Source organism: Typopeltis vanoorti, chromosome 8, assembly GCF_054136105.1.
Source record: "Typopeltis vanoorti isolate ZY-2024b chromosome 8, IOZ_Tvanoo_1.0, whole genome shotgun sequence".
Lineage (NCBI taxonomy): Eukaryota > Metazoa > Arthropoda > Arachnida > Uropygi > Thelyphonidae > Typopeltis > Typopeltis vanoorti.
The window spans coordinates 16,381,095-16,525,273 of NC_143556.1; the positions used below are offsets into that span (position 1 = coordinate 16,381,095).

A 144,179-nucleotide genomic window follows, 5' to 3' on the forward strand; every position below is an offset into this window, starting at 1 on the left:
ATAATTTTCGCCCGTGTCTCACAGGCATCTTCAGTATATATTAAGCTCAAATTAAACAATAACTGACAATTCCAAAAAGTGTCACCTAAGTAGCTGGTGTAAGATAACTAAAAAGGTCAATAAATTTCCTAAAAAAAAAAAATCAATACAATAAAAAGTTAGGAAAGATTAGCTGGTTTTTAAAGTATTATCTCCCATAAAGGGGATAGACATAAGCCGTTGGATCTGTTTAAGTTAGGAGAATGAAGTAGAGTTTCACATGTTTCTTTATAAAGGCATTCCATGAGGAAATGACTTTTGTGAAGAACTCTTGTCTTTCTTCAATGAACTCTATGTCTAGTGAAGATGGCATGTTCTGCAAGTCCAGACTGAAATTTTCAAGTTTAAAGTATTCAATATAAGATTGGTGTTCTAACCGAATAGAGGCAGATCTTCCCATTTGTCCGAAATAAGATAATCCACAAGAGCACAGAATCTGGTAGACACCGGGATGATTAAGATGTGGAAGCTTGTCCTTATTAGAAGTGAGAAAGGTGGAGATTATTCTAAACAGTCGAAAGGCAACAAAAATATTCAGTGGTTTTAAAACTTTTGCTATACGTTCACTGATGCCTTGTACATAAGGGATAGGAATGGGCGTTATTTCTTGTGTTTGAAGAGGAATGTGTCTGAAGACATGTGACAAGTGTCTAGAAATGAAAGTGCATTATTGTTCTCAATCTCAATGGTAAATTGCATATGTTTGTGTAGTTTGTTCAGGTGGCTTAGGAATGTATTTAATGTTTCACGGCCGTGGAGCCAAATGGCAAAAATATCAACAATGTTGATGATAATAATGTGGCAACGAAATCATTTGTGCTGCATCTGAGATTTGTGTGTATTTTACTATAAATCAACTATAGTGCAAAAATCAATTTGCTTAATTGATGAGAAATAATATTTTCAGTTGCTTAACTCTCATCATCACACATCAGTTTTTTTTTCCTGAATCTAATGCAGGATAGAGGCTTCTAACAGTTTTCCTCTGGCTTTTCTTTCATGTTTTCCTTTCTCTCTCTCTCTCTCTCTCTCACCTCTCCTCCATCTTTTGTTGTCTTTCATCCTTGTCATTTACTTCTCTGTGTTACTGCATCCTTGACACTGGGTTATTTTGTAATCTGCATCTTATTTTTGGATAACTGACTTTTATATATTTTGAACTTTTGATTAACTGGTTAGCCTAGAAATCTATAAGAGCAAGATATATAAAAAAAAGAAGAAAAAAAAAAAAAGAGTATTGTATTATCAAAAATGTTCTAACTTGTATTTTACTGTTCTAAATTGATTACTGTCTGATGTTATGATTTCTCATTAGGACTCTGAATGCAAAGTTTTCTTATTAGAAGAATTCAACAGCGCAGTGTAAAGTAGTTACAGTGTCTACATATTTTCATCAAAGATAGTGGATGAGGTAAGAGCTTCCTTTCTAATCCAAATGATTTTCAATGACTAGTATGAATCCCTAAAAGTTTGTTGAAGGCATGAAGTATTTTGAAAAAAAAAATACTTCATGGTCTCTAGGATTAACTAGTGGACAGAATTTTAATCCTTAACCTGACCATGACACTACTGTGACCTTTTGCTCTACCATCACTGAAGCTTTAGAATCTTTTGTGGGCAAATTAATCTTAAAAAAGGGGGGGTTTTTATGTGATGGTTAGAAATTTTGTTTCTAAAAGCATGAACGATTTCCTTTTAATGCACTTTGTTTTTGTATTTTTTTTTAGCAAAGTTCATATGATAAGCAGAGAACATAATGATGCAAACTTCCATAGCCAAAGACTTATTGTGACCTCCCACAATGAATCTTTCGCTAAGCATAGAGATGTAATGATGATGATAATAAAAATAAATGGGTTTTCTCTGGTGTGAAACACTTAACAGCCCAAATTTCATTGCTAATTCATACTGTAGCATCATTAGGACTTAAGAACTTGATGGTAGAATGCTATTAAAATGCATTAATGCACACAAACATTAACTGCTCCTTCAGTACAGAATATGTTTCATCTATATTATAACTGGAACTAAATCTGAGATATTGCTACATACAGAAGTGTATATAACAAGATCTCAAGGCATTTACTGTGTTTTTCAAATTAATCAAAACAATAAAATAATATATATCATGGCATACAATTTTTATTAAGTAATCCTAACGTTACTGACTTACAAGACTTAAGACAGAATTACTTTAGAAGTCGTGTCGAAAGAATACATTGAAATCGAAAGAAATTTTGTTTCTAATTCTAAAATATGAACGATTTTCTTTTAATGCACTTTGTTTTTGTACATTTTTAGCATGATAAGCAGAGAACATAATGATGCAAACTTCCATAGCCAAAGACTTATTGTGGGACCTCCCACAATGAGTCTTTGGCCAAGCATAGAGATGTAATGATGATAATAATAAAAATAAATGGGTTTTCTCTGGTGTGAAACACTTAACAGCCAAATTTCATTGCTAATTCATTAGGACTAATGTTACGAACTTGATGTTAGAATTAATGCACACAAACATTAACTGCTCCTTCAGTACAGAATATGTTTCATCTATATGATAACTGGAACAAAATCTGAGATATCGCTACATACAGAAGTGTATATAACAAGATCAAGGCATTTACTGTGTTTTTCAAATTAATCAAAACAATAAAATAATATATATCATGGCATACAATTTTTATTAAGTAATCCTAAAGTTATTGACTTACAAGACTTAAGATAGAATTACTTTAGAAGTCGTGTCGAAGGAATACATTGAAATCGAAAGAAAGAAAAATTCAAATTTTTTTTTATCCAATTAATAATCAGGAACATCTCCACCAGAGTGCTGCTTTTCTCTTGCTTCTGTCCAAGCTTTAGCAATTGTCCTCTTCATTTCATCATCTCCTTCTTCGTACATCTGCTTCATTAAATTCATTAAACTTTGACCTGGGTCCTGATTTTCATCCAGCTTGGGTGTTCTGAAGATATATAAAACAAAAGATATAGTGTGCATACTAATAATAACCTGCTGTAACTACATTTTATAGCCACAAAAATTTCTAGAAGAAACTACAGGAAATTAGTGTAATAGTCATAACTCCAAATACTTTATCATTATAAAGATCAAACCTAGTTTTTATTTGTGATGTAATCATAACCAAAAGTAACACATTATACAGAAACTTTTTTTTGAATAATTAATATTATAGTAATTTGCAATTTAAGAGAAGCCCTGATCCTTCTATGTTGCAAATTGCAGGATAAGGCAAGAAGTGGTCCCCAGATCATTCCTTCCATTGTCATATACCTGTCTTAGATCCTTTTCCACGGTTCAAGATTTTATTATCCATCAGATCAGGTTTCTAAGTTTTATTAACCACCAACTCTAAGTCACACCCTGTAAAGATTCATCCAGGTGTTCTATCTGGTAGACTACACTCAATCAACATTCTGCATTTGAGCCACCTATATGTTTGCAAGATGAAAAACCTTCCCACTTTAACAGATGCATAACTCAGTTTGTTGAAAAAGCCTTTTTTATTCCAAAGAATTCTTACCTCATGTCAGCAATAAGAATCAAAATCTTGTCTTTTCCATCCAAAAGGAGTATGTTGCATAATCCAGTTATGGAGAAACTATAGAACCCCTTAAAACTAAGATTCCTTTTAAATTGTACAGTTATTGTAATGATTAAGTATCATGCAATTCTAACTCAGAAATGAGAATGTTAAAGTGCAGTACATACTGTAGAGGCTTTTATTTAATTTATTTACATGGGATCCCCCCCCCTCCTGGTCCTCCACCGTCCCTTAGGACTGGTCGAGCCCTCCTAGTGAGGGATTAAGTATGTATTTTACAACTGTAGATCCACATGTGTTCACAGGCCAGTTTGCCTGTTCTGAGTGACGAAAAACTAGTTTTCAGAAAAAATCCTCTACCATATGAGACTAGCTAAACTCATCTTTAGTCGAAAGACACCACATAAAGGTTCCCTGGACATCGACAGGAATCGAACCCAGGTCTTTCCAACTTAAGGGCTCCATCTATACCGACTGAGCTACGGAAGCTCTAGGATCAGGTGATTGGATAGATATAAAATAAATGGAAAAAAGAACTGGAAGAACAAGATGGTATGAGAACAGAACAAGCCATCTGGCATAAAATTCATGATAGGAAGAAGAAGCATTACGTCTTTTTAAAAGGTTCCACTGTGCTCACCAAACTGGCCACCACCAGTCAAGCATTTACAAACTGTTTAGCTCCAAACTTACCAGACCAACTTATCCTCTTCCTTCATTCCACCTACCTTTACTTCTCTTCTTTGAACGGCCTTCTCCATACTATAATTCCCACTGAATAATACAGCTTCCAGTTCTTCTGGAAACATATCAACATATTCCTTTTTTTTCCCTACCCGCCAACATTTACACCCACATTTCTTGTGACCTGTTGCGTCTTGGGTTGATATATTAAAATGCATGTATCCATTAGGGATAGTAAGGTCTTAGATTTAATATTAACATCTAAGGAACTAATGGTCATATCAGTTATTAAATCCACTGTGACAGCTATCATTTATCATTTGATAGCTATCATTTAACCCATGAGAATTAAAACTAAGAAGCTAAGCTCTGATAAAGAAGCAATAATGCTGGAATTTTAAGAAAGCTAGTTTTGAGGATATATTGAGAGAATTAGAATGCATAAAGTGAGAGTTGAAATTTAATGGAATTCCTATTAATAGTAAATTTTGGAAACGTTTAAGGATATCTTTCATAATCAGATGTCTAAATTTATCAGAAGTTTAAAGACAAAACTGGAGTTATTGGATGAATAATCATGCTTTTAAGAAACTCCATCTGATAAACATTGGGAAGAATATCAATCTGAAAATCAGCTAAAACGTATTATAAATACAAAAAAGCAGTTATTAATTATACCAAATTAATGACTGTAAATTATACAATATTAATGACTCTGTAAAGTTGAATTTGATTTGCAGTTGACTAGGGACAGCAATACCAATTCTAGGAATTTTTATGAGAGAGAGAGAGTGTGTTGGTGTAATCAGTGCTACTGATAAGATTTTTAAAGGCGGTAGAGGAATTTAACAATTCTTGGTGAGTATTTATGTAAATGAAAGTGGAAATGCAGATAGAATAAAGCAAGTTGAAAGGCAAATGCACCAACAGACCTAATTTAGAATAAGGAATTTGTTATTTTAAAATGTTTATTTTAAAAACTGAAAACGGTAATCTCTAGAATATCGGTAGCATTGTGGTTAGTTAATGTGGAATTTTCAGAATGTATTATAATTCTGAAGCTGGTGATGTGAATAGTGGAGTGGCTGATGGACAAATATTAGAGAGCAGAAGTGGCAAGTAAATTTTCAGCCTCATTCTAAATGCATTGCTGTATTTTCTGCATATTTTTTTTTCCCCATTTATAACATCTTAAGTTATTGATCACAGGTAGCCTCCAATACATGTAATACAGAAGTTTTGCTTTCAACCAGGAGGTAGTAATTAATATAATAATTTAATTCCTTCATAGACTATTCATTCTTGCCAAAAGTTAGTTTGCATAAAAGATACTCTGAAAGATACTTCCTGATGTTCCCCAAATGTGAAGTAATTACAACCTATAACAACAAGTGGCACTATTTACCTCTCACTCTCTGCTGGATAGGAAGGTCTTAGATTTAATATTAACATCTAAGGAACTAATAGTCATATCAGTTATTAAATCCACTGTATGATAGCTATAATTTAACCCTGGCACGAGAATTAAAATTAGGAAGATAAGCTATGATAAAGAAGCAATAAGACTGGAATTTTAAGAAAGCTAATATTGTGGATATGTTGAGAGAATTAGAATGCATAAAGTGGGAGTTGCAGTTTTTTTCTTTAAAGAAAATGCAAGAAAACTATTTGTCACTTTAAAAGGCAGATTTTGTTTCCAAGTAAAGTTTAATTTAGTTTAATTGAAATTTTTTATATCAATCTCACTCACTATATCATTTCTTTGTTATAAGATTCAGCTTACACCATATACAGTGGACGCTTTGCGCATTACAGTAAATTTAGGTAAAAATACTGTTATCTCCCATTACATTGCAATAAAAACAAGTAAGTGGCAGAAAAAGTATAAAAGAAACTGCAAACAGAAAAAAAAATACCCAACAACTAAAATAAACAAAGAAACAAAAACACTAGAAATAGAACAGGAGCCAAGGAAAATGAAAGAAAACTGTGGTCAAAAGAAATTGTGGGAAACAACAAAGGAAATGCTGGAAAATCAGGCATTAATGAGAGAACACAAAGGACTCACAGGCAACACAAAGCATACAAAATGAGAACATAAAAAAAGTATAGATGTAAACAATAATGGAAGACAAAGAATTAGAAGAATATGAAAATATAAAAATGGAAATTCAGAATGAATGCTTAACTTTCGTAATATTATATTAGCTTAAATTAATGCCACTAACTTGAAATATTCATAATAAACTAAATTTGTACCATTAAAACCAAAAAATTTCAAAAGAGGAAAGGTACGCAAGTGATGAACATTAGCTTGCATTGGGAGTAGGGAAAAGTGACTGACACAGCCAGTGTCATGTTACCTAAGGGTCAAAGCTGTATAACTGAGAGGAGACCTCTCAGTTATACAGCTTAGCCTTTAAAGGAATGCAGAGAACCAATCAGGGCTTCTGACCTAATGTCCAATCCTCGCCTTCTCGTGGTGCACTCTGTTCGGTATCTACTTGGATACTGAACGAACGAGGATGGGCTGGTAATTTGGGATTTAGCTGACCAAATTGTATTCTTATTGGTTAAACTAAAATAAAAAATGATGGTACAACATGACAAATTTTTAGCTGAGGCATCGCCCGGTTAAGCAAGGCCCCCATTGTTTACGCCAGGAAACCAGGGTGAACAGCGAAAAGTCAGCTACTGGAACAAATCTGAAAACACACCCCAACTCAACATCACCAGAGTTAAAGATCGGTACTATCAACATAAGAAGTCTGAATGGCAAAGAAATGGAGCTAGCTGAGGAATTAGATCGAGATAATAGGGGTGACTGAAACAAAAAAGACAAAAACTGGTGAGATCTTTCTGAACAATAAATACAAAATGTTATATTCAGGAAATGACAATCAAGGAAAACAAGGAGTAGCCATAGTATTCAACACAAAATACGAGGCTAAACTTCTTGAATGGCAGGCAGTCACAAGTCAAGTGATGTGGGCAAATATCAGAATGGGGAATTGGACAATGAGAATTATTTGTGCCTATGGTGTCACAGAAAGTTCTACTAAGGTAGAAGTGGAGGAATTTTTTGAGGCTTTAGAAAAAGCAACTCACACAATGAAAAAGGAAAAGTTGGTCTGTGTTGGGGATCTAAATAGCAGAGTAGGAAATGATTGTCAGACATACAAAAATACTTTGGGAAAATCTGGAGAAAAGAGCAAAGCTAATAATAATGGCAAATATCTGTTGGATTTCTGCTCAGGACATGGACTGGTTATTACTAACACCATGTTCCAACATAAAAATGTGCACAAATTCACATGGAGAGAAGAGGCAAGGAATAGGAAAATTCTCATTGACTATGTTATTGTTGATATTGATGTTTTCTCCCTGGTGAAGGAAACCAGAGTGTACAGAGATTTTGAAATTGGAAGTGATCACTATTTATTCTTGAGCAGGATAAAATTGAATTTCATATTGAAAAGAATAACATGTAAGAAAGTTTTAAAGCGAATAAAAGTTGAGCAGCTCTCAGATGTGAACAGTAGACTAAAATACACAGAGATTATTGAAGAAAAAATGAAAGAGTTTGAGAACAGGAATCAAACCTTGGAGATTCAGTGGCAAGCGTTGAAGAAAGCCCTGATTGATTCAGCTAGAGAGGCATGTGGTGAAGTTGTCTGCAAGGATATCAGAAAAATCAGAACTCCATGGTGGACACAGGAAGTTAAAGAGGCAGTGAAGGAAAAGAAGAAAGTATATCAAAAGTTCCTGGGAAATAAGTCAGCTTGTGCTCTTAGAGAATACAGAGACAAATGCAAGAATGTTAAACACTGTGTAAAACTAGCAAGAATATAGAAAATATCAAGAAGGTGGCAAATATTCTGGAGGTTGTTGAAGAGGCTTAGGAATGGAAGAAAGAGTGCTGTAAAAGGAGTTAGAGATGATAAAGGTGACATGAAAACGGGAGAAAAAAGATATCCTTACTTGAAGTATGGAGTAATTACTTTGAAAAACAGCTAAATGAAACAAGCAGTGATGACAGCACAGTGGTAAAAAACACTGACCATGCATGCAGTCAGGAATACATATCCATATTTGAAGTAGAAAAAGCCATCAAAGGCTTGAAATGTGGAAAGGCAGCAGGAGTAGATGATATTCAACCAGAAATGCTGAAGTATGGTAGTATAAAAGTCTTACAGTGGCTGCACTGCATAGTTCAGAAAGCCTGGACAGAGGGACGAATTCCCGATGATTGGAGTAGGGCTCTCATAGTACCCATATGTAAAAAGGGAAATAAAACTGAATGTGAGAATTACAGAGGTATTTCCCTACTTAGTGTTCCTGGCAAGATCTATGCAAGTATACTTGAGAAACAGTTGAGAAGAATTGTTGAAGAAAAGCTGGGTGTAGAACAAGCTCGATTCAGGCCAAATAGAGGCTGTCAGGATCAGATCTTCACTTTACGACAAACAGTCGAGAAAGCATGAGAATATAACAAAGAACTGTATTTAAGTTTTGTTGATTTGGAAAAGGCATATGAAAAGGTGCCAAGAAAGAAGCTATTCAATACGCTACAGTTATATGGTGTCAATGGGGCATTATATCAAGCAATACTTAGTCTGTATTTGAGTTGTAAGTCAACAGTTAGAATTGGCGGAAGTACAGGAAGGTGGTTTAATGTTAAATCTGGTGTGAGACAAGGATGTACATTATCCCCCCTGTTATTCATTATCTATGGATCACATTATGAAGGAAATTGGTATTAAATATGATACCAAAATTGGAGATGTTAATGTCAGCTCTTTGCTTTATGCAGATGATGTTATACTTCTAAATAAATCCGCTACACGTCTGCAAGATTCTCTGACTAAATTGAATAACTGTTGTAATAGGTATGGTATGAAGGTCAGCAATAAAAAGACAAAGACAATGAAAATAGGCAGAATCATTGAAAATGTCAACTGTGTTGTGAATGGAGAACCTGTGGAACAAGTAAAACATTTCAGCTACTTAGGTACAATTTTTACTGAAGATGGTAAATTAAATATAGAAATAGACAACAGAATCAGCAAAGCTGGTATGGTGGGAAGTCAACTGAATAAATTCATATGGAATAAGAGAGAAATTAGTCGGAACACTAATTAGCTGTGGTCTCTAGTCTTTGGTCAAGTGTTTTATTTCTGATCCAGCTCTCACATCCATAAGTTAAAACTGGTTTGAACACTGTCTTGTATACAGCTAATTTAAATAAAATGAGGATATTAGGAAAGAACTTGACATTGTCAGCATCCAGGAATATGTTAGCAGAGCTAATCTCAGGTGGTATGGTCACCTAAACAGAATGGGTGAAGAAAGATTAGCAAAACAAGTGTTCTCTGCCAGGTTGGCAGCAAAACGACCCAGATGTAGACCAAGATATAGGTGGATTGATACGGTACAAAGTGCCTTAGACGATAGAAATATAAGATCTGATAATGTTGGAGTATTGACAAGTAACAGACTGATTTGGAGGAAAATTGTAGATAGGAAGTTAGTAATGATGTAATTTTTTTCATGTAGTACTATCATATCCTGCACACCCCCCTTGAGGATACATGGCAGGAATTTGATGATGATGATGACTAATTAGCTGTATACAAGACAGTGTTCAAACCAGTTTTAACTTATGGATCTGAGAGCTGGGTCAGAAGTAAAACACTTGACCAAAGACTAGAGACCGCAGATATGAGAGTCGAGTCCTGAGAAAGATTATAGGCATGAACAGATGGCATCAATGGCAATATCATATTAGGAAAGAACTTGACATTGTCAGCATCCAGGAATGCGTTAGCAGAGCCAATCTCAGGTGGTATGGTCACTTATACAGAATGGGCAAAGAAAGATTAGCAAAGCAAGTGTTCTCTGCCAGGTTGGCAGGAAAGAGACCAAGAGGAAGACCAAGCTATAGGTAGATTGATACGGTACAATGTGCCTTAGACGATAGAAATATAAGATCTGATAATATTGGAGTCTTGACAAGTAACAGACTGATTTGGAGGAAAATTGTAGACAGGAAGTTAGTAATGATGTAATTTTTTTCATGTAGTACTATATCATATCCTGTACACCCCTTGAGGGTACATGGCAGGAATTTGATGACTAAGACAGAAACCTATCATCTCCATATGAGACTGGCTAACTCATTTCTAGTTGTAAAAAAATGACTATATTCTTGCACAGAAACCTATCATCTCCATATGAGACTGGCTAACTCATTTCTAGTTGTAAAAAAATGACTATATTCTTTGCATCTCAGGTGATGCTCACAGGAAATCACTTACGAATTTCCACATCAATCAAAGAAGCGTAACAAAGATGATACTGGGATTATGGAATGTAGATGAGAACAGATTAAGAGTATGTGGACTATAGAGACTGGTAAACATGAGAAAAAAAAAAAAGGAGGGGGTGATATGATAGAGGTTTATAAACTTCTGAAATTATGGTATAGGTTATTAAATAATGAAATTTTTCATTATGTGAAAGGTGAACAGAGGGTGGGAATGGGAAGGCATCCATGGAAATTAACTCTGTACAGTTAAGAAAGGGATGAGAGCTATTCCACAAATTATTCCACTCTCTCACAGAGCTGTGAGCAATTGGAATAACCTGCCTGTTGAAGGCAATTATTCCACTTTCTGTTGAAGTAGTGAGTGAATCCAATGTTAATGAGTTTAAGAGACAATATGTGCATCTGGTGCGGGTGGTCCAAAATGGCCTCCCTCAATGAATCCTTGACTCCCTGGAGGTCTCTAATAATAATAATACATGAAGAAGTGCAGTACATAAAATATACAGGCTGCAAAAATTTGTGCATTCATCTTTTATTAATGCATTTTTTTTTTTCCAACTCCACTACTAGACATCCTTCTGTCAAAATTCACTAGTTTCCTTCAAATGATAAGCAGGAACTTAATAGGTGATCATAGTCTGGGCAAAGAGTATCACTGATAAAATGCAAAATATTTATATCGGGAAAGCTTTAGGCTGGAATAAATAAGAAAAACTTATTTTGAATGAATGATGGCTAGTTTGACTATAATTTTACTTCATGCTTTGCATTTTGACCAATGCAAAGGCATTGTGGCCAATTTGACCATGCATGGGTCAATCTGGCCACACCATACAGAAGAGAACTGGTGACCATCAAGACTGCACCTGTTACATCATCAAACTGCACAAGTCTAGAATGGCTCAGCATAGTGTCAATACCCGGACAGAATCGTCTGAAAGAACACTGGTTAATTTGTAGAAGCAGTTTCAGATAAAAAACACCTATTCAAGAAGACTTTTGAGGTCCTGCTACACCATGGCAATCTGAATGATAAAATTAACCATGCTAAAAATTTGGCAAATTCTTATTTTGAACTGCTTCACTTTATTCTCCTCCCCTCTCTCCAATTTGTCTGTGCAGTTGACTCAGTATCACAAACACACAGGGCTATAGAAATAATTTGTTACAGTGGATAAATTTGCTACAGCAAATATATTTCATCATAATTTTGTGTCTAAGATTTAGCTAGAACTTTTTGGTAGTTTGTTAGTGATGTCTGCTACAGTGAGAGTCAACTGCATTATATACATACATATTTTTATTTCAGTCCATTTAAAATGATTTTATCATCATCGTCATCAAATTCCTGACATGTACCCTCAAAGGGTGTACATGATATTATGACAGTATTACATGAACTTACATCATTACTAGCTTGCTATCAACAATTTCCTCCAAATCAATTTGTAAACAGATGAGATTAACATCTCCAATTTTGATATCAGGTTTAATACCACTTTCCTTCATATTGATAATCATAGTGATCCATATAGATAATGATTAATGCATATCCTTGTCTGACACCAGATTTGATATCAAACCATCTTCCTGTACTTCCTTCAATTCCTAACTGATGACTTACAACTCAAATAAAGACTAAGTATTGCTTATATAATGCCCATTGAAACCATATAACTGTAGCCTTTTGATAGCTTTTCTCTTGGCACCTTGTCATATGCCTTTTGCATGAATACAAAACTTAAATACAGATCTTTGTTATATTCCCACAATTTCTCAACTATTTGTAAAGTGAAAATCTGATCCTAACAGCATCTATTTGGCCTGTATATAGCTTGTTCCTCACCAAGCTTCCCTTCTACAATCCTTCTCAAGAGACACTTGCATAAATTTTACCAGGAACACTCAGTAGGGAAATACCTCTGTAATTCTCACATTCAGTTTTATTTCTTTTTTAATATATGGGTACTACGAGAGCTCTACTTCAATCATCGGGAATTTGACCCTCTGTCCAGTTGTTCTGAACTATGCACTGCAGCCACTGTAAGACTTTTATACCACCATACTTCAGCATTTCTGGTCGAATATCATCTACTCCTGCTGCCTTTCCAGATTTCAAGCCTTTGATGGCTTTTTCTACTTCAAGTATGGATATGAATTCCTGACTGTATGCCTGTTGAGTGTTTTTTACCACTGCTTGTTTCATTTAGCAATTTTTCGAAGTAATTGCTCCATACATCAAGGATATCTTTTTCTCCAGTTTTCATGTCACCTAATTCCTTTTACAGCACTCTTTCCTCCATTTCTGAGATTTTTCAACAGTTTCTAGAATAATCTGCCACCTTCCTGATATTTATTTTCTATGCTCTTGTCAAATGTCTTCCCATGACTTTTGTTTAGCTAGTTTTACACAGTGTTTAGCTTTCTTATATTTGTCTCTGTATTCTCTAAGAGCACAAGCTCACTTATTTGCCAGGAATTTTCAATATGCTTTCTTCTTTTCCTTCACTACCTCTTTAACTTTCAGTGTCCACCATTCAGACTTTTTTATTCTTGCAGACAACCTCACCACATGCCTCTTTGGCTGAATCAATCAATATTTTCTTCAGGGCTTGCCACTGAATCTCCAAGGTTTGGTTCCTGTTCTCAAACTTTCATTTTTTCTTGAATAATGTTTGTGTATTTTAGTCTACAGTTCACATCTGAAAGCTGCTCAACTTTTATTTGCTTTAAAACTTCGTTACATGTTATTCTTTTCAATACGAAATTCAATTTTATCCTGCTCAAGACTAAATAGTGATCACTTCCAATTTCAAATCCTCTGTACATTCTAGTGTCCTACTCCAGTGAGAAACCATCACTCAACAATAACATAGTCAATATGCCTTTTCTTATTCCTTGCCTCTTCTCTCCATGTGAATTTATGCACATTTTTATGTTTGAACATTATGTTAGTAATAACCAGTGCATGTCCTAGGCATGACAGTTTGATAATACACCTTAAGCATGCAGCACTTCAGGAACAATTAGCCAATGCATAAATCATACCATGATTTTTCAAAAGTAAGAATTATTAACAATGAGGATGAAATGAATTATTCACTCTGAAATATCTGTTACAATTAGTAACAGATGGAATTTGTGAACTAGTTTCAGTCACTGAACTGAGACATCAATTTCTTCAAGAAATTCATATTCTTAGACAAAGCACTGTTCCATGTCAGAAGATAAAAAACAAATTTAGGGATTATAATAGCCTTACTTTGCATATGGGAACACATTAGAGACAGTACAAAGATTAGTGTCTAGCGTGTATGCCCATAATGAGCACACATACAAATATGTCAAAAGGTGTCACACCTTATACTCATGCCTTACTAATTGTACATGACTTCTACATTACTTCAATCTTGGTATCTCTTCTGGATCTGGCTCCCACTTGATGAGACCTCAATAAAGGATAAAACTGGTCTGGGTAGTGACCCTTCCCATAATGCATTATATATGCATTATGGGAAGGGTCACTACCCAGACCATTATATATGCATTATGGGAAGGGCACATATCCTTACTGACATTATATATGTCAGTAAGGATATGTGCCTTGCATTATGGGATAATAAGGCAATCGGTATGAAGTCATTATCCTCCATATACAAGTAGCCCAGAAGTTACTTCACATGCAAACAAAGTTTGCATGTGAAGTAACTTGCACTTGGATAAAGGACTAAACCAAGAATATAATTTCTTTGCATCTTTAACTTATAGTATCACCAAGTTAAAAAAACTTTCAACAAAATGACTTCTAACATATGAAATGAACTTTGCATTATGTATTTCATTTTCCTGAAAATTTTTATTTATGACTGAAATCATACAGATTCATGTAAATTCTGTACGAATACCAACTAACATAGTTAAAAATGATATTCTAAATGCTATCTTTAACCAACTAGCCTTGTGCTTTTTTTTTTATTTTTTATAATGATTTTACAAATTTTTAGCTTGGATCATCAGCTTGCCTTCATTGTACAAGTCTCTATTATTACTGCTATACAAAGTTTTGCCCTGAATTAATTTATTCTGCTTTTTCTAGTCCCAAATTCTATTATGTAACCTACAATGCAAGTCGAAATACTTTCTATACAGAAAGCATTTTGATGATGATATTCAAAAAGGGATGATGCAAAGTACAGTAATCTACAGTTTATCTGACCCTTCAATTATCAAAACAGCGAGTTTGGATAATTCAAGTGCCATTACATGGTGGGAAGTCAGTTAACATGAAAGGGTCGATATAAACGATAGATTACTGTATGTCAAAAGTAATTGTACAGTATGTGAAACAATGAATATAATGTTTTGATGAATGAACTAATTTTTTTTTTTTTCATATTCTGTGTGCCATTTCAAGCTTTATTAAACATTTGTTTCAATATGTACAGCAGATCAACAGTATCTAAAAATCAGAAAAAACTAGCTGTATGAGCAAACTGTCTGAACCAGTTTTTCATTATTCTGTAACAGAGAATTGACAAGTTAAGCATTAGGAGAAATTGAATAATTATTACTATTAATGTAATCTCAAAAGGCAAAAATGTACTCACTTTGAATCTTTTGCTTTCTTTTCAGCTTCTGTAACATAAGCCCAATTTTGAGTGCTTTCTTTCCTCAAAAATAAAACTACCATATCTGTTTTCACCTGAAGGGGGGGAAAAAATAATAATAATTAATTTCATTTAATTAAAAAATAAACATTCACACCCACATTGAATCTTCATTACATGCAAAGTAACACAGATTCAGTAAAACAAGATAGTAAATTACAATGCATGCTTTCCAGTATAATTTATTTAGAGAATAATATTGAATGAATGGTAAGCAATATCAAGCAGAGCAATAAGGACAAACATCAAAATGAGGAACTGAACAATGAGACTTCTTTGTGCCTATGGGACCAGAGAAAGCCCTACCAAGAAAAACATGGAGGAATAAGAGAAGGCAGCTGACAAAGAAATACAGAAAAGGTTTGGCCTTGGAGATCTAAGCAGAAGAGGAAATGAAATACAGAAATGTTTTGGGAAATTTGGAGAAAAGTGGAAAGATAATAATAATGTTAAGTACTGCCTGATTTCTGTTTGGGACAGGGACTAATCATTACTATTTTAATGATTATGTTCCAACATAAACATGCAAATTCAAAAGGAGAAGTGACACAAGAAATAAGGTAAGTTCACTATGTTATTGTTGGTAGCAATACTTTCACAATGTGCTGATTCAGAACAAGAGTACAGAGGATATGAAATAAGAGGTGATCACAATGAAGCTTCAAGAAAAAAAAAATTAATTTCATATGAAAAAAAAAAAGGGGTGCTTAAGGGTCAAAGCTGTATAACTGAGAGGAGACCTCCACATAGCCTTTAAAGGAATGTGGAGAACCGACCAGGGCTTCTGACCTAATGTCCAATCCTCACCTTCTCGTGGTGCACCCTGTTGGGTAACTACTTTGATACTGAACGAACGAGGATGGGCTGGCAATTTGGGATTTAGCCGACCAAATTGTATTCTTATTGGTTAAACCAAAATAAAAAATGATGGTACAACATAACAAAATTTCATGCCGGCTGGGGCGTCGCCCGGTTAAACAAGGCCCCCGTTGTTTTTGCCAGGGAACCAGGGTGAACAGCGAAAAGTCAGCTACTGGAACAAATCTGAAAACAAACCCCAACTCAACATCACCAGAGTTAAAGATCGGTATATCAACGTAAGAAGCCTGAATGGCAAAGAAATGGAGCTAGCTGAGGAATTAGATAAGTACCAGATCGACATAATAGGGGTGACTGAAACAAAAAAGACCAAAACTGGTGAGATCTTTCTGAGCAATAAATACAAAATGTTATATTTAGGCAATGACAATCAAGGAAAAGAAGGACTAGCCATAGTACTCAACACAAAATACAAGGCTAATCTTCTTGAATGGCAGTCAGTCTCAAGTAGAGTAATGTGGGCAAATATGAGAATGGGGAACTGGACAATGAGACTTATTTGTGCCTATGGTCCCACAGAAGGTTCTACTAAGGTAGAAGTGGAGGAATTTTTTGAGGCTTTAGAAAAAGCAACTGACACAATGAAAAAGGAAAAGTTGGTCCTTGTTGGGGATCTAAATAGCAGAGTAGGAAATGATTGTGAGACATACAAAAATATTTTGGGAAAATTTGGAGAAAAGAGCAAAGCTAATAATAATGGCAAATATCTGTTGGATTTCTGCTCAGGACATGGACTGGTTATTACTAACACCATGTTCCAACATAAAAATGTGCACAAATTCACATGGAGAGAAGAGGCTAGGAATAAGAAAAGTCTCATTGACTATGTTATTGTTGATAGTGATGTTTTCTCCCTGGTGCAGGACACCAGAGTGTACAGAGGATTTGAAATTGGAAGTGATCACTATTTAGTCTTGAGCAGGATAAAATTGAATTTCATATTGAAAAGAATAACATGTAAGAAAGTTTTAAAGCGAATCAAAGTTGAGCAGCTCTCAGATGTGAACTGTAGACTAAAATACAGAAATATTATTGAAAAGAAAATGAAAGAGTTTGAGAACAGGAATCAAACCTCGGAGATTCAGTGGCAAACTCTGAAGGAAACATTGATTGATTCTGCCAGAGAGGCATGTGGTGCGGTTGAGTGCAAGGATAAAAAAATCAGAACTCCCTGGTGGACACAGGAAGTTAAAGAGGCAGTGAAGGAAAAGAAGAAAGCATATCAAAAGTTCCTGGCAAATAAGTCAGCTTTTACTCTTACATAATACAGAGACAAATGTAAGAAATCTAAACAGTGTGTAAAACTAGCTAAACAAAAGTCATGGGAGCACTTTGGCAAGAATATAGAAAATAAATATCAAGAAGGTGGCAAAATATTCTGGAGGTTGTTGAAGCTTAGGAATGGAGGAAAGAGTGCTGTAAAAGGAATTAGAGATGATAAAGGTGAAATGAAAACAGGAGAAAAAGATATCCTTGAAGTATGGAGTAATTACTTTGAAAAACTGCTAAATGAAACAAGCAGTGATGACAGCACAGTGATAAAAAACACTGACCAGGCATGCAATCAGGAATACACATCCATACTTGAAGTAGAAAAAGCCATCAAAGGCTTGAAATGTGGAAAGGCAGCAGGAGTAGATAATATTCGACCAGAAATGCTGAAGTATGGTGGTATAAGAGTCTTACAGTGGCTGCACTGCACAGTTCAGAAAGCCTGGACAGAGGGACGAATTCCCGATGATTGGAGTAGAGCTCTCATAGTACCCATATATATATAAAAAGGGAAATAAAACTGAATGTGAGAATTACAGAGGTATTTCCCTACTGAGTGTTCCTGGCAAGATCTATGCAAGTATACTTGAGAAACGGTTGAGAAGAATTGTGGAAGAAAAGCTTGGTGAAGAACAAGCTGGATTCAGGCCAAATAGAGACTGTCAGGATCAGATCTTCACTTTACGACAAATAGTCGAGAAAGCATGGGAATATAACAAAGATCTGTATTTAAGTTTTGTCGATTTGGAAAAGGCATATGACAAGGTGCCAAGAGAGAAGCTATTCAATATGCTGCAGTTATATGGTGTCAATGGGGCATTATATCAAGCAATACTTAGTCTTTATTTGAGTTGTGAGTCAGCAGTTAGAATTGAAGGAAGTGCAGGAAGATGGTTTAATGTTAAATCTGGTGTGAGACAAGGATGTACATTATCCCCTCTGTTATTCATTATCTATATGGATCACATTATGAAGGAATGTGGTATTAAACCTGATATCAAAATTGGAGATGTTAATGTCAGCTCTTTGCTTTATGCGGATGATGTTATACTTCTAAATAAATCTGCTACAAGTCTGCAAGATTCTCTGACTAAATTGAATAGCTGTTGTAATAGATATGGTATGAAGGTCAGCAATAAAAAGACAAAGACAATGAAAATAGGCAGAATCATTGAAAATGTCAACTGTGTTGTGAATGGAGAACCTGTGGAGCAAGTAAAACATTTCAGCTACTTAGGCACAATTTTTACTGAAGATGGTAAACTAAATATAGAAATAGACAACAGAATCAGCAAAGCTGGTATCGTGGGAAGTCAATTGAATAAATTCATATGGAATAAGAAAGAAATTAGTCGGAACACTAAATTAGCTGTATACAAGACTGTGTTCAAACCAATTTTAACTTATGGATCTGAGAGCTGGGTCAGAAGTAAAACACTTGGCCAAAGACTAGAGACCGCAGATATGAGAGTCCTGAGAAAGATTAGAGGCGTGAACAGATGGCATCAATGGCAATATCATATTAAAAATGAGGATATTAGGAAAGAACTTGACATTGTCAGCATCCAGGAATGCATTAGCAGAGCTAATCTCAGGTGGTATGGTCACTTAAATAGAATGGGAGAGGAAAGATTAGCAAAACAAGTGTTCTCTGCCAGGTTGGCAGGAAAACGACCCAGAAGAAGACCAAGATATAGGTGGATTGATACGGTACAAAGTGCCTTAGACGATAGAAATATAAGATCTGATAATGTTGGAGTCTTGACAAGTAACAGACTGATTTGGAGGAAAATTGTAGATAGGAAGTTAGTAATGATGTAATTTTTTCATGTAGTACTGTCATATCCTGTACACCCCTTGAGGGTACATGGCAGGAATTTGATGATGATGATGATGATGAAAAAAAAAATATTTACAAAAATTTAAAGAGAAACAAAGTTGTAGTTTTCAGGAATGAACTGTAAACTCAAATATATAAATATTATCCTATTAAAGGAAAAACAAGTTTGAAAACAATAATTAAATCTTGGATACCCAATGGCAGACTGAAGAAAACATTGATTGTCATAGAGGTAATGTGGTGAATTTGTCTGAAATGATAGAGAAATCAGATCTCCAAAGTGGGCTCAGGAAGTTAAAGAGACAATCATGGAAAAGAAAGAAGTAAATCAAAAGTTACAGGAAGTCAGCATGTATTCTGAGAGAACAGACAGTAAATTATAAGATAAGCAAAAATAAGTTAAATAAATATAAATGATGTAATGAGTAAAAGTAGCTAAGCAAATGTCATGGGGAAGACTGGTAAGAATATAGAAGATAAATATCAGGAAGGAAAAAAATCTTTTCTAAGCTATTCAAAAAAAGCTTAGAAATGAAGGGAAAATAGAAGATAAAAATATCCTAAATGTTCAGAGTAATTACTTTGAATGATTGCTAAATAAAACAATTGACAGAAGAGTCATGTCTTGTTTTATTTAGCAGTGTTTTGTATTTAAAATTTAAGAGGAATACAATGAGCACATCTTTTGGGAGACCTTGTAACCCTGAGAGAGAGAGCGCGTCCCATGGATGGCGGATAGGGGAGCCCACCATGTGTGTGTGCATGCATGTGTGTATATATATGGTACAACATGACAAAATGTCATGACGACTGAGGCGTCGCCCAGATAAACAAGGCCTCTGTTGTTTTCGCCACGGAACCAGGGCGAACAGCGAAAAGTCAGCTATTGGAACAAATCTGAAAGCACACCACAACTCAACATCACCAGAGTTAAAGATCGGTACTATCAACATAAGAAGCCTGAATGGCAAAGAAATGGAGCTAGCTGAGGAATTAGATCAAGATAATAGGGGTGACTGAAACAAAAAAGACAAAAACTGGTGAGATCTTTCTGAACAATAAATACAAAATGTTATATTCAGGAAATGACAATCAAGGAAAACAAGGAGTTGCCATAGTATTCAACACAAAATACGAGGCTAAACTTCTTGAATGGCAGGCAGTCACAAGTCAAGTGATGTGGGCAAATATCAGAATGGGGAATTGGACAATGAGAATTATTTGTGCCTATGGTGTCACAGAAAGTTCTACTAAGGTAGAAGTGGAGGAATTTTTTGAGGCTTTAGAAAAAGCAACTCACACAATGAAAAAGGAAAAGTTGGTCCGTGTTGGGGATCTAAATAGCAGAGTAGGAAATGATTGTCAGACATACAAAAATACTTTGGGAAAATCTGGAGAAAAGAGTAAAGCTAATAATAATGGCAAATATCTGTTGGATTTCTGCTCTGGACATGGACTGGTTATTACTAACACCATGTTCCAACATAAAAATATGCACAAATTCACATGGAGAGAAGAGGCAAGGAATAGGAAAATTCTCATTGACTATGTTATTGTTGATATTCATGTTTTCTCCCTGGTGAAGGAAACCAGAGTGTACAGAGATTTTGAAATTGGAAGTGATCACTATTTAGCCTTGAGCAGCATAAAATTGAATTTCATATTGAAAAGAATAACATGTAAGAAAGTTTTAAAGCGAATAAAAGTTGAGCAGCTCTCAGATGTGAACTGTAGACTAAAATACACAAAGATTATTGAATAAAAAATGAAAGAGTTTGAGAACAGGAATCAAACCTTGGAGATTCAGTGGCAAGCGTTGAAGAAAGCCCTGATTGATTCAGCTAGAGAGGCATGTAGTGAAGTTGTCTGCAAGGATAGAAAAATCAGAACTCCATGGTTGACACAGGAAGTTAAAGAGGCAGTGAAGGAAAAAAAGAAAGCATATCAAAAGTTCTTGGCAAATAAATCAGCTTGTGCTCTTAGAAAATACAGAGACAAATGTAAGAAAGCTAAACACCGTGTAAAACTAGCTAAACAAAAGTCATGGGAGGACTTTGGCAAGAACATAGAAAATAAATATCAAGAAGGTGGTAAGATATTCTGAGGGTTGTTGAAGAAGCTTAAAAATGGAGGAAAGAGTGCTGTAAAAGGAGTTAGAGATGAAAAAAGGTTACATGAAAACAGGAGAAAAAGATATCCTTGAAGTATGGAGTAATTAATTCAGAAAATTGCTAAATGAAACAAGTAGTGGTAGCACAGAGGTAAGAAACACTCAACAGGCATACAGTCAGGAATACATATCTTACTTGAAGTAGAAAAAGCTACCAAAGGCTCGAAATGTGGAAAGTCAGCAGGAGTAGATGATATTCGACCAGAAATGCTGAAGTATTTTGGTATAAAAGTCTTGCAGTGGCTGTGTTAAATTGTGAATGAAACTATGTTGTGTAATTTATTTTTTTCATTCACATTTAACATTGCTTATTATATATTAATCATGATTTGTATAAAAATTATTTATTATTCCTTAATTAAGGATTACTATTTAAGTATTTATTCTAAACTTAACCTACTATTAATTCATTAAATAATAATATGTGTAGAAATTTATGATAACTAAAATATATATGTAAAGTAACGAAAAGTGTTATTATAAATAATTGTATACGTAATGAAAGAGCTGATTAAGAAGCTCAAATATTCTGTTTATTCTTATTTGTGAAATTTTAATGTTATGTAATCAGTTATGTAAGAGCAGAGCGTTGTATTACATTAGCGAAATGTTTACGTTCATGCGTTGTCATGGAGACGCATGAAATAAACAAGCACGGGTCGAGGAGTGCGTGACCTTGGAACGAGAAAGGAGAAAGGGAGGCAATAAGAATTTTATAGAAAGAAAAGAAAAGAGTTTTGCGGAGCCTGAAGGAAGGTATGATACAAGCAAAGAAGTGAAAGAAAGATTATAAATTCTTTAGGGCAGAAATTCAAGAGCATAGTATTTAGAAGTGAGCAAAAAACGCAGTGAATCTTATACTCAGCTGCAAGTGAAATCAGCTGTGGTTATAGAGGAAAATTGATGTCGTAATCGATAAATAAAGAACTGGACATTCAATGGGAAATTCTGATTAGTTCCAGTTAATCTTGGATTACGTCTTAATTCTGTGTTGCCCTGAGAAGAATATAATGAACTTAACTTGTTGTAGAAAAGTAAATAAGGAAGGATATCAGTACCTTATTGCTGTTTTTTTAGAGTAGTGAAGCGCGATTAACAGTAGTTCAGTTAAAGCGTTGGAAAATTTTATTTAATGTGTTCCGCTAGCTGAAATAAGTTAATTCATAAGTGTGCTCGCAATAAATTGATGTATTGAAGATTGTATCTGGTAAGAGTAGTCATACATGTTTGTTTATTCTAACATTAACTATAGCGTATCTGCGAAGTTCGAGGTCCGAAATAAGATTGCTTGGAACAATGTCCACCTTGATTAGTACCTGCTGTGAATTTAAACATTAAGTACAACTGATAGATGTGTGCAGACTGATTAAATGAGAAGTTTGTTTTATTAACTTGAATTAAGAAAATTTATAATTTTGAAGCAGTGAATTGTATGTTAAAGTTTAGAGCATTGAATTGGAATGAGTGACTTAGCAAGATGTATTAAGTTATTTGCATTGTTTCATTTAAAAGTAGAATTCATGTATTTGCTATATATCGTATATTAAATGTTTTATTTTGTTAATCTAAATATTGTGTTTGCCTGAACTCCCTTTTATTGCACCGTTCATAAAAAATTCGAATCTTGCGGGTGCCCCAAGTAGAATAATAATAAATGATTCGGCCTAATGAGAAGACTGCTAACTTAATTAAGAATTGATCCTACTATTTTATATAGACTAATCTGGAAATAGGGTGGCGCAGTATAATTATAAATTTCCCTACTTTTGGATCGGTGATCAATTCGCAATTAGTTGTTTTATTTATAAGAGTGACTCGAACCAAGATGGCGGATTTAGAACATAACATGAAAATAGAACGTCACGATAGCTGCATTGCATAGTTCAGAAAGCATGTAGGGACGAATTCCCGATGATTGGAGTAGAGCTCTAAGAGTACCCATATATAAAAAGGGAAATAAAACTGAATGTGAGAATTACAGAGGTATTTCCCTACTGAGTGTTCCTGGCAAGATCTATGCAAGCATACTTGAGAAACGGTTGAGAAGAATTGTGGAAGAAAAGCTTGGTGAAGAACAAGCTGGATTCAGGCAAAACAGAGACTGTCTGATCAGATCTTCACTTTACGACAAATAGTTGAGAAAACATGGGAATATAACAAAGATCTGTATTTAAGTTTTGTCAATCTGGAAAAGGCATATGACAAGGTGCCAAGAGAGAAGCTAGTCAATACGCTACAGTTATATGGTGGCAATGGGACATTATATCAAGCAATACTTAGTCTGTATTTGAGTTGTAAGTTGGCATTTAGAATTGAGGGAGGTACAGGAATATGGTTTGATGTTAAATCTGGTGTGAGACAAGGATGTACATTATCCCCTCTGTTATTCATTATGAAGGAAAGTGGTATTAAACATGATATCAGAATTGGAGATGTTAATGTCAGCTCTTTGCTTTATGCAGATGATGTTATACTTCTAAATAAATCCGCTACAAGTTTGCAAGAGTCCATGACTAAATTGAATAACTGTTGTAACAGATATGGTATGAAGGTCAGCATTAAAAAGACAAAGACAATGAAAATAGGTAGAATTGTTGAAAATGTCAATTGTGTTGTGAACGGGGAACTTGTGAAACAAGTAAAACATTTCAGCTACTCAGGCACGATTTTTACTGAAGATGGTAATTAAATATGGAAATAGACAACAGAATCAACAAAGCTGGTATGGTAGGAAGTCAATTGAATAAATTCATATGGAATAAGAGAGAAATTAGTCAGAACACTAAATTAGCTGTATACAAGGCAGTGTTGAAACCAGTTTTAACTTACGGATCTGAGAGCTGGATCAGAAGTAAAACACTTGACCAAAGACTAGAGTCCACAGATATGAGAGTCCTGAGAAAGATTAGAGGCGTGAACAGATGGCATCAATGGCAATATCATATTAAAAACGAGGGTATTAGGACAGAACTTGATATTTTTGGCATCCAGGAATGTATTATCAGAGCTAATCTCAGGTGGTATGGTCACTTAAACAGAATGGGCAAGGAAAGATTAGTAAAACAAGTGTTCTCTGCCAGGTTGGCAGGAAAATGACTCAGAGGAAGACCAAGATATAGGTGGATTGATACGCTTCAATGTATCTTAGACAATAGAAATATAAGATCTAATAATGATAATATTGGAGTCTTGACAAGTAATAGACTGATTTGGAGGAAAATCGTAGATAAGAAGTTAGTAATGATGTAAATTTTTCATGTAGTACTATCATATCCTGTACACCCCTTGACGGTACATGTCAGGAATTTGATGATGACGACGACTTAAATGCTAGAATTGGAAACACGAAAATTAATAATAATATAGGAATACATAGAGAATATACTCTAAACAGGAATGGTAAAAAATTGATTGACTTTTTAGTTTATAAAAACCTAAAAATAATGAATTTCTTTTATAAACATAAAGACATACATAAATATACTTGGGCAGCAAGAGGATGGAAATCAATATGAGATTACTTCATATTAAATGAAAAGAGATCAAAATTTTCACTAAATGTTAGAGTTCACAGAGGATATGAAATAAGCAGTAACCACTTTCTTGTTAAGATAAAATTAAGATTACCACCTAAATGGCTACAAGTAACAAGAACAGAAAGAAAAATTGAAACATTTGTTTATAAAACTAGATTATTGAATGACACAAATGTACAATGGCTATATGAACAAAGAATTAACCAATATCTAGATAAAATAGAACAAAATGAAGAAATAGAAATAGAATGGCTTAATATAAAAACGATACTAAATGCAGCAGCAAATGAAAGCTTAGGCAAGACCAAAAAATTCAACAAAAAGAAAAAACTGAAGATCTGGGATGATACAATCAAAGAAATAATCAAAAAGAAAAAAGAAGCCTCTCACAAATGGTTAAGCAGTAAAAGATTAGAAGATGAAATATAATATAAAAGAATAAAAGCCATAGCTAAAAGAAAAGTCAATAAAAGACAGAGAATCAAATTTGTTTCTAATTTAGAACATGATTTATATAAAATAAGACCCAATGCATTCTTAGTCCTACCATCAAGCAATTCCATCAAAATTTTTCTTAGTCCTACCATCAAGCAATTGCTTGATGGTAGGACTAAGAAAAACAACCCAGAGGGAGATTTTGGATGGAAGCAATTTAGTGTCTTATAAGACCAAAGCAAATAATAAAACATTAATTTAGAAGAAAATTATTGACAAGAAGCTAGAAATAAGGATTCATATCAGGAAATTATGATGGTGATTATTATTTACTGGAGCACTTTTCTAATAGACAAGCTTTTCAAATAAAAATGCACCAATAAATAATGTATCGACAATATTCAATAAATAAAGCAGCAAAACTTACTGATCAAAATTTACTTGTGCAGTAAAAAGTCCTAAAAAGTTTTAAAACTAATATTTCAATCAACACCCTGAATATGATCTGCAGACTAATATATGAACATTACTAGGGGAAACAGATTAGTTTGAAAACAATAACTGAACCAAAAGTAATGGCAAAACTTAATATCCCTCAATGACTATGAATAAAATAAAGAATGAAATGAATAGTGCTTATGCTAAAAAAGAAGTGAAAGGTGATTACTTTAGAAGAAAAATTTAAAGTAATAAAAAGATTCAAACATCAGGAAATATGCAGAGTTTTGAGAATGAATGAGTCAACAGAATAAACTATTCTGAATGAAGCAGACAAATATAAGGGTAAAGGTTAAGTTGCGTCAGCTGCAGTAAATCTGCAAACCACTAGGAATAAAAACACTGCAATGACTGAAATGGAGTGTCTTATCAATTTGGATCAAAGATTGTAATCAAAAATGAATTCCTATTTGTGGTGCATACATTAAAAGGAAATGCATTATGCCTCATTACTACAACAAAAGAGGGAGGGAGGGGAAAAAAGAGTATTCAAATGAAAATTGAAGAAATTTTTATTGCTAGTTCTAGATGGTTTGAGCATTTTAAAAATAAAAAAGGACTGCATGTTTGAATAATAAGTGAATCTGTAGGTGAAGATTAAGAAAATGCAACAAAATTTCGAGATATTTTGAAAGAAATAGCAGAGGGAGAAAGAAGTTATAGTGATAAATATTTAATGTTCACAAAAGAGGATTATTCTGCAATTGATTTCTAGAATTGCCTTACAAACCTGTTCTGGCTAAGAAAGAAAACTCTCAACCTGGATATAAAGTATCAAAAGATCAACATATTTATTACAAGGAAGTTTATGAAGAAGATTTCAAATTGAAACTCATGTCAGTGTATGGTACATAGAATTCTAGGACACCTGAGAGACATGTGTCCTAGAATTTTCAAATGAAAATTGAAGAAATTTTTATTGCTAGTTCAGCAAGATGTTAGAAATTTCAAGACTTTGATAAATGCTGCACAATGCTACATAAAAAAAGGCCAGAAAAGTGTTGGCAGATACCAGGGAGATTAAATATGAAGAATTAAAGAATCAAGAAAGCAGAAATGGATGAAAAAAATATAGTGATAAACAGCAATCTGTGAATGGGATATACTAGATGAGCGAGCAACATCTAGTTTACAGATGTGTATAAAGAAAGGTTTTATCTTTCTGCGAGTCCTTTCTATGCTTCCTGGACATGAAGATTGAAACAATATGTAATAAGTAGAATGAGTGGATGATGTGACTGTGTTGGTAGGAATAAAGTATGTTTGAGTGGTGGTGAATGTAATTACAGAGTGAGAGAGGGATGGAGTAGTAACCAGTTAGAAATAACCCCAGGAAATGTGGGACTAGTTATGTCCCACATAATTAGTCCCACAATTCAATTCAGAGTCCTGTAGTCAGCTGTCATTACATACACTAATGTAAGAAGCATAAGGAATAAAAGTGAGGAGTGGTAAGCATTGGTAAATGTATTGAAACCAAAAATTATATGCTTTCGTGAGACTTGGTTGATGAACGAAGATAATATTATAGGAAAACAATGTAATGGATTCAGTTTATTCTGGGAGGATGGACAAGATAAGCAAGGAGCATACTACTGATGATTGCAGAAGAATTAAATCCAGCCAGATTAGAAATCTCCAATAGTGATAAGATTAGGATAGAAAACAGGTTTGAGGATATTTGATATTAGATAAAAGTTACCAAGAGGACGAAATACACAATACAGATACAGACCAGTTCATCTGAAGAGGACTATGAACTGTACAGACAGCTAAAGTTATGGATACAAGGAGGACTATCGTTATAGATGATTTCAATTATGGGGATATAAAGTGGAGCAAACTGAATTACATCAAATCATCAAGTTTTTGCTCTCTTAAAGTATCTACCTGATCTCTGAGGAGAACCAACCAGTTCAAAACAGCTGTCAGGTCAGTAAAACCTTATCAAAATGAACTAATAAAAGGCGAATATGTAGATGCTTGGGCAGCACCTATGTCTTCTATGCAGTCCAAATCAAGGCAACTTGTGAATGCAGGGGAGTGTATTCCCGTAAGCTCTCTGGTCAACTTGCCTAATGAAACTTTCACAGTTTCTACATTCGGCTTTGAAATAATGCTGGATCTAATATCCACTTGACTTATATAATCAAATCTGCTTTTCTATGATTCCTTTATGAACAAAGCATTTAACAGTTTTAGGCTCCTAGTCTCTATATCTCAGGAAGAAATCAGATTCCTCCTCTTTGTGTTAAAGGAACAGCTGAATGCACTGCTAAAGTTCTGAGGCATCTCAACATCGTAGTGTCCTTTCATCCTCTCACAGATTTCAACTTTCCTTTCTTCACCTGAAGACAAGCTTGCTCCACTTAACTTTCCAGGTATCTATCAAATTTCTTGCTCCTGTGACTTGTACTTCAGACAATCAGACCGATCTGCTGCAGTCTGCTGTGAAGAACATAAATTTGTATCCAGTACTATTATCTGAGTAATCTGGTTTAGCTGAACATGCCATCTCTACTAAGCACAGATTCCATAGAAGAAAACTAAGCTCTTACACAAGAGCCTAATGAAACATTTATGGAACATTTATATCAGGACAACTGTAAGACCTTTTCACATTGTCCAAATTTCAACTGGTCTGATGTCTCTATGGAAAATATTAATGAATGCTTATGGTAGGGAGGACTGAATCAGTTGAAATAGTAGAATTACAAAGTGAACACTTTGTAAAAGTACATCATCCAGGTGGTGATATTACAGGAATGAGATAGTCAAAGGCTTATACAGGAACTGCAGTAAATGAAATGGAGGTGCATAGCATATTACAGAACCTTGATGTGAATACAGTTGTAGGATTGGATGGTATACCCACTCAAGTTTTACGTGAAGCAGCAAGGGAATTGTCAGTGCCCTTGACCATATTGTTTAATCTAAGTCTCGGCTCTGGGTTAGTCCCAGGGGGATGGAAAGAGAGGGGAAATAGTTCCATTACATAAAGGAGGTTCCAAGACTGATGTAGCAAATTACCAACCAATCAAAATATCAGGAGTTGTTGTGAAAGTATTGGAGAAGTTGGTCAAGAGCAGAATACAGGAATGGATAGGGGAACAGGATACTGTGGGGGGGGGGGGGCATGGTTATGTGAAAGATAGGTCATGCCTCAGTAACCTGCTCACATTTTATAATACAGTGACAGCTGAGCTGGATAAAGGTAATGGGTTTACATAGATACTGCTGGACTTTGCAAAAGTGTTTTGACAGGATACTACATGGAATTCTAATCAGTAAATTGCAGCATATAGGGATAGATATATATATAGGGTTGGTGAGATGGATAAGAGGGTGGCTGATGGAGAGAGATCAGAGAGTAGTTTATTCAGGAGTAGAGTCCAAAAGAAAGCCTGTGACTAGTAGTAGCATGTCGCAGGGTTCTGTAGTTGGACTGCTAATATTTCATTTGTTCATTAAAAATATAGGAAAGGATCTGAGAGGAACTGTTCAGTTATTTGCCAGTCATGCAAAGTTGAGTACAGCAATAGTTAATACAGATGATGTCAAAATTTTGCAGGATAACTTGAATCCTGACAGACTAAGGCAAAGGAGAATGGATGTCAGTTTAATGTGGCAAAGTGTATGGTTATGCATTTTGTGGTGAAAAGATTACCAGCTGTATACTACAATGGTGGAACTGTACTCCACGAGAAATTAAAGAAGCTAGAAACTTGGGAGTGTTAGTCAATACGGAGTTAAAGCTTAGTGGGCACATAGCAAAAGTGGCTAAAGCAGCTCATCAGATCACTGAAGAATACTTTGATGAGAAGAGACAACCAGGTTATTGTTCAAGTGACCAAGATGGTATCAGGTCTACTGACTGAACCTTATGAGAACAGGTTGAAGTTTGTGGGTTACAGAAATTGGTTGATAGATGGAAAAGGGGTGATGTGATTGAGACATACAAATTACTGAAGGGTTTTTACAAGATTAATTGAAAGGAAATATTTCTCAAAAGGTCTGGTGGTGGGAGAACTAGGGACCATCCATGGAAACTGAGTAAGAGTGTAGTTAGTGTAGTGTAGATAACATTTTTTGATAAAAATGTTACACAAAATAAATATAAAATATAAATACCTTGTGATAACTTTCAGTTGGTTTAATCCTATTCATTAGATTTTTGATAGAAAGATTATAGTTTTTATTCTCCAATCCTGTCACATTAAGTTCCATTGACCTTATAAGAACAGAGGGGAAAAAATACAAATTACAAAAGATAAAAAAACATTAAGAAGAAAATTGTTTACATCAAAATTTAAATATACAAATCATAACATAACATTTGAACTACAAAAGTTACAGCACTTATGAAGATCACAAAATGTAACCAACAGTACTATTCTATTTTTAATGACCCATCATCATCAAATTCCTGATATATACCCTCAAGGGATGTACAGGATATGATAGTACTACATGAAAAATTTACATCCTTACTAACTTCCTATCTACAATTTTCCTCCAAATCAGCCTGTCTGTTATCTGTCAAGACTCCAATATTATCAGATCTTATATTTCTGTCTTCTAAGGCACTTTTTACTGTATCAATCCACCTATCCTCTGGGTCTTTTTCTTTCCAACCTGGCAGAGAACACTTGTTTTGCTAATCTTTCCCCTCCCATTCTGTTTAAGTGACCATACCACCCGAGATTAGCTTTGCTAATGCATTCCAGGATGCTGACAATGTCAAGTTCTTTCCTAATATCATCGTTCTTAATATGATATTGCCATTCACGCCATCTGTTCATGCCACTAATCTTTCTCAAGACTTTCATATCTGCGGTCTCTGGTCTTTGGTCAAGTGTTTTACTTCTGACCCAGCTCTCAGATCCATAAGTTAAAACTGGTTTAAACACTGTCTTGTATACAGCTAATTTAGTGTTCCGACTAATTTCTCTCTTATTCCATAAGAACGGTAGCATAAAAGAAATGAGTCAGTGTACTAGCTGTGAAATGTACGCTTTGCGGAGTGCTGTCGGAGTGTGGTTAGATGATGATAAAGGATTGAATGTGTGTAGAAAATGTAGGGAGAATGCGCAATTGAAGCGTATTGCGGATCGTGAGTGTGATATTTTTGTCAACCTTCAAAATGAAGGAAATAGGGATATGACAAGAAACGGCAAAGTTGTACATGAAAATTGTGAGAGTGTGAATGTAGAAAGTGTGAATGATAGTATAAATGGTTTCTCAGAGAACAAAAAAGATGAGATAGATACATTGAGTGAGATCGCGTTGTTGAATAGTGCGATAGAAAGAGCAAAACAGCAGCTAGAGTGCATGAACAAAAGTAGACTGAATGAACCAACCAATAATAAAAGGTATGACAGGAAAAATAGACGTATGAATGTGAACATGAACAAAATGAAGGATAGAGTGCTGTATGGAGACTCGTTAGTACGAGGTGTGTTAGTAGAGGATTTGACAAAATCGTACCAACCTGGTGCGACCATAAAGGACGTAACTGCGTCTATTAGAGAGCAAAAGGAAAGGGTGAAAGAAATGATTGTTGTGGCAGGTACGAATGATTTGAAAGGAGATAAAATGGAAATGATAGAAGACCTGAATGAATTGTTTGAGGTAGCAAAAGAAAAGAGTGAGAGAGTTAGAATGATTAGTCTTTTGCCACGGTATGACAGTGAAATGTTTAAAAGGAGGGCTATAATTGCAAATGACTTTATGCGTGGGTTATGTATGACGAGTGGTGTGGAATTTGTGGATGTGTGGAGTGAGTTTGATGGGCGAAAGGATCTATATAAGATGGATGGCTTGCATTTGAATGGTTACGGTGTAAGAAGACTTGAGAAAGTGTTGCTGAATGTAGTGGATGTGCAAATTCAGGGAAACTAGATTTGTTAGGGGGGGGGGGTAGAGATACAGTCCTTATGGAGGCAGTTGAATGTAAGAATGAATATAATATGCCAGAGCAAATAAGGACAACAAATCAGAGTGGGATAGTTAATATAAGGCATCAAGGTAGGGTTGGGGCTAATGGGGGTCTTAAATTCATGTACACTAATACTAGGAGTATTAGGAACAAGAAGGAAGAGTTTTTGGCCATGGTTGGCACTTCCAGACCACAGGTTATAGGTATTAGTGAAACATGGCTGACTGTAGATGATATAACTAGTGGGATTGAATGTGATGGGTATAGTGTGTTCAGGAATGACAGAGAGAATAAAATGGGGAGAGGAGTATTGTTGATGATAGCTGATGAGCTCCAGCCAAGGAGAATAGAAGTTGAATTGCAGGATAGAGAAAAGAGCACATTTGAGGCCATTTGGTGTGAGATTGTGGCTAGCAGAACTAAATATACAATTGGGTGCTGCTATAGACCAGGTGATGGAAAAGATGGTGGTGACAGTATGCACAAGCAAATAGAAGAAATGGGTGGAAGGAGGGTGATTATTATGGGAGATTTCAACTATGGTCGCATTGATTGGAGTGAGGAGAGGACACATGGGAGGAAGGAACTGGATTTTATGCGGTTATTAAGGGATAACTATCTGCGACAGCATGTAATGGAAAATACTAGGGGTCAGAGAGTGCTTGACCTAGTAATTACATCTGAGGATTTGGCTGTAACAAATATGACCACATTGCCACCAATCGGTGAGAGTGATCATAGGGTCTTAACTTGGGAGGTGGCTAAAGGTGTAGAATTTTCAATTAAGACAGGGTACATGTGGAATTATCGGGCGGGAAAGTATGACAAGCTTAGGAGTTTGATTGGTTCAGTGCCATGGCATGTACAACTGCAAGGACTAGAAGTTGATAGTGCATGGGAGGTAGTTAAGAAGTGCTTGCATGAAGCAATGGCTGACTGTATACCTAGAGTCAGAATAATAAATCAAGTAGGAGTTAAATGGATGAATAACACCATTAAGCTTGAGTTGCAAAAAAAGAAACAACTATGGAGGGAATTTAAGGAGAAGGGTGACCGGCAGGCACATGAACGGTATAAAGCGCAGGCCAGAAGGGTGACGAGTGTGGTAAGAAAAGCAAAAAAGGATTACGAAAGAACATTGGCCATGCAGGTTAAAGAGAATCCTAAATAGTGTTTTAGATATGTAGCAAGTAAAAGGAAAAATGTACATGGCAGATTGATTTTAAAGAATGCCGATGGTAGGGAGGTAACTGAATCAGTTGAGATAGTTGAGTTACTGAGTGAGCACTTTGCAAAAGTATATCATCAAGGTGGTGACATTGCAGAAACGAATAAACCAGTAGATTATACGGGAATTGTGGTTAATGAAGTGGAGGTGAGTAGTCTATTGCATAACCTCAATGTCAATACATCTGTGGGATTGGATGGTATACCAGCTCGTGTTGTACGAGAAGCAGCTAAAGAATTGTCAGTACCCTTGACCATTTTGTTTAATTTGAGTCTCGGGTCTGGGTTAGTCCCGAGCGGGTGGAAAGAGGGGAAAATAGTTCCACTGCATAAAGGTGGTTCCAAGACTGCTGTTGTAAATTACCGACCGATTAGCATATCAGGAATCATTGTAAAGGTCTTAGAGAAAATAGTCAAAAGGAAAATACAAGATTGGATTGAAGAAAATGGGATACTGTATCGGGGACAGCATGGTTTTGTGAAGGGTAGGTCATGCCTCAGTAACTTGCTCACGTATTATAACACAGTGACGGCTGAACTGGATAAGGGTAATGGGTTTACGGTGATTCTACTGGACCTTGCCAAGGCCTTTGACAGGATTCCACATGGAATTCTAATCAGTAAATTGCAGCATATGGGAATGGACATAGGGTTGGTGAGATGGATAGGAGGGTGGTTGACGGAGAGATATCAGAGAGTGGTTTACTCGGGAGTAGAGTCCACAAGACGGCCTGTGACTAGTGGTGTGCCACAAGGATCTGTTCTTGGACCACTGCTGTTTAATTTGTTCATAAATGATTTAGGAAATGATCTGAGAGGAACAGTTCATTTGTTTGTGGATGATGCGAAGTTGGGTAGGGAATAGTGAATGCAGAGGACGTCAAAATTTTGCAGGATGATTTGGATAGATTGGAGGTCTGGGCTAAGGAGAATGGATGTCAGTTTAATGTGGCGAAATGTAAGGTTATGCATTTTGGGGTGAAAAGATTGGCGGCAGTTTACTGCATTGGTGGAACCCTGCTCTAGGAAATTGATGAGGCACGAGATTTAGGAGTGTTGGTGGATAAGGAATTGAAATTTAGGGGACACATTGCAAAAGTGACCAAAACAGCTCATCAAATCACTTGGTTGCTGAAGAATACGTTGACAAGCAGAGACAAGCAGGTTATTGTTCCTCTCTATCGAGCCTTGATAAGACCCCATCTAGACTACTGTGCTCAGATTTCGTCACCTAGGTTTCTTCTTGATAGGGAGGAGGTGGAGAGGATCCAGAGGCGAGTGACCAAGATGATAGCAGGTCTGTGGAATGAACCGTATGAGAACAGGTTGAGGATTTGTGGGTTGCAAAAATTGGTTGATAGGCGGAGGAGGGGAGATATGATTGAGACATTCAAATTACTGAAGGGTTTCTATAAAATTAATTCAGAAGATATTTTTGAGAACAGGGCTGGTTGTGGGAGGACTAGGGGACATCCATGGAAACTGGGCAAAAGTGTGGTTAGTAAAGGTGTTAGAGCTGGGTTCTTTACTTTTAGAGTAGTGAATGAGTGGAATGCGCTCCCTGAGTCTGTAGTGGATGCTGTGACAGTGAATGAGTTTAAGGCGAGGTATGATAGATACTGTATGAATGTCAGATAGTTGTGATGAATATGATTTGGGGCCTCCCTCGATGAGTCTAATGACTCCCTGGAGTTGCCTGTAATAATAGTAATAGTAATTTATTCAATTGACTTCTACCATACCAGATATGCTGATTCTGTTGTCTATTTCCATATTTAATTTATCATCTTCACTAAAAATCGTGCCTAAGTAGCTGAAATGTTTTACTTGTTTCACAAGTTCCCCGTTCACAACACAATTGACATTTTCAACAATTCTACCTATTTTCATTGTCTTTGTCTTTTTAATGCTGACCTTCATTCCATATCTATTAAACAGTTATTCAATTTAGTCAGGGAATCTTGAAGACTTGTAGTGGATTTATTTAGAAGTATAACATCATCTGCATACAGCAAAGAGCTGACATTAACATCTCCAATTTTGATATCAGGTTTAATACCACTTTCCTTCATAATGTGATCCATATAGATAATGAATAACAGAGGAGATAATGTACATCCTTGTCTGACACCAGATTTAACATTAAACCACCTTTCTGTACTTCCTTCAAATCTAACTGCTGACTTACAACTCAAATAAAGAATAAGTATTGCTTGATATAATGCCCCATTAACACCATATAACTGTGGTGTTTTGAATAGCTTCTCTCCAGGGCCCCACATCCTGAAGCAGGCCACCAGGCCAGGATTTTTGGCAGCACCCCCCCCCCCCACACACACACACCTGTCGTTCAGGTTAAGGACAACACATTGCTCTACAGGGTTTAGGATCAGCCAAATCATTTTCGATGCACAAAATTGCTAGGGGATTAAGTCATTCTTGGCTATATCTAATATACCTAAGAAATTCCCATTATGAACATCTTCAATCTTTGTGTTCTTTCCTTGAAATGCTAAACCCCTGGATGATAAAAATAACGTTGCATCTACAATCCATTGCAGAAGTGCTCTCGACTTATTTGTTTCATATTGAATTTGTAGTTGTTAAGTCTTTATCGATTTCATGTCCCTTCAATGACTGCAAAAGGGATTTCCAAGCCAGATATTGTTTTCTGTGTTCGGCACAATGTTTGTGAAGAGGCAACATTTTAGGTGAAAATCCTTCTTGGGCTAAACTGCTTAAGTTTTTGTTATTAGAGTTGCAAAAAATACAACAAGGTAGACAATAAAGATTTTCTTTCGATACACACAATGTTAACCATTCTCTTGGAAAATGTTCTCTTGTTCTTTTGTTTTCGTATAGAGCAAAAAATCTTGATATTTCATACCATTAAGATCTCTTGGCAATTCCTTATAAATCTTTTGGAATTCTTGAAAGCTGATAGTTTGTACTGTCTCTTGCTGCATGTTGTTTGAGATTACTCTAAGCCACTAGGGTCATCATATTTTATATCAGATTTTTCAACAGGGCCTGCAACTGAAGCATCAACTGTATCATATTCTTCCATAGTCACTCCTCCTGCAGGTTTTTCACTTGCAGCCTTTTCTTCCGTTGCAAGAGGTTCACATGTAACAGTTGCTTGACTTTCGACTGCTTTATGAGTTTCAATTTGACACTGATATTCTGTTTAGATTTCAATGTCACAAACATTATCACCACCTTCACTATGATCAGTACTGGGAACTATGTCCTTTTTATTTTCAGATTTTAAAAATTTGGTTATAAATTGATGACCTCGTGATGCTTTTGATTCTCTCTCTCGGATTTAAGTTTCCTCTTCTGAGCTCCAGACTTATGTTTGTACTTTTAATCAGACATTGGAATTTTATTTATTTTAACTAGAACGTCTTTGCTTGCTTGAGAGCAATTTATTTAAATATTTGTAATATCTCAAATTTGTATGATCTGGAAAAAAAAAAGTTTGTTTCATACAAAAAAATCATAACTAAAAAAGTTCTTATATTTTCTTTTACTTACTAACTAGCAAAATTTTAATTCAAATAAGACAAATTCTTTTTAAATAAAGAATTTTGTAGAAAATTTTCAGTTTTTTGAGATCAACTTAGCCAACTAAAACTATCAAATAAAGCTTTCTCTTTTATGAATAAAATAAAATTCTCTTGGCATCCGTAGCATACGCAGCGGTAGGGTAGCGTGCTGGTAACACCGGGGCAGTATCGGCATTGAAACGATGGCGTGCATAGAAAGTGAGACGGGTGAACAAAAAACGAAAACTAAAGTAAATCCTTTCAAATGGGAAGTTCAGAAACGTAACCATAAGTCTGAAAAAATGGATAATGGGATGGAAATGATTGCAAAATCTAGTAGTCCCTCTCAGCACATATTCATTCTTATTTTATAAAGCTTCTTTTTTTGTCTTTTGTTAGTCTCAGTTAACTGGCCGACCCAACAAGATGGGCCCAACCCTAATTCCGAGCCCTGTCAGCCGTACCATTGTGGGGACCATGCTTCTCTCTTGGCACCTTGTCATATGCCTTTTCCAGATCTACAAAAATTAAATACAGATCTTTGTTATATTCCCATGATTTCTCAACTATCTGTTGTAAAGTGAAAATCTGATCCTGACAGCCTCTATTTGGCCTAAATCCAGCTTGTTCTTCACCAAGCTTCTCTTCCACAATCCTTCTCAACCGTTTCCCAAGTATACTTGCATATATCTTATCAGAAACACTCAGTTGAGTGTTCCTGATAAGATATATCTCTGTAATTCTCACATTCAGTTTTATTTCCCTTTTTATATATGGGTACTATGAGAGCTCTACTCCAATCATCTGGACTTCGTCCCTCTGTCAAGGCCTTCTGAACTATGCAGTGCAGCCACTATGAGACTTTTATACCTCCACACCTGAGCATTTCTGGTCGAATATCATCTACTCTTGCTGCCTTTCCATTTCAGGCTTTTCATGGATTTTTATATTTCAAGTATGGATAAGTATTGCTGATTGCATGCCTGTTGAGTGTTTTTAACAACTGTGTTGTCACTGCTTGTTTCATTTAGAAATTTTTTTGAAGTAATTGCTCCATACATCAAGGATATATTTTTCTCCAGTTTTCATGTCACATTTATCATCTCTAATTTTACAGCACTCTTTCCTCCATTCCTAAGCTTCTTCAATAACCTCCAGAATATCTTGCTACCATCTTGATATTTATTTTCGATGTTCTTGCCAAAGTCCTCCCATGACTTTTGTTTAGCCAGTTTTACACAGTGTTTAGCTCTCTTACATTTGTCTCTGTATTCTCTAAGAGAACAAGCTGAGTTATTTGCAATGAACTTTTGATATGATTTCTTCTTTTCCTTCACTACCTCTAACTTCCTGTGTCCACTATGGAGTTCTGACTTTTCTATCCTTGCAGACAACCACATCACATGCCTCTCTGGATGAATCAACCAGTGTTTTATTCAGGGTTTGCTACTGAATCTCCAAGGTTTGGTTCTTGTTCTCAAACTCTTTCATTTTTTCTTGAATAATATTTGTGTATTTTAGTCTACAGTTACTGGGAACTGCTCAACTTTTATTCGCTTTAAAATTTTCGTACATGTTCTTCTTTTCAATATGAAATTAAATTTTATCCATACATGTTCTTCTTTTCAATATTAAATTAAATTTTATCCTGCTTAAGACTAAATGGTGTTACTTCCAATTTCAAATCCTCTGTACACTGTGGTGTCCTGCACCAGGGAGAAAACATCACTATCAACAATAACATAGTCAATGAGACTTTTCTTGTTCCTTGCCTGATTGCAAAAAAGTAAGCTTTTATTACAAAATATATATAACAAAACTCAATTTAGTTAGAAAAAGTAAGTTTCCGTCACAAAATATTTGTTTAATAATAATTGTCTCTTATTGTATTAGATGAGATATAGAGGGGAAAATAAGAAACAGTTAAAATGTTTAGCATTGTATTTTCTTCTAAATCAATACAGGAGATAACCAAACTTTCCATTAATTCAGTTACCACATTCATTTTTATAAGTATACAAGGGTGTGCTGAAAAGTTGTGATAATCACCATGAAGGAATTGAGGTAGAAACATGTAACTTACACATTATTCTATATATTCCCCATGAAGTGTTATACACTTGTTACAATGTTACTGCATCATTTGCAATCCTCTGAGAAAAATCTTTCCCCTGTTGCACAAACCAGTCCTCACCTGTTGATATGATTTCATCTATGGTAAATTTTGTTCCTTTAAAGGGTTTCTTTAAATTTGGGAATAGGAAATAGATGGGATCAGGCTTGGCAAAAAGGGTGGGAGAGGCAGACACTGAAAGCCCAAGTTGTGTATTGTCTGTTGGGTTTCATGAGAGGTGTGAGGCAGGTGCATTATCCTGCAAAAGCAACAAGCCTCTGCTCAGTTTCCCCGAAGCATCTTTCCTCCAGTACCTCCTTCAATTCCTTCAGAGCTGTTGAATAAACTGCTGCTGCAACAATTTCACCTTTTTTGAGATACTTGGTAAAGATTACACCATCCATATCCCAAAGGACAATGGCAAGAACCTTCCCTGCTTACTTTTGGGTATGGAACTTCTTTTGCTGTGGAAAACCTGTTTCCACTCCACTGACTGTTGTTTGGTTTCTGGGTCATAGTGATGAAGCCATGTTTCATCAACAGTCACAATATGAGCCAAAAAATTTGCACACGATTTTTCAAAATGACCCAAAATCCCTTGAGATGACAGCACAGTTCTCTCTTTTGGTGGGCATTCAAACATTTGAGGATCCACTTCGCTGAGAGCTTCTGCATATTAAAGGATAATGACACCAACTCATTCCCTGGATATTCTGAGTCATTGCAATGTTTTTGGCTGGTCCTCATTTATCATCAAGGATCATGGTATGTACTGCATCGATGTTTTTGTGATTGCTGTGGAAGTTCTTCCTGACCTGGGGGGGTGGGGGGGGGGGGGAGATTTGTTGTCTCAGGCTGCCCAGGTTTAAACTTTGCCATCCATCTGGAAACTGTTAGTTATGGTGGAGCACAGTCCCTATAGTCTCACATAAAGTTTGGTGAATCTCAGTTGCAGACTTTTCTTGCAAGAGGAAAAACTTAACAATGGCCCACACCTCTGTGTCTCTGAATTTCTTCAAAACCTCTGACATATCTTCTTATATATCCTAAAAGAAAAGAACAAATTATTACAATTTGATCAAACATAAGGGTTAAAGGGCTTTATGATATGTCCTTTCCTGTGGTTATATCAGTCACTTTAATATCATTTTTGTTCTAGGTGTTTATCAGAACTTTTTAAATTGGTACATCACACACAATAAATTTAGTTTAATCCTTTATTCAAGTGTAAGCAAACAAAATTTGTGCCTGAAGTATCTTCAGGACTGAGGCAACTCGTAATAAAGGTGGACCAAGCTCTCATCGCTCCTTGTCTCAGTATCTCCAATAATGCAAAGCACATCTCCTTGCAGACATGTATAATGCTATGCATTAAGAGAAGGGCTACCCAGATTGGTTTCAACCTTTATTGAGGTCTCGTCAGTGGGAGCCAGACCCAGAAGTGGTGATACTAAGGCAGAGGCAATCGAGAGGTTATATTTACTTATATGAGTTGCCAAAAGGTGTACTACCTTATTATTAAATTACTCTGGATTTAGAGAAAGATGTTGGAAGTTTATTTTCCACTTGGTTAGACTATAATAAATTTAGTTTAATCCTAGACTAAAATAAATTTGGTTTAATCCCGTCCACCTTTACTACAAGTTGCCTCAGTCCTGAAGATACTTCAGGCACAACTTTGTTTGCTAACACTTGGATAAAGGATTAAACTAAATTTATTATGGTCTAACCAAGTGGAAAAAACAACTTCCTACATCACACACAATTTTTAATTATAATTTCTATTCATTCATCTGAGAATATCTGATAAACTATCAAGCAAACGAAAATGAAACACATCAGGAGAGAAGGAAACACCAACTTTCAAGATTATTTTTCGGGAGAGAAGAAATAAGTGTATTTACATACCATCCATTACACAAAACAAGAGTAGTAACTAACAGTAAATAAGCAAAGTGTAACTGTATTGCATACAAGACATGCATGGGAAATAAGCAAATTAATTTTAATTAAAATATTTCTGAGCATTTACTAATAGAATGAAGTTCAAACATTCTAAGCAATTTGACATTTTTTCCATGTGTTACCATGCATTTAATTATGGGTTAATCACCTAGCTTCTATTGTAATAACCATAAACAGTCATTTCAGGAAGTATCAAGTAAAAGCTAAATTCAATTTAGAAATACCAAAACATTTTCTACAAAAACACATTCTTCAGATTTCCATAGGGCTATATGGTGGTAATACCAATGCAGAAATGCTTCAGCAGATTCTTTTTCATATACCGTATTTGCTGGCATATAAGACGCACCCACTTTTTGAACACATTTTTTAGGGAAAAAAACTTTATCACTGAATATTATAATGAATTTACAGTATTTCAAATATAAAGTAATAAGTAGATCTACTTTCAACAAATACCCACTCTAACTAGGAAAGAGTACCCACCTTTTAATATTCTTTGTCAAAACCCAGAAATTCATCTCCAGAGCTAAAATGAAGAGACATTTGAAACCTCTTCTAAATCAGAATCTGAGTCCTCATACAACTTCATAAATCCCTTAAATGGTTTATTAAAATAGACATCTAAAGGTTGAAGCTAACTCGTTAGACCTCCTGGAATTACAGCTAGCCGAGTTTTCAATTCCTTGAGTTTATTTTTAACATCTGTTTTGTGAGGATGAAACTGATCCCATACTAGCAGGGCAGGCTTCTTCAAGAGTCTGCCAGGGCACCTGGATCAAATTTTATCTATCCATAACTTCATTCCTCCTTCATCCATCCAGCATTTTGCTTGAACATGTACAAATACTCCTTTAGGCAGTTTTTCTTTGGATAGCGTCTTCCTTTTAAAATCAATAGTGGCGGCAATTTTGTTCCATCAGCACAGCAGGATAAAATGAGTAGTGAGTTTTTTCGTGCCCTGAAGTTTTAATAGTAACATCTTTTGTGCCCTTGGAATCTACGGTTTTGTTTGAGGGCACAGCAATAGTCAGTGAAACCTTGTCCATGTTTCCTATTTGCGCAAGTTCAAAATTTTCTCGTTTCCTTGCGTTGATGACAAATTGATGAAATTCAATCATTTTTTCTTCGTATTCAGCTGGTATCTTTTGTGATATTTTTGTTTTAATTCACATACATAGCTAGTTTCTCTTCATGAATCTTGAACACCATGATGTTGATCCAGTAAAGTTGGCGATCCCTCTGTTAGTGGCTATCGCTTTCGCTTGATGAATAATCATTTTTATAGACACTGAAAGTCCCGCTTTTTCTGTGGTCTAAAATCTGAGTATTCAGTTCTGCCTCAAGTTCAGGCCATTTTGTAGTTCCACTTCGTAGGTTATGTTTACTATGAGTTGCCTTTTTTAGATCCTCTTCCTGATTCTGCCAAGTTCTTTCATTTTCTCAGTTTGAGGTGTCCCAAAATGCCTCTCTGCAGCCCTGTTTCCATGTTCTTTAGCATACACAATCACACGTAGCTTGTACGCAATATTGTAGAAATGCCGACGTTTTTCAGCCATAATTTGCCAAGAAATTTAGAGAAAATTTAACAGCAGAAATTTATTACCATTCACAACAACCGCAACAACATGCACATCCACTAAACTCTATGAAATAACTGGAATGCTCTCACACACCTCAAGGAAGCAAAAAAGAAATCGTGTAACTCGGCACAGAGAAAATTCAAAAAAAGGAAATTAATAAAAATTTCTGAGTATCGGCGTATAAGACGCACCCTGTTTTTCAGACCTATTTTCAAAGAAAAAAAGTGCATCTTATACGCCGGCAAATATGGTAACTTCCTCATATATACAATCAGGGGCGGCTCGTGTATAGGCACTGTGGAACTGCAGCACCCCCAATAATTCATCCTGCTCAAAACTAAATGGCCAACACTTCCCATTTCAAATTCTCTGTATACCCTTTTGTCCTGAACCATTGTTCAGGAAGATATTGCTATCAATAATACGTTCAATGAGACATATTTCTTGTGTCTTTCTGCATGCGAGTTTTTCACAACATAGCATCGATGAACAGCTGATGTCCTGAACAGAAAACTAGCATGTATTGACCATTATTATTAGCTTTGCACTTTTCTGCAAATTTTCTCAAAGCATTTCTACATCTGGTATTTGTTTCCTACTCAGCTGTTCCCAGTATTTCATTTCAGTATTATTGTGACTGTTGATGAAAATCTGATGATAAAATTTTTAAGATTCTCTCTAACAGCCAACATAAAAAACATTGTAAATAATGAATATCTATATATAGCTATGAAAATGGAAGGTGGGTATTTTTTTGTGTACATTGTTTACTCTACCCTGAGTATGCTTTATGCTCTTTCATCTTTTTATCCTTTTATCATTAGTATCACTCATTTCAAACTATCTCTAATTTTAATCTTAACAATTCTGCCATTGGTCATTATTTGACAAACTTTCAAGTACATTTCAACCCTATAGGAAACTATCAAATTCCAAAGATTTGCTTTTCCAGAAGAGTTAATACCACAGAGGTAGGCTGACGATATGATTACACACCACTGTTCTCATTAATTTCTTTTTTTCGATATTTATAATTGACAGTTCCATACAATAATGAACTGTTGTCCACTATTGTAGGGAGCTCCATATTCATAAAAGATTTACTTATCATTTCATACTTGAGATATGCATTTTTAATTCACTGCTCACACGATCAATACTTACTTGTAAACTTCTCTTTATCCAACCAAAGTTATTAGTGGGACAAACTACTGTGTTTCAAAAATGCTGATAATAAAAACAGCAAAATGTTCACAGCTAAATAAATATTTATTTATCATACATTGTAAATTATGAAAAAGAATTGTAAACCGCAAAAATTAGATGAACAACTGCTGCCAATGCCTAAGCTTACCTATTGAAGGACCAGTCAATGTTCTTTACATCAGTGTAATCTTTACTGTTGAGTGCCATGATGTGCAATTGCATTTTTTTTTTTTTTCCCAATTTTATGTGAATCCCACCCATGAAATGTTATAAAACGTATAGTATATTAGCATGGCGGACATGCTCAAGTCCAGGAACCTTACTCTAGAGAACAAATGCAGAAAACTTTCAAGCTGCTTCAAGTCTCCAATAAAGCAAGATAGTGGTCTTGCTTTATCAAAGACCTGAAGACAACCATTTAAATATCATTCCGAAACATCCATAGGGCAGTAGGATTGAAACTTGCAGCATGTTGGTTGGTTATGCTATTCGCCCAGCCAGTTTTTGTATCTGTAGAAAGTGGAAACTATACAACAATTTACTATTGAATCTTGACAGTTTCATGCAAAAAACCACCACAAGTCACCAGACTGCCAATTTCAATACCTTTCTAGCATCCTGTGGCACTAACTACCTGGGTTTTCTGTGCATCGATGGCTGAAGTGACACTTGACATTTTCCATTAGCTGATAATTGTCCCCAGTTCACTTTGGGTGATGCAATATTTTATCAGTGCTGCAAATAGATAGGCCACTGATATAGCATCCCAAAACAATTTATAATCCACAAGTTCTTTACATGCCATAGACATTACAAGTGATGACAGGAATGTACATATTAGCATGTTTTATTCTGTAATTACCCAATACTTATTTCTGCACAGAGAAAAAAAATTATTGTAATAAAACATATGAAAGAAAAAATTTCAATTTTAAGTTTTTCTGATGCTGCTGAAATTGAACGCAGTAATATGCACAACTTATATCAAACATAAAATTGATGTAAAATTAAGAATAATAAACATGTTAACACAAGAATAGTTTAATGTTTGCCAAATATTTCAGTCGGAAACTAACAGACTGCCCTCAGTGGCTTGATAGAAACAGTTTTTACAAGGTGGAATACAAACAATTGATCATTCAAAAGTAGAACAAGCCATGTGATGTTACATTGTTAAGCATTAAAGAGAGATTTCACAGTGATGAATAAATTATAGGTATTAATTCATAATTTCATAAAACAATCTTAATTTATAAATTCAATTAAAGATAACATTAGACTAATGTAAGAATTAAAGGTCTCAATTTAAAAAAAAAAAAATTGGGTGTTAAACTTTCCCATATTTTTAACAAGGAGGATACAGTCATTTCGACTCAAACGAGGGCATTGAAGTAAGGCCTCAGCACTCTCTTTGAATAGACGTTCGAATTTATAGTGACATCTGTGTAGAAGGAGAGTCTTGGACCAGAGAATGTTGTGGCTTGTCTCTATTCCGTGTTGCGCCAATCCAGACTTATCGGATTTGTTGTAAAGAATGTATGATTGATGTTCTTATATTCTTTTTTCTATAGAGCTTCTGGTTTGTCCAAAGTATGACAGATCGCAGTTACAAGGAACTTGATATACACTACACAGACACATAGTGTGTCTGTGTGGTGTATCAAGTTCCTTGTATTGATATGAGCGTTTATCTTTAGAAGAGGGGAAATAGGTGGATATTTTGTTAAAAGGGATATAAGTGGCTGTTAAATCATATTTCTTCAGAATTCTTGGAATTGGTTCTGAAATCCCAGAAATATATGGAATTGGAACTCAAAATATTGATTATTTGTTGTTATGGATTGGATTGTAGGAATCGAACAGATGTGTAGTTTTTCAGAGAAGCTATTTAATTTCATGTGATGTTTGTTCTTTCTGTAATTCATGGGGAGTTGAGCAATTAGTTCTAGCTCGTCGAATTAAACATTTTATGATTCGGTTTTTTGGTAAGGATGATGGGCAGATTGTTTGAGAATGTAATGTCCAGTAAAAGTGGGTTTACTGTAAACTGTTGTTGTGAGAATATTTGAAGGCGAGCAGATGAGGAGGATGTAAGGAATTGATTTTGGCTAAAAAGGAAGGTAAGGAGAAATTAAATTCCCTTCTGTTGTAAGGCCACACTGAATGGATCTTGTCTATATAGCTCACGAAATGGTTGAGGGAATATAGATGAAAACAGGACATCTAGATGTTCCAAATATAAGTTAGCTAAAGCAGGTGAAAGTGGACTTCCCATGGCTGTTCCTTCCACTTGGCTGTAGAATTTGTTTTCACACAAGAAATATCCATAATGCATCCCGAAATCGAATAATTTTATGATATCTTGAGGGAAGATGTCAGCAAGTAATTGTAAAGTCTCTTTCAGAGGTACATTAGTATATACAGCTTCTATGTCGAAGCCCACCATAAGATCAGTAGGTTGTAATATATTTTTTAATTTATTTAAGAAATCCAAAGAGTTTTTTTTGAAAAAATTGCGTGATTTGACTATATGTGATTTCAATAATTTTGCTAAATACTTGGCTTTGCCATCAGTAGGTGAATCAATACAGTCAACTATAGGATGGAACAAATCTGAAAACAAACCCCAACTCAACATCACCAGAGTTAAAGATTGGTACTATCAACATAAGAAGCCTGAATGGCAAAGAAATGGAGCTAGCTGAGGAATTAGATAAGTACCACATCGACATAATATAGGTGACTGAAACAAAAAAGACAAAAACTGGTGAGATCTTTCTGAGCAATAAATACAAAATGTTATATTAAGGCAATGACAATCAAGGAAAAGATGGAGTAGCCATAGTATTCAACACAAAATACGAGGCTAATCTTCTTGAATGGCAGTCAGTCTCAAGTAGAGTAATGTGGGCGAATATGAGAATGGGGAACTGGACAATTAGACTTATTTGTGCCTAAGGTACAAGTGGAGGAATTTTTCGAGGCTTTAGAAAAAGCAACTGACACAATGAAAAAGGAAAAGTTGGTCCTTGTGGGGGATCTAAATAGCAGAGTAGGAAATGATTGTGAGACATGCAAAAATATTTTGGGAAAATTTGGAGAAAAGAGCAAAGCTAATAATAATGGCAAATATCTGTTGGATTTCTACTCAGGACATGGACTGGTTATAACTAACACCATGTTCCAACATAAAAATATGCACAAATTCACATGGAGAGAAGAGGCAAGGAATAGGAAAATTCTCATTGACTATGTTATTGTTGATATTCATGTTTTCTCCCTGGTGAAGGAAACCAGAGTGTACAGAGATTTTGAAATTGGAAGTGATCACTATTTAGCCTTGAGCAGCATAAAATTGAATTTCATATTGAAAAGAATAACATGTAAGAAAGTTTTAAAGCGAATAAAAGTTGAGCAGGCTCTCAGATGTGAACTGCAGACTTAAATACACAAAGATTATTGAAGAAAAAATGAAAGAATTTGAGAACAGGAATCAAACCTTAGAGATACAATGGCAAACTCTGAAGAAAACATTGATTGATTGATTCTGCCAGAGAGGCATGTGGTGAGGTTGTCTGCAAGGATAAAAAAATCAGAACTCCCTGGTGGACACAGGAAGTTAAAGAGGCAAGAAGGAAAAGAAGAAACTATATATCAAAAGTTTCTGGCAAATAAGTCAGTTTTGCTCTTAGAGAATACAGAGACAAATGTAAGAAAGCTAAACACTCTGTAAAACTAGCTAAACAAAAGTCATGGGAGGACTTTGGCAAAAATATAGAAAATAAATATCAAGAAGGTGGCAAAATATTCTGGAGGTTGTTGAAGAATCTTAGGAATGGAGGAAAGAGTGCTGTAAATGGAGTTAGAGATGATAAACGTGACATGAAAATGGAAGAAAAAGATATCCCTGAAGTATGGAGTAATTACTTTGAAAAATTGCTAAATGAAACAAGCAGTGATAACAGCACAGTGGTAAAAAAACACTGACAAGGCATGCAGTCAGGAATACATATCCATACTTGAAGTAGAAAATGCCATCAAAGGCTTGAAATGTGGAAAGGCAGCAGGAGTATATGATATTCGACCAGAAATGCTGAAGTATGGTGGTATAAGAGTCTTACAGTGGCTGCACTGCATAGTTCAGAAAGCCTGGAAAGAGGGACGAATTCCCGATGAATGGAGTAGAGCTCTCATAGTACCCATATATAAAAAGGGAAATAAAACTGAATGTGAGAATTACAGAGGTATTTCCCTACTGAGTGTTCCTGGCAAGATCTATGCAAGTATACTTGAGAAACGGTTGAGAAGAATTGTGGAAGAAAAGCTTGGTGATGAACAAGCTAAATTCAGGCCAAATAGAGGCTGTCAGGATCAGATCTTCACTTTACGACAGATAGTTGAGAAAGCATGGGAATATAACAAAGATCTGTATTTAAGTTTTGTTGATTTGGAAAAGGCATATGAAAAGGTGCCAAGAAAGAAGCTATTCAATACGCTACAGTTATATGGTGTCAATGGGGCATTATATCAAGCAATACTTAGTCTGTATTTGAGTTGTAAGTCAACAGTTAGAATTGAAGGAAGTACAGGAAGGTAGTTTAATGTTAAATCTGGTGTGGGACAAGGATGTACATTATCCCCTCTGTTATTCATTATCTATATGGATCACATTATGAAGGAAAGTGGTATTAAAAATGATATCAAAATTGGTGATGTTAATGTCAGCTCTTTGTGTTATGCGGATGATGTTATACTTCTAAATAAATCTGCTACAAGTCTGCAAGATTCTCTGACTAAATTGAATAGCTGTTGTAATAGATATGGTATGAAAGGCAGCAATAAAAAGACAAAGACAATGAAAATAGGTAGAATCATTGAAAATGTCAACTGTGTTGTGGATGGAGAACCTGTGGAACAAGTAAAACATTTCAGCTACTTAAGCATGATTTTTACTGAAGATGGTAAATTAAATATAGAAATAGACAACAGAATCAGCAAAGCTGGTATGGTAGGAAGTCAACTGAATAAATTCATATGGGATTAGAGAGAAATTAGTCAGAACACTAAATTAGCTGTATACAAGACAGTGTTGAAACCAGTTTTAACTTATGGATCTGAGAGCTGAGTCAGAAGAACTTGATATTGTCAGCATCCAGGAATGCGTTAGCAGAGCTAATCTCAGGTGGTATGGTCACTTAAACAGAATGGGCGAGGAAAGATTAGCAAAACAAGTGTTCTCTGCCAGGTTGGCAGCAAAACGACCCAGAGGAAGACCAAGATATAGGTGGATTGATACGGTACAAAGTGCCTTAGACGATAGAAATATAAAATCTGATAATGTTGGAGTCTTGACAAGTAACAGACTGATTTGGAGGAAAATTGTAGATAGGAAGTTAGTAATGATGTAATTTTTTTCATGTAGTACTATCATATCCTGTACCCCCCTTGATGTTACATGGCAGGAATTTGATGATGATGAACTATAGGATGGAGAGGAATGCCTGTCTTGTGAATTTTTGGTAGACCATAAAATTTAGGAGGTCTTGCAAAATGTGTTTTTAACTTTTCTATTGTGTCTGCATCTAAACTTATCACCTCATCTAGAAGGGAATTTAATTTCTTCAGTTGCTTGTTAGCGGGTTCGTGATCAAGTTCTTGGTATGTTGAGCAATCTCGAAGTAAAAGAGAAATTTTTCTTCTGTAGTTTGAAGAATCCATAATTATTGTCTGCTTTAGTGATAACAAGGTGACTGTTGCTTCTTAAGGAAAGTACTGCTTTCTTTTCAGGAGATATGTTGGAAGGAGGAAGCTTGGCTTTAAGTAGCATAGAAGCAACTTCTAGGTGGAAAGAATTAGCCTTTTCACTGGAGAGAGAGATGACAAAGGTTCCATTTGATGTTAACCAGGAAATCTAAATAAGGAATCTTTTTAGTGACTATAGCAAAATCATGGATGAGTATTTCACTACTCGTTAAAGGGTGACCGGACATGTTGACGACCCAATTATCTGGAACATGGAAAGGCTTGATTTGTCTAAATTCATATCTAAATTTATGATTTAGATATGAATTCTGTTTTTTATATGAACGTTGTATAGAGTGTTCAGCCTCATTAAGAACTATGTCGGAAAGTTGTGGGTCTAAGTTTGCGGACATAACGGTACGGAGATTAGCAACTTGACGAATGTTAATAGCAAGATTATGTTTGGCTGCACTGAGTTGATTATGGATTAAAGCTAAGCTGGTTTTCCTGTAGATTTTTTTGAGCTCCAGTAACATCACAAGGCTTGTTCTACTTTTGAATGATCAATTGTTTGTATTCCACCTTGTAAAAACTGTTCCTATCAAGCCACTGAGGATGGTCTGTTAGTTTCAGACTGAAATATTTGGCAAACATTAAAATATTCTTGTGTAACGTGTTTATAATTCTTAATTTAATGTCATAAGTATCTCTCAAGAATAGAATGAAATTGATGTACACTCTAGATATGGATAACCATATCTTTGAAGGCATGGATATCTATATCTGCAGATTTAGATATAAATTACGGATAACTTTCAAAACTAGAAATTCATAAGAATCAGAGAACCAGTTGATTATGATGAAAAGGTTTCCTTTAATATAGCGGTTCTGGCCAGTTTTTTTTAATTTGTTTGATATAGTTGGTGAGTTTATTGAACTATTGTATCATATAACAGATTGCATCAGATATTTCAGCTTGCCTGCAGCATGTTTTATCTGTTTATATTACATTGAAATATATGATGGATACGAAGCATATGAGGATGTGTATTTGATCCATAATGGTCGGTAAGGTGGTTAAAGCCCATTTAATGGGATTTATAATTTGTAAACTTCAATCTTAAATGACAAGCTTACATGTTGGATGTTATTCATAACTTATTTTAATGGTATTAACAACACCAAACACACTATTTGTAAAAAAAAAAGTTTATTAACTGGCTTATATTTCGCTGTATTTCAAATCAACATCTTCAGAACACAAAGAAGGATGTTATAGTTGACAGAAAGCCAACACACACACATAACACACGCAGGAAGATATCTACATAAACAATCATCATCATCCAGCCCAACAGTATGGTATTTTAAAAACACTTACACACAGAGCCAGAGTGACTTGTTCTAATGATACAGCTCTTTCCACAGAACTTAAATATTAGCATCATACTTTCTTGACCAATGGCTACAATTGCTACAAAACAAATAAATACTCCAGAGCCCTGTTACTTCTCTCTCCTCTAATACACAAGAACAAAACATTACTAATCCTATTCCCTATGTCAGAAGTACCTCAGAAAATATAGCCAAAGTACCAATAAAACATGACATTTGCCCACATGCAAACCACATGTTAAATTAGCAACTCTGATCTGCTCTCCTAAGGATAAACTCTATCCTCTGGCATATCCTAGAGTGTATGAAGTTCCTTGTGACTGTGACTTGGCCTATTATGGACAGAAAGATCTGTTAACATACACACCTTTGAGAACAAAAAAAAAAAAGAAAAGAAAAAAAAAATACGTTCACTACCATTATTGTAGCAAGTCAGGAGTGGCAAGACTATGCACTGGACAACCCTTCACACAGGATTAGATGGAAGAAAACCAATATGCTATTTAGAAGTTGTTATAGATCAGAAAGATTATTTTTCAAGTCAGCTATGGCTATGAAGAATTCTAATCTGAACAAGTATGGTTGCATTAATTTGCCAAAAATTTAGGAGACTTATCTTAAGATCAAATCCTATATAGCTGTAATACTTCTTTTTTACAATATTCGAGGACACCAAATTAGGACTTTAGATCTTTTGTCAGTTGCAATTTGAACTGTTTCACTTACTTACATCATGCAAATTATGGAAACAACTACCATGTTAAAGTAAAACTTTAGTTTAATATAAACCAAAATAAACACTCAACATTTTGACCTTCACATTAAGGTCATCATCTGGAGTATACACATATATATGAAGAAACAAACTGCACTACAATCTACATGGCATGCTAAAGTTACTGACCAACCGTTATAACTATTGGCCTGACCTCTGGTGCAAAAAAAAAAGAAGAAAAAAAGAAAAACCTTACTACATTAAAGTTAGAACCCTATTATTATTATCAATTAGGTTACAAAATTAAATTAAGCTAGAGAGCAACAGGTTTTTACAAAAAGGAAAAAAAAAATTAATAAATAATAAATTTAAAAAATTATTACTTATATAAGTACAGCAATCCCTCGATTAATGCAGCATTTTTTTCTATACCCAAATTCGATTAGTGTGCCTCTAAAATTCGATTAGTGCACCTATATACATCTTAAAAATAAATCTTACAGATTTAAAAAAAATTTTCTATCTATACATTTTTTATTGCTAACTATTTTAAAAAATCACTCACCAGGATAAAATTATTTAGTTACCAATTCAAAACATTTTACCAAGTTATTTTTTAATGGCATACTATACTATTTCCATGTACACTATGTTCTAAATTTACCGTCAAAATTTATGTTGTCTGCTAATTACATAGCATTTTGCAATTGCTTTTCAATTGAAAACAATTTGCAATTGTTTTCCTTACTTTTTTTTTATTTTAAAGTATTTTTCCAACCTTTAATCATCAGTAAAAGAATTGGTGAGCAAAAAAAAGTGGAAGTGTGAAAAAGATTCAAAACATAACCTCATTGGAAGGAAAACTTGAAATGATAAAGAAAAATTAACAAGGTGAGTCGAGAGCAAAGCTGCTGAATACAAAAAGAAAGGTAGGGCTGCTTCAAGTTCATCAAGCATGCACTCGAAATCAAAGTATTATAATGATTGAATTAGAGAGAGAGAGACTTCTTTCTACATGGATCAAAGATTGTAACCAAAAATTGATCCTGCTAAGAACTGTCCTTATTAAATCAAAAGCATTAAGTCTCTTTAAAACCTTGAAAGAAAGGGCTATTAATGATGGAAAAGAAGAATTCCATGCTGGTGCTGGATGGTTTGAGCATTTCAAAAAAGAGAAATAGCCTACATAATGTTCGAATCACAGGCAAAGCTACAAGTGCAGATAAGGAAGTGGCCACAAATTATCCAGAGATATTGAAGAAAATTGTGGAAGAAGGGGCTGTTGTGATCAACAAATATTTATTGTTGATGAAACTGGCCTTTTTTGGAAACGAATGCCTTCCACGACTTTTCTGGCCAAATCAGAGAAATCTCAGCCTGGTTATAAAGTAGCAAAGTCAAATGAAATTACTGTTAGCAATAGGTGAGCCGTTTGGAAGCACATTCTTCCACATTGTGCAAATGATTTTAGAGGCTTTTCAAATGGATCTAAGTTAATTAAATCTCATTAGGAGAAATTGAGTGATTCCTACCTGCTAAATTTAGATGCACAGCAGAAAGATCCTAAAGAATATGGAGAAAATTTAATCAGCGACAAGCCCAAAGAGATTTCATAGAAACAATTTGAAAATATTTTTCTTTCAATCAAAGTTTTTAAGCAGCAATACTTGGAGGCTGACCCTGATGAAGAGAGAAGCAGTAGAAGAGGCAATAGGGCAATACCGTCAGTTGTATGTAAAAAAGAAACAGAACACCTGCCAAACTATGTTAGCTCAATTATTTGTTAAGAAGTAGAATAATAGATTTATATTCTGAATATGTTTTATTGTCTTTTAGCTTCATGGTTTTCCTTTAACTAGACCTTGAGATATACCCTAATTCTTTTATAAAACAAATTAAGGGTCAAAAAAAAAAAAAAAAATAGAGAACGAATTATACTTTTTCCCATAGGAAAAAGTATAATGCTTTACTTATCCATACCAATTGGCTGTAGGTTATATTTAGTATTATATTTGATTAGTGTGTTTTCGATTAATGCACCTACTTCAAAGAATGCATTAATCGGGGGATTGCTGTATACATATAAACTACAGCCAATTGGTATGGATAGTGTCTAATAAAAGCTGAAAAATTGCTTAAAGTTCTAAAGTCAGGGTTTACTGAAAACTAAGTGGGCTGAATATGTGCCATCCAAATTCTTTAATGTGACAGTCGAAACGTCGAGTGTGTATTTTGGTTTATATTAAAACTAAAGTTTTACTCTAACACGATAGTTGTTTCCATAATTTGCATGATGTATTCTGATCAGCGTGTAAGCATGAAGGAAAGGTTTCACTTACTTATTGTCATGTGCAAACTATAACATGCTGCTTTGTGTTCTGAAGACGCTGATTTGAAATCCAACAAAATATAAGCCAGTTAATAATAATTTTTTTTTATATAAAATAGTTTGTTTGTTGTTAATATCACTGAAATAAGTTATGAATTTGTAAACTTGGAAATCTACAAAGAATTAAGTACCGTTCTACACCAGTAATTCAATGCTACAATCAGAGATACTTTAAGATACCAAAATCCATTTGGTTAATAATTGATCTGTTTTGACCTCAATACTTTTAAATATATATATATAACAATAAAATGATATGAAATTTTAAAATACTGGTTTATCATCAAAAGGATATTGTCAAATGCATAGAGTAAGAGCAATATAGTCAAAAAATCACTGGCTTAGAATATAGTGATAAGCTTGAGTTACCAGATGACATTTTTATATTTCAGTAACAAAATTTAAGAAAATCTACATGCATGTGCATTAAAGTAAATATAAAACTATCTCCAGCCTATTTTTTCACTTACTTAGGCTTAAAATCTGTTTCAATATTTCCTGCTGGAAGGCTTTGAACATTTTTCAGTGTCACATAGATCTTGACAAATTTATCTGACTGATCCCATGCTGGAAAAAAACATTTGTAATGCATAAAATACAAATGACCACCAATGCACAAAAGCACAACATAATTAAATACTTCAGGTAGTAAGGTGTGAAGAAAAATACATGAAATTCATGAATACATAATAATAGCTTACTGTAATAAACTCTCATTATGGCACAAAATTGTAGTAAATTTACTAATAAAAACTGCCAAAATGTCTCAACCATAGTCCTACAGCAATAATGCTTTTTAAGGGATATTCAATACAACCACCATATAACAAACTGTTCCTCTGGTCTCCTTAAGTTTGTTATGATGAGAGTAGAATTCTTAAGCTAAGAAATGAGAAACACCTTTTTGTTTTGTTTTGTAATAATGCACAATTAAAATGAAGTATGAATTTTAATATCCATTCAACCATTCAGAGCAGATCAATACAATAGCAGATCAATATATACTGAATAACTTAGAGAAGAAAAATAAATGATCAGGAAATCATATGTTATTGAACATAATATGATGACATAAATGGATAGGTTGGGCCCACAGATCAAGCTATATAACTACCCAATAAAAATACAACTGCCTAATTTCATTCATGATAAATGATTTAAACACCTGTTTAATCCATTTATTTAGACTTTTGAAGGAGTACAGCATAGAGAATGATCTTATGCTCGAAAAAATATCAAAGTAAAAGCCAGATCAACTAGCACACATATAGGAAAGTATTCCACCATGCACATTCCAGATCACATGAAGAAAATGCTTCCAAAGTGCCAACAGCTACAAGGTTCCAAATTTTCATAGTTAATGATATTGATCAGGTGTTATGAAAAAACAAAAATAAGCAGAATTAGTCATGTGTCCAGGGTGAAAGAAAAATTCTTTCAGGATGGAATATGTTGAGGAGATATTCATCCATATATTTTTTTTATTTTAATACTATCCTGAAAACTTCAGGATGGTATTAAAATAACTCATCAATACCTGATATCTATTCTCAATTGCACTCAATGGTATAATTATATTGCACTCTCATTGTATCCTAAGGATACATTGAGATATATCCTCAATGATACATTAATTATACACTGGTATCCAAAACCCAAGGACAAACACTATTTCTGAACATTATAACCACAAATTCAGATGAATCAGCTTGTGGCAATTTGTATAACTAACGATTTTGAGTATAAAGTGGATTCACATTCAAATTTGCGAATCACTCACAAATGTGGTAGCACTCAACAGGACAAAAGGCTGCACTAAGCGAATTGTGTCTGAATCCAACCAAGTTTTGCATAAAGTTGCAAAACTTGGTTGGATTCTTTAATGCCTCAATTATCTAGATGATTTCATGTGAAGAATTATCTGAAAGCTTGAAGAAGGCTTCAGAATTACTGATATTGCCAGAGTTTGGAATCTCACATAGTGTTTATATCCAGGATCTGAGCAGCATTTTAAACCTATGGAATGTGTTCCAGATGTTTGCTAAAAGGGTGTCTTCGCTCTACCATGGAACATGTAGACAGATTTTTTGGTTATAACAGCAAAACATAATTGATGCACCATGGCAGGGCAGCTTGCAAGTCATCTCTATTCAAGCAGATATCTCGACAAATTGTGCCAAGATGTCTGCAACAAGTAGGCCTATATGCTCAAAGGCCTGTAGCTGTATCCCTTTATCCACAACTCACTGTACAGCACATTTTCAGTGGTGTTATATCCAAGACACCAATGGGCTAATGTACTCTTTACAGATGACAGTTGTTTTAATCTTTCCTCCAATTCTAGACAACACTTGATGTGGCATGAAAGTGGTATTGATTGCTATTGCAAGGTGTTGGATTCTGATTATGTAGAGATTAGAGTAATTATTTGGTTCAGAATCCAACATGATCTTCCATCACAAAGGCTAGACTTGTAAACATTATTTAATGTAAATAACTTATTTTATAATTTAATATTCATATAACTACCTTAAATTTGTCTAATATTTAATTATTTAATCAAAGATATATGTATTAATAATGAAAAGACTATTAAATATTATTAAGCTATTTAATTATTACTATGTTAATGTTATAAGAATTTGTATTTGATAATTTAATTGCGCATTAATTGAAATGTAAATATTCTCTATTTATTCCTATTTGTAGAAGTTTAATGTTATGCAATAGCTCAATTTTATTGTTTGTTGTCATGGAAACATATGTAAGTGAGCGAGCAAGAGTTTGGAACAGCATGTGAGGAGAATGTTGAAAATTATTGAAAAGAGTTTTAGTCAAAGAAAATCATGAGAACAATTTAGGCAGGAAGAATGCATATATAAAGGAGGAACGCTGAAAATAAAGAGAGAGAGAGAGAGGAAACAGACAGAGAGAGGATTGGCATTGGGCAGAATACAACATGATCTTCCATCACAAAGGCTAGACTTGTAAACATTATTCAATGTAAATAACTTATTTTATAATTTAATATTCATATAACTACCTTAAATTTGTCAATATTTAATTATTTAATCAAAGATATATGTATTAATATTATTAAGCTATTTTAATTATTACTATGTTAATGTTATAAGAATTTGTATTTGATAATTTAACTGCGCATTAATTGAAATGTAAATATTCTCTATTTATTCCTATTTGTAGAAGTTTAACGTTATGCAATAGCTCAATTTTATTATGTTTTGTTTTGTTGTCATGGAAACATATGTGAGTTTGGAACAACAGCATGTGAGGAGAATGTTGAAAATTATTGAAAAGAGTTTTAGTCAAAGAAATCACGAGAACAATTTAGGCAGGAAGAATGCATATATAAAGGAGGAACGCTGAAAATAAAGAGAGAGAGGAAACAGACAGAGAGAGGATTGGCATTGGGTTGAAATCGGAGCATTGGGCATTCGGGAATCAGAGTGTAATAATAGCGAGTCGGCAAAGTTACTCAAGCAGCTAATTTAAGTCTACTAGTTGAGAAGCAGTTAGCTAATAAGTTGTAGAATAACAATTATAGCTACGGAAAACAGCTGAGAGACTATTAAATAGACTAGCGATACTTGAGATGAGATTTAATTTCAGCGCCGACCTTTCAAGGACATACGGAACCTTGAAGCAAAGCACGGAATAACTAGAGAATAGTAGAGGCTGTGAGGTTTAACGATAGCTGTGTTTAAAATTATAGTGCCTAAAGAATTAATTGAATGCCGGAGGAATGGACAACTGTGCGTATAAAACTTCAAGTCAAGGAATTAATGTGTGTTACCTTAATTCATAAGTGATTAGTAGTACTTCATGCAAGAACGTTTGATTAAGTGCATTGTATCCGTTGATTAATTCAGTTATTGCTTAGAAGATTTATTTTAATAAGTGCCGTTTATTGTTAAAAGTGTTTACAGTTATAAAAAGTATACATAAAAATATAACGGAAAAACTCACGTAGAAAAATTATTTAATGGTATAATTTTCGCCCGTGTGTCACAGGCATCTTCAGTACAATTAGGCACAAAAATTAAACATTAACTGACAATTCCAAAAAGCGCCACCTAAGTAGCTGGTGTAAGATAACTAAAAAGGTCAATAACTTTCCTAAAAAAAAAAAAAAAAAAAAAAAAAAAAAAAAAAAAAAAATTAATACAATAAAAAGTTAGGAAAGATTAGCTGATTTGTAAAGTACTATCTCCCATAAAGGGGACAGACGTAAGCCGTCGGATCTGTTTAAGTTAGGAGAATGAAGTAGAGTTTCACATGCTTCTTTATAAAGGCGTTCCATGAGAAACTGACTTTTGTGAAGAACTCTTGTCTTTTTCCAATGAACTCTGTGTCTAGTGAAGATGGCATGTTCTGCAAGTCCAGACTTTTCAGGTTTAAAGTATTCAATATAAGATTGGTGTTCTTCTAGCCGAATGGAGGCAGATCTTCCCGTTTGTCCGAAATAACATAATCCACAAGAGCACGGAATCTGGTAGACACCTGGATGATTGAGATGTGGAAGCTTGTCCTTTGGAGAAGCGAGAAAGGTGGAGATTTTTCTAAAAGGTCGAAAGGCAACAAAAATATTCAGTGGTTTTAAAATTTTTGCTATACGTTCACTGATGCCTTGTATATAAGGGATGGTAATGCGCGTTATTTCCTCTGTGTTTGAAGAGGGAGACATATTAAATCTACTCAAAGTTCTTTTAATGAAGCAATTCTTATAGCCATTAGATAGAAAGGAAGAAGTTATATATCGTATTTCTTTCTGTAAAAGATCGTCTGTAGAACAAAAGGAGTGGGCCCGATGAACCAGTGTTTTAATAGTTCCTGCCTTTTGACTGGGATGGTGATGAGATTCCGCATGGATATAATGGCCTGTATGAGTCTTCTTTCTATAAACTGAGAAATGTAGGTTACCATCTGGTTGGCGAAGAATTAGAAGATCTAAAAAGGCTAACTGCTTATTTGATTCTACTTCTAGGGTAAACTTGATCCTAGGATGAAATGCGTTTAACTTATTGAGAAATTGTTGAAGTTCATCAGAAGAGCCATTCCATACAGCAAAAATGTCATCGACATATCTGAACCAATGAGTAGGTCTGGGAGAAATATTGTCAAAGATACGTTGTTCAAAATGTTCCATAAAGAAATTGGAGATAGCAGGAGAGAGAGGATTACCCATTGCTGTTCCTTCAATTTGTTGATATAACTTATTTTTAAAAGAAAAATAACCAGAATTTATTACAAAATCAAATAAGTTTACAATGTCTGAAGGAAATTCCTGTTGTAGTAATTCAATACTTTCCGAAAGAGGCACATTTGTAAATAAAGAAACAACATCTAAACTGATCATGATATCAGAAACGTCCAAATGAAGATCTGAAATTTTATTTTTAAAATCCAAAGTATTTTTTATATAAGTATCAGTTCTTCTAGTTGAAGAGGAGAGTAAATTAGATAAAAATTTTGAGATTTTGTAAGTTGGGCAACCTATACAATCTACGACTGGTCTTAACGGAATGCCTGGTTTATGAACTTTTGGAAGACCATACAATCTAGGTGGACGACCGAAGAAGGTTTTAAGTTTTTTCTTTTGATCTTCATTCCATGTAGATACATTATCTATAAGAGAATTAAGTCTCTTCAATTGACTCCGGGTAGGATCCGATGTAAGAGGCCTATAAGTTGAATAGTCGCGAAGTAAAAGAGACATTTTTCTCTCATATTCCTTCCTATCTTGAATCACTACAGCCTTCCCCTTATCAGCTTTCGTAATTATTAAATTATTGTTATTCTTCAGTGATTTCAATGCTTTAAATTCAGAGTAAGAAAGATTAGGACGAGGAGGCTTGGCATGAAAAAGAATTTGTGCACATTCAAAACGTAATCTGTTGGCTGTTTTTTGGGATAAGGATCGAATACCCCTGTCTATGTTATGAAAAAAATCCATAATAGGCACCTTATTCGGCGTAACAGCGAAATCACATCCTTTTGATAAAACAAAACGTTCACAGTCTGTTAGTGGACGTCCGGAAACATTTATGACTACTTTATCTATATCAATAGTATTATTACTGGATCTAGGTAAGCTGACTAGTGATTCAAATTTGCGTTTCAGCTTGTCACGAGAATCAGTGAAAACCTTTAAGTAAGAACTCGAAGATATGCGCATTATAGTATTAAAAGTTTCAACAGTTAAAATAGATTCTGGAATCTATTTTAACTGTTGAAACTTTTAATACTATAATGCGCATATCTTCGAGTTCTTACTTAAAGGTTTTCACTGATTCTCGTGACAAGCTGAAACGCAAATTTGAATCACTAGTCAGCTTACCTAGATCCAGTAATAATACTATTGATATAGATAAAGTAGTCATAAATGTTTCCGGACGTCCACTAACAGACTGTGAACGTTTTGTTTTATCAAAAGGATGTGATTTCGCTGTTACGCCGAATAAGGTGCCTATTATGGATTTTTTTCATAACATAGACAGGGGTATTCGATCCTTATCCCAAAAAACAGCCAACAGATTACGTTTTGAATGTGCACAAATTCTTTTTCATGCCAAGCCTCCTCGTCCTAATCTTTCTTACTCTGAATTTAAAGCATTGAAATCACTGAAGAATAACAATAATTTAATAATTACGAAAGCTGATAAGGGGAAGGCTGTAGTGATTCAAGATAGGAAGGAATATGAGAGAAAAATGTCTCTTTTACTTCGCGACTATTCAACTTATAGGCCTCTTACATCGGATCCTACCCGGAGTCAATTGAAGAGACTTAATTCTCTTATAGATAATGTATCTACATGGAATGAAGATCAAAAGAAAAAACTTAAAACCTTCTTCGGTCGTCCACCTAGATTGTATGGTCTTCCAAAAGTTCATAAACCAGGCATTCCGTTAAGACCAGTCGTAGATTGTATAGGTTGCCCAACTTACAAAATCTCAAAATTTTTATCTAATTTACTCTCCTCTTCAACTAGAAGAACTGATACTTATATAAAAAATACTTTGGATTTTAAAAATAAAATTTCAGATCTTCATTTGGACGTTTCTGATATCATGATCAGTTTAGATGTTGTTTCTTTATTTACAAATGTGCCTCTTTCGGAAAGTATTGAATTACTACAACAGGAATTTCCTTCAGACATTGTAAACTTATTTGATTTTGTAATAAATTCTGGTTATTTTTCTTTTAAAAATAAGTTATATCAACAAATTGAAGGAACAGCAATGGGTAATCCTCTCTCTCCTGCTATCTCCAATTTCTTTATGGAACATTTTGAACAACGTATCTTTGACAATATTTCTCCCAGACCTACTCATTGGTTCAGATATGTCGATGACATTTTTGCTGTATGGAATGGCTCTTCTGATGAACTTCAACAATTTCTCAATAAGTTAAACGCATTTCATCCTAGGATCAAGTTTACCCTAGAAGTAGAATCAAATAAGCAGTTAGCCTTTTTAGATCTTCTAATTCTTCGCCAACCAGATGGTAACCTACATTTCTCAGTTTATAGAAAGAAGACTCATACAGGCCATTATATCCATGCGGAATCTCATCACCATCCCAGTCAAAAGGCAGGAACTATTAAAACACTGGTTCATCGGGCCCACTCCTTTTGTTCTACAGACGATCTTTTACAGAAAGAAATACGATATATAACTTCTTCCTTTCTATCTAATGGCTATAAGAATTGCTTCATTAAAAGAACTTTGAGTAGATTTAATATGTCTCCCTCTTCAAACACAGAGGAAATAACGCGCATTACCATCCCTTATATACAAGGCATCAGTGAACGTATAGCAAAAATTTTAAAACCACTGAATATTTTTGTTGCCTTTCGACCTTTTAGAAAAATCTCCACCTTTCTCGCTTCTCCAAAGGACAAGCTTCCACATCTCAATCATCCAGGTGTCTACCAGATTCCGTGCTCTTGTGGATTATGTTATTTCGGACAAACGGGAAGATCTGCCTCCATTCGGCTAGAAGAACACCAATCTTATATTGAATACTTTAAACCTGAAAAGTCTGGACTTGCAGAACATGCCATCTTCACTAGACACAGAGTTCATTGGAAAAAGACAAGAGTTCTTCACAAAAGTCAGTTTCTCATGGAACGCCTTTATAAAGAAGCATGTGAAACTCTACTTCATTCTCCTAACTTAAACAGATCCGACGGCTTACGTCTGTCCCCTTTATGGGAGATAGTACTTTACAAATCAGCTAATCTTTCCTAACTTTTTATTGTATTAATTTTTTTTTTTTTTTTTTTTTTTTTTTTTTTTTTTTTTTTTTTTAGGAAAGTTATTGACCTTTTTAGTTATCTTACACCAGCTACTTAGGTGGCGCTTTTTGGAATTGTCAGTTAATGTTTAATTTTTGTGCCTAATTGTACTGAAGATGCCTGTGACACACGGGCGAAAATTATACCATTAAATAATTTTTCTACGTGAGTTTTTCCGTTATATTTTTATGTATAGTTATGTCTACTCACGGTTTACCTCTTTTAAAACTTAGTTATAAAAAGTGTTTGTGTGTAAGTTGATGAAGAAAGAAGATTATCGGTAAGAACATTCCAACCATTAATATTCCTATGCAGAGATGTGAGTGTGTTTCATCCTAGAATTTCCTTATGTTAACAGTAACTTGTGCGAAGATTAGCTGAAGTGTAAATTTAAAAGTGTTTGCTTGAAAAGAGGTATTACTGCGATTTTATTGTATTTGGAACTTAAGGAACTGTGAGAAGACTGTATTAGAGATAACAAATTTACTATTGTCTGAGTTTGTATGGCAGTATTATCAGAAAGGCTGAAGTGTTTATAATAACTTAATTAGTGTGTAAAATTTGTGAATTCTAAAATTAAATGTTTGTTTTTGTTAATCAAAGTTGTATTTTGCCTGAATCTCTTTTACTGCACCATTCATAAAATATTCGAACCAAATCGGGTAAATTAAGTAAGTTAAATATACTCGGCCAGTATATATTAATAACAACATATAAAGGAAGGGTAGTTGAGAGTTGGTTTATCTTCAATTCTTGAACTAATTCAGATATAAAGTGGCACAGTCTTTACATATAAATTTTCTTTATATTTGAATTAGAAATCAACTTACAACTTATCAATTAGTTAAGAACATTGTAATAGTAATCATGTCAGATCCAAAGTATAGATTGAGAAGAAATAGGATCCAACACAAGGATACGGCTGTGCTAGGATAGTGGTGTGGAGAGGCATTATGCTTAATGCCTCTCCACACCAGTGCTGGTAAAAGGGACTATGACTGGTGAACAATACTGCAACAAAGAAATGCTTCAATGTCATATTGGATTGTTCCATGGTGCTGTGGATGAAGAATTCATTTTTTGGATGACAATGTCACACCACATCGTACACAAGCAGTGGAGATACTGAGATACTTCTGGAGAAAAGGATATTAATTGAATCAGGCAGCCAGCATGCTCCCCAGATCTCAACCCATAGAACGTATTTGGGATGCAACAGAGAGATGCACTGCTGCTCGAAATTGTCCTCCAGAAAACAAACAAGGAGGAGATGTGGGTCAGTTTGCCTCAAGAACTCCTAAATCACTTGGTGCTAAATATGGTATGACATCGTGAGAGCTGCACTGCAGTTCGGGGTAGACATATTCAATACTGAAATGTCTCTCCACACAGTTTTCTGTAAGCACCATACATTAATTCCTTAACTATTCTTAGGAAATTTGTAACTTTTGTGAAGAACGTGTTGCAATTTAATTTGTACAAAATTTATAACACTTTTTTTTGTGTAATGCAATTTATTAGTATGCTGGTAATAAATTTATATCTACATTTGGCCTGTAGTCATGGAATTTGTCTATATACAGGTAAATATAGTTCATTGTTAGCTTTTGGACAAAAGTGTATCTTCTATATTGTCAGATTTCAGTCTTCTAAGGTTCTACACTATTAGCCATATGAATCCACCTAGACCTTGGCACTCCTCTTCATCTTTTCCCTGCCATTCTAGCAAACTGTCTAATATAAATAAGCATTGAAATATTGTTTTTTTTTAATCCTCAATTTGTTGAGTTTTTCTACATTAAGTACAAATGTGAAATTTTCATTTCTAACAATTTCTCTTGGACACAATGTACATTTTTAATGTCACCAATGAAAAAACAGTTAAACAAAAAAAATTTAAACCAAAGTTGTGCACATAGCAAATTTGGTGTATTAAATGATTTAGTTTCAATTTCATACCAGAGCCAGAACTTTTATATAAAAGACTAATTTCCATACAATAAACTCACTACACATGCAGAGAGAAAGAAATTATAGCTTCATCTAACTTTAAACAATGTGCGGTTTACAAATCATTTTAATCCTGGACTGGTCACATAATGAACTTTTTATGTACATAAGAAATGAAAAAGTAATTAGTTTATAATTTTTATGATATTTAATGCCAGCTCCTTTTTTGAAATGCATAATTGATTAAGCAACCTTCTCCAAAAGACAAACTCTCACCACTGATGAGAGTGCTACCTGCCATAATGAAGTGCCATGTTCTTGTAACTTGTCTTACTATGGACAAACAGGAAGATCTGTAAATAAACGCATCTCTGAACATCAAGACTACATCCATCTTATCAAAACCTCACAAATCTGGTCTCACACAACATGGAGGTGAAAATGCCAACCACAGGATCCAATGGCAACACACCAAGCTACTAGATCGCTCCATATATAAACATGAGCGTTTATATAAAGAAAGTGCTGAAATCTTATGGCGCAGACTCAATCTTAACCGCAACGACTGTCTCACTATCCCAAAAGTCTGGGAAATTGTTATCCTCAACTGTATAAAATAAATGTATCAGTTATATTTTCATTTAATTTTACAGCCCAATAGTATTTAGTCCTTAAACATGCTACTGTATACATAGAGGGATTCCAATATAAGCATGCACACTAATGTGTTTTTTTGAATGTAATTCCTATTGCTGTTTAATAACTATACTGATGATGTCTTATGATACTTAAGACAAAATATTTACATATTACTAAAAAGTTAATTACTGTGGCATACATGTGAATTTATAGTTTTCATAGTTATGTTCACAGATGCTGGTGTACTGAACTTACCACTACCATATCTCTGCTTTCCTTAAGTCATATACAAACATGAGTAGCTGCTAGTCAACACCCACATACAGTTCAGCTTCACTCATCAAACCAACTTCTCTTCCTCCTTCATTCCACACCTCTGCCCTTTGAAAGTCTTCTGAAAAAAACACATCAACAAATTTCTTTCCTCTCTTTAACCACTTCCCCACACACACACAGCATTGTCAGATCATAGGTCTTGTGACCTCTCATGTGTGGGGCTGATATAAAAATACTTTGTGAGATTGTTCAACTGAATTTGTATCCATATGCCTCTTCTTTATTCAAAATAGAAATCAGTGGCATCTGTTCACTGCCTATGTATGGTTCAACAATATCAAGCTTGGTGAACCAGTTGTTCATTCTTCAGCCTCTACACATTTACTTTATAGAACAGCTTTCCAATTCCCTATGGATTAAAATGAAATTATTAAAGGCAAATGTCAACATCCATAAATTCCTTCTCTGTTCCAAATTGCTAATCCATGTAAGTATTAATGCATTCAGTTTCATGTAATCTTTTTTGTTTCATGTTATTTGAAGATTTCAAGAATGTGTGATGCGATTAAAAGTTGCATGATTAGTGGATTGCTTAGCATATGCTTTAGTGGATGCATTTTAAAGACGATTCTAAATAAAGTAATACAATTTCACATTAGTTTCTGATAATATCAGAAATAATTCTGAGGACAGGTAAGAGTTAAATTTCCCTCAAACAGTAAATGTCTATTAAAAGACTAATTTAAAACATTAGCACCTTTCCAAGAAGACCCACTTCTTTGCCTCATCTATTACTCATGTTAGCCCTCCATGAGGATAAGTTAAATGTCACATAAGTGATATCTGAATTATTTGAGGTTAACAATTAAGCAACTAAGGCCTAAGGTGAGTGTATATTATGTAAATTTTGTCTTTGACAACCAGTCTGGCTGGTTGCATGGGGATGGACAAGCCTGAGTTTTCAGAAGAAAAACTTTGCTTTATCCCTCTGTAACCAGCTAATTTTAAATATTTACCATTTAAAAACTGTTTAGCATCATGTTTACTGAAATAATACTCATTATTTAATGAATTCCACATGCACTATAGATGCATGTTTCAAAAAAATAAATTAAAAAAAAAAATAAGCAACACGTGGAAATGTTTCACACCAAACTTGCATTTCTAAGTTCTTCGCAAATTTCTATGTGAGTTGTTGTGCAAATACTGAAACAGAGAAAGGTGTTTAATAACTACTATCAAATAGCCTTAGTAACATGCACATTTCATTCTCTTTTAGATCAAAAAAACTATGCAAAACAAAAATCATTCTTTCAAACTTACCATAATTTATAACTTTTATATTGCTAACATACTGCCGAGGCACTGTACTTTTCGCTGTTGAACCATCAGCAGCTGGAGTTTCAGTTTGCATTTTACGTGCTATCTCTGTTTCCATTTTTTTAATCTCAACAGAAAGAAACTGTTTGACTTTATCTCTTGTTGCCATTTCTGACAGCCTCTGCAGTTCTGCAACATCCTGTTTAAGCTAAAAGAAAATTGTCCAATTACCAACAAAATTATTCAAAGTTTTATGTATATTATAAAAAATTGAAAACTACCTCCATAAATGAAGGGGTGGGGGGTTCTTCTATGTTTTTTGATTCTTTTATTTCTCTAACAAAACAAAACAACATAAAATAGCAATAAAGCTTCAAATTCTAACAGGCTTGCAATTATGCCAAGATGACCAAGTTGAAATGCATTACTTAAAAGCATTATAACGAAAAGGAAAACATTTGTTCGACAAGATAAATGTTGCAAATATAATATTAAAGGCAATGTATAATGACATAATATGTATCTGCAGAAATTCACATTAGCCAAATGTGAGAATATTACACTGTAGCAGAAAACTAATACTTCACAATATACTTCATATATAATATTAGCACTTCAGTATTGGAAAAAAATGTTTTCCAATAGTGATGATGCTCTTTGGTTAATAAGACAAATTAAAATCATCTAGGATGCAACGTACATTTACAAAGGCTTTTCATAGTCTGTTTCATGCAAAACAAACTAACCAGAGACACTAAAAACAATGCAATGACAGAAAATTGCCAAAATTATAAAAAAAAAAGCCAAGATACAAAATTTTCAGCCCAGTATCAAAGTCATCATCTATTCAAAACTTATGAGTCATATAAACAGTGGAAGAAAATCATTCAAGTATAAAAATAAAACATTGATTTACACAACATTACAGACATTACCTAACAGGTAATACATAATTAAATATAAAAAAAAAATTAACAGTGGTAGTAGATATTTGGCAGTCACCTCTTAAAACTGACAGATTATAATGAAATAGAACACTCACAATGAAACTAATAATTACTGCCCATCTAACTTCCAAGCACCCAGTGATTCAAGAAATTCACACAAGGCTGATATTCCTTTACACCCTCTTGTGGATATCCAGGGTTTTTCTAAATATGTATACACAATTCTAGAACTTCACTGAAAAGACAAAGAATTTAATATTCGATCCATCTGATCTTCGGCCTTGATATTGTGAGCCTATTTCCATATGTTCCTAGAGATGAGAACTTACATATTTTACATGAACTCCTCCCTCCTGATATATCAAACTGTTATAAACAGTGTATGAAAAATATGTTGTTCAGTTTGGTTATTCTTTCTGTTCACAATGTATTACAAAACTTAAAAAATGTGTATTATCTATGCAGTATTTAAATAGTTTGATATACACTGCTTGGAAAAAATTTAAGAGACATTATAGTGTAAGGAACAACCACAAACGACACAGTGACGACAGCCTTATGACACAGTGTATTGTCTTGCTGAAAGAGAATGGTCAGTTCCATAGAAACTGCAAAGTAGGAAGCATTCCACTGTCTAGAATGTTCAGATACCTCTCAGAGTTCAGTGTTCATGGTAACACAAACAGATGTCTGAGAAACAAATAGCCATGGCATGCACCTTAATAAGATGTAGGACCCTCTTTTGCTGTGATGAAAATTGTGGTGCCGTGTAGGCATACTTTCCACAAGCATATGATGACAATCAATGGGAATTTTGGACCATTCTTCCTGTATGTATGTAAGAGGTCCTGGACTGTCGCAGGGAAGATGTCCCCTGACCTCACCCAATGCTCAAGTTCAGCCCACAGATGCTCAACAGAGTTGAGATCAGGGTTCTGTGGAGGTCAAGTGTGCTGACATTCATGTCCACAAACAACACAGTGACGACAGCCTTATGACACAGTGTATTGTCTTGCTGAAAGAGAATGGTCAGTTCCATAGAAACTGCAAAGTAGGAAGCATTCCATTGTCTAGAATGTTCAGATACCTCTCAGAATTCAGTGTTCATGATAACACAAACAGAGGTCTGAGGCCAAACCAGGAAAAACAGGACCATACCATTACATTGCCACCTCAGAATTTCATAGTTGGGGTTATGCACTCTGGTAAGAGACGTTCACCAGACCTCTCTGCACTTATCCATCTGCTTGGTAGAGTGTGTAGCATGATTTGTTGCTCCATAACACAGCTTTCCAAGTGTCCATATTCCACTGTACATGCTCTTTGCACCACTGAAAATGACGCAGCATGCTGGTTCTGGTAATGTGGGCTTGCATACTGTTGTGAGCCTCGGTTCTGAATGTTTTTGTGAAGATTCATGTTCCAGTCAATGCCCGGAACTCTGCATTCAACATGCCAGCTGATGAATGGCAGTTTATACACCCTACAGTCATGTTCTGTGAGTGTGGTGGGTCATCCACTGTGGGTATCACTGGCTATTGACCTGGGATGGCACAATTTTTCAACAATTTGCCAAACAGATAGGCCCTGCAACATGGCATCCTATCATACCTCTTTCAAGCTCATTTACCTTCTTGCAGCCATTTCACCTGTATGCAGTTGTATTGACTTGGGAGAATCCCATTTCTCTAATTTATACCAGCTACAAACATGTGACATGGTACAATATACCTTGCTCATGGGGGGGGGGGGGAAGATTCTTTGACTTATTTCCAAACAGCATAATTAGTCATGGGATCAAGTTATACATTTTTGGTCGTTTTTATAGATAGAAATACACTTTTATTAATCAGACCAGTATTTTACAAATAAACATTTATTAAAACCTACCAGTTTCGCCAGCAAACTGTCTGGCTTTTTCAAGGTATTACGGAGATATGAAAGTAAATGCAAATTAAAAGGAACACAAAAAATGTTGTAAACCAAACTAGTATCTATGGTTACACGTGACAAAGATGGCTTATTGTTCTTATTCATTATCACGCATGCGCGTTTGTTGTAGACTTGCAATGTGATTACTGGCCAGCTGCAGTTCAGATTGACTGAGAGAGAGGATCAAGTTTTTCCATGAACTGTTGAGAATTATACCCTGATTTCTGTTGAGGTTTCCGCCAGTTATTAGTACTATGCTATATGTTATATGCTAGCCAGCCTAGATGTTGTATCCCTTTTCACCAATGTTCCAGTAGACGAGGTAATAAACATCATCCAAGACCTCTTTCCTCTAGACATCACACGGATGTTTAGACACTGCCTTCAATCTAATTTCTTCAAAGTTAACAACACCATATACCAACAATTAGAAGGCCTAGCAATGGGAAGCCCACTATCACCATCTTGTGCAGACCTTTTCATGGAAAAACTTGAAAAAGAAATTCTCTCTGCAATCTCTCCGAAACCATCTACATGGTGGAGATATGTGGATGATATATTCATCATATAGCAAGACAGCTTAGACAACCTTAAATCGTTTGTGGATAAAATCAACTCAATACATAGCAAGATAAAATTCACTCTGGAAGTAGAAAACAACAACCAACTGCATTTTTTAGATATTTTGATAAAAAAACAACCTAACAGTGTCAAATTATCCATTTACAGAAAGCCCACAGATACTGGAAGATATCTTCACTATACTTCAAACCATCACAAGTCACACAAACTGAGTATTATCCACATGTTGAAACATAGAGCCAAAAAGTTTATATCAGAAGAGGAGGATACACAGAATGAACTCTCACTAATAGCCAACACATTATCACAAAATGGATACCCTCAAAACATCATCAAAAAATATCTATACAATGACAACCCTAGACAAGAAGAATCCAACCATCAGCACGTTTCTACTGTAGTGATACCTTTCATCAAGTCAATTTCTTATCAAATAGCAAGAATACTAAGAGCCAACAACATCAGAGTGGTCTTCTAACCAACCACCAACATCAGACAAGTTTTAGGATCTCCAAAAGATAAAGTTCCTTTCTACAAATATCCAGGAGTATATTACATTCCCTGCTCCTGTGGTCTTGCCTACATTGGACAAACTTCACAAAGTTTAGAAATTAGACAAAAAGAACATGTTGGAGATGTAAACCACAACAGAAGCATTTCTTCCGGCTTAGCACATCATTTCTGCACGTCTAACCACACGATAGATTGGCAAAACAGCTCCATGCCATATCTCGATGACGACTACAGGCATCGTGTTTTTAAGGAAGCCACAATAGTACTAATAACCGGCGGAAACCTCAACAGAAATCAGGGTATAATTCTCAACAGTTCGTGGAAAAACTTGATCCTCTCTCTCAGTCAATCTGAACTGCAGCTGGCCAGTAATCACATTGCAAGTCTACAACAAACGCGCATGCATGATAATGAATAAGAACAATAAGCCATCTTTGTCACGCGAAACGTGTAACCATAGATACTAGTTTGGTTTACAACGTTTTTTATGTTCCTTTTAATTTGCATTTACTTTCATATCTCCGTAATACCTTGAAAAAGCCAGACAGTTTGCTGGCGAAACTGGTAGGTTTTAATAAATGTTTATTTGTAAAATACTGGTCTGATTAATAAAAGTGTATTTCTAGTCATGGGATCATTAGCTCCCCTATTCAAGATATTGAAAATACATGCTTTCATAAGCAGTTTAAACAGACAAATAGCATATACTAGAAGATTCCTCTATGCTACATCCCATCACCACCCAGCACAAAAAAGCATTATCCCTATGTCACAGTTTCAGTTTTACAATATCAGTTTCTCTAGTTTTTCATGCTTCTGTGTGCCTAAACCTAGTGTAACCCTATTACAAGGGTATAAATCCATAATTATAAAGAATATCTTACAACAGTTATCAAACAAAGCCTTAAGCATACAGTACAACTGTCTACAAAATCTACTGTTCTAGCAAAATCTGCTAGTTACTTTGCAGAAATCTGAATGGTAGAACATCCAAGAAGTCAAATCTAATATAACAGATGAAAGTCATCAAGTGCTCCAGCAACACACCAAAATAGCCTATACTGCCTAAAGCAGTATAGGCTATTTATTCTCTTACACCAGGGAATTCAAGATGCCTCCAAATGTAATGTATTCCAACACATACTAAAATTCAACTACAGGTATCCCTTGATTAACACAATTAATTAATCCCTCAATGCTACTATGTATATCAAAATCATTAATGAAATATAATAATCAATGGTGACTGATTACGGTATCAATTTGTTTTTTAATTAATTTAAAAAACAAATTATTAATTCACTTTAATAATTAAAATGAATGCAAAGTAAATGTTTAATAAATGTTTGTACCTACATTAGTTACTGCAATTTTTTTATAAAAAAAAAGTTATCAAGAGTCGTTTGAACAGTTTAGTTCTTTTCTTATCAGGATAAATTCTAAGATAACAAGCAAAACAACTCTAAAACTCGGCAAACAAGATTCTTCGATTAACATCTGGATCCATATCCATTACTTGCTGCTTAAGTGATTCTAAACTGTGAAATATTCCATCCGCTTTTTATCCTTTGGAACCTCATATGCACATTATTGTTCATTTTCAAGAAGATCATTGACATTGAAATCTTTTGAATTAGAATCTAATAATTCTTTAACATCTTCTGCATCAACACCATCAAAACCAAAGCCTTCACCAACTGCAAAGATTTCTTCAACCACATTGTTCATAGGATTTTGAAAACCACCTAAGTCATTAGCGCATTCTGGCAGGTTTTTTCAAACAGCTCTCATGTAGCTAGAAGACACTTGCTCCCACAAGTCATGAATGTTTCCAACTGCATGTTTAATGTTAAAACTTTTCCAAAATTCTCAGAGCATAATCGCATTTTCTCCCGTTGTTGTTTCTACTACAATTTGAAAATGTCTTTTTAAGAAAATAAACTTTGAAAGTTGCAATGACACCTATGTCCATGGGTTGTAGCAATATCGTATTTGGTGGAAAAAATAAAACTTTCACATTCTCACACAGATCGTTAAGAGAATTTGAATGACCAGGTGCATACTTTCAAAGCTCTTTTGCTTTTAGATATTTTTGTCCAGCAGCTGAAGCTTATTGCAAGAGAAATAACTTAGAATAATTAATTATATGAAGAACTAAAGGCTTCAATTCGGCGACATGTTGCTGAATTGAAGCCTTTGGCTCTTCATATAATTAATAATTTATTAGGACACCTTTTTGGCAATTCTCATAGTAGGGTATGTAAGTTCTGTTCGCTACAAACTTGGTATTACTAGGTCTACCGACTCACTGATGAGACCTCAATAAAGGTTGAAACTGGTCTGGGTAGTAACCTTCTCTCATAATGTAGAACAGTAATACAGCTCCTAGGAGCTGGGTTTCACATTATGAGTAAATACCAAGAACAGTGATCAGAGTTTACTCCACCCTTACTATGAGCTGCCTCAGTGTTGCACTACCAAATGGGTCAGGTGTTTGCACTATCCGGGTATTTGTTTTGCTTGGACTCGCCGAACTTTATATAGTTTCTATATTCGGCATGAAACTCTTTGAGTTTCTTATTCGGCTATGAAACAATATGGGATGTAATATCCCTTAACTTAAATAAATTAGAATAAGCTTCAACTGCTGGACAAAAATAAGACTTAAACCAATCTTCAAATAGACTTTGGGTAACACAAGCCTTCTGATTCACCCACCAAATTACAGGTCAAGAGTTCTTGTTACATCCTTTTAAAGCCCTTGGGTTCTGAGTTCGATAGACAAGCTGCAGCTTCAATTTAATATCTCCATTAGTATTCCCTTCAAGCATAACAGTTATGCGATCTTTTGATACTTTATAGCCAGGCTGCGCTGCTTCTTTTTTTTTTTTTTTTTATATAAAAGTTCTAGATGACATTATTTTCCAATAGAGGCAGTTTCATCTACAATGAAAATTTGGCTGTGATTGTAATAATTTTCTGCAGCTCAGCAGGAAATGTAGATGCAGCATCTTCATTGACACTTGCAGCTTCACCTGTTATTTTCACATTCTCTAGTCCTGCCGTAGACTTAAAATTTTCAAGCCAGCCTTTGCTGTGAATTTTAAATTGTCTTCTTTATATTTAGTCTCTTTAAGTCTTAAAACGAGGCTTAGAGCTTTGCCTATGATATTACAGGCACTAACTGCAATTCTCTTTTGATTGCAATCTTCCAGCCAAATAATCAACAGATCTTCCATTTCAACTATTATAGCACTTTAGTTATGTGAGCATTGCATACTTGCAGATGTAGATGCAACTTTACCTTGCTTGCAATACCAGCTTTGGATAGTCTGTATTGTAGACTCATTAAAACCAAATTCACTTGCAATCTTACTTTTACTTTCACCACATTTAGATCTTTTAATTATACTAAAATTTTGTATCTAGGGTAATTACTTTCCTCCTCTTTTTTTTCACTTAATGACCTGGTTGTGGGATTGCTCATATTCTTCGCCATGATTAATGGGCTGTAAAATTTATGAAGAATGTAATTTGTAAATATAGTAGAACAACTGGAGCTTTGATACACCCACTCTTAATGCTTAATAGGAGGAATGACGTCATCATGCTCACAACTTTCTCTCAGCCAGGAAACACTCCGAGGCTTGCATGTTTTTGCATAGTAAACTTAAAGGCACATTAATTAAAACTGGTCGTGTATATAAAGGGATTGTCACAATTAATTTTGCTGCATTAGTCAAATCCAGTGTTAAGCAAGTGATATCTGTACTTATTTTACATCAAACCTGGTGTTATAAATCACATGAAGCTAGGATAGGCATTGTTTTTCATCATGACAGTACCACACACACACAACGTTATTATTTGAATTAGTATACTTAGTTTTATATTTCTCTTAAAGAAGCATACCATAAGTTATGTGAAACCTGGTAGAGATAAGAACACAGAAATATCAGTTTCTCTAGTTTTCATGGTTCTGGGTGCCTAAAACTATTTGTTTGACAAGATCTAACTTATCAGAATCAAGGAATACAATGTAACCTTAGTGTTCTTCAAAGCATACAAATTAAACCCTGTGGTTGTCTGAGAAGATATAAGAAGATTTCTAGAAAGTGAATTGAGTTTCCAAACTAAACTGGATCCTATGGTGGATCTGGTTTAGTACTTATAAGTGGAAAGAATACTAGATAGTAAAAATATTGGAAAATAACAAAGATTTCCAAAACAAGATAGCAAATCTTCAGTCTCTTTCCAATATTCTTATGCATTTTGACATGTTTCCCTGGAATTACTGAAAGAAAGATTTTGCTCAAGACATTAAAACAGTATGAATATCTATGTAGGACACTTCAAATGTCAAGAAAAATTATACAAAGAGAAGGAATGACTATTTTCGTATCTCACCTACTTTTGCTAATTACTATATACAGAACTTCAAGCAACACATCCTTAATTCATCACTTCTTGACCTAAGATTCTTCTCTGAAAGCTAAATCAAGCAACTCTCTAGACCTTCTCATATCCAGATAACATCTTCAGTTGGTCTTATTATGTTGGTCTACAAAAAAGAGATTACAGTAAGACACATTAACACATTCCCATTATTACTCTATCCAAAAGTCAGGACACCCTCAAAATTTAATCCATCACTTTCGCATCTTCTGTTCCACGGACCCTCTTTTACAACAAGAGTTTAAAAAGTTTATTCACGCCACATTTTAATCTAATGGTTTGCATTCATCTCATAGGAGAAAAGATGAGAAATTATAACTTTCATTCTAACTACCTCCTCAATAAGACGAGTTTTTTTTTACTTCGTTATACTATAAATTAAAGATGACAAGATTATATTCTTGGTTTAATCCTTCATCTAAGTGTAAGCAAACAAAGTTTGCATGTGAAATATCTTCACAACCTACTTGTATATAGAGGCTATTGACTTCATCAATTGTCATAGTATTCCATAATGCATAGCACACACCTCCTTATGTGGGTGTGCTTTGCATTATGGGATACCAAAGGGGCATGGGATACTATGAAATACTAAGGTGCTTTGCATTAATGCAAAGCACACATTAATGAAATTATACATTAATGCTTCTATATACAAGTAGCCCAGTCATGAAGATACTTCACGCACAAATTTTGTGTGCAGATATGACACTACCATTTTCCACTCTTCTCCAAAGAATTTAAGAACAAGAGCAATTGCTGGTTAACACCCATTTATAGTCCAGCTCCAAACTTGCCAAATCAACTTTGCCTACTCTTTCATTCCACCCGCTTCTGTTCTTGGAAGTCACCTTCACTCTGTCTTCTCCAAAAATTGTAATTTAACATTTGGCTATTCAAAAACTAAACTAAATAAATAAAATAATAATAAGATTCCTCTTTTTATTTTTACTCTCTTCCCACATATGGCACAGATATGTTATAGGTCTTATAAGACCCTTCACGTGGGTCAGGTCACTTACAACAGGTTCTGTTCTGACAATCCCATTGTAAGTCAGAAATCAACGTGTTTGTTTGTTTGTGTGTGTGTTTTGTTTTCCTTCCAATAGTAACCCTACCAGGAGTAATTTATTCCTACATGCTCCATTGCATTACAATGCTTATATTACATGTAGCTTACAATTTAATTGAAGTTGTATTGCAGGATAGTGAAAAGAGCTCATTTGAGGCTATTTGGTGTGAGATTGAGACTGACAGAACAAAATATACAATTGGGTTCTGCTATAGACCAGGTGATGGAATAGATGGTGGAGATAGTATGCATAAACAAATAGAAGCAATGAGTGGAAGGAGGGTAATTATTATGGGGAATTTCAACTATGGTAACATTGATTGGAAGGAGGAGAGGACACATGTGAGGAAGGAAATGGATTTTATTCAATTATTAAGGGATAACTATCTAAAACAGCATGTAATTGAAAATACTAGAGGTTTGAGAGTGCTTGACCTGGTAATAGCATCTGAGAATTTGACTGTAATGAATATGACCATGTTGCCACCTATTGGTGAGAGTGATCATAAGGTCTTGACCTGGGAGGTGGCTAAAGGTGTGGAATTTTCGATTAAGACAGGGTATATTTGGAATTACCGTGCTGACAAGTATGACAAGCTTAGGAGATTGCTTGGTTCAGTGCCATGGCATGTAAAACTGCAAGGGCTGGATGTCGATAGAGCATGGGAAGTAGTCAAGGAACATTTACAGGAGGTTATGGCTGACTGTATACCTAGGGTCCGAATAGTAAAACAAGTAGGGGTTAAATGGATGAATAACACCATTAAGCTTGAGCTGCAAAAAAAGAAACAACTGTGGAGGGAATTTAAAGAGAAAGGTGACCTGCAGGAACACGAACAGTATAAAGCACAGGCCAGAAGGTAACGAGTGTGGTAAAAAAAGCAAAAGCGGATTATGAAAGGAAACTAGCTATGCAAGCTAAAGAGAATCCCAAACAGTTCTTTCAATATGCTGCAAGCAAAAAAAAAAACTGTACACGGCAGAATGATTTTAAGGAATGACGATGGTAAGGTGGTCACTGAATCAGTCGATATAGTGGAATTACTGAGCGAGCACTTTGCAAGAGTATATCATCCAGGTGGTGACATTGAAAAAATGAAGGAACCATTAGTTCATACGGGAATTGTGATGAATGAAGTGGAGGTGAATAGTCTATTACAGAACTTAATGTGAATACATCTGTGGGATTGGATGGTATACCGGCACGGGTCTTACATGAAGCTGCTAAAGAATTATCAGTGCCCTTGACCATGTTGTTTAATCTGAGTCTCGGGTCTGGTTTAGTCCCGAAGGTGTGGAAAGAGGGGAAAATAGTTCCACTGCATAAAGAAGGATCCAAGACTACTGTTGCAAATTACTGACCGATCAGCATATCAGGAGTCATTGTCAAGGTCTCGAAGAAAGTAGTCAAGGGAAAAATACAGAAATGGATCGATGAAAATGAGATACTGTATGCAGGACAGCATGGCTTTGTGAAGGGTGGGCCATGCCTCAGTTATTTGCTAAGTTTTATAACACTGTGACGGCTGAACTGGATAAGGGTAATGGGTTTATAGTGATACTGCTGAACCTGGCTAAGGCATTTGACAGGATACCACATGGAATTCTAATCTGTAAACTACAACATGTGGGAATGGATATAGGGTTGGTGAGATGGATAGGTGGGTGGTTGATGGAGAGATTTCAGAGAGTAGTTTATTCAGGAGTAGAGTCCAAAAGACGGCCTGTGACTAGTGGCGTGCCGCAGGGTTCTGTTCTTGGACCACTGCTGTTTAATTTGCTCATTAACAATGTAGGGAAGGATCTAAGAGGAACAGTTCATTTGTTCGCTGATGATGCAAAGTTGGGTAGGGCAATAGTGAATGCAGAAGAGGTCAAAATCTTGTAGGACGACTTGGATAGATTGGAGTTCTGGGCTAAGGAGAATGGATGTCAATTTAATGTGACAAAATGTAAGGTTATGCATTTTGGGGTGAAAAGATTAGCAGCAGTATACCACATTGGTGGAACTATACTCCAGGAGATTGATGGGGCCAGGGACTTGGGAGTGTTGGTGGATAGGGAGATGAAGTTTAGGCCGCACATTGCAAAAGTGGCTAAATCAGCTCATCAACTCACTTGGTTGTTGAAAAATACTTTGATGAGTAGAGACAAGCAAGTTATTATACCTCTGTACCGAGCCTTGATAAGACCTCATCTCCATTACTGTACCCAGATTTGGTCACCTAGGTTTCTTCTTGATGGGGAGGAGGTGGAGAGGATCCAGAGGCGAGTGACCAAGATGATAGCAGGTCTATGGAACGACCCTTATGAGAACAAGTTGAAGATTTGTGGGTTGCAGAAATTAGTTGATAGGTGGAAAAGGGGAGATATGATTGAGACATTCAAATTGCTAAAGAGTTTCTATAGGATTAATTCAGAGGATATTTTTGAGATCAGGACTGGTGGTGGGAGAACTAGGGAACACCTATGGAAGCTAGGCATGAATGTGGTTAGCAAAGGTGTTAGAGCTGGGGTCTTTACTTTTATCCAGATGGAATAAGCTGCCAGAGTCTGTTGTGGGTGCTATGATGGTGTCTTAGTTTTCCGTGTCCCATTAGTACCGTGGTTAAACCTGGAGAAATGGCATGTTTTTTCAGCCAGAGTCTGCTTCTGATGCTAGGAAAGAATTCTTTTGTTGCTGATCCGTTTTCTGATGTTTTCCATTCTTCTTCCCACATGTCTAGGCTTTTCTCTTCTGCAAGTGTTTTTATAGCAGATTTCGAGTACTTCTGGTAACTTGTTTCTAGCCATTCGTTTCTCGCTGCTTCTTTAGCCAACTGATCGACTCTCATTTCCTGCTATTCCTGTATGTGCTTTCACCCAGCAGAACTCGATTTCCCATCCCTCTAGAGTGAGATTTCGAACCAGATTTCTTGTCTGTTCTATTAATGCAATATGGTAGTTCTGGTTTTTTATGCCGTCTATAGTGCTCCTACTATCACTGTACATTGTTGCTGTCTTTTGCTGAGAGGTGTTGAGTTCTAATTTCTGGAGATATGTAAGTGACTGAACTATAGTAAGTTGTTCTGCTTGGTTGTTGGAACAGAAGAGAATGCAGTCCAGAGCAGCGTTCTTGTATAATGGACTGTCTGTTTGTATGCAGTGAAAGAACAACCGACATTCCTTTCAGTTTTGCTTCAGTTAGTGTATATTTGGAATTCGTCACTTTCAGAACTTTCCTTCTCCTTAATATTTGTTTTCTTTGCTGAGTGAGGCCACTTACTATAGTGAAGCAAACGTTCGTAGCAGTTTAGATCGATGTTGTAACTTTCGATATATCTTCCGGAAGTAACATCATATATATGAGATAATTCTTGTATTTTCAGGCAGATCGGTGTTAGAGCTGCAATAACACAAGCTGCCTCAAAAGATATTGGCCTGTATCCTTTAATTATGCGTATGGCTATAAGGCATTGAACTCTGTTTAGTTTTTGTTGGTTTATCTTTGATTTTAGTGTATGTTTCAAGGCAGGTGCAACATAAGATTTCAGCAGTATAGCTCCAGTATATATTGTTTTCAGCGCTCGTTGGCCTAATCCCCCACTTAATCCTTGCCTACATAGCTAGGAGGTTTACTATTTGTAAGCTTTTTTCGGCAACATACGAGATGTACTTATTGAAGGTGAATTTTTCGTCTATTATTACTCCTAGGCATTTTAGTTCACTGGCTACCTCGAGAACTTCTCCGTTTAGGAAGACTGTTACAGGTTGTTTTGATTTTTTTCATGAGATGTGGGGCACTTTAGATTTAGTGCTATTCAAGATCACTTTCTTCTCGCGTGCCCACTCTGCAATTTTAAAGAGTTCTTTGTTGGCCATCACTTCTAACTGTAAGCCGTTGCGTTCTTGAATCGTTATCATCGCATCATCGGCGAAGGCCATGACTTTTGTTTCAGTAGTGACAGGAAGTCTTACAAGAGAGTCGTACTGGATGTTCCAGAAACCTGGCCCACAGCAGGAATCTTGCAGACAGCCTTTGTTGGAAATTCCCTAAGTTTTTAGGGAATTTCAAATCTATTAATCGATTGATTATGGCTGGCCACCATGCAGCATCGAAGGCTCCTTGTACATCGAGTGAGATCAACAGAATGTCTTTTTTTTTGCTGTAGACTGTGTTCTGCAAACTCTTTCACCTCCATAATTGCGTCTACTGTGCTGGACTGAGGTCTGAATGCATACTGATTGCTGCTTAATAGGTTTCTTGAGTAGACATAGTGCATTATTTGGTTTATTAGAAGTTTTTCTAGTACCTTACCAGCAATGTTTGAGGCTGATTGGTCTGTTTGTTAATTTCGTCAGATGTTTCTTTTCCTGGTTTGATTATAGGTATAATTTTTTGAGTGTTTCTATATTGAAGGAAATTGTCCCCTTTTTAGGCATTTGTTGTAAACTGTTATGAATTTGGGAAATTCGAGAAACATTAAGAGTATGTCTCTGATTATTCCGTCTTCTCCAGAAGTTTGTATTAATTTGTATCTTCTCCACGAGTCAATATTAAGATCAATGGATCTATTGATCTTAATATTGACTCGATTTCATTAATTGCAAATGAGTCGCCGTCAGGAAAGTCTATATCTGTTTCCATTCTTTGTAAGTTTTGTGGATTTCTTCATCTGTTGATTCATCGTCATCGGGAATAAACTTCTCTATCATAATAGTTGCAGTTTCTGCTAAGTTTTTAGTGTAGGTGCTGTCTGTTTTCTTGATAGTATAGATATTGTCTTGTTCTTGCTTGCTGCTAATTTATATATGCAATTCCAAGGATTTGATACAGTTGAAACTGTACAAAATTTTTTCCATGATTCTGTTTTCGCATTTGTAATTTTGGACTGATAGCTGTATTTGGCTTTATAGTAGTTCTGTCTTCTGCTCTCTCTCTCTTAAATCTTGGTTATTGTATGTTCTTTGGTATGGTCGTCTGAGTGCATTGACATGTTTTCTGAGGACTGTTAATAGTACGTCATTCCACCACAGTACTGATTTTCTTCCATCGATGTTTAGCTTCTTGGTTGTTCTGAGTATTTGATCGCTGGATTTTTTTCAGACCTGATGAAAGTGCAGAAGCAAGAAAGTCTATATCGGTTTGTGCTGATGCCCAGATGGCTAGGTTTTTAGCTGTTCGCATTAAAGTGATGTTCTGAGATTAAGCGTGAAAATTCTCTTTTCAATGCTTTTATAAATTTCTCTAGGTTGGTTTTATTGGTGAAGTATTTGATGTTAATGGGATGATTTTTGTTGTCTATTCCATTTAAATTTTTGTTACTGATAATGAAACTTATTATGCGATGGTCAGAACAACTTTCCTCTTCTTCGTATTTCCATTCAGAAACCCAGGGTGTAATAGCGTTGTTTGCCATTGTTAGATTCGATGAAGCTGCTTCCTCTGGTATTTTCGAATGATGGAGCATTACAGTCATCGTTTAGTATGTGTAGGGAATTTGATGCTATGAACTCCTCCAAATTTTTACCTCTATTGTTTGTGCTCTCATTAAACCATAAAACTGAATGGGCATTGCTATCTATTCCCATAATTAAGCTGTGGTTGATGGTAAAATCCACAATGTTGCCCATTTTTTCTAAGTCATATTTTATGTCAGTATGATAGTTTAGATACATACTTGCACAAAAGTTTTAATTCCTCTGTACGTAATTTCAATAAGTACCGAGTACTCGTTGCTGTGAAATTAATATTGCTTCGACTTCAGGGTGCAGCTCTTTCTTTTAGATCCTTTGGAAAATATTTTAAAATTACTTGGAAAGCTGCATATTTTGTTGTTGATGTTGTATGGTTCTTGTATTAATGCCAGTCCTATAGTTTTTTATATTTATGAGTTCTGTTAAGTTATTGACAGCCTTGATAGAGCATTGTAGATTTATTTGAAGACATGCCAGGGAAGTAGTGCTGTTTCTACAAGCTTTATTATTGCTTTCCATAATCTATGTTTTGAATTTTGAGCTGTTTGTAGTAGTTGTATGTGAGGCAATCTTTGATTAATGCCACTTTGCAATCGTTTTTGGTTTTGGAATGCTTGTTGTGATTTTGGCAATTTATGCAATTCATCTCGGACTTATTTCATGGGCACTCGCTGAATTTATGTTCTTTAGAGCAGAATGGACAGGTTTTCCCCTGCAGTCTCATGTATGATAGTGAAATTTATTGCAGTTAAAGCATCTCAGAACGCTTACATAGTCTGCGCAACAGCAAATTCTCCACAGGATTTTAACACTGCTTTTCACCATTGGATCGACTTCTATAATCGAGTTTCTTTTGTTTGTTTTTTTATTTGTAATGATAAATTTCTGTGTCATCTTTGTGTCGCCGATGAAGAGTTCTTCATTCTGCATGCGGGTTGAGTCTACTGCCTTGTCCGTATCTATTTCACTGGGAAAATCATATATTAACAGCCTTGGAAGATGTTTCTTACTGGGATTACTTAAATAAAAGAGCCAATAGGCTTCACTTCAGCGATGTAACATTATTTAAATTAAGAGGATATTAAATCCCACACGTGGGATTTAATATCCTCTTAATTTAAATTTCTTACTTTAATATCCCCTTAATTTAAATTTCTTACTGGGATTTGCTACTAATGTGTCTTTGCATTCCTTAGATATTTCGTCACGTAGCAAGTCTATATCGGTCTTTTCTTTGGATTCAATTAACACTCCTCCGTTATTAATACTTTCATATTTGTGATTCCGATTTTTATTTTTCTGGGGTCTATTTTTTCTTTTATAATATTTTTGGTTTCTCGCTGTTTAGGTGAGCTATCGGTTTGACTATTAATTTATAGCAAGGACTGTTTTTGGATTCGTCTTTGTTTTTAGCGTTGATTTTAACTACTTGCGAGTATAGCTGAGTAGGCTGAGCTAAGTTAGGCTATCCCTGGTTGTTTGTAGTAGTCTGTTGTTCTATCGATTCTTTAGTTGCATTTTTCATTTTATTAAATACCTTTGTTAGTTCGCTCACTGCAGTTAATATGTCCTTTTTTAAATCATTTCTTAGATTGCCGCTTACTTTGGAAACTTACTTTGTGGGCTTTTTTGAACTCTAAATTGTCCCTTGCCACCATCTTAATGTTACTTAAAGTCGTATGTTATTGCTTTCTTATTGAACTGCTACGCTTTCTAAGATACAAAGTTTAGGATAGTGTATTTACAGTTTTTCTGCTTGTTCCTAGAAGTGACACTTCCATTGAATTAGGCTTCAGAGGGTTGTTTCTTGCGTCCTTTGTACCTCCCAGTGGCAGCAGTTGGGAGAGGGGGGGGTGTTAGCCCTTGCTGTAGCAACTAATCCTATTATGACCGGTTTGAGATAACTGAACAATAGATAGTCTGACCACAGCAGTACTCAGTTAAAAAGATGGAATAAACTTTCAGTCATACATGCTTAGAGCTATGAAACTATAGAGTAAATTACTCATTGTTAGATAAAGCACTGTACAAGCTATCGGTCGATACTAGATTCATCCAGTTTTTCTGTTTGATACCACACAAAATCAAGGTAAAAGCAGGAGTGATTTACGGCACATCCATTCGCGTCCGAGCTTGATATGTGTTGTGTGTGTGTGTATTCATTTTCATTTGTAATTCAATGGTCTCTTTCTTTTCCATACCACTAGAAGGTACTTTTTCAAATGATGGCTATTGGCATAAAGAAATGAACACTAAAAAATCACAAATGAAAAGATGTTATCATACAGCAAATGGAGCTGTCATCAGTCTTTAGACAACAGACAAGAAACCGAAGTCAAAAACAAGATTAACATGTTTGCCATGAGCAGAAGCAAATCTTCTCACGCTGTAATTAACCTTGCCATGATTTGTAAGCATGTCACAAATTGTGGCATGTACTTCCATCAAAACCAGAACTATATAGGTGGGAGAAAAATCTGTTTCAGGACATATAAGAAACCAATAATTAAGGGAAATTCTATACAGGTATACCTCGATTAATGAAGAGGATGCATTCCACAAAATTGCTTTGTTAAGCGAAACTTCATTCTCAGAGGTAAAAATACTATGGCCATAATAGGGATACATTCATACGAAAAGAAAATGAGACTTTTTTTTTTGAAAGAAGAAAAGCTTTATTAAATAAGAAGTCAATATTATATACCAAACAAAGATAAAATCATAACATTTTAAAATACGAATCTAAAGTTGATTGTTTATGTTTTTTTTCTCTTTCATTTAACAATTGCCTATACGGATTTATTGCATTTAACACTGACCGCTTAACAATAACACTTCTTCCTAATTCAGGATCATTTTCACTGAAGAAATTTAAAACGTTTTCAATGTCATTCAAGCACCTTTTTAAATCTTTGGTTGCTAACACTTTTTCGGTAGGAACTTATTTAATTTCATCTTCATTTTCTTTGGCTTCATTGCTAACCGGTTTTTTCTAAATCTTCCACTGAAAAACCACCTTCTTCTGCATTTAATAAATTTCTTAAATCCTCTTCGTTAACATTTTCGCAACCTATTGATTGAGCCATCTGGATAACTTCATTTCTAATCTCTTGAATGTTATTTTCTTCTTCTAGTACAACTTCTGGCCATAATTTGCACCAAACTCCATTTGTATTTCTGAGTGACTTCTTTCCAAGAGCTATTAATGTTTTCAATTGCATCTTTAATGGGTGTAGTTTTTCCAAAAAGTTTTAATTGACATTTGCTATTTATCTTCTAGTTCAATTAAACTGCTTAATGTGCCACGTAGATAATAAGCTTTAAATGTTGCTATTACTCTCTGATCCATCGATTGAATCATGGAAGATGTGTTTGCTGGAAGAAAGACAACTTTGACAGGAATGCATGTCTAACGTATTAAGATCAGTAGGATTTCCTGGAGCATTGTCCAACAACAAAAGAACTTTTTCTTCAAAATTATTTCTTTGGCAATACCGTTTCACTTCTGGACAAAAATGATTAACAAACCAATCAGTAAATACTGCTCGGTAATCCACATTTTTCTATTAACTTTCCATATCACAGGTAAATTCGTTTTTATGTTACCTTTTAATGTCCTCGGATTTTCTGAATGGTAAACTACTAACAATTTTAATTTAAAATCGGCAGAGGCATTTGATCCAAAGAGTAACATTAAATGGTCTTTGGCTGGTTTGAACCCAGCTGCTGATTTTTCTTCAATAGAAATGAAGCTTTTTGATAGTAGCCGTTTCCAGAACAAACAGCTTTCATTAACACTGAACACCAAATTTGGTGAAAATGTTTCAAGTTCAATTATTTCCTTTAGTTTTTCTGGAAACTTATTTGCAGCTTCAACATCTGTACTTGCAGCTTCTCCTGATAATTTTACACTATGAATATTGGCTTGTTTTTTTAAATTTCTCAAACCAACCACGAGAAACCGCAAAATTTTTCACAATTTCTTCAGTTTGTTTAGATTTCTGGTGATTGAACAAAAATAATGTTTTTTCTTGAATCACTATTTGAGTTAAAGACATATGACATTGTGACATATCATCTATCCACAAACTTAACATTTTCTCCATTTTTTTTAAAATTGGACTCCTTCAGCGGGTTCATTTTGCTGTTGCAACATCTGCACTATTCTGAGTAGATTGTTTTATTTTTGCTGATTGACTAAGTATGGTTGTTAAAGTTGACAGCACTAATCCTAAAGAATGTGCCACATCAGATTTTCTTTCGCCCCTTTTAACACGTTGTATGATATTTAATTTAGTTTCTAAAGAAATTGCTTTTCATCTCTTATTTTTTTGTCTAACTGGCAGTAAAAGGATCACATTATGTGAAGAGTAATATATATATATATATATCAGGGGCGAATATTCCGGGTGTGTGCGGTGCTCTTCCACAAAATATCAGTATCACCCATATTATATTTAATTTAACGTTTATTTAATTTAATTTTACGTTTATAACGTTTATTGTAAAATATTAACATTATTTTACAAATAACATTATATAGTTTTAGTGAAACAAATAAATGCAACCTTTTTTTTTTTATTTATTATGAAACAATTTCTGATTTGTCCTTTATTTTCTCCAAAAAAATATGGTCACTGTACATATAATGCATGTGTGAGTTCGCCTGCCAGCTCAAAAGCACACAAGCAGGAATAAATTTCAACCAAGGGTTGAAACTTTGTGTGAGTTGAGCCTGCCGGTAATGAGAAGTTCTGTCGGAACGATAAACGACACCCCATCGTGGATGTGTTAAAACTAAGAAATATATAGCAAATGTTTTTATGACAGTTACAGATGTTATGAAAGTATTGAAGAGAATTAGCATTTCAACTCAGCACTTGTCGGTTGTCTTTGGGTCGCGTGATCTTCTGTTAATACCGCACCAATCATATGCACGTCTTCAAGGCCTCTCTCGTGTAAAACAAAATTTAATGTGTATGTATTGTAATAATTAAAAAACAAAAGTTGAATTTATAAGCGTATAAAAGGATATCACCTGTAAATAGTTGACATGCCAGCAAAAGTCTCAGATGTTTGCCATCTATAGTCTACATGACTATTGAGGTGACTGAGGAAGGAGTCTAATGTGTCTAGGCCATGAGGCCAAATAGAGAACACATCTACATATCTTAGCCAGATAGGTTTTAGAGGAGAAGAGTCTATGGCTCGTTTTTTAAATTTTCCATGTAAAAATTGGCAAGAGGGGGAAACTCATGGCAGTTCCCTCTATCTGTTTTGTTCTTCCAAGAAAAATATCCAGAATTGATGGCAAAGGAAAAGAGCTCTAAGATATCAAAAAGAAAAACATTTTTTTTAAGTGTTAAGGTGTTAATATTCCATTAAACCAATATGGCTTATGCAACCTGCATTACAAAATTCACATAAGTTTGATCATATGATTGCATTTTTATCGATGCATGAAAGTTTTAAGTGTATAGTACATCAGTGATCATCTTAATTGGTCTAACGCAATTAATTGCAGGATAACTTTGAATACTTTAATTTATCAATTAAAGTATTCTGCACAGATTAAACCAAATTTGTACAGAGTGGGGAACAATGTGTTTGTTTTAAGATACTGTATATTAGAAAACAATAACAAAGGAGAAGGCTATATTTGGTTGGTATATTTGAATTACTGAAAGGTGTAAAATTTGGAAAAGGAGGACGAGGCTTACCTCCTTTGACTACAATACCATTTCCCCATTGTAAATATGAGCAAAAAAAAAAAGTTATAAATTATCTAAAATTATATATTAAAAACTTGTCTACCCCATCAGTTCATGCTTCATGTACGCAAAACAGATGAAATTCAGAAAACAAAAGCAGCAACTCATGACAAATGACAACATTCAATTGGGTTGGTTGACACAATAACCAATCACAGCCTCTATGTGCTGTTGTCTCAAAGCTTACCCTGCCTCACCTTCTGAGCAGTTTAAATCTACTAGAATGCAAAGAATCTGACACGATACACCATCTATTATTATTACTACGTGACGCCTCCAGGGTGTCCAAAGACTCATCAAGGGAGGGCACCTACTCTACAACTCTGTCTCCACCAACTCCATCTATCGCCCACCACCACTAGCATTTCCACAGACAATCACAAACATCCATGCCCACAGCAGGATTCGAACCCGCAGCCTTTTGGCTGAAGAGCGGATACGCTAACCACTTAGCCAACCAGGCCAGCATCTATACATCTTTTAAAAGATGTATAGATGTTTACGCATCAAAAAGTGTCCTCTTCATGAAGCATTGGTATATTGTGTTTACTTTTAGGAATCATGCGAAGTCTAAAACCAATTAGGGGAGTCTTTAACGAGAATAAATTCAAAAATATAACACCTGTGATATTGCTATTCTGTGGATGCGCTGCACACACAGCACACCTGGAATATTTGTCCCTGATATATATAGGCAGGAATATTGAGAGCATGAGCCTGTATCCTAAATGGCAAACCAATAGAACAAGTAAAACATTTCAGCTGTTTAGGTACAATTTTTACTGATGATGGCAAATTAAATATGAAAATAGATAAGAATAAACAAACTGGGAAGTCAACTGAATAAATTTATAAAGAATAAGAGAAATTAGTCAGCACACTAAATGCCAAATGCAAAAGTTTCAAACCAATTTTAATTAATGGATCTAAGTGCTATGTCAAAATAGTTGATCAAAGACTAGAGACCACAGATAAGAGAATTCTGAGAAAAATTTGGGAAGTGAACAAATGAGATCACTGTCAGCATTCAGGAATGCATGGGGTGCAAGCTGATCTCAAGTGATATGGGCACTTAAACAGAATAAGAAAGGAAAAAATATTTGGAGGAAGACAAAGCTCTATTTAGAAAGATACAGTTATAAGTGTTTTTTAGAAGACAAATATAAGATGACAATACTGGAGTCCTGACAGATGAGACTAATTTGTAGGAAATTTGTGAGTAGGAAGTAATAACGTAATATTTTCATGTATTACCATCAAAGTATTCTATATACTCCTTGAGGATACATATCAGGAATTTTCAAACCTTAGTAATGTGTTATGAAATAGTTATTAATGAAACAATGGGACAAAATGCACTTTTAAAATACACTTTAATTCCAAATATATGTGTATGTGTTACTTTTTAGGCATCTTCACTAGTACACAGTGTGATAGCATATATAAAAGTGATCTCTCAATTATCTTACCTTCAAGTCAACCATAGTTTCAGTTAACCAATTTCATTATGTGCTACAGTTACATACTATATAACCATATATTCAGTTAATTATACTAACTTTACCTTCAATTAAGTGACCAGTAGATCAATTTCTCAATGTGTAACTGGAAAATTGAGAGATCACTATATAATATGCTTAAATATAAGGCATCATTATTAAATATACACAAACAATCCAGACTAATTAAAAATTAAAGAGAGACCGATGAAAGAAAACAAATTTTACTGAAAAGAAAATAAGAGAAATCCAAATAAAGAAAGTTACACAGCATCAGCATGAGATAAACATGTGAATCTTGTTAAAAATATATATATAAATATGAAAATAACCATACTTCTAACAAGTATCACTATTATTTCTGTGTGTATAATGTAAATATCTAAATACTAGTTGATAATCAATTCCCTCAGCTACATCACACAGTGAATATGGTCAACTGCTACTCCAACAATTGTACAATTAAACTAATGAAAACTAAAAATATTTCCTCTTGACTGTTAAAGACAGAAATGTTACTTCACATAATGACTAGCAAACCATATGTAAACAATTTAAATATAGAAAAAACAACTTTATAACTGAAATGTGAAATAACAGGATGTTCTAGGACCAGTTCTACATATAAATATCACAACTCCACCTTTAATAATCTAATTTTGTACATCTCTTCTGAAATAACACCATAATACATATCCAAAGACCATCAGTACAAAGAAATAAATATTATTCAGTTTTAGTAAGGCTGTGTACACATCAAATAATTTGATTATCCCATTCATTTCATGCAATAATGAGAGCAGCAGTTTATTATTAGATGAAAATTATTATTATTATACAGGTGTCTCCATGGTGTCAGAAGACGCATTGTCACACAGTACCTATCGCAATAGGCATTCACTGATGAAGCACCCACAACCACCTCTGGAAGCCATTCAACCCATTTCAACACCCTCCAAACAAACAAAAAAACACACTCTTAATCCTCCTTGCACTATCACTAATAATATTTTTGTTGTTAATTGTGTGTGTATGTATTTTCTCTGGCAAATTTGCTTGTAATATGGAAAATAAAACAAGGTTTTCCCCTCTTGAGTTTCAAGGGGGGGGGACCCTGCTACTTCTGTATGAGATCAGATAAATCACTTTTAATTTGATAAAGCCCATATAAAGATTCCTCTCATCATGATGAAAATTAAGCTTATCATTTTTATAGATGGAATTATTGCAATAATTTTCATCATTCCTTCATTATTTATGGCAGTGACCCCCCCTCCCAACACTTTGCTGTATAGGGGTCCTCTGGGTTTATAAAAATTTATAGTAAAAAAAGTGCACTATACATTATCAGTACCAGAACTTCCACCAGGAGACATAATTCCATCTCAGATGGCAATGCCTAACTCCAGGAATTATTCAATTCCTATTTTTACCTACAAGCCCTAACTTTTTTGTAGAGTACATCTTAATCGCATAATAATAACTTATATACAGTACCATCAAATGTATTTGAGAGCATTTGCTGTATCTGCTACTTCCAAAAAATCACCCCCTCCCTAAAAAAGAATCTCGATATCCTTTGAAGTACTACTTTATATAAACAATGGAATCTGTTTTCTGAAATTCCTGAAGCCTAAATATTACTCTGTTCAGTTGTATTGCTTTATATCACATTAATGAATATTAATGATTCCTTGGAAGTGTTGAGTAATAATATTCTATGATAGCAAAACCTTAACATTAAAACATTTTAAATTTGGTAAAAATCTTTTTAATGATAATTCCACCCACAACAGCTTGTAAACTTATGGCACATTTAGTACCATGAGTGGACTAAGTAACCTGTGAAGAACCCTACTTCAGAGATTAAACATGGATCAGGCCACTTTTTGTAGTTATTTTTCACTAAGATATAACTAATGTATATAACTAGTCTAGCCATAACTACTGTTACAACTTGAAACAGCACATAAACCTTTAAATCTATCAGTAAATCACATCCAGCTTTCAGCACATACAAATGTATAACATGCATATAGCAGCACTCAATGTTCGAAATGTCCCTCATTTGTCTTCAAGCATGCCTGACGTCTGTGAAGCCATATATCAATGGTGACATGACAACATCCAACAGAAATGCTGCCAATCTTCTTCTTCTTCTTCGCGTTATTCCCGCTTCCTATGCAGGGTCCGCGTGTTACTTAGATGCGACTACTTGTTAGTACTACTCCCAACCGACCCGTCGCCTGGTCTGCCGCTGGGGAGGATATATTTTTGACTGTAGAGGTGTATGTTCACGGGGCCGGTTTGCCTGTTTTGCGGGATGAAAAACGCCAGATAAACTGGCGGAAAAAACCCTACTGACCGCGCCCAAGACCGGCTAACTTGGCTATGCCTGAGGAAGATCCTCAAATTCCTCACGTCTACAACGGGAATCGAACTTGGGACACTCCTTCCCCAGTCATATCGTTGCGAAGCGCAAAGCCACTAGGCTAACCGCGCGGTTAACAGAAATGCTGCCAATGCTCACTCCAAATCCACTTTCAGGCTGGCAATGCTGAGGTGTTGTTTCTTGTAGACAGGTCTGTCAAGCTTGAAGTCAAACAGATTCAGATCAGTCTTCCACGTGGCCAATCAGATGGTGATATGTAGAAAGGCACATTTGCCTGCAAAAACTGTTGTGTGATCCTCACTTTGTGCACAGGGGTTGAGTTAAGAAGGTCCACTGCCTGCCATGAAACAAGATGTTGTTTAGAAGCAATACCAGAGATTCCAGCACAGTGTCTTGATACACTTTCTCACAGAAATGCAACTTGGACACCGCTGACACGTCAAGCCCTCACCAAACCATCAATGACAGACGGTGATGACCTCTCTGAATCCAGGGTGCTGTGCGACCATCCAGGGCATTTACCTGATCATTTTGGCAGTTTAATGACTCTTTGATGATGAAGATCTTATCTGTGATGAGAATATCTCTGTGTCTGTTGTTTGCATACTGCCAAAGGGTGATAAAATCAAAAGTACCTTTGATTTTATCACCCTTCGCCACATATTTTCTGGTATTAGAAAGTGTCTAACAGGATGCTGATAGGCTCACTGCGAGCTCATCAGTTAGGTACATTATTATTATTTCATGACACCTCCAAGGATTACAAAGACTCACCGTTTCCACCACTTCCATTCATCTACACCAGAGTTTCCCAAACTGTGTTCCGAAGAACACCAGAGTTCTATGGAAGGTGAATAAGTGTTCCACAAGAAGTTCTCCTGGAATTTGTCATTTTAGTTTTCTAAGCATTTTTCATCATCAAACTCCTGACATCTACCATCAAGGAGGGTACAGGATATGATAGTATTACATGAAAAATTTACATCATTACTAACTTCCTATCTACAATTTTCCTCCAAATCAGTCTGTAACTTGTCAAGATTCCAACATTATCAGATCTTATATTTCTATCATCTCTGGCACTTTGTACCATATCAATCCACCTATACCTTGGTCTTCCTCTGGATCTTTTTCCTGCCAACCTGGCAAAGAACACTTGTTTTGCTAATCTTCATCGCCCATTCTGTTTAAGTGACTATACCACCAGAGATTAGCACTGCTAATGCATTCCTGGATGCATACAATGTCAAGTTCTTTCCTAATATCCTTGTTTTTAATATGATATTACCATTGATGCCATCTGTTCACACCTCTAATCTTTCTTAGGACTCTCATATCTGCAGTCTCTAGTCTTTGGTCAAGTGTTTTACTTCTGACTCAGCTCTCAGATCCATAAGTTAAAACTGGTTTGAACACTGTCTTGTATACAGCTAATTTAGTGTTCTGACTAATTTCTCTTATTCCATATGAATTTATTCAATTGACTTCCTACCATACCAGCTTTGTTGATTCTGTTGTCTATATTCACATTTAATTTACCATCTTCACTAAAAATCTTGCTTAAGTAGCTGAAATGTTTTACTTGTTCCACAGGTTCGTTCACAACACACTTGACATTTTGAACAATTCTACCTATTTTAGTTGTCTTTTTAATGCTGACCTTCATATCCAAATCTATTACAACAGTTATTCAATTTAGTCAGGGAATCTTGCAAACTAACTTGTAGCTGATTTATTTAGAAGTATAACATCATCTGCATAAAGCAAAGAGCTGACACTAACATCTTCAATTTTGATTTCATATTTAATACCACTTCCCTTCATAATTTGATCCATATAGATAATGACTAACAGAGGGGATAATGTACATCCTTGTCTCACACCAGATTTAACATTAAACCATCTAGCTGTATTTCCTTCAATTCTAACTGCTGACTTACAACTCAAATACAGACTAAGTATTGCTTGATATAATGCTTCATTGACACCATATAACTGTAGCGTATTGAATAGCTTCTCTCTTGGCACCTTGTCATGTGCCTTTTCCAGATCGACAAAACTTAAATACAGATCTTTGTTATATTCCGTGCTTTCTCAACTAATTGTTGTAAAGTGAAGTTTTGATCATGACAGCCTCTATTTGGACTGAATCCAGCTTGTTCTTCATCAAGCTTTTCTTCCTCAATTCTTCTCAACCGTTTCTCAAGTATACTTGCATAGAGCTTGCCAGGAACACTCAGTAGGGAAATACCTCTGTAATTCTCACATTCAGTTTTATTTCCCTTTTTATATATGGGTACTATGAGAGCTCTACTCCAATCATCAGGAATTCGTCCCTCTGTCCAGGCTTTCTGAACTATGTACTGCAGCCTCTGTAAGACTTTTATACCACCATACTTCAGCATTTCCACATTTCAAGCCATTGATGGCTTTTTCTACTTCAAGTATGGATATGTATTCTGCACTGTATGCCTGTTGAGTGTTTTTTTTTACCACTGTGCTATCACTGCTTGTTTCATTTAGCAATTTTTCGAAGTAATTACTCCATACTTCAAGGATATCTTTTTCTCCCGTTTTCATGTTATCTTTATCATCTCTAACTCCTTTTACAGCATTCTTATCTCCATTTCTAAGCTTCTTCAACAACCTCCAGAATATCTTAACACCTTCTTGATATTTATTTTCTATGTTCCTTCCAAAGTCCTCTCATGACTTTTGTTTAACTAGTTTTACACAGTGTTTAGCTTTCTTACATTTGTCTCTGTATTCTCTAAGAGCAAAACTGATTTATTTGCCAGGAACTTTTGATATACTTTCTTCTTTTCCTTCACTGCCTCTTTAACTTCCTGTGTCCACCATGGAGTTCTGATTTTTCTGATATCCTTGCAGACAACCTCACCACATGCCTCTCTGGCTGAATCAATCAAGGTTTTCTTCAACGCTTGTTACTGAATCTTCAAGGTTTGGTTCCTGTTCTCAAAACTCTTTCATTTTTTCTTCAATAATCTTTGTGTGTTTTAGTCTACAGTTCACATCTGAAAGCTGTTCAACTTTTATTTGCTTTAAAACTTTCTTACATGTTATTCTCTTCAATATAAAATTCAATTTTATCTTGCTCAAGACTAAATAGTGATCGCTTCCAATTTCAAATCCTCTGTACACTCTGGTGTCCTGCACCAGGGAGAAAACATCACTATCAACAATAACATAGTCAATGAGACTTTTCTTATTCCTTGCCTCTTCTCTCCATGTGAATTTTTGCACATTTTTATGTTGGAACATGGTGTTAATAATAACGATTCCATGTCCTGAGCAGAAATCCAACAGGTATTTGCCATTATTATTAGCTTTGCTCTTTTTTGCAAATTGTCCCAAAATATTTTTGTATATCTGACAATCATTTCCTACTCTGCTATTTAGATCCCGAACAAGGACCAACTTTTCTTTTTTCATTGTGTCAGTTGCTTTTTCTAAAGCCTCAAAAAATTCCTCCACTTCTATTTTAGTAGAACCTTCTGTGGGACCATAAGCACAAATAAGTCTCATTGCCCAGTTCCCCATTCTTATAGTTGCCCACATCACACTACTTGAGACTGCCTGCCATTGAAGAAGATTAACCTCGTATTTAGTGTTGAATACTATGGCTATTCCTGCTTTTCCTTGATTGTCATTTGCCTGAATATAACATTTTGTATTTATTGCTCAGAAAGATCTCACCAGTTTTTGTCTTTTTTGTTTCAGTCACCGCTTTATGTCGATCTAATTCCTCAGCTAGCTCCATTTCTTTGCTATTCAGGCTTCTTATGTTGATAGTACCAATCTTTAACTCTGGTGATGTTGAGTTGGGGTGTGTTTTCAGATATGTTCCATTTGCATTTTTCATTTGTATATGAATAAATATTTTATAGTGGAATAAATATTCTGAGGAGAATAATATGCGTGAATATGTCAAAAAGCTAAGACCCAGAATGCCTATTAACATCTGTGTATGATTAATTTTTACACGTCGAAACCTTTCAACATTTGGGAAAGGGAATACTGCTGTTTATGACAGGTGATAAAAATTGCCTGCAAGCAGATTATAACAATGGGTAGCGTATCCTCTGTTCACAAAACTAAAGGGCATGACATCTGTGTAGCAAATGTCAGTGACCAAATGGCATTTTTTTAAAACATGGAAATATTCATGAATTATCATTAATTTTCACACATCAAAATCTTTCAACAATCAGGAAAGAGAATACCGCTGTTTATGACAAATCATAAAAATTGCCTGCAAGCTGATTACAACAATGGGCGGCATATCCTCTGTGTTCTCAAAACTGAAAGAAATAACATCTGTGTTGCAAATGTCAGTGACCAATCAGCAAGAAAGTATAAAGAAAATTTTTCCACTAAAATTGAAGATCAAAGTAATCTGAATACTTTCTTTGCAAGTTCGTATCATAGGTGAAAGTTTCGAAACCGTAGTGCCATGAATTTTTAAAAGTAATAGGCCTGCAGATTTAAATTTTAATATGAATAAGAGATAAGGGACTTTGTTTAATTTTGGCATTAAGAAATCTCTTATTGAAGGTGTTTGTGACTCACCAGATAGTGAGTTATCCACCACCAACCTACAAAGCGATCTGCAGGATGTACAAAAAAAGGGAACTACTACTAGCACACAGGAGAAAAATCTGCATTCACTCGTAAGTACTTATAATATTATAAATTTTTGACGATCAGAATGGAATATGTCAATGAAAATCAGCACAAATTAATTTAATAATGTTTATGTTTAACTGATTTAATTAATTATTAATTAATAATAAAAAATCAGCTAAATTAACAATTAATTAACGCATTACAAAATAACCAAGGTGTTCTGTGAAAATTTCAGGATTTGTGAAGTGTTCCGTCGTTTGAAAAGTTTGGGAAACGCTGATCTACACCAATGCCATCTATCCACTACTAGTATTTTTTTTGTTTGTAAATTGCGTGTCCTGAAGGCTAATTTGTCTGTATGCAGGATGAAAAATCCAAGTTTCTGGGGGCAAAAAAAAACCAACCTTGCTACCTCCATATGAGATCGGCTAACTCACCTTCATTTGAAAAAACCCACATGAAGATTCCTCCCATTATATGTAACATCATTCTCTGTGAAACATTCATCTCTTGCAACATCACTTTCTGTGCTCTCACAGGATCATGGCAGAGGTATGCTTTTCACAGTCCTCATAAGCTATTGAATCCTAATGCAGTGCGGTTGACCTACTCTTTGGCAGTCAGATATGTCTTCTATGTTGCTATTATTGTTATAATGGTTAACAGTCAAATACACAAACATCCTAATGATTCCGAAACTTGACTTATGATAATTATCAAAGAAAGAGCTATATGGCTTCATTTCGATGATGTAAAATAAATAGAAATAGGAGATATTAAAGAGCCAATGTTGTTGCAAAGCTAAATATACATAGAAACTTTGAAAGTTTAAAAAACTTCAGAATATGAGATTTTATGAGAATACAATCTTTGGCAAAGGAATTGCCTTAGCTTGCACTACTACTTAAAAGACATGACTGCTGCCCAGCAATCCACATAGTCGCCTTTTATTAGTGCTTTTTCTATAGTACATTATTAAAAAAAAATTATGGAAAGAACTGCCACGTCATAGTAAAAATTTCAGTTTAATATAAACCAAAATAATCACTTGATATTTTTTTTTATTAGTGGTCTGACAGCTACTCAGAATTGGTTGGTTCTCATCAGACTATACAGAAACCTTAAGAGGACAAAAATCCTCATTCAACACCAAGCAACGAAAGCAACTCTGAAAAAGAATTGATTCAGTATCAAATGAGGGTTCTGCCTGATCTCTGAAAAGAAGCAACCAGTTCAAAACAAAACAGCTGTGAGGGCAGTGAAACCTTTTATGAAATGCATTAATAAGAGGTAACTATACAGACACCTAGACAGCAGTTGTCTTTTAAGCAGTGAAATGTAAGGCAACTCTGATACCAAGGTCAAATGTTTGAAACTTTCAAAAGTTTCAAAGTATATTTGGCTTTGAAATCAAATCTTTAATATTATTTAACTTATGGATGTGCAAAGATTGGTTAGAAATAAAGCAATTTATCAAAGACTAGAGACTACACACTGAGAAAATTAGGGGATTAAACAGACATCATTAATTTGTATGTCTCAATCACTCGAATAAAATAAGCGAGCATGTACGAATATTTGGAAACCCAGGCTCTACAATACCTACTTTCTTGCTGGTTATTTGCTTTTCTCGATATCTTATAAAGAATGTTGTGAAAAATTACATTAAAGAAGTGAGGAGTGATTCAGGTTATTGCAGACAATCAAAAATGCTCTTCTTGTGTTGCAACGAGATTCCATTATTATTTTCTTAATTCTGTAGACGTCTATTCTATTATATTTATAAGTTTTTATAAATATAATATAAGTTATCCCTTTTCACCTATCAACCAGTTTCTGTAACCCAAAATCTTCATTCAGCTATTTTCACTGTCCTGCAGTTGAACTACTCTCTTTGGTTACAGTTCATCGGCCATCATCAATAAAATCCCCCCCCCTCATTCTTTTCTCTCTATCCTCTGTCCATCTAATATTGAAATAACATTTGGATACTATTAAAATGATATAGTTATGAAGCATAAATTATTTTATATATTTCATCCATATGGGCTGTTAGGAAAAATAGCAAAAATTATCATGAAATGTGGCTGACAATTTTGCCAGCAATATGAAAAGAAATTCAAAAGATTGTTTCTTCTATGCCACTGAGCATAATATTTCAAGAAGAACTGATGAGATGTCAAAAGATGTTGAAAATTCACTGCACATTGATCTGCCATTAGGTGAATTTTCATTACAACTGGATAAAAATCACTCCAAGAATAACGAAGGTTTACTGCCTGCATATGTGAATATAAACAATGAACAAACTGTTGAAGAAATGCTATTTTCAAAATTAACAGAAGATACAAAAGGATTGTTAATGTTTGAAACCCTTAAAAACTTTTTACGGAAAAAGATTCCTCTTTCAACGTCATCGTTTATGCATCAGCTATAATTGGTCAACAATGTGAGTTTATAGCCAACTCATGTTATTCATCAACGGCACTCGGAAGCAAAACATCTTAACAAAATACTCCACAAATCAATGTTAACAGTGCTATTAATAAAATTAAGTATTATTCTTTGAATGACAGATTATTTTGTAATCCATACAAAGACAATAGAGATGGAACATCTCTTACAGATGGAAGTAAGATAGTTCATGGGAAATTGTTTGAAAAAGATTTTGTGCACTGGTTTTCAATGAACAAAAAATTAAATACTGACATTCTTCTTCAGCCTTTTACATTCTACATCAGTCAACTGCTGGATGATTTCCCCATTTTCTCAATTCATTCTATTTTCAGTTTTTCTCATCCATTGCATTCCAGCAATCCTAACAATTTGATTCTGCCATCTCTTCCTTGTTCTTCCCCTTTGTCTACTGCCATCCATAGATCTCCATTCTATCAATAATTTAGGCCTTCTTGCAATGTGTCCAACATGTCTTCATTGTGAATGTATAATATAACTGATTGTAAATTTTAAACCTGCTCTTGCCCTTCTTATCAAATGAGGGGTATCCTGTTTTTGAGTGTCACACCAAGCATATCTCTATCAATTCTTTTCTGGGTAAAATACTGTTGGTGGTGATGAGTGGTAGATGGCATTGATGGTAATTATGTGTAGTGAAAGAATTAAGTAGAAAGGGAGACAGTGAGATGTATGTAGCAGAGTGGATTAGAGTGCCCTCCTTCAAAGAGTCCTTGGAGGTGTCACGTAATAATAATAATCACATTTTTTTAAATTAGATTCCAGGTTTCACTGCCATATGTAATTAATACTGACACTGAAATACTGCAAAACAATGTGGCTTTTCTTTTGGTTATTTGAAAAATTATATGAAGTACTTAGAAGAGCCACAAAGCCTTGAGGATTTTATTTAACTTTTCAAATGAAGTCGAATATCAATGGTCATATTTGAAGAACACTTCACAGTATTACTATACTGTGTATCTGTTTGAAATACAGTTGATCCTCGAAGAACGTGAGTTTGAACTGTGTGGATCCATTTGTACGCGGTTATTTTATGAATAAATATATTGGAAAAATTTATGGAGATTTGTGCCAATTTGAAAAAACTCGCAGATGAACTGTGTAGCTTATAAATATCAAAAAAGTTTTAAAAAAAGATATGTCATGAATGCATAAAATATACGTAGATACTAGTCTTATTTCATCATTTACTACCATAAAGTATGAATAAATCTATTATAAAAAGTTAAACCTTATCAAAACGTAAGCATAGAAACACTTACAGACCGCATGTCCATTTGGAGTCAAGAGAAATGTAAATAAACATAAAGATGCAGTGTTAAATCATAACTTCATAAAATTAACTTATTAATTAGTTTAATAAATTAACTGTTATTAATTACTTTAATTAATTAACATAATATAAAAAGTTTTATGGGATGCATAAGGGTAAAAGCTGTATAACTGAGAGGAGACCTCCACATAACCTTTAAAGGAGAAACGACCAGGGCTTCTGACCTAATGTCCAATCCTCACCTTCTCGTGGTGCAAACTGTATTCTTATTGGCTTAAACCAAAATAAAAAATGATGGTACAACATGATAAAATTTCATGTCGGCTGGGGCATCGCCTGGTTCCACAAGAACCCCGCTGTTTTTGCCAGGGAACCAGAGCGAACAGCAAAAAGTCAGCTACTGGAACAAATCTGAAAACACCAACCCAACTCAACATCACCAGAGTTAAAGATCGGTACCATCAACATAAGAAGCCTGAATGGCAAAGAAATGGAGCTAGCCGAGGAATTAGATAAGTACCAGATTGACATAATAGGGGTGACTGAAACAAAAACGAAAAAAAACTGGCGAGATCTTTTTCAGCGATAAATACAAAATGTTATATTCAGGCAATGACAATCAAGGAAAAGAAGGAGTAACCATGGTATTCAACACTAAATGCAAGGCTAATCTTCTTGAATAGCGGGCAGTCTAAAAATTGATGTGGGCAACTATCAGAATGGGAAACTGGACAATGAGACTTATTTGTGCCTATGGTCCCACAGAAGGTTCTACTAAGGTAGAAGTGGAGGTATTTTTTGAGTCTTTAGAGAAAGCAACTGACACAATGAAAAAGGAAAAGTTGGTGCTTGTTGAGGATCTAAATAGCAGAGTAGGAAATGATTGTCAGATATACAAAAATATTTTGGGACAATTTGCAAAAAAGAGCAAAGCTAATAATAATGGCAAATACCTGTTGGATTTCTGCTCAGGCCATGGACTGGTTATTATTAACACCATGTTCCAACATAAAAATGTGCAAAAATTCACACGGAGAGAAGAGGCAAAGAATAAGAAAAGTCTCATTGACTATGTTATTGTTGATAGTGATGTTTTCTCCCTGGTGCAGGACACCAGAGTGTACAGAGGATTTGAAATTGGAAGCGATCACTATTTAGTCTTGAGCAAGATAAAACTGAATTTCATATTGAAGAGAATAACATGTAAGAAAGTTTTAAAGCAAATAAAAGTTGAACAGCTCTCAGATGTGAACTGTAGACTAAAATACACAAAGATTATTGAAGAAAAAATGAAAGAGTTTGAGAACAGGAACCAAATCTTGGAAATTCAGTAACAAGCGTTGAAGAAAACCCTGATTGATTCAGCCAGAGAGGCATGTGGTGATGTTGTCTGCAAGGATATGAGAAAAATCAGTACTCAAATGGTGGATACAGGAAGTTAAAGAGACAGTGAAGGAAAAGAAGAAAGCATATCAAAGGTTCCTTGCAAATAAATCAGCTTGTGCTCTTAGAGAATACAGAGACAAATGTAAGAAAGCTAAACACTGTCTAAAACTAGATAAACAAAAGTAATGAGAGGACTTTGGAAGGAACATAGAAAATAAATATCAAGAAGGTGGCAAAATATTCTGGAGGTTGTTGAAGAAGCTTAGAAATGGAGGAAAGAGTGTGTAAAAGGAGTGAGCGATGATAAAGGTAACATAAAAACGGGAGAAAAAGATATCCTTGAAGTATGGAGTAATTACTTTGAAAAATTTCTAAATGAAACAAGCAGTGATAGCACAGTAGTAAATAACACTCAACAGGCATACAGTGCAGAATACATTTCCATACTTGAAGTAGAAAAAGCCATCAAAGGCTCGAAATGTGGAAAGGCAGCAGGAGTAGATGATTATCGATCAGAAATGCTGAAGTATGGTGGAATAAAAGTCTTACAGTGGCTGCACTGCATAGTTCAGTAGGCCTGAATAGAGTGACGAATTCCCGATGATTGGAGTAAATAACACTCAACAGGCATACAGTGCAGAATACATTTCCATACTTGAAGTAGAAAAAGCCATCAAAGGCTCGAAATGTGGAAAGGCAGCAGGAGTAGATGATTATCGATCAGAAATGCTGAAGTATGGTGGAATAAAAGTCTTACAGTGGCTGCACTGCATAGTTCAGTAGGCCTGAATAGAGTGAAGAATTCCCGATGATTGGAGTAGAGCTCTCATAGTACCCATATATAAAAAGGGAAATAAAACAGAATGTGAGAATTACAGAGGTATTTCCCTACTGAGTGTTCCTGGTAAGATTTATGCCAGTATACTTGAGAAACGGGTTGAGAAGAATTGTGGAAGAAAAGTTTGGTGAAGAAAAGCTGAATTCAGGCCAAATAGAGGCTGTCAGGATCAAATCTTCACTTTACGACAATTAGTTGAGAAAGCATGGGAATATAACAAAGACCTGTATTTAAGTTTTGTCATTCTGGAAAAGGCATATGACAAGGTGCCAAGAGAGAAGCTATTCAATACGCTACAGTTATATGGTATCAATGAAGCATTATATCAAGCAATACTAAGTTTGTATTTGAGTTGTAAGTCAGCAGTTAGAATTGAAGGAAGTACAGGGAGATGGTTTAATGTTAAATCTGGTGTGAGACAAGGATGTATATTATCCCCTCTGTTAGTCATTATCTATATGGATCCAATTATGAAGGAAAGTGGTATTAAATATGAAATCAAAATTGAAGATGTTAATGTCAGCTCTTTGCTTTATGCAGACGATGTTACACTTCTAAATAAATCAGCTACAAGTTTGCAAGATTCCCTGACTAAATTGAATAACTGTTGTAATAGATTTGGATATGAAGGTCAGCATTAAAAAGACAACTAAAATAAGTAGAATTGTTGAAAATGTCAACTGTGTTGTGAACGGGTTACCTGTGGAACAAGTAAAACATTTCAGCTACTTAAGCAAGATTTTTACTGAAGATGGTAAATTAAATATGGAAATAGACAACAGAATTAAAAAAGCTGGTATGGTAGGAAGTCAATTGAATAAATTCATATGGAATAAGAGAGAAATTAGTCGGAACACTAAATTAGCTGTATACACGACGGTGTTCACACCAATTTTAACTTATGGATCTGAGAGTTGGGTCAGAAGCAAAACACTTGACCATAGATTAGAGACCGCAGATATGAGAGTCCTGAGAAAGATTATAGGCGTGAACAGATGGCATCAATGGCAATATCATTAAAAACGATGATATCAGGAAAGAATTTGATATTGTCAGCATCTAGGAATGTGTTAGCAGAGCTAATCTCAGGTGGTATGGTCAGTTCAACAGAATGGGTGATGAAAGATTAGCAAAACAAGTGTTCTCTGCCAGGTTGGCAGGAAAGAGATCCAGAGGAAGAGATATAGGTGGATTGATGCGGTACAATGTGCCTTAGACGATAGAAATATAAGATATGATAATATTGGAGTCTTGACAAGTAACAGACTGATTTGGAGGAAAATTGTAGATAGGAAATTAGCACTGATATAAATTTTTCATGTAGAACTATCATATCCTGTACACCCCCCTTGTGTGTACATGCCAGGAATTAGATAATGATGATGATAAAAATTTTATAACAATTCATTCATTAGTGTATAGACTAGGCTACCGCATAAAAATTGTATCGATTGCACTATGCTACCATAAAGAATTCATATTGTTCCTTCATTATCAATGCAAAAATCGTTGTACCTATAAATAAATGTGAATAATTTCTTTTTCAGGTTATCTTTTCATTTTTGCTATCTAGTGTTAGTAATACACATAACATCTACAGCGTTTTGATTGATCATCACAACAGAATCAACAAAAGCTGGTGTGGTAAGAAGTCAATTGAATAAATTCATATGGATTAAGAGAGAAATCAGTGCCATCATGAATGGTTTAGTGATTCTACAGGACCTTGCTAAGGTCTTTGACAAGATACCACATGGAATTCTAATCAGTAAACTGCAGCATATGGGGATGGATATAGAATTGGTGAGATGGATAGGAGGGTGGTTGATGGAGAGATATCAGAGAGTGGTTTATTCAGGAGTAGAGTCCAAAAGATGGCTTGTGACTAGTAGTGTGCCACAGGGATCTGTTCTTGAATAACTACTGTTCAATTTGTTCATTAACGATATAGGAAATGATTTGAGAGGAACTGTTCATTTGTTTGCTGATGATGCAAAGTTGGGTAGAGCAATAGTGAGTACACAGGATGTCAAAATTTTGCAGGATGATTTGGATAGTTTGGAGGACTGGGCTAAGGAGAATGGATGTCAATTTAATGTGGCAAAATGTAAGGTTATGCATTTTGGGGTGAAAAGATTAGCAGCAGTATATCACATTGGTGGAACTGTACTCCACAAGATTGATGAGGCCAGGGATTTGGGAGTGTTGGTGGATAGGGAGTTGAAGTTTAGGGGACACATCGCAAAAGTGGCTAAATCAGCTGGTTGCTGAAAAATACTTTAACAAGCAGAGACAAACAGGTTATTGTTCCCTCTGTATCGCGCATTGATAAGACCGCACATAGACTACTGTGCCCAGATATGAGTGCCAGGGCTTCTTATTTTTTTTTAAATAACGAAACCTGTGGTGCGATCATAATTAAAAGAAACACACGTATTAACCATAGTGAAAATTATTTAACTGTAAATATTTCATCCTAAGTATCTTAGGACATCATCAGTACAGTAGTTTAAAACAATGATAGGAATAATATACAGTTAGAGCACATGATTACAATAGAATCTCATTAAACGTGCTTAACGTGCTAAAGAAGTAAAAATAAATAAAATGAAATAAAAATAAATAAAAAATATTTAACACAATTTTGTATGACGATTTCCCATACTTTAAGAATAGTAAGAACGTTGTTTCGGTTTAAGTTTGGTCTGTGTAGTAGAGCTTCAGAACTTTCTTTGTATAAACATTCATGTTTATATAAAGATCTATGTAAAAGTTTAGACTTTTCCCAATGGATGCTATGGTTTGGATTTTCAATACCGTGTTGAGAGAGGCCAGATTTCTGCGGTTTAAAAAGACAAATGTGGTCTTGATGTTCCGAGATGCATTTCTGAACAGACCTACCTGTCTGTCCAAAGTAAGTCAATTTGCATGAGCATGGAATATCATAAACGCCAGACAACATCAAAGGTGAGAGTTTGTCCTTAGGAGAAGGTAACAAGTTGTAAATTTGGTTGATAGGTTTGTAAGTAGTGGCAAATACAGTCATCCTAAATGGATACAATCCTAACACAACTCAAAAAATCATCAGTCATTTCTTCCCACATCAAACCAGACAGGAAGAAGTCCATAGGATTCCCATACCTTACGTTAAAGGCATCTCCGAACGTCTTTCTAAAATTATGAAGAAATACAATTTTGCCACCACAGCTATCATCTTGGTCACTCGTCTCTGGATCCTCTCTAACTCCTCCCCATTAAGAAGAAACCCAGGGGCTCAGATCTGGATACAGTAGTCAAGATGGGGTCTTATCATGGGGAAGTAATCAAAAATACAGCCATCCTAAATGGATATAATCCTAAAACAACTCAAAAAACATCAGTCACTTCTCCCCACATCAGGCCAGACTGGAAGAAGTCCATAGGATTCCCATACCTTATTTCAAAAGCATCTCTGAACATTTTTCAAAAATTATGAAGAAATACAATTTTGCCACTACTCACAAACCTATCAACCAAATTTACAACTTGTTACCTTTTCCTAAGAACAAACTCTCACCTTTGATGTTGCGTGGCATTTATGAGATTCCATGCTCATGCAAATTGTCTTACTTTGGACAGACAGGTAGGTCTGTTCAGAAATGCATCTCGGAACATCAAGACCACATTCCTCTTTTTAAACTGCAGAAATCTAGCCTCTCTCAACATGGTACTGAAAATCCAAACCATAGGATCCATTGGGAAAAGTCTAAACTTTTACATAGATCTTTATATAAACATGAACGTTTATACAAAGAAAGTTCTGAAGCTCTACTACACAGACCAAACTTAAACCGAAACGACGTTCTTACTATTCTTAAAGTATGGGAAATTGTCATACAAAATTGTGTTAAAAAAATTTTTTTTTTTTTTTTACTTCTATAGCATGTTACGCATGTTTAATGAGATTCTATTGTAATCATGCACCCTAGCTGTATGTTATTCCTATCATTGTTTTAAACTACTGTACTGATGATGTATTAAGATACTTAGGATGAAATATTTACAATTAAATCATTTTCACTGTGGTTAATATGTGTGTTTCTTTTAATTAGGGTTTCTTATGGATGGCGAAGAGATGGAGAGGATCCAGAGACAAGTGACCAAGATGACAGCAGATCTATGGAATGAACCTTATGAGAACAGGTTAAAGATTTGTGGGTTGCAGAAATTGGTTAATAGGCAGAAAAGGGTGATATGATTGAGATATTCAAATTACTAAAGGGTTTATATAAGATTAATTCAGAAGATATTTTTGAGAATAGGATTGGTGGTGGGAGGACTAGGGGCCATACATGGAAGCTGGGCAAGAGTGGTTAGCAAGGGTGTTAGAGCTACGTTTTTTTTCTTGGAGAGTGATCCAGACCACAGGTGATTGATACTAGTGAAACATGGCTGATTGTAGATGATATAGCTAGTGGGATTGAATGTGATGGGTATAGTGTGTTCAGGAATGACAGGGAGAATAAAATGGGGGGAGGAGTATATTGTTCATGATAGCTGATGAGCTGCAGCCAAGGAGAATAGAAGTTGAATTGCAGGATAGAGAAAAGAGCACATTTGAGGCCATTTGGTGTGAGATTATGGCTAGCAGAACTAAATATACAATTGGGTGCGGCTATAGATCAGGTGATGGAAAAGATGGTGGTGACAGTATGCACAAGCAACTAGAAGAAATGAGTGGGTGATTATTATGGGAGATTTCAACTATGGTCGCATTGATTGGAGTGAGGAGAGGACACACGGGAGGAAGGAATTGGATTTTATGCGGTTATTAAGGGATAACTATCTGCGACAGCATGTAATGGAAAATACTAGGGGTCAGAGAGTGCTTGACCTAGTAATTACATCTGAGGATTTGGCTGTAACAAATATGACCACATTGCCACCAATCGGTGAGAGTGATCATAGGGTCTTGACTTGGGAGGTGGCTAAAGGTGTAGAATTTTCAATTAAGACAGGGTACATGTGAAATTATCGGGCTGGAAAGTATGACAAGCTTAGGAGTTTGATTGGCTCAGTGCCATGGCATGTACAACTGCAAGGACTAGAAGTTGATAGTGCATGGGAGGTGTTTAAGAAGTGCTTGCATGAAGCAATGGCTGACTGTATATCTAGAGTCCCAATAATAAATCAAGTAGGGGTTAAATGGATGAATAACACCATTAAGCTTGAGCTGCAAAAAAAGAAACAACTATGGAGGGAATTTAAGGAGAAAAGTGACCGGCAGGCACATGAACGGTATAAAGCGCAGGCCAGAAGGGTAACGAGTGTGGTAAGAAAAGCAAAAAAGGATTACGAAAGAACATTGGCCATGCAGGCTAAAGAGAATCCTAAACAGTTTTTTAGATATGTAGCAAGTAAAAGGAAAAATGTACATGGCAGAATGATTTTAAAGAATGCCGATGGTAGGGAGTTAACTGAATCAGTTGAGATAGATGAGTTACTGAGTGAGCACTTTGCAAGAATATATCATCCAGGTGGTGACATTGCAGAAACGAATAAACCAGTAGATTATACGGGAATTGTGGTGAATGAAGTGGAGGTGAGTAGTCTATTGCATAACCTCAATGTCAATACATCTGTGGGATTGGATGGTATACCAGCTCGTGTAGTACGAGAAGCAGCTAAAGAATTGTCAGTACCCTTGACCATTTTGTTTGATTTGAGTCTCAGGTCTGGGTTAGTCCCGAGCGGGTGGAAGTAGGGGAAAATAGTTCCACTGCATAAAGGTGGTTCCAAGACTGCTGTTGTTAATTACCGACCGATTCGCATATCAGGAATCATTGTCAAGGTCTTAGAGAAATTAGTCAAGAAAAGAATACAGGATTGGATAGATGAAAATGGGATATTGTATGGGGGACAACATGGTTTTGTGAAGGGTAGATCATGCCTCAGTAACTTGCTCATGTTTTATAACACAGTGACGGCTGAACTGGATAGGGGTAATGGGTTTACAGTGATACTACTGGACTTTGCCAAGGTCTTTGACAGGATACCACATGGAACCCTAATCAGTAAACTGGAGCAGATGGGTATAGATATAGGGTTGGTAAGATGGATAGGAGGGTGGTTGAAGGAGAGATACCAGAGAGTGGTTTATTCAGGAGTGGAGTCAAAAAGATGTCTTGTGACTAGTGGAGTGCCGCAGGGCTCTGTTCTTGGACCACTGCTTTTCAGTTTGTTCATCAATGATATTGGAAAGGATTTGAGAGGAAGTGTTCACTTGTTTGCTGATGATGCAAAGTTGGGTAGAGCAATTGTGAGTGCACAGGATGTCAAAATTTTACAGGATGATTTGGATAGTTTGGAGAACTGGGCTAGGAAAAATGGATGTCAGTTTATTGTGGCAAAGTGTAAGGTTATGCACTTTGGGTGAAAAGAATAGCAGCAGTATATCGCATTGGTGGAACCGTACTCCAGGAGATTGATGAGGCCAGGGATTTGGGAGTGCTGGTGGATAGGGAGTTGAAGTTTAGGGGACACATTGCAAAAGTGACTAAAACAGCTCACCAAATCACTTGGCTTATGAAAAATACTTTAACATGCAGAGACAAACAAGTTGTTCCTCTGTATCGAGCCTTGATAAGACCCCCATCTGGACTTCTGTGCCCAGCTATGGGCACCAGGGTTTCTTCGTGGTGGAGAGGGTCCAGAGACGAGTGACCAAGATGATAGCAGGTCTGTGGAATGAACCTTATGAGAATAGGTTGAAGATTTGTGGGTTGCAGAAATTGGACGATAGGCGAAGGAGGGGTGATAGGATTGAGACATTCAAATTACTGAAGGGTTTTTATAAGATTGATCCAGAAGATATTTTTGAAAATATGAATGGTGGTGGGAGGACTAAGGGCCATGCACGGAAGCTGGGCAAGAGCGTGGTTGACAAGGGTGTTAGAGCTAGGTTTTTTTACTTGGAGAGTGGTGAATGAGTGGAATAAGCTTCAAGAGTCTGTTGTGGGTGCTACGACCGTGAATGAGTTCAAGGCAAGATATGATAGATACTGTGTGAATGTTGAATAGTTGTTCCAGACATGATGTTAGGGCCTCCCTCGATGAGTCTGTCGACTCCTTGGAGTTTCCCGGAACAATAATAATAATAATAATAATTGATGAATGAGTGGAATAAGCTGCCAGAATCTGTTGTGGGTGCCACGACTGTAAATGAGTTCATGGTGAAGTATGATAGATGTGAATGTCGAATAGTTGTTCTTGACATGATGTTAGGCCTTCCTCGATGAGTCTATGGACTTCTTGGATTTGCCCGTAATAATAATAACATTGATGTAGGTACTGAAAGACAGACCATTCATCTTGTAAACAGATGACGTAGACTTACAGTATCGATAAATACAGTACAGTATCATAAATGTATTTTTACTTCTTGATTTCGTTTAATAACGTTTTTTTTTTTCTCTAGGTTACTTTATTGTAAGAATATAGTGTGTATGTATACACACACACACACACACACACATTTTAAAAAATATTGAATGACTAGAAACGAAGAAAAATGAAAACAGTGTTTAACAGCACAACTAGTTTCAGCTTGTATCAGCCTTATTCAGGTGCACGTTACAAAAGAAATAACCAGTAAAACCTAGAGGAAATAACTGTAAACAACACGGAAAGTTAGCGTGTATATATATATCCAACATAGAAACGTTTTTTTACTTCTTTATGATTTTGTTTATTAAATTTTTTTTTCCTCTAACTTACTTTATTGTAAGAATGTGGCGTGTATATACAGGAAGTCCCAAAATTCACACAAGTAGTAATTTTGATAGAAAACACAGGTTTTTAATTAAAAATTGTAATTTCTTATTGATTCATAACATATACAGTATAGGGTTATGGATGGAATAGCATATCAGGTAAATGGCATCCACGGCTTGGCTGGCACATACGCACTCTTTTGTCGAAATTTTCCATGACCGTTTTGCATAAATGTGGCTGAATTTCGTTGATACAGCTCTCAATTTCCTCCTTTAATGTGGGTGGTTGTGGGCTTGTTGGCATAAACCTTAGACTTCAAAAAACCCCAAAGAAAAAAGTCCAACGGCATTAAGTCACATGATCTGGGCGGCCAATTCTGATCACCAAAACAGGAAATTACACAACCAGGAAATGACTTATGCAATAATTGAATTGTTTCTCAGACTGTATGGCATGTGGCACCGTCTTGTTGAAACCACATGTCGTCCACATCCATATCTTGCAATTTAGGCACAAAAAATTGGTTTATCATGTCGCGATAGCGAGCATCATTAACTGTGATTGCCTTACCAGCCACATTTTCAAAGAAGAATACACCGATGATGCCTCCAGCCCAAAATCTGCACCAAACAGTGACACGTTGTGGATGCATTTGTTCCGCAACAATCACTCGTGGATTTTCTGAACCCCAAATGCAACAATTTTGTCGATTAATGAAGCCATCAAGATGAAAATGAGCACATCGCTGAAGAGGATTTTGTTTGAAAATTAAGCATCCACTTGTTGTTGTTCCATAATCCATCCAACGAACTCTCTTCGCTGTGTGTGTGGTTAGTAGGCTTCAGTTCTTGAGTCAATTGAACTTTGTAAGCATAAAGATGCAAATCTTTCGTGAGAATACGCTGTAGAAAGCTTCTCGAAATGCCCAATTCAAGACCATGGTGCCAAATTGATGTTCCTGGACTCTCAGCAACACTCTCACGAACTGCTTCGATGTTTTCTGTTGAACGACTTGTTGAAGGACGGCCAGAGTGTACAAGATCACTAATTGATCCAGTTTCCTTGAATTTTTTAATTAACCTTTTCACAGTTGATATAGTTAAATCACTATTCCGACCATATTTTGTACGAAAATTGCCAACTGTAGCTGCCAAACCTTCATTATTTTTAAAATATTGTTCAACGATGAAAATGCGTTGTTCTTTCGTGTAGCGCTCCATTTTTAATAACCCTGAACTGTCAGCTGTCACGCTGTCTTTTTTCTCGTTGGCAACACTTTACTGCACAAATGCCTCTAAATCTTGCGTGAATTTTGGGACACCGTGTATATATATATATATATATATATATATATATATATATATATATTATACATATATAAAATCTTCCAGAACAGCGGAAAATACTGGGAAGAAGAAGGAAAAGAAACAGTGTTATCAATTACAAAAGACACTCTAGGTCCCAAACCCAAAATAAACAAACAGTGGATAACCCAAGAAATCATAGCTACCATAGAAGTGAAAAGAGAGGCCAAGATACTTGTAAACCAACAAAACAATGAAGAGAATAGAAAAAAATACAGAGCACTAAAAAATAAAGTTGATAACCTATGCAAAAAAGCCAAAGAAAAATGGTTAGAAGAAAAAGCTAAGAAATGCCAAGAAGCATACCAACAAAACAACCTAAAAGTCTTCCATGATACTGTAAGAGAAATTACAAAGGCATTCTCAGCAAAAGCAGTAACAATGATAAACAATAAGATGACTGAAACCAGGAATATTGAATATATAAGAAAAATCTGGTCAAACCATTTTAAGACTATCTTCCACCAAGGAAACAAAACTACAATGCCAACAATAGAAGAAAATAATGATCACCCAAAAATTTTACAAAAAGTTAGATACGCAATAAAACAGATGAAAAACAATATAAGCACCAGGCATTGATACTATTCCTACTGAACTGTGGTCATATGGAGGCAGCATATCAATAGAATATTTAACAACCCTATTCAATAAAATACTACAAACAGGAGAGATCCCAGATGACTGGAGAACTGGAAAGATCATCCCAATATACAAGAAAGGAGACAAAAGAGACTGCAGAAATTACAGACCAATCAATTTACTCCCTCACACCTATAAAATATTCATAAGAATTATACAAAATAGATTAAAAAACACCTACGAAGAAATGATATAAAATATTCATAAGAATTATACAAAATAGATTAAAAAACACCTACGATGAAATGATAGGCATAGAACAAGCTGGTTTCCGAGGAAACTATTCAACAATAGACCAAATTTTCACATTGCACAAACTAGCAGAGCCCAGCTGGGAAGACCATAAAGAACTATATTGTTGTTTTGTGGACTAAACAAGCTTTCAATAACATCAACAGAGAAATCCTTCTTAAAATTCTACTAGAAAAAGCAATAGACAAACATATAATACAGTTTCTGATAAAATATTACTCTAAGACAAATGCAATAATTAAAAAGGACACACTCACAACAGAACCCATAGAGATCCAAAAAGGAGTAATGCAAGGATGCCCATTATCCTCATGCCTATTCAACATATATCTAGAAGAAGTTGTAAAGAAGGCAATAGACAATGAGCCTGGAATCAATGTCAACGTTTTAAACATAAATAATATCAAATATGCAGATGATCTCGTCCTTCTTGCAAGAACCCCAAATGAACTACAAAAGTTGATCAACAAGCTAAACGAAACCTGTAAAACATATGACATGACAATAAATATACAAAAGACAAAAGTGATGAAAATAGGGAGGAACAGAACTACCATCTCAGCCACCCAAAACGGAAAACAAATAGAACAAGTAGACAACTTCATATACCTTGGATCAAAACTAACAGAAACAACAGATGAACTGAAAACAATCAAACACAGAATAGCGATAGGATGGACCACCAAGGGAAAATTACAGAAAATCTGGAAAACAAACAAGATATCTAAGCAAGCCAAAATCAAATTATATGAAGCAATAATTATACCAACAGTCATCTATGGAGCAGAAGCGTGGACAGTTAAAAAAAGAGAGGAGAAAAAACTGCTGGCATTTGAAATGAAATGCTTAGGAAAAATAAATAGAACAAGTTGGATAGAAAAGAAAACAAACATCACAGTCAGACAAGAACTATTGTATAAAAAGACAATAATAGAAAAAATTAGAAAACAACAACTGAGATGGTTTGGACACGCTGTACGCAGACAGACTTCCTAACGTCCTAATCAATACTTTTCCAACTGAAAAAAGAAGACCCGGAAGACCAAGAATTACCTGGCTGAAATTAATAAAGAACATCTCGGGATGCAGAACATATAAGGAACTTTTTCGAACAGCAAGGAATAGAGAAGACTGGAAGATCCTGCTCAAGAGAAGACTCAACCCGTCTTAGACGGAAGAGAAGAAGAAGAAGAGATATATATTAAATATTGTATGACTAGAAACCAAGAAAAATGAAAAGAAAGTTAATAGCACAACTAGTTTCAGCTTGCATCAGCCTTATTCAGGTGCATATTACAAAAGAAATAACCAGTAAAAGCTAGAGGAAATAACTGTAAACAACACAGAAAGTTAGTGTATATATATATTCAACATAGAAACGTTTTTTTACTTCTTTATGATTTTGTTTATTAAATTTTTTTTTCCTCTAGCTTACTTTATTGTAAGAATGTGGTGTGTATATATATATATATATATATATATATATATATATATATATATTAAATACTGAATGACTACAAACCGAAAAAAATGAAAACAAAGTTTAATAGCACAACTAGTTTCAGCTTGTATCAGCTTTCTTCACGTGCACATTACAAAAAAAAAAAAATAACCAGTAAAACCTAGAGGAGATAACTGTAAACAACATGGAAAGTTAGTGTGTATATATATATTCAACGTAGAAACGTTGAAGCCTGCGCATTCAAAACTGTTCCTTCGTTGGCTTCATTGTTGGGCATATGCATGCATATAGCATCTCGTGAATGCCAGTATTTGATTGTAGCACAATGACAGTCTGAAAGGTTGTGACTCAGGTTGTTTTTTTTTTTTTTTTTTTTTTTTTTTTAATAGCTGGGCGGATTTGTGATTTGTATAATGTTAATAGCTGTTCGGGGGTGAATTAACATCTCGAGCGAAAGAGAAATCCTAGTTTTTTTGAGGCTGAGGATGCAATGGTTGTGATATGTTTATGCTAGGAGAGGTTTGATGTGAGGATGATTCCAAAAAGCAAGATCTCAAACTGTCTGGAAATTTGGGTATCGTCAGAGGATACTGGGAAAAAATGGTTCATTTTTTTATGGAATAGTACAGAACTGGATTTTATTGGCATTGAAATTTATGAGGTTATCCGAACACCATTGTAGGATGGCTTTGGGATCGGAGTTGAGGGTGGTTGATGTTCTGTAGGTTGAGGTGAGTTGTGTAGGGTAAGGTTTATCAAATGCAAGCAAGGAGTGTAGTGTGCTGTCGTCTGTAAAACTGTGTATTGGGTTGGAGGTCAATTGCAGTAGGTCATTGCTATATAGCAGGAAAAGGGTTGGTGAGAGGACAGAACCTTGTGGGATCCCAGCATTAATTGAATGGTGAGAGGATAGGGAGTCGTCCACCATCACACACACACGGTGTGCGTCCAGACAGAAAGCTGGCAATCCAACTACAGAAGTCCTGGGTCAGACTGAATGATGGTAGTTTGTCTAGTAGGCCTTTGTGCCAGATGCGGTCAAAGGCTTTGTAGATATCTAGTGCAACCACTTGAGATTCGCCAAACCTCTCCATAGCATTTGTCCAGAGATAGGTGACGTATGTGAGTAGATCTCCTGTTGATTGGCAGTGTCGGAATCCCTGGTGGTCATTTATTTGGTGAGTGTCTTCAAGATAGTGTAGGAGTTTGGAATTGATGACTTTTTCCATTACTTTTGACAGGACTGAGGTAAGCGAGGTATTGAGATGTAGGAGGTTGAGAATAATTTCTTTTGATTCTATTATCTTTCTTTCTAATTCATCCTGGCAATGGAAAATGTTATCAGATTTGTCCCATAGAACTGTATGGCTAAGGTTTTCTTCATTAGAATCGGCCGAGAACAGAACATGACTAAACAAAGCACTAGTTCGCGTTCTGCTGTAACTGACGTCTCTCTTATGTTCTTCAATGTGTAACTCGATCGATTTTTCTGTTTGGTCAAAGTGTTTGGTATATCACAGTTGCACCAAATCTGGTAAACACCAGGATATTTAAGGTTGTGATGTCTGGATTTCGGATGGCTCACTAAGGAGCGGATTTTTGGAAGAGGAGTAAATAAAGTTCTTATGCTGTATTTCCTAGGAGCCTTGGCTAATTTGGGTGAGACAGAGCTTATGTATGATATAGAAATATTACCTTTCACCCTATTGGTCTCTTCATTATTGCAAGTGGGTGGATTTAATAAAAATTTGTCAAATGTTTTTTGTGAATAACCATTTAGTTGAAAAGCAGACCTGAGAAAATTGAGTTCTTTATTAAGTTCTATCTCATCATCAAGAAGAGAGTGAGCACGATGTCCTAGTAAAGCCTCTACACAAGATGTCCTAGTGTAGAAATGATTCCAAACTTTTGAGAATGATGATAGGAGTGACCGTGGAGATATCTGTTGGTGTGGGTAGCTTTCTGTAAATCGAGAAATATATATCTATGTATATATATATATATATATATATATATATATATATATATATATATATATATATATATATATATCAGAGGTCTGATACACACCATATAACATATGTGTTCATTGACTGTTTATGTTATTGGTGAGGCTTCAGTAGGCTATTGTTATACGCAGATTTTCGAAAAACGCAGGGACTCAACACCCCTAACTCCTAGTTGTTCAAGAGTCAACTGTATATATCAGTTTATTTGTGTGTATATATGTGTGTGTGGTGCAGAATAAAAACAAAGCTGTGCTGCCTGTAGTTATTTAATAAAAACTATTACATATTATAAATTACTTACCTTTCTCTTATATGAAAATTAGAACATACTACTGGCATCAGGACATTATGAGTATAGGCATGTTAAATAACATATGAATTCTATTTCATAATAAAAGGGGTTACAAAATACTTGTTCTCAAAAAGGGAATGCTGGTTCTTAGGATATTCAGAACAATTGCTCTACCCTTTATTAACTAATGTTTATTGCATACTTTATCTACAAAGAATGGGATATTTCTCATCAGTCCCTATATCATTAATGTATAAATTAAAAAGTGACATCCCAAGTATAGAACACCAATGATTATTTGTCTTCTCTTGGATTCTGCTTCATCTTATGCTGCTCTGATATGTCCATCAGTCACCAGCTTCATATTCATATCCATTTACTCCAATTTACAGAAGAGTTCCACAGGAAGTTCCACATTCAAGAGGTATTCTCTTGAATACCTCTGAAATGTCCAGCGGAATCAATGTAATAGGCCATTTCCTTTATTAAGTGAGCATGTAAGTCTGGCTAGCTGAGTGGATGGTGTACCCACTCCCCAACAAACAAGCTATGGATTGAAATCCCACTGTAGGTATGAATGTCTTCAGGTTGAAGAATTTCACTGCTTGGTGTGAGAAGATCACTTTCTTGCTTAATGAAGGCCTGAAATGGCTAAAAAAAAGTTTGTTACAAAAGCAAGACAACCACAATCTGGTGTAACAGTGGGGCTAGTATAAGTAATTGCTGCGTGCAACACAAAACTAAAGTCCTGATATGGCGCCATCTATGTTAAAAAAAAAAAATCAAAGTTTTGAAATAGTAGTCCAAATGATAGTCTTAGAAAGTTTTAAAAAATAAAATAAAATAAAAGTAATAAATATTAATTTGGTCTTAGGATGACTGTCTCCCAAATCTTTGATAGATTTATATAGCCATACTTGTTAAGGTTTGGAGTATGTTTTAAGGCTTCTGTTGATTCCAGGAACAACCTCTATGACTTGTAGAAGCTTCTGTGCATTACTTTTGTTTCTTCCCAATTGATCCTGTGTGCAGGGGTATCCAAAGCATGGTCTGCCAGACCTGACTTGCCATAGTGAAAGTGTTCAATATATTTTTTGTGTTCACTGAGGTGGATGTCCACATTTCTTCCTGTCTGTCCGTAGTAGGCGTGATGGCAAGAACAGGGCACTTCATAAACACCTGGATGTGATAAAGGAGTGCATTTGTCCTTAGGTGAACAGATGAGATTTGCTAATTTTACATAAGGTTTGAATACTGTGCATAGTTGGTGTTTGTTAAGCACCCTAGATATCTTTTCAGATGTGCCTTTAATGTATGGAATGATGATAGTCTTGATGTATTTTGTGGTAGATAGAGGGGATTTCTGGGTAGCATTTAGTATATCATCTATCTTATGGGGATTATAATCATTGGTTAAGAAGGTGTGACGTAGGTGAGAAAGTTCAGCAGCGAGAGCAATGTCATTGGAACAGATTGCTCTAGCTCTATGGGTTAGTGTTTTTAAGATACCATATTGTTGAGAAGGGTGATGGTGTGATTGTTTGTGTAAGTATCTCCCTGTATGTGTGGGTTTTCTATAAACTGAAAATGATAAGGAACCTTCTGGAAGACATGTGATCAGTGTGTCTAGGAAGGGCAGGCAGTCATTGGCTTCTAGTTCCATTGTAAAGTGGATTTTAGGGTGCTGGCTATTTAGATGCCCTAAAAATGTATTCAATGTGTCTGAGCCATGTTGCCAAATAGCAAACACATCATCAACATAACGTAGCCAGAGAATACGTTTGAGAGTGGCTGTGTTGATAGCTAATTTTTCCAGATGTTCTATGTAGAAATTGGCTGGGGGGGGGAGAACCCATAGTTTCTAAGTTAATAAATAGTTATTTTCTTATCCATCTGTGTTCATATCATACTGTGAAATCTATTACAACATGTCTAACGAACACATAAGCCTATCCATGTGGCTAAAAAAATGTTATTCCCTTGTTCTGCTTCTAGAGCAAGGGTTCTGGATTACATATAAAATATAAAACATGAATAAAAATAAAAAAAATTATAAAAATAAAAAAATCTTAGCTCACCACAATACTAATGTATTATAGATTTCCAAACCTTCTGTAGGTGTGAATCACATAAAAAGTTACTAAGGCAGGACCCACCCCAATCACAAAGCCATATGATATTCCTATCCACCTATTCCTGAATTTCACCTATGACCAACACCTTAACTACTGTACCTGAGATATCTGTCTATAATTTGCTGCCTCTATCTTAGAGCCTCCTTTATGTTATGGAACTATTCTGCCTCTTATTCACTGGTACCTTCCAGAGCTGAAACTTTTAAAACAGCTTTGTCAGAAGCAGTGCCAATTCTCTTGAACCTTTTTACAGTGTAAAGGCCAACATTCCCTCCGATCCCATGATAGTATTCGCAATGATATTCTGACATTAGCATACAAGCACCTCCAATTCATTTACTTTTATTCTGGAATGTCACTATACTATTTTCACCTGGATGAAATTCATGCACAGTAACTATTTCACCTATTCCTTCTGCTATCTTCTTACCATCTGAATTTATCCATTCTTAATTGTTCTTTTAACATCATACGAGACCCACAAATAACTAGCTACAATATCTAGCATATCTTTCCTTAGACTCATTCAGTGCAACAATGACATATCCTATGATGTTACCAGACCCAATACTTTCAATCCCGAAGTTCCCTCTAATACATGCTGTTTCAGGTGCAGAAATTCCTTTTTCCCATGCAACTTTTTCTCCTTCCAATCTGCATCCAAAGTTGAAGTCCCTCAAAATAATTACTTACATTGCACTCGATCTAATTGACTAATGTACAACTTCTGTCCTATAGCAACAACCAATTAACAAACAAACATACTATAGGTGGACTGTGGATGGCATACTTTATAGATGGCATGCAGATAGCAGAATTAAATACTCTAGATAAGTTGTGTAGTGTAATATGTCCTATTATGAATTAAGCAGGCAGATGTGTTAAACCTATAGCAACAACCAATTAACAAACAAACATACTATGGGTGGGCTATGGATGGCATACTTTATAGATGGCATGCAGATAGCAGATTAAATTCTCTAGATACATTGTGTAGTGTAATATGTCCTATTATGAATTAAGCAGGCAGATGTGTTAAACATAACTGACTTTCTTCCTGCAAATCCAAAGAGAAAATCTCCCAGAACAGGTTCAATTCAATCAAAATATTACTATGCACCAACTCTATGTGAGGCCACGGACTCATCACGGGAGGGCTCTCCACTTCTCACAACCCATAGTCCATACTATTATATTTAATCCTCCATCTATACACAATGTTACTATCTACACACTCACATGCTATCTACTGTCCCTAATAGCATTTTCCGTCTTTAATTTGCATATATACTCAGGCGATTTGCCTGTATTTGGCATGAAAAAACGAACATCTGGGATAATAATATATACCTACCACCTCCGTATTGGAACAGCTATGTCACCCTTAATCGAGAAATCCCATATAAGGGATTCCTCTTGCCACAACGAGAATCGAACTCATGCATCTTCCAATTGCAATACGAACCCTATATTATTTCTAGTTCTATTTCTGAAATAGTTTATAGGTCTTGTTACTTGGAATCATTCCCCTTTAAATGCGAGAGATACGTTCACTTTTTTTTTTCTTTTTTTTTTTTTTGCAAGTAACCTCAGTGGACAGCTGCCTTTCTACCTTACCGCTCATTCCCTGATAATAATCGTCAGTGGTTTCTATAACGTTTAATCTGCTTCACATGACTCAAATTCAAAGTAATCAAGATGCATAACAATCGCAACATTAGACACAACTAAACTACAGTGGGCAAGCTCAAAAACCAATATGTTAAGTTTGATTTAGAAAGAATACTCAATGAAAAACGTGGTTTAGAAAACATTCAAAGAAAAATGTAGTTGGTAAGTTTTGACAGTACACCTCTCACTCCAGTAGATAATTTATCTCTCAGCTACATTACAATAATAATAGTTAAATAAATAACATTGTTATCAAGTAAAATGCTGCTTCACTCTCGGCATATTCATGCAGGTTGAAGGATAAAGAACTATAGCAAGTACAGCTTAAAACATAGTTAAATAAGAAGCCATAATTACACTAAACTTAAGGAGATCGTATGTCTTTTTTTCATATAACCATAAAACTTACTTCCGCAATCATAGACATATTAAGCGTTGTCTAAGTTCAAACCTCAATTAAAAGAGATCAATGAGTTTAAGCCAAGCCGATACACAAAAATATACCACTACACAACACAGAATGATGCTCAACTATCTGGAATCTTCGGCACACTAGTTTGATTATGTTGTCACTAGAGGGCTAATATTTCAAAATAAAGATTACCTTAAAAACCATGAAAAATAACCTAAATGACCCTCAAATTTTGAAATTGGATCTTATTAAAAGGAAGGATAATTACTCTCTGATTTATTTAGATATCAAGTTAGAATACAATTGCGCTTTAGAGTTAATATATAGAGATAATATATATATATATATATATATATATATATATATATATATATATATATATATATATATATATATATATATATATATATATATATATATATATATATATATATATATATATATATATATATATCATCTCTCTACATATAGAGATAATATATATATATATATATATATATATCATCTCTCTACATATATATATATATATATATATATATATGGTCCACACACGAAAGGTCACAATACCTACAGTATAGCACACTAGTGCCGTGTGTGGGCAAGAGGAATAGAAGAATTGAGGTGTCTGTTCACATTTTGCTTTAACAGCTGAGTGTTGTAATCTTTGGGGAAGGCAAAGTAGGAAAGACTGTTCCAAAGGACAGAAGTAGATGGAATCAGAGATGAGGCAGTGAATTTGGTTAGTTTTAAGATGGGCTGTAAAAGGGTTGGTCAGCATTTACTCCTGTTTTAATGAATTTGAAGGAGAGTGGAGAATAATAGTGGCCAATTCAGCAGAGCACTGTCCATGAAAGTAACTGTAAAAGAGGCACAAGGCAGTAACTGAACGTCTATGAGAGAGAGAGAGAGAGAGAGAGAGAGAGGGGTGGGGTTGAAGTGAGTATGTGAGAGAGGGATCATTAATTAGAGGGATTGCCGTCTTCTGGATACAATCGAGCAATCTCAGAGAGGATTTTGTGCACCTTAAATGCGAGAGCAATATTCTATCTTTGGGCGGTTTTGGGCTTTCTATTCAATTAGTAGCTGTGAAGTAGTGTTTTGAACGAAAAAGTACACCTTTTTTGATGACTTCAGAAGTTATACTTGAAATATGGTTGAACCAGGAAAGATTGGAGATGGAAGTCAGTCCAAGAAGAGAAATCTGATCATGTATGGATATCTCACTATCACTGAAGATAAGGCGCAGGTATGCGAGCTTCTTGCAAGAGATCAGAGCTTTGGTGGCATTGAAGTTTACAAGGTTGTCGTTGCCTCACTGGGATTTAGCTAGTAGATCTGAGTTCAGGTCCCTGGTCGTGGTACCAGTGGCGTAGCTAAGGGGATGCGGAATGAGCGGTCCTCCCCGGGCGGTACTCTGAACTTTTTTGAACTTTTGCAGTTAATTCTAAAAAAATACAGTCTCGTGAACTCAACTCCAAATATTGTAATACTACTACGTATTTTCATCACAAATACTGTAAATGTTGCTAGTTGTGAGAGGAGTTTTTTTAAATAAAATTGATTAAGAATTACGTACATTACTATCAAAAAGACTTCGCCAATGCCATCGACGATTTTGCTAACAGAAAAGCAAGAAAATAACATTTTAGAATTTGAAATTAAAGTTTTACTTCAAAAATAAACATAGTTTTAATTTATTTCCCTCTACTTCGTTTTGACTTTTTGTGGTATTTTTCGTATGTATTGAGAGGGGCGGCAAAATCAGGGACCGCGCTGTGCGATAAAAGCTCAAGCGACGCCACTGGGTAGATCTTGAGGATTCTAATACTTGAACACTAACATGTTTGACGAATGAAAAAAAGGAGGAATGGGGTGTACTGTCGTCAGCAAAGCTATGGATGGGATTGGAAGTCTGTGAGTGCAGGTCGTTTATATACAAAAGGAAGAGAGTGGGTGAAAGAACAGAAACCTGGGATGCTCCTGCATTGGTGGGGAAATCTGAGGAGAGTAAGGAGTTCGGAATGACACGTAGTGAGAGACGAGTGAGAAGGTTGGCGATCCAGTTGTAGAGCGGGAAAGCAAGACCATGGGAAGGCAGTTTGGTGAGTAGATCCCTGTGTCAAAACCGATTAAATGGTTTTGAAACACTTGAGTTTCTCCAAATTTCTCCATGGCTTGAGTCCATAATTATGTGGTGACAATAAGAAGAACAGCTGTAGATTACAAGTGGCGGAATCCATACTGCTAGTCACTGATTAGTTGGTATGTCTCTAGATGGTTCAACAGTTGGTTGTTGATGGCCTTGTCCATAATTTTTGAGAGAACGGAAGTGAAAGCAATTGGACAGTAGTTCGTTGGTTGACTTTTATCACCTTTCTTTGAGATGGACTGAATGTTTGACCTGTTTCTGTGTTGTCAGGTAGATGCCAGTTGAATGGCATGGCATAGATTAAAGAGGTGATACAGAATAGGTGATAGTTCTGGGGCATAATTTTTAACATAATAGGAACCTGTATAGCTCAGTAGAAGTGGCGTTTGCACTCTATGGCGCTCGACTGCATGAAGAAAGGATTTGGTGGTTCAAATCTAGTCGCCGACTACAGGAAATTTTTCTAAGCCTATTTTCGACCGTTTCCCGAGTTAGTCGATCTCTGGCACGGGCTAGCAGGTTTTTTCTCCAGGAAACTCGGGTTTTCCGTTCTGTAAACTCAAGAAAATCGACCGTCGACCCACACTATTTTCAGACAATATTTAATGTCCAGCATGCCGCTTTCTTCATTGCATACCGATGAATCAGTGATAGCCTTGAGCCAGCTATCTCTCTGATTGGCTACCAGTGGAGATTGAACTGCCCACTCAGTCTCCAAACGTTAGATAGGGTAAACGCACTGCCTACTCCCTATACGGGAACAAATTGGCGTTAGCTGATTTTTTTTTTTTAGGTGAGATACCATGTGGACCAAATGCATTGATTGTATTCAAGTTGTCAAGGATTCTTCGGATTTCTTATTTGTCGAAAATCTATGGAAGACATTAAGGGAGCCATTCATTGGAAGAAACCTTCCTCAAGTCATCAATGCAGTAATTGGAGAAGTGTGATGCAAGTAAGTTGGCCTTGTCTTTTAGTGAGGAGACTACAGGACCATCTTGATGTAAGAGTAGTGGAAGCCTGGATGGGCAGGAGTTGCACCCAATAGTCTTGGTAAGGGTTCAGACGGCCATTTGGTCAGGAGGCAAGTTTGTAGCATTTGACACTTTCAAAGACTGATATTAACTTCTTTTACAACTATTCTGGGCTGAAGTAAAGACAGAGAGAGCAAAGGGAGTTTTGGTCGTGAGCCATTCGTGGTAAGCAGTTTTTTACAGCATTGGCACACTTTTTTTTGAGAACTAAGGCTTGCATGGTGGCTTATAGTTTGGAGTTGAATAGGGAATGAAAGCCTTCATTAATGTGAGGATGATTTCTGTTATTGGGTATCAGCAGGTGTTTAGATCAGAAGGATTGAAACAGTCGGACCAGCAGTATAAGGAGGAATAGAAGTCACGAAGATCCTACTAGTTGGTACCCTTGTAGTGCCAAAGGACACAAGACTATGATGGTGGACGTAGGGTGTTCTGCAGCAAAACAGACTTGAATGAGGCTGTTTCGGAGTTTCCAAGAGGAAAACCGACAACCACAGTATACCTGCATAGGGAGCTTGTTAGGAAGAGGCCAAGTGTGTTGGCAGATTTGTGAGGGAAGATTGATGATCTGAGATAGGCCATTGCTGATGCAAACACCACAGCATCCCTACCTGCTTGACCAGTGAAACTAGAGAAGGGGAGCCAATATGAGATGTGGACATTAGTCCCCAATGACCTGACTATTTGGGTTCTTAGGCTACAGAAAGTCGAGCTTTAGAGAGAGATAGTTGAAGAAGTCAGAGTGGTTGACGGAGTTTGGAGAGCGATAGATAAAGGATATGAAAAGGGTAGATTGATTTGGTAGAGAAATTTTGAGCCAAAGCACATCAAACTGTGGGGATTCAAGAATTGGCAGTGTATGGCATGGTATATCGATTTTTACGAATGAACAAGTGCCACCATTGTGGGTGACAGAGCTGTGGAATGATTAGTTTGAGCAGTTAATGTGCACAGTTGCTGTTGAGGTTGCCAGTTTGGATTCTGAAAGGAATAGTAGTTCTAGATTAGAATACTATAGGTGGTGGGTGCATCATTTATGGCCTAAACAGCAAGTAGATGTGGAAACATTTTTTATAAGAATTACTGTTGGTGGATTGGTTAGATTTCTGTTGCGTTTTATAACTTTTTGATTGGATTTTTTATTTTTTGTGGTGTTTTAACTATTTTATGTGGGAGAATTTTTGAGATTTGCAGTAAAAAAGCATTTCTTTCGGTTGTGGTTCATTGTGTTTGGTCAGGAAGAAATAAAAAGGAAGCAGGGCATGCAGTGACAGTCGACGGGCTCGCAAACATACCGCCCCACAGACGGAAGTCTGTCTCCTTTCCATACGTGACCTCGACAGCCCCCCTGCAGCCACAGCATATGGTCTCCCTCCAGTCATTAACTGGCAAAATTCGTGGTTGAAGGATTTTTGGTAGCCGATTGGGAAACACGTTCGTTACTACCTAGTTCGGTCCCGTATATTAACCAGCGGCTGGCCTGCAGAACCATTTTACTGCTGTACCCTCGAATGGAGGAGGGACCGGGCTCACTACATGTGGGAGAGTGCGGAAGAAACAAAACAGGTTTTCTAAGGTGTTTTATTCCCCAAACAGAATAAATCATTTAGCCATACAAAACTTTGGAAGACTAGTGGACAGCTAACCTTCACCCTTAGCCAGTCACAGAATATCTTGTCCACAAATATCAGCAGTTTTAATATGCTCCCAAAGATGACGATATGGCACACAACTCTCACTATCACGTGATCTCTTTCCCTAATATTGTACTATGTGATAGTGTTTGAAACATGTCAGTTCTACAATAGATTTTCTTGACTTTACGGGATCAAAAACTTATCCGTGTCAGAGTTCGATTAATTTGGAAACTGGTCAAAGAAAGGTTTAGAAAAAATTCCTCTAATTATCGACTAGAATCTAACTTTAAGTTCGATTACTGGTACTATTTCAATAGGATATTTCCACTGGGTTACACGACATATTATTTGCAGCGCTTGGCTGCACGGAGGAAGACTTGATTTCTAGTCTAGTCGGCGACAAGAGGAAATTTTTCTAAGCCTTTTTACGACCGGTTCCCGAGTTAGGCGATCTCCCTCCACGGGTAAGCGGGTTTTTTCTCCCGGAAACTCGTGTTTTTCGTAAACTCAAGAAAATCGACTGTAGAACCCACACTGTTTCAGACATGAAATACATCGTGTTAGGATTAGGGACCACGAGGTGGCAGCACTTGTTGAGTCGTCACTCTTCACCGAGTGCCACTTAATTAGTGATAGCCTTGGACCATCTATCTCTGATTGGGTACCAGTGGAGATTGAACTGCCCACTCAGTCTCCGAAAGTTAGATAGGGCTAAAAACGTCAACGCCTACTGTCTGTATAAAGGCGTTAGCTGATTTTTTTTAAGTCTGTTATAATTAAATTTCTCATCTCATTTATTTCATGATTATTAAGAAAGCCTGTGTAGTCTTGTGGAAATGACGGTTACAGCCAATCTGCTTTAAGTAATACCTTTCGATTCAAGTACCCGAGTAGAGGACTTGAATTGAAGTATTGTTTAGAAACTTTTTCTAACTCTTTTTTTTTTTTTCCCAGTTGTTCCTAAGTTAGTACATCTGTAATAGCAAGTAGGTTTTTATCCCAGATATTCGGCTTTTTAATACCATCATTTAAAAAATTCGGCAATAGAACTAATATTTTAGTGTTAGTTCTATTTTAGGGTTACGGACCACTACGAGATGGCAGCAGTGGACTACTTTACTATTCTATCTGGATGTTTATTAAAATCATTGATATCCTTGGGCCAGTTACTAATTGACAATCAGTCAAAACTGAGTTAGGGTGATAAACCGCCTCGCTTATTTCTTCTGGGATAAAAGGTGCTATCTAACTTATTTCATACGAGATTATGTTGCATTAGTATTAAGGAGCATGAGATGGTTCTTAAAAATTAATAGGTTAGTGACAAGGGGTTTGGTTGGTTTTTGTTAGTGGATGGTATTTAAAATTGGTAACAGTCTTTTGTCAGCTCTCTGTATTTGGCTATGGTGAAGTCTGACTTCCCCTGGATCAGAAAGTTAGGTAGATTTAAAAGAGCCTTCACACTTCGGTGAGTAAGAGATATTACAGGGTGTTTTAGAAGATTATAATATATAAATTATTAAATATTTATATCCACTTTATTTTTCACCTGTGTAATCCCATTGCTTCTATCTTTTAATGTGCGATTATTTATATAATAAATAAATATATAAATATCGTATTTTTTTACGGAAATAGCAAATATATATATAAATAAATATACATTTTACTTGTAATAAAATGTAACTCGCATGGCCAACAGATGAAAAGAGTTCGATACCTAGGATTTAATAGTGTGAATTTGACTCTAATGGATTATTATCGCTGGAGAATAAAGGCATTATATATACTAATAGGATCAATTGCGGTAGACATTACCATTACTTAAGAATCCATTCTCTCTTTCTTTCCAATCCAGGTTAACACAGACCCGCATGACAACAACTAACTTTCCTTAATAAACAAGATTTTCCATTACGCTAGCAAACGTCCACTGTGTTTATCTATAACGATCCATATCACCTACACAAACATGTGCACGAAATTAATCTGGTCAACAGCTAGCTAAATGAAATTGTCACACATATAATTTTGGAACAGACAAGGTTAATGATATTCAAAAACTCACCAATCTACCCTCATTGAAACGAAGTATATTACTGTCTGATACTCATCTTGCTTCACACAAATGATGCTAACTTTATTAAAACCAATACTATTATGCGAGTGAATACAACATCGTAAAAAGGACTTCATCTCGATGATTAACAAAATTGGAAGAATCCTATAAACTATACGGAAAACACACTCCAGACAATATTAAGCAAGCAATATTATCATACATGGGAATGACTCACTTCTACATACTTAAAAATACCAATATATCACTGAATCAGAACTGTGCGTTCTTTGCAGACTACAGACTAAATAAATTATAATCACTGGTATACAAAAATTCATTTCTGGAAATCAATATTACCAATGGCATTTGTGTTTGTTGTTGAGTGATTAGCATCCATTCTCCAACTAACAGGCTTTGGATGTGATTCTGCTATGGAATAGCAATGCTTCTGAATGTTTAAGTGGGAGATGATTTCTATTATCTCATAGCGTCTTTGCCTTATTGAAGGCCAGAAGTGGCTTGAAATATTTTCATGTTTGTTCTCTAGACCACGGTTCCCGACAATACAAAATAAATTAATGAAAAATAATAAAATATTTTAAAAATAAAAATTCTTCTAACCAGCGCTTGATACTCGTGTATCACCCATACACGCAAAACACCTGAAGCTGTAGATCTTGTTGGCCTGGTACTGAGTGATTAGCAGGCCTGCTGTAACTAAAAGCTGTAATTTTGAATCCACCCATGTACATGGGTATCTTCAAGTAAGAGATGAATTTCATTGAACAACAATCTCCCTGCTTATTGGAGGCCTGAACTGGCTTGAAAAAGTTCCATGTTTAACTTCTGGGGATGGGATTATATTATTTTAAAAGTAATTAATAAAAAATACCGCTGACGCCTTTATTCTTTTATATGGAGTATGCGAGTCTTTTTAACCCTACTACCTTTTTAGAGATTGAATGGACAATTCAATCGTCACAGTAGCCAATCAGAGATATCTCGCTCAATACTCTCACTAATTATAAGCAGCTTCCGATAGAAACTGGCAAAAAAAAGTGCTTCCATCTCTTTGTACCTGGCCTTAACTGGATATGGTATTGCCTAAAATAGTATAGGTTTTACGGTCGATTTTCTTGAGTAGATGGGACGAAAAATCCGAATTTCCTGGAGAAAAACACTCGCTTGCACGTGCCAGTGATCGGTTAACTCTGGAACTGGTGAACCCGAGACCTTGCGCAAAGTATGCAAGCGTCGCTTGTACTGAGCTACACTGGCCTGCATTAATTAATAATTAACAGTTTATTATTATTCCCATCACGTATGCAAGATATTTATATTATACAATTCAAGTGTACAATATTATACAATACAAATCAAGTTGTACAATTCAATGTACAGTATTATACAATACAATTCAAGTTGTAAAATTCAACGTACAATACAATACAATTCAATGTACAATATTATACAATACAGTTCAAGTGTTACTATCATTTTCTGTTGGTAATTACACTTAGTTTGGGCTATTATTTTGTTATTATAGTTAATAAATGTTTCTTATATATATACAAATAGAGTAAAATACATTTCGGATAGTTTTCGTAGTTTATAATATGTTATTACTGGTTTTAGTGATAAAGTAAGTTAGTTTGGTATTTATGTGTAACTAAGGGCTGTATCCATACTGGTTACTAGAGAATTAAATTATTTCGAAACAGTCACTGCGAATCCAGTGACTGTATCTATGAGGGCTCACTTTACACGGTTTGATCTACATGTTAATATATTAGTCTCCTAAGTGAATGAAGTAGCTGGTATATTGGTACCTTAATTGGATATGATATGTGAGTTATAATGACCCCTTATACTACATATTTAAAGTAATTGTCAACATAGTTTAGTCCCATGGGATAGTCTCTCAATCTTTTTCTGACTGCATAAGCTGAGGTTATAGATTTGATTTCATTTGGGAATTTATTGTAGCTGCTTGTCGCTAGGTATTCGAAGGATTCATGAAGACTTTCTTTGTTTGCCTTGGGTACTACCAGCATGTTCCAGCCGCAGCGTAATCCATGGTCTACATTATTATTGTTACTATTATTGTTGTTGTTGTTATTGTTGTTGTTCCGGGCAATTCAAAGGAGTCGACAGACGCATCGAAGAAGGCCCTAACATCATGTCAAGAACAACTATTCGACATTCACACAGTATCTATCATACCTTGCCTTGAACTCATTCACGGTCGTAGCACCCACAACAGACTCTGGAAGCTTATTCCACTCATTCACTACTCTCCAAGTAAAAAACCTAGCTCTAACACCCTTGTCAACCACGCTCTTGCCCAGCTTCCATTCATGGCCAGTAGTCCAACCACCACCAGTCATATTTTCAAAAATATCTTCTGGATCAATCTTATAGAAACCGTTCAGTAATTTCAATGTCTCAATCATATCACCCCTCCTTCGCCTATCGACCAATTTCTGCAACCCACAAATCTTCAACCTATTCTCATAAGGTTCATTCCACAGACCTGCTCTCATCTTGGTCACTCGTCTCTGGATCCTCTCCACTTCCTCCCCATCAGGAAGAAACCCTGGTGACAATAACTGGGCACAGAAGTCCAGATGGGGGTCTTATCAAGGCTCGATGCAGAGGAACAACAACTTGTTTGTCTCTGCATGTTAAAGTATTTTTCAGAAGCCAAGTGATTTGGTGAGCTGTTTTAGTCACTTTTGCAATGTGTCCCCTAAACTTCAACTCCCTATCCACCAGCACTCCCAAATCCCTGGCCTCATCAATCTCCTCGAGTACGGTTCCACCAATGCGATATACTGCTGCTATTCTTTTCACTCCAAAGTGCATAACCATACACTTTGCCACATTAAATTGACAACCATTTTTCCTAGCCCAGTCCTCCAAACTATCCAAATCATCTTGTAAAATGTTAACATCCTGTGCACTCATAATTGCTCTACCCAACTTTGCATCATCAGCAAATAAGTGAACACTTCCTCTCAAATCCTTTCCTATATCATTGATGAACAAATTGAAAAGCAGTGGTCCAAGAACAGAGCCATGTGGCACTCCACTAGTCACAAGCCATCTTTTAGACTCCACTCCTGAATAAACCACTCTCTGGATCTCTCCTTCAACCACTTTCCTATCCATCTTACCAACCCTATATCTATCCCCATCTGCTCCAGTTTACTGATTAGGGTTCTATGTGGTATCCTATCAAAAGCCTTGGCAAGGTCCAGTAGTATCACTGCAAACCCGTTACCCCTATCCAGTTCAGCCGTCACTGTGTTATAATACGTGAGCAAGTTACTGAGGCATGACCTACCCTTCACAAAACCATGCTGTCCCCGATACAGTATCCCATTTTCTTCAATCCAATCTTGTATTTTCCTTTTGACTATTTTCTCTAAGACCTTTACAATGATTCCTGATATGCTAATCGGTCGGTAATTTACAACAGCAGTCTTGGAACCACCTTTATGCAGTGGAACTATTTTCCCCTCTTTCCACCCGCTCGTGACTAACCCAGACCCGAGACTCAAATTAAACAAAATGGTCAAGGGTACTGACAATTCTTTAGCTGCTTCTCGTACAACACGAGCTGGTATACCATTCAATACCACAGATGTATTGACATTGCGGTTATGCAATAGACTATTCACCTCCACTTCATTCACCACAATTCCCGTATAATCTACTGGTACATTCGTTTCTGCAATGTCACCACCTGGATGATATATTCTTGCAAAGTGCTCACTCAGTAACTCAACTATATCAACTGATTCAGTTACCTCAGTACCATCGGCATTCTTTAAAATCATTCTGCCATGTACATTTTTCCTTTTACTTGCTACATATCTAAAAAACTGTTTAGGATTCTCTTTAGCCTGCATGGCCCATGTTCTTTCGTAATCCTTTCTTGCTTTTCTTACCACACTCGTTACCCTTCTGGCCTGCGCTTTATACCGTTCATGTGCCTGCCGGTCAATTTTCTCCTTAAATTCCCTCCATAGTTGTTTCTTCTTTTGCAGCTCAAGCTTAATGTTGTTATTCATCCATTTAACCCCTACTTGATTTATTATTCGGACTCTAGGTATACAGTCAGCCATTGTTTCATGCAAACACTTCTTAACTACCTCCCATGCACTATCAACTTCTAGTCCTTGCAGTTGTACATGCCATGGCACTGAACCAATCAAACTCCTAAGCTTGTCATACTTTCCAGCCCGATAATTCCGCATGTACCCTGTCTTAATTGAAAATTCTACACCTTTAGCCACCTCCCAAGTAAAGACCCTATGATCACTCTCACCGATTGGTGACAATGTGGTCATATTTGTTACAGCCAAATCCTCAGATGTAATTACTAGGTCAAGCACTCTCTGATCCCTAGTATTTTCCATTACATGTTGTCGCAGATCGTTATCCCTTAATAACCGCATAAAATCTAATTCCTTTCTCCCGTGTGTCCTCTCCTCACTCCAATCAATGCGATCATAGTTGAAATCTCCAATAATAATCACCCTCCTTCCCCTCAATTCTTCTATTTGCTTGTGCATACTGTCACCACCATCTTTTCCATCAGCTGGTCTATGGCAGCACCCAATTGTATATTTAGTTCTGCTAGCCACAATCTCACATCAAATGGCCTCAAATGTGCTCTTTTCTCAATCCTGCAATTCAACTTCTATTCTCCTTGGCTGCAGCTCATCAGCTATCATCAACAATACTCCTCCCCCCATTTTATTCTCCCTGTCATTCCTGAACACACTATACCCATCACATTCAATCCGACTAGCTATATCATCTACGGTCGGCCATATTTCACTAATACCAATAACCTGTGATCTGGAAGTGCCAACCATGGCCAAAAACTCTTCCTTCTTGTTCCTAATACTCCTAGCATTAGTGTACATGAATTTAAAACCCCCATTAGCCCCAACCCTACCTTGATGCCTTATATTAACTATCCCACTCTGATTTGTTGTCCTTATTTGCTCGGGCATATTATATTCATTCTTACATTCAACTGCCTCCCTAAGGACTGTATATCTCCCCCCCCCCTTAAATCTACTTTCCCTGAATTTGCACATCCACCACATTCAGCAACACTTTCTCAAGTCTTCTTACACCGTAGCCATTCAAATGCAAGCCATCCATCTTATATAGATCCTTTCGCCCATCGAACTCACTCCACACGTCCACAAATTCAACACCACTTGTCATACATAACCCACGCATAAAGTCATTCGCAATTATGGCCCTCCTTTTAAACATTTCACTGTCCTACCGTGGCAAAAGACTAATCATTCTAACTATCTCACTCTTTTCTTTTGCTACCTCAAACAATTCATCCAGGTCTTCTATCATTTCCATTTTGTCTCCTTTCAAATCATTCGTACCTGCCACAACAATCATTTCTTTCACCCTTTTCTTTTGCTCTCTAATAGACTCAGTTACATCCTTTAAGGTCGCACCAGGTTGGTACGATTTTGTCAAATCCTCGTACTAACGAGTCTCCATACAGCACTCTATCCTTCATTTTGTTCATGTTCACATTCATACGTCTGTTTTTCCTGTCATACTTTTTATTATTGGCTGGTTCATTCAGTCGACTTTTGCTTTTACGCTCTAGCTGCTGTTTTGCTCTTTTTACCGCACCATTCAACAACGCGATTTCACTCATTGCGTCTATCTCATCTTTTTTATTCTCAGTAAAACCATTAATACTATCATTCACACTCTCACAATTCTCTGGTACAACCTCGCCGTTTCTTGTCATATCCCTATTTTCTTCATTCTGAAATTTGACAAAAATATCACACTCACGATCCGAAATACTCTTCAATTTCTCATTCTCCCTACATTTTCCACACACATTCACTCCTTTATTGTCATCTAACCACACTCCGTAAAGCGTACATTTCGCAGTACACTGAATCATCTCTTTTATACTACCGTTCTTTGATAAAGATGGCGAACCATCATTACTAGCCGCCATTTTCCTTCGTACTGGGGCCATACTTACTTGCAACGTATTTTATCAAATTATAAATTATAACACATCAAAAATACACAAAAGAATGCACTAAGAGACGCAAGACAAACAAAACTACGCAATATTAAATAAATGTATCAACGACAACTGAAAATAATACTCATCTTATCCGGAGCTTTCACGAACACTACACACTACGAATCCCTCTAGCGGCGACAGCCCCAATAAATATGTTATAAAGATACACAAAATACTCTAAAAACACGAAAATCGTTCTAATATACTATAAAACCAATTTTCTAAGGGAAAAAACACACAAAAATCACCAATTTTACACGAGCTCTAAATTACACCGACCACTCACCATATAACCTCGAACCCCCTTTTCCAAGAAACTTCTTATTTATTATTATTATATACCAAGAAACTTTAGCGTTCCTTTTTACGTATAATAGACGACCATAGAGATAGTTTCTGTAGTGGTAGGATATTATGCATGACAAATAGATCGTTGGTTGAATGTGCGAAGTCAGTAGTGATTATGGCTCTAATTATTCTGTTTTGTATTCTTATTAATGGAAGCAGATGGTTGTAATAATCTCTGCCCCAACAGGTGATGCCATATTGCAGTGAGGAATTTACCCATGAATAGTATAAGTATCTTAAGAATGCTGCATTTAAATTTTTTTAACATAATATATTCTATCAATTATGAACCTAAACTTATTTGTTAAGAGAGTGGTGTGGGAGTTCCACTTGATATTGCTATCGATATGGAGGCTCAAATACTTGATTTATTTATTTTTTTTTTTTATTAAGCTACAGTTACAATTTAGGGTGTCACTACATTTCCTTTCATGCCTTTTTATGGTTATATCGTGGTCTAGCTTATCTGTTAACGTGAAGTACATATATCTCGTTTTATCGGTATTAATTTTAAGGTGTATATTAATGTCGTGTCGTCAGCGAAGGATATCATTTTGCCAAAGTTTGTATTTACATAAATCATTAACGTATATTAAAAATAGGATGGATCCTGGTACTGAACCTTGCGGGACTCAGTATTTTATTATTTTTATTGCGCTATTGAATGTGCCGTAGCTGGTGTGTTGTTTTCTATTATACAGATAGGATCTGAACCAGTCATTAGTAATTCCTCTGATGCCGTATTTGGACATTTTCAGTAGCAACAGATCATGATGAACACAATCGTATGCCTTAGATATATATCTAGAAAAACAGCTGCTGTGTGCATTCCTTTATTTATTCCACTACAGACTTTTATGAAACTCTAGTAGTATTAACCCAATTTGATTAATTGCGTAAAAGGATAATGGTATTTAAATAGCTATTTAACCGTTTTTTTATTAGAATTTCAATAACCTTTGAGATTGTGGGTAGTATAGATATTGGTCTGTAATTTTTAATTTCATTTCTGTTACCTCTTTTATATAGAAGTACAAGTGAGGTAGTCTTTAAGCGTTCTATAAACTTAACGTGGTCAAAGGATTTATTAATGATATTTGTAAAGAACTGTAATTTGCATTTAATGATAATGTTTAGTTTTTAAATAAATAAAATAAATCAGTTAACGCCTTTTATTCCTTTATAGGGAGTAGGCGACGCCTTTATACCCTATCTAGCTTTTTTTTGGAGACTGAGTGGGCAGTTCAATCTTCACCGGTAGCCAATCAGAGATAGCTGGCCCTTGTCTATCGCTAATTATAGCAGCCACCGATGAAGAGGCTGGCAAACACATGCTGCCATCTCTTGGTACTTAACCCTAACAAGATATGTTAATATGTTACTGTCTGAAATAATATGGGAACTACGGTCGATTTTCTCGAGTTTACGGGATGAAAAACCCGAGTTTCCGGGAGGAAAAACCCTCTTGCCTTTGCCAGAGATCGACTAACTCGGGAACCAGTCGAAGAAAGGCTTAGAAAAGTTCCTCCAGTCGGTGACTAGACTCGAACTTAAGTCTAACTTCGAGCGCCAAGCACAGAGGACGCAAGCGTCACTTCCACTGAATTATACAGGCCCCGTGTTTTATATTTATAGTGACATTTCTATTGCCACTTCCCATTTTTCCCATTTTTAATCCAATTACGGCACTCTTTACCTCATCTTCGTTTACTGCGTGTAGATACATGGAATTCTTAATCTATGGAAGGTGACTCACGTACTTTGTCCTATCTGCAGGGTCGAAATCACAACTACCATAGTTTGTAAAGTGGTTGTTCATTTGGTTAAGTACATTAATGACATTGCCCTCTGGAAAGTCGCGTGTTTTGTGCTTTGTGTTACATATTATCATATTAATCAACCCCCGTTCTTACCTTTTATCATTATTACATGAAAGAAATTTCGATAGAAGAAAATGTTCTTTTGCTTGCTTTATTTTTTCCTTTAAGTGTTTAGCGAAATTTTTGTAGTCGTGTTCAAACATTAAATTATACGAATTTTCCCTATGTTTATGATAGAGCTGCTCTTTTGTCCTTATCATATTTTTTAGTTCATCTGTTATCCAGTGTATGTGTGTGAACATCCTTTTTGTAATAACTCTTTTATGATATTGCGATTTGCTGTCTGCACATTTAAGGATTACCCTTCAAATCTCAAATCTGCACCTACAGGTGTTTGATTATATTAATTTCAGATATTGAAACACTAGCAAATCCAGGTTTTTAAATCAACCAAACTACCGTAGCTAAAGGTAGGATTTCCAATTTTAGCTTGGTGTAGAATTAAATAGTTTTGTCTTTTCTGTTAAATAACTGACATGATCATTTGTACACATCAAGTCCACCATGATCAGCTATTTTTCAGGTTCATCACATTAATCGATAACATTTTACAGCACAAAATCAACACTTTCTCAGTAGAATCTGAAGCAATAAGTCAAGTAACCCCTACAGGGTATCACTTAAAGGGCATCTTGTATGATTCGTTGACAAATGACACTGTTTAGTACAAAGTGCTTTCGCTAGTTTAAGCAAAGTAAAATCTTGCGGTCATTCGCTGTTTATTTTGTATCAATTGAGAAATACTGCAGCATCTTTTAAAGTGTGATCACGTGTTGAGCCCTCCCTACAAGTTCCGCTCTATCAAAAATTCAAAGAACAACGCATGAACATTTTCCCAGTGCACAAAATATTTAAATGAAATATGATCCTTATTTCAATATATTGTAGAATAAGCAGGATATGTGAGAACCGTGTTCTTTTATACCATCAGCATTACACACACACACACACACACACACACACACACACACACACACACACACACACACACACACACACACACACACACACACACACACACACACACACACACACACACACACACACACACACACACACACACACACACACACACACACACACACACACACACACCTCGTACTTTCAAGGTCGTAGAAACTTTTATCTTTAATCATCGTATCTCAGTTCCGATGAAAAATACTAATTACAATGCTAGATTCTTCAATTGCAGTGCAAACTCTTCAACAGAACTGCACCGTTGAAAGCCAAGTGGTGGATGTCGTGGCTCCAGCAGTCAGGAGCTAGACATATCGTTCCCTTTTTTGCACTACACCAACAACCTTTCTGAATGCTGTTCTGATACATTTAGCATTTTATGTGACTCCCACCCATGAAAGATTCTAAACCTATAGTACATATTAATACCTTGGGTGGCGAAGGATTTTTTTTTTATAATATTTTTTGTAAAGTCTGTCGAATCCAGTTTAGAGATTCAACATGGAACTTTTTAAAAGTCACTTCTGGCCTCGAATAAGCAGGGAGATGGTCTCACACTGGACGATAAAATTCATCTCCCACCTAAAGACAATCACAGTCGTCCATTGAATTCAAATGCAGCCTGTTGAATTGAGAGCGAATACGCTAATCACTTTTCCAATTGAGTCGGCATTTACTTTTCTTTAAAGGAGATTAGGTCCTGTTATCAGTTATGGATGAAAGTGCGCATCGCCACCGAGTTTATTAAAGTGAAGGTGCTTTAAAAGTTAATGTAAACGTTTTGGACTTGACAATGCAAGTTGCTGAGACTAACCATCTTGGTGGAAGTCGTGTTCGTTGAAAGCATAAAAAGCTACAAAGAAAGATAGTCCCCCTAAAAAAGAAAGCGATAAATTAAGTTGCTGTAATTGAATTTTCCTTCTCTCTCTCTCTCTCTCTCTCTCTCTCTCTTATTACATTTAAGTTGTTGCAAAAACAAAAATTAATGTAATAATTCTCTTCTTCGCAGACTGTAAATTTGTTGAAACACAGCAGGAATATCTCATTGAGGCGTCCTGTATAGAACGAACGGTGTTCAGACAGTGGAAGGAAATTGACTCCACACAGAATTAAGAAGGAAAGTTATACATAAAATATAATTACTTTGAAATATTGTAGTGATTGACATAATTATTAGTATTATGAGTTCTGAAAATATGTCGCATATATACACAGAGATTCGTATGGCTACTTAAGAAAAAATTCTCAATAATATTTCTATTTTGGGAGGGGGATTTAGTTCCTCTGCCACTGTCACAGGTGGATACACCAGGGGCGACTCGTGCATAGGCAATGCGGAACTGCAGCACCCCCAATTTTTCTCGATATATAAATATATTTATTAATTTATTTATTGATATTAATTAATACCAATAAATAATTGTAAAGTAATATTTATTTTTATCATCAACAATCCTGTAAAATTCTCTTATTTTGTATAAAAAATAATAAAAATCCATCTTGTAGCTCTTAGAAGGGCGAAGGACGCTAGCGACACTGTGTTTACCACAGTGTCATATTGCTACGCGCAAGCATATGCACATCAAAGTGAGACGACCTATTAGCGTAATGCGGCACTGTCCGTCGCGCTGTTCCTCTGTTGCTTATATGCAGTTTGTGCCAGTAGTAGAGTGTTCGTAGTGCTTATCGTGCTTACTCCGTCTCTTTAAACATTTGGACATAACATTTGTTATAGTTTTTATTTTAGAACATTATTGGAGTTATGATAATGGATTTTATTTTTAAGTAATTTTGAATTATACTAAACTGTATAATTTTATCGATAATAAACAATATTTTTTCATGTTTAATTTTTTTATCCAAACTTTTATACACTGTACTTACAGTGTGTATGTATATTTCGAAAGTTGCAGCACCCCCACGATTTCAAGCCACGAGCCGCCATTGCACGTACTTATAATATTTCTTTTAATTTCATAGTAAACTCATTGGGCAGAGGAGCTATTGCCATCAATAGAATTTCTGGAGTTGAATTATTTCTTGTTTTTCTTTTCAGCTAAGTCCTTAAAGAGCATAAATGAGCTTCAGTTGTCAATATCTCTCTCTCTCTCTCTCTCTCTCTCCCCTCTCCTTCTAACTTTTGGTACCAAGATTATATTTTTTCTGTACTGTTTTCCTGGAAGTTATATGTATTTGTTGTCAGCAATGATATTGACATTTATTTCGTATTTTGAAACAAATATAGGCAGTTATTAGATGAACGAAAGGCGAAAGCTATTTATTATAGAAAAGTATTTAATGAAAATTGTATCAAGAATTGGAAAGATTACACGATTTCATTTCAAGTAATATTAACAAGGTAACACTTCATAAGCAATATAAAAATAGAAAGAAAGAAAGAAATATACATATCTATACTGTTTTTCAGGTTATCGTGGAAGTAAAGAAATATACTACAGGCCGCACCACTTCCGAAGGTAGCAGGATATTAGTTCGCCGTTACTATGGCGACAGTCGTCAGAGACCATATGACAGATAATTGCATTTTCCGAAACTAAGTTCCCTGTAACAATTTCATGGTATGAAACAAATAATTCTAGTATCGCAAGTAGGGAAGTAATAAAATAATTATATACAACGTACCACACTATGTGATAACATAAAAAATTTAAAGAACTATTTTATGCGGCATAAGCCTATAGTACGAAGGTAAGGAAATCCTGAAATGTAGCTTATTCCGCTACTTCCAAGATAACCTGAAAAAGAGCATAGATATAGTTTGCCCACCGTTTGTAGGTCCCTGCTTCGCGTCTTTCCAAGAATAGGCGATTCATGCTGAAGGGGAGAAAGAAATGAAGGACGTCCGAATTTGTCGCCAACACGCGAAATCACGTGCTTTATAGGTAAAATTTTCCAACTGTTTTACAAGCAACATAGTTAACTACAATAATCATAAAAGAGAAGTTAATTTTCCGACCGGTAATAATAAACAACTCATCCCACATACGGACTGATTACCTTAATATCGGAATGGATTCTCCTTTTTCTGAGATGCGCAGAAGTGTCGAAGGATCTCTAATCGGTGGGCGAACTATATCTAGATTGAATCTTCTATCCTCACTTTAAAGCTGTACCTGCCACAGTTGCATCGCTGTTCAAACCGTATCACTGTTGCCTTGTACACGCTACACGCAGAATTGTCACCACTTTTCTCCTCAAAAGAATATTATTTTGGTTGATTGATAATTATGACCCATTAATTAAAATAGATAAATTATAGACAAAACTTTAGATTATTGTAAAAAATCTCCCTTATCACCTCCTTGCGCTGATCTGTTCATGGAAACACTAGAAGCTGACATCCTTTCCAAATTAAATCCAAAGCCATTGGTTTGGTAAAGATACGAAGATGATGTTTTCATCATTTGGAGAGGCACAGAAACTACCTTAATTGATTTCCTTACAAAAATAAATTCCTTCCACCGAAACATATATTTCACGTTAGAGCTTAAAAAGAATAACCAACTGCCTTTTCTAGATCCACTAATAAAGAAACGAGAGAATGGACAAATCCAGCTCGCAATCTATCGAAAACCAACAGACACTGGACGCTACCTGCACTTGGAATCGTCTTACCATATTGCGCAAAAACTGAGCATAATACATATGCTTAAAAATAGGCAGACCAATATTATCTCAGAAGAGAAAATATCTCCTTGATGAACTCACTCTCATATCTCAAACCCTAGTAAACAACGGTTACCAAAGAAATATAATCAAAAACATTCTTCATAGAAACCCTCCCTAGCAGCAACCTCCTGTCGCGCAATGTACATCGTCCATCGTCATCCCCTTATGCAGGCTCAGTGTCAACAAAAATAATGTCCTTAAGTCTTTCAAAGTCAGAGTTGCTCTCAAACCTGTCAAGACAATATACCACATTTTATGATCTCCACATTAGTGCCTTCTTCAAACATGCAAACATGAAGAAACCTGGAAATTCGAGAAACAAAAAAAGAAACATATTGGGGACAACAACTGAACAGATACTTCAGGATTAGCCCATCGCTTCTCGATCACTAACCATACCATTGATTGGGATAAAAGCTTCATGCCTTACATAGAGGAAGATTTTCGATGTAGAAACTTCAAAGTATTCCGTATTCCGCTCTGGAGAAATCTAAACAGAAAGCAAGGAATGATGCTGAAAGACATCTGGAAAAGCCTAATAAATTCACTCAGCTCACCAGAATTTCATTTCGCCAAAAACTATACAACGCGCTCAATAAATAATGACTGAGACACCACGCTCCACGCGTATGATGTTACGCGTCAGTTTTAATTTATTTGACTGTGTTACTCCATCATTCTTCTTTTTTTTTACTAGCAAACGTTAGTTTATACCGTTATACTTTTCCTGAAGAAACCAGACAGAATAGCTGGTGAAACTTGTTGACAATTTGTGCATATTATTTATTAATATGCACAACATTATTACTTTATTAATATTATTAATAAAGTAATAATGTTGTGCATATTAATAAATATAACATTATATATAATATAACATTATTAATATGAACAACAATTTATTAATCTGGTCAACGAATAAAACCAAGAAAAAGCTGAAGTTTTTACCTTTAAAAAAAAAAAAAAAAGGCCCGAAGTCACTTTAGCAATAAAGGATAATAGTTTCGTCTCGTTAGTATTTAATTTTCTGCACCAATTAAATATCAAAATTAGTCGCTTAATTTCATTAAAGATTGAGGATGAGCATCTTTTCTAAATAACCAAAAAAAGAAAAAGATAACATGTAGCCCATAATTAGATAAGATATAAGTGAATGAAAACTTGATCGTGATTACAGCAGGGGCAGCTCGTGCATAGGCACTGCGGAACTGCATCACCCCCAATTTTTCTGGATATACAAATATATTTATTATTTGCTTGTAATATTTATTTTTTATCATCAACAATCCTATACAATTCTCTTATTTTCTTTCTTACGCTAGCAGCACTGTGTTTACCACAGTGTCATATTGCTACGCGCGCAAGCATATGCACGTCATAGTGAGATACGAGCTATTAGCGTAATGCGACACTGTCCGTCGCGCAGTTCCACTGTTGTTTATATGTAGTTTGCGCCACTAGTAGAGTGTTCGTAGTGCTTATCGCGTTTACTCCGTCTCTTTAACTATTTGGACATTACAATTAAAGACATAACATCTGTTATAGTTTTTATTTTAGAACATTATTGGGTTATGATAATGGATTTTATTTTTAAGTAATTTTGAATTATACTAAACTGTATAATTTTATCAATAATAATATTTTTTCATGTTTAATTTTTTTTTTTAATTTATCCATATCGATATTTTATCCAAACACTGTACTTACAGTGTGTATGTATATTTCGAAAGTTGCAGCAACCCCACGATTTCAAGCCACGAGCTACCACTGGATGACAGGTATACAATATCTTATGATTGAAAGTTTTCATTTCTATTTTGCACTACTTTCATAAATTAATATAGAAATAAAGACTGCAATTGACAAGTCGTAAATAACGATACTACTGTATCGTTATTTACGACTTGTTATTTACCTATTTACCTATTGGATACTATATAATTTTTGCATTATACGCAGTAGGATTTCTATAATGTCTGTATACAAGTCTGATTACCTGAATTATTTTATAATAATGGATGTGATCGATATCATTACCAAAACAAGCCTATAAGTACAAGAAAAAGAAAACCAGGACGTGCTCTTAAACGATTCAACGATGACTTCTAAGGCCGGAACAGGCCACGCTAGGCCTAAATAATTGACATGCATGATGATGATGACTTAAAAGTGAGAATGAGGACATAAAGTAGAATAAAACATTACGTAAGGCAAGAGCTGTGATGCTCAGACAAACCATTCTTACTGCATAATATAATTTTACTGCAAAAAAAAAAAATAAAATAATTCTCTCTCCCATTCTCTTACCTGAAGATTGCTGGAAACATTGCCTAAAAAAACCATTCAAGGCTTTGCAAGAAGCGAAGAAGATAAATTTTAATGTGATGTTCGAATTATTAATTATTTTAATGAGGGGAAACCTTAAAAATAAAAATATAAAAAACATATTTTAACCACCCCTGATCACTTTCTACTCTTAATGGTCTTCATGAGCAATTTTTAAGTTACTTTATATCGTTAGTTAGGGTAATGATTAGGCCTAACGCGTTAAAAGAAAGAATACTTATTTCTAACTATAAAGGATAACTATTCATTATCATTTTAGAGCCAGCAATGAAGAGCTTAAGAAAAACAACATTTGGCGATGCCTCGGTATGCAGTACTTAAAGACAATGAGCTTAGCTCACGAGTCCTTATACATGTGACTTTAATTAGCGCTACTTGGCTATAAAGCAAGTATAGATATTTATTATCCTTACTTATTTTAAGAAGAAGAAGAAGAAGTAAGAAACTTGCAGTGGTCTGAAGAATGTACATTTCTTTTTCCATAACAACAGGATACAGAAGAAAAGGAATGAGAATTCAAGAACCTCCAGTCCGCTTATTCTTCCAAATTTAAATTCCAACCAGTGCCATAATGGATCATTAGGAGAGGCGTGTTGTAAATTAAAAATACCCACCTCAAGAACATTTTTTATTATGGTCAGTGCTGCAAGGGATTACAAATCGCAACAGATATTGCTCTTGTATAATATTATGATCTGTTTAATCGTATTAATTCATTATATTTTTTGTAGATTGAGTTTCACAAAATACGTAAGCCTCTATAGATTCATTCAGCTTGCTGGTTCGTTCATCTGTCAAGCTGAATATACGAGGGGGGGTCTGCAAAGTTCTGATAAACACCTAGAACAAAACATAATTAATTTTATGTCTTATATATCCTAAAATAAAATGAACAATTATTACAATTTGATGAAACATAAGGGTTAAATGGCTTTAAGATATGTCCTTTCTTGTGGTTATTATTATTATTATTATTATTATTATTATTATTATTATTATTATTATTATTATTATTATTATTCCTGACACCTCCAAGGAGTCCGAAGACTCATCGGGGGAGGATACTTACAACTGTCTCAACCACTACACCGAACCTCTACTACGAATCAACGCCATCTACCGCCCACCACCACCATAACTGATATTCTATGTCTGTAAATTATATCAGTCGCTTTAATATCATTTTTGTTCTAGGTGTTTATCAGAAATTTCTAGAACCTTCTCATATATATCCATCCCTATAGATATTAAAATTCCTTTCTTGTTTTTACAGAATGTTGCAGAATGTATCTCAATTGTTTGAAATAGAACCATTTTAGTGCTCAAGTTTGGGAAGCATTATGAAGGGATACTCAAATATGACAATAAATAAACTATCTTCTTCTTCTTTTTCACCCATAGTCTATGTAGACCATTGGGACACTATAAAGGTGACAGTGCTAACATACTCTCCCCAAATGTTTCTGTCTGGGAATATCCTTAACATAGTGGAGAACGAAAAATGAATTCACTTTCTAATATTATCTATCCAGATGATTCTAGGTCGTCTTCGATGTCTTTTACCAGAAGTCAAACCCTCTAGTGCTAATTTAGGTAAGCTATCTAATCAAGCTCTGTGGTCCAGCCACCGGAGCTGCTACCGATGTCTTTTAACGATGATATTTTCTTGTATTCTAGTAATGGAGCGGATTATCCGGGTAACCTTCCGTATGTGCTATCTATCTGCAAATGTTTTCTGTACAATTTCATTTCGAAGGTTTAGTAATGTCCAACTCTGACATCCGTAGAGTCAGACAGAGTCAGCAAGGATATCGATGAGGTAGAGTCTTGTAGCTGTTTTTTATTGTCCTTTCAAATTGACTGTAATCTCTGAAGGAAACAAGTTGCTTTAGCAATGAGTACGTTATTATCAAGTTTGGACCGGCCATCTCTGGGTTGTACGCTTCCTAAGTAGGTGCATCTTTCTACTTCTAATTTTTCATCATTAACTGAAATTTTCATAGGGTTATTGTCTTAAGACATCGTTTTTGATTTGTGAATACTAATCTTTAATCCATAATCACTAAGTGCCTGTTAATTCTTATAGCTGATGTTCATTCTCTGCTATTAGATCAATGTCATCTGCGTATCTGAGATTATCAAATTTTTCGCCACCAACTTAATGCCAATACCAATGTTTTCCGAAGCTATGTTTATTATATATTCCAAATCAAGGTTAAAAGGCATCGGCGAAAGTATGCAACCTTCATGCACGTCTTTTTCCATTTTGAAAGACTTGCTATAGTTGCCATTGATTTCTAGTTACATTTCTGACGAACGGTAAAGAGTTTTAATTAGGCGTACTATTTTAATTAGGCATACTGGTTCAGTATTCTCCACAATGTCTCATGCCATACTGAATTGAAGGCCTTCTGTATATCTATAAAATTGTGACAGTATTTTATTATGGAAAGTTTTTTACCTTGGATATATATATAAATATATACTATTTTAGAGATACCAAACAAT

At 35.4% G+C, this 144,179-nt stretch overlaps 1 protein-coding gene across 2 annotated transcripts; it reads right to left on the reverse strand.

Moving 5' to 3' along the window:
• Window positions 1-2,704: 2,704 nt before the first annotated feature.
• Window positions 2,705-119,608, reverse strand: LOC150103760 (calcyclin-binding protein). 2 transcript variants are annotated; one of them, XM_090396531.1, is made up of 6 exons: window positions 119,469-119,608; window positions 66,242-66,446; window positions 54,206-54,302; window positions 30,046-30,145; window positions 15,225-15,319; window positions 2,705-3,005 (listed from the first exon to the last, which is right to left on the reverse strand). In XM_090396531.1, the coding sequence occupies exons 1-6, from the start codon at window positions 119,484-119,486 to the stop codon at window positions 2,843-2,845; spliced, it is 678 nt and encodes a 225-aa protein (XP_090252657.1). In that variant the 5' UTR covers window positions 119,487-119,608; the 3' UTR covers window positions 2,705-2,842. The 2 variants fall into 2 exon arrangements, with proteins under 2 accessions (XP_090252657.1, XP_090252658.1); XM_090396532.1 differs by lacking the exon at window positions 119,469-119,608 and adding an exon at window positions 74,624-74,752.
• Between the last annotated feature and the right edge of the window lie 24,571 nt (window positions 119,609-144,179).

Coding starts and splice junctions, on each gene's coding strand:
- LOC150103760 (XM_090396531.1), bottom strand. Junction 15,320..30,045: donor CAACTGAAAGTTATCACAAG/GTATTTATATTT, acceptor CCCCCCCTTCAG/GTGAAAACAGATATGGTAGT. Junction 3,006..15,224: donor AAGAAAGCAAAAGATTCAAA/GTGAGTACATTT, acceptor ATATATCTTCAG/AACACCCAAGCTGGATGAAA.